The sequence below is a fragment of the Oreochromis niloticus genome, linkage group LG5, assembly GCF_001858045.2.
Source record: "Oreochromis niloticus isolate F11D_XX linkage group LG5, O_niloticus_UMD_NMBU, whole genome shotgun sequence".
Lineage (NCBI taxonomy): Eukaryota > Metazoa > Chordata > Actinopteri > Cichliformes > Cichlidae > Oreochromis > Oreochromis niloticus.
In genome coordinates this window covers 29281232-29423391 of record NC_031970.2, presented here as the reverse complement: position 1 = coordinate 29423391, position 142160 = coordinate 29281232, and the positions used below count along the sequence as shown (strand labels likewise).

Sequence of the window (142160 nt, the reverse complement as noted above, 5' to 3'; positions counted from 1 at the left end):
GAGCTATTTCCAAAAGCTCTTTTTTGATGAATACATCTGGCGGCGTTAGCTAGTGTTCTTTTTAGGACGTACAGTATTTAAAAAGAACACGTGTTTTTATGCTTTGGAATAAATCACAGTTATGCCCGTGCACTGTATATTACCTGTAGCAGTTTGTTTACCATCTGTGCGCTCATTTATTTCCCTTCCCCTCTGTGTTTTATGTACAACATAAAACCAAAGAATACACATATCTGCCAGCACGTGGTTATTTTTATTAAACTATTGCCAACACCAGCAACCGTATGGCAATATTTTAATGACTTACTCGTGTCATCTCATAGAACTCGCAGTGAGTTTCTTTTATTTTGGGCTATAAAAAGATAATAAAAAAAACTTCACACTCTTATGTCTGAATATAAGAACATGATGTTTGGGGGTCTGTTAAATGTACAAATAATGAGGAAGAGAATGAAAGCTTTATTGATCCATTAAGGAAAACTCTCTCCATGTATTTACTTAGAGTGAGTATATATAAGTCTATATATGAGTGAGTGCCTTGATCGGAACATGATTATTAGCCTACAGTGTTATTGATGGTGGGAGGAACCAGATTCTGCACTCAAATGGGGAGAACGTACAACACCTCCAAATCTGTGGCCAAGTTTGAACCCATTTTCCTTTTCTGCTAATAGAACTTACAACGGAGCCTCTGTAGTGACTGTTTTATGCCTGTGTTGTTTTTTAATTTAGCCAAATCCCTCTCAGTGCCTTATGAACATGTGTCAAGCATGATACTTTGTGAGCATTAGTCCAGGTTTATAGCGCTTTTAGCAGCTTCTTGCCTCTGAGAGTTTTGTTTCTTTTCCCTCTGCACATAATTTATTTGAACCAATTTGATTTTATGTTCATATCAGGAGCTTAGTACACATTCAGATCCTTTTACTTACAGAATAACATTATTCTTTGCCTCACTTCATAGAAAAGATGCTTGCACAAAAAAAAGAAAGGCCTCAGATGCAAAAAAGAACTTGTTTAGTCAAAGGATAGCATTTTGCAAGGGATACTGTAAGCATTTCAATCTCTATCTAAGAAAGGAAAAGAAGCCAGTCAAAGGCTAAAAGTGAACTCTTGCTTTAACCAGTCTCAATCCATGTTGTTTCTGATTTACATGCATGACTGCTCTATTGTCAGGGCCAGTGGCGCAATGGATAACGCGTCTGACTACGGATCAGAAGATTCTAGGTTCGACTCCTGGCTGGCTCGAAATGTGTTTTTGACACTTGATTTGAAGGAGGAGGTGGAATAATCAGGAGATGAAGAAAGAAAGAGGTTAGTTTAGGTTAGGGATAGAGATTAAAATGAGGGTTAGAGAAAAGATAGATGAAGAGTGAAACTTTCAATAACAAGGGCAATTTCCAGAACTGTACAAACTTAAGAGGATACACTTGAGGAACCATACCATGCAGATATGGAAAAGAGTGAGCATCATTGAGGCATCGTGCAAAAAAAGAGCACACTTCTTTTGTGCTGATGGAGAAGGTCGGAAAGAGCTTCAGTGTTTCTTCGTGTTTCTAGATAAAGGATATGATAAGGAGGCAGAAGAGGAACTGTGGTACTGCACAGAAGCATGAGGTGGATGCAGGACAGGGAGGGACAGAGCGAGACTGTTGTCATCAGTACATCAGTTTGTAAGTGGCATTTTAAATGTTCACATTACAACTTGCAAGATGCGATTAGTGACATACCAGAAGTTATTTTATAAGCATCTGCACTGTAGACCTACCTTAACTTTACCTTACATTACCTTAGAGCTAATATAGCTACTGTATAAAAAAATAATCAACAAACTACTTCCTGTCTTGCTAAAAAAAAATCCCAATAACTCCATGCAGCCCTGCCATGGTCATATTTCAGCAGTTTGGAAGAAGCTGGATCCCGTAGTACAACTACACCACCAGCCTTTGTTTTCCCTGCACAGAAACTGGATGTCTGCCATGGAGCTTTCTAGAATACTAATGAGAGTGGTTAGCGAGTCAAAGTTACTGACCTGAGGTGCCGAGATAGAGCACAGAGCAAGGAGTGGTGGAGCTGAAGCTCAGCCATAATAAGACTGGAAATGTCATAGTTTATTACCTCTGGTGTGGATTGCACTCCACAGGTTGTGGCTGATAGCGAACTCCGCTCATTCCCTATTCATCCTGCTGTATGGATTAAGGGTGGATGATGACGGGGGGGATCTCGACAGTCAGTGCAGACGGGGAAAATGTTTTGCATTCTTTCTCCCCTGTTGGAAACATGTCTGAAAGGCATGCTGTAGTTAGTGTTGGACTCCAGAAGAAGCTCTGTTTAGTGGATTGGCAGAGAAGGAGCACCTGAACAGCCTCTGGAAGCACTGTGTCTGGGTTTTTGGATTTTTTTATTTTTTTATTTCTTCACACCAGCTTCAATCATCCCATTGTTCACCTGCCCTCTTTTCTCTTGTTATGTTTTTGTTTGTTTCATTTTGGAAGTAACCATATTTCTGTCAGCCCATTTCTCCCATTTTCTCTGCCCATCATCTCCCAACTTTTCCAGCTTCATTTTAATTCTGTTCCACCCCCTTCCCTCTCTCTCTATCGCCCTGTCTCTCCGCAGGTGGGGAGGCTTGGAAGAGAAAAAAACCTGAAAGAAAAAACGAAAGAAAGGCGGCTGTGCTTCTTTTATGCCCCTCATGCCTTTCCACGAACAAGGCGAGGGTTAGACTTGTCAGGCAATTAATGTACCTGCACATGGCTACAAGGAGCCTCTCCATTAAAAACAAAGCCAATTCATTCATGGATTGGAGGATAACCCCCCCCCCCCACACACACACACACACACACACACACTCTCCTTCATTTGTATCAGGGTTAGAGTAATTACCCCCCATGCAGCTAATCTATTTCTGCAGCTACTGATTCATCTTCTGCATGGCAATCTGTTTGGGGTGGTCTCGCATATTTAATCTTTTTTTTTTCAAAAGTCACTTTTTATTCATTTTTTTAAATCACTGATTGCAAAATCTTTGATTTCCAACATGAATTTCAGCCGCTCTAAGAGTTTAGCTGAAGCCTGGGCTTTAATCCTTACCGTACCTCAACCACTTGGTAATAATCCATGCGCAGTGATTCATGCATTAATGCAACAAGGTATAAATATTAATCATAAAACACAAATTAACATTAAAGCAGATTATAGATAAAAGCAGCCATGAGAAGAAATCAGGGGTGAAACTTTTTTAAGTCGGAAAACTTTTGAAATTTTACAGAAAAAGGTAAATCCGCACAAAAAGAACTGAACAACAATGCAATGCTTCACACACGCTGCTCAAGTGTAAAATTAAAACACATTATTATATGTTGGTGCATCTCTTTTTTCCCCTCCTATCACGCGATTCCTATCTTCACAACATCGAGTGACTCCTGAATTTGTGTCTGTATAACATTGTTCCCCAAAAAATGCTTTTTAGAAGGTTTAAATTGAACAACTACTGAGTACACACGTTTCCAAGATAATATCCAAAGTCCAAATGCTGCCTGTTTTTTGTGGAAGAGCAACATTGCCATCTATCACTGAGAAACAGTAATGCAGCAAACACAGAGAAAAAAAAGAGTTGCATGTAAGCTGTTAAAATCTGTTGGGTTTTTTCTGATGTCTATGAAAACCTCAAAGCATCCAACTAACCTTTTAATATTTCTCCTGCACAAACGACACTGTTTTTATCTTACCTGTCTGTACTCTATAGCACAAAAACCTTAAACATCACTGTTACAACAGCACGAGGAAGCTAGATAAGCCAAAAATAATGAACAGACAACAACAACAAAGGGGTTCATCTACACAAACCTCCTATCCCCTGTTCTGCTACTGTGGCCTCAGATGGAAATACTCCACCTTCAGTGTGAGATTTATTCATCCCATTTACTTCCAGGTGTTTTATCTTCGTGGGATGAGGTGATGCTGCACATTGGTCCTGTCCTAAAGTCCCACCAACGGCTTGTGTGGATGTGATTTCATTCACTAATTCACTGAAGGGTTCGGGTTATTTAGTGGCCTGCCAGTGTGAGAGATCACAAATGAAGATGGCCAGAGTGCTTTTATTTGGTGCTGTGTTTGCAGTGGTGGCATCATTGTGTGATGTGCGACTTTTGTTTTCTTCTTTTATTAGCATGCAAATGTATAAAGCACATCCATGTACAAAGACACTGTCATCCCCACTGGCAGCGATAGTTACTTTCCTAACCATAATTTCATGCATAATGTCACAGATCTGTTCTCCCGTGAATCCTAATTCCACATTCAGATCGCTTTATTTCTGAGACGCCTCTGCAAATCGTGCCCTTAATTAATCGGAATGATGCATCGATTCCAACTTCCCTCTTCCCTTTCCTCGACAATTTTAAAGGGCTTGTGAGGAGCGCGTGAGGAAATGGAAACACAATCAAAGCAGTGGAACTACGCAGGGAAAAAAAAGGATACGACCTTATCAGATGTAGCGTTTGATTACCCCGCCTGGGCTTAAAGATCTGCGGAGAAGAATTCGAAAATGCTAAAACTATGCAGGAGGAGTTCAAGCGCGTGTCTGTAAATGCACATCTACCAATCAGAAGTTACAGCGGGCCTCGGTCGCCTATTTTTCAAGCTTAGTTTGCCAGGTTTTCTTTGGGGGAGCTTTTTTTTTCAGCTTTGGCTACCTTCTGGTCTACTTTCCCCTCCCTCCATCCTTTGCTCTTCAGCTCTAACAGCCCCTGACAGCTGGAGATGAAATAGAAATTTTGATATCAAACACCTACACAAAGGAGGGCTGACCTTTGATCAGCGTGCTGTTTGATGTTGTGACATAAAATTTGCATCATGGGAGCCCTGGCAGCGGACGTTACTGCAAAAAGGGGTAATGCCAGAGCCCTGTCAGGGAGCCGCGAAGGTCAAGGGCCTATTAGGAAGGAACAAGCCCTCTAATCCCACACAAGGGCCCTGCAAAGCATTTGATGTTCAATGCACAGAAATAGAATGAAAGATTGAGCCCTGAGAAAAGAGCAAAGACATTAAGAGGTTATTTCGTATCAGCCGCTGAGTGAACAGGATAGGCAGGGCATTATAGAATTGTTCTTATTATACTTGATGTTGTGTTTAGATCAAAAAAATTCATAACCTCAGCTGGTCAAACAAGATTATGCTCTGCAAGTCAGTCGCTCTCGCCTTGTTGAAAGCAATAACCTGTGTGTCTTTAAAGCATTTCGTACTACACAGATCCTCGCCAGAAATAACACTGCGTCCTCTCTCAGGTGTGTGGCGGCGCGGGCTACTTTAGAGCATATGGCACGCTCCGTCTGAATGTTGTCTATTGATCTGTGGACAGGTTGATCAGTGGAGCTCTGAAGCTCTTTAATTATTCAAGCTGGCACGTCATTTTTCATGCTCGCTGTTATTCCACAAGACCAAAAATAAATCTGTCACTCCCACTTTCCATCTTTCATCTGGCCATCGGCTTGCAGCCTCATTAGCTGCACAGCACAGTTGAAGGAGGAAAGGAAAGGAAAGGAAAGGAAAGGAAAGAGAAGTTGACATACATTCCTCATCCCTTGTTCAGCACACGCTGTTTAACAGGTCTGCTGCACTATGTCAGACAATCATTTGATCTCATTTCAGGCAATATCATCATCTTTCCTCTCGGTCCTGTAATCAATATTTCAGTTACATTTTTGCTCTCACTTTAAAGCGCAGTCATGATGCATGCCAAAGACTTTTATAATACGCTGAAGACAGTGTTTTGTTTGGTTAATTTATGACAGTTACTCATATCAACTTTGACTTTTTAAGGGAACATCCTGAAAAATGCGTTTGATTTACTCTCTTACAGGTTTTTCCTCATATTACTCCACCCCTGCACCTCTACAATGAAGCGCTGTCCAGAAAAAACACAGAGGGATATGTTTATATTACTTTTAAATATGTAAGCTTGACTTGAGAAAATCAATTTTACTTTGGCTTTGACTGAAATTAAACATGGATTTTTTCCACAGAAGGAGACCTTCTGTTTGTCGTCACCAGAGATGGGCAGTAACGCGTTACTTGTAACGCGTTACTGTAATCTGATTACTTTTTTCAAGTAACGAGTAATGTAAGGGATTACTATTGCAAAAACGGTAATTAGATTACCGTTACTTTCACGTAGGAACGCTGCGTTACTGCGTTACTAAAACCGTGATTTTTTGCGAGAACGTCTCATGACAGTGACGTAAGCGAGTGCGACGTTCGTGACAACAGCTGTCTGCAGATCATAATATATCGAGTGCGGGACAGAGTGTAGCATGCAGCGTTTAAAGCGTGGAAGTACTGACCTTATTTTGAGTTTGATTCCATAAAAAGTGACAAAAACATTAGTGTCCGTTGTGCGTGGGAAGAAAACTTCTTTTTACAGCGAAAAAAACCCTAAACTTCCAAGCAAGCACCGAGTGTACTACGACGTAATGTGAAATTCACAGAGAAACTCGCGGATTCTTCCACTGACCGCTGCAGCACACCTGCACCAGGGTAAACCTCCTCCGCCTACCCCAGTCCTGCTTTACAGGTGAAAATAGAGCGACAGGACCGCTAGTCTTTGATTTTATTTATTTTCTGCTGTGTTTTACTTGCATCTATTTGAAAGAGTGAGTGTAAACATAAAAATTTTTTTATTTTATGTGCTGGAATGTGCAGAAAATAGGTTTAAATGTTAAACAAATTTCTTCCAGTCAGAGAATGTTGCATATAATTTAATTTTTGCTTGATGCATAAAGTTAAAAGATTAAAACTAATAAAACAAGTTTTAAAAAGAGACGTTTCCATTTGATTACATTTTGTATGATGAATTATGCAGAAAAAGTAGAATTGGGCTGAAAGATCTATCGCTTTATTACCTGTTCAGGTTGTAAATCGTGTTTTTAAAAAGTAACTAAGTAACTAAGTAATTGATTACTTTTGAAAATAAGTAATCAGTAAAGTAACGGGATTACTTTTTGGGGGAAGTAATCAGTAATTAGTAACTGATTACTTTTTTCAAGTAACTTGACCAACACTGGTCGTCACATACACTGACATAGTGTGTAAGATGATAAAGCTTTTATTAGTCCCACAGTTGGGAAATTCACATTATCACAGCAGCAAAAATGAAAAGGAACTAAATAAACAGATGTAGCAATAAAAAGTAACCTATATGAAATATACACTAAATGAAGCAGGGAGAAAAATCTATATTACACAATGTAGAAAGAAATATCATTTAAATATAAAAGCAGTGGTTCAGTGTGAATAGAAGAAGTATGAAAATCTTGAAAATGTTACCTAAAGTCTATCTAACTAATATTCACATACGCAATACAGATTAATAAAGTAAAATTCTATTTTTTGAATATTTAATAATCTCTCATTAACTTTAAATTATTATTCCTGATGGATTAATGTCTTTTCCCCATTAAAGCAAAATTAAGAACCTTAAGAACTAACATTAGCATTAACATCAGCTTAGACCGATGCTCAAAAATGACACAGTAACTTATTTAATGTTGTCTTACAGTTACCTGCTTGTGTTGAATCTATGTTTAGGTGCAAGCCCTGATCAGTGCATCGTCTTTTTCATTGTCTATCCCATAATCGCTGCATTCTGACGAAACCTGCCCATAATGTGAGCTCAGAGAGAAAATAGATTTTGTGATAAGAGCTGACCACAATAACAGCACATATTAGTCCAATCTGATATAAGGCACACTACTTAAACTGTGCTTAAATTGCTGCTGCTGCCTGTGCAAGCTTCTTTGCAACCCCCCTTCAATTTAGCTCCTCCTTTTCGTGCTGTTTTCATGTCTGTTTTTTTCTGTTCTGTGCTTAGCATCAGTGTTCCTCTTTTCTTGATGTGATAGGGGTACTTCCCCCTTTAATGAAAGAGCAATCATTGTGCATAGGACAGATATCCATCCCTAATGAACTTAAATCAGTCAGAGTTCAAGACATTTTCTCAAAATGACATATTTTGTACATTTTAATAATCCAACAGGGGGGATAAAAAAAAAGACCAAATAGAATCTACTGTATAACATTACCTCAGTCACCATATTTTCTGACACCAGTATGAGGTAAGACTTTCCAGGTCAGACATTTTTAAGACTCAGGAGTTTGCTGGCCTGATCAATAATTTTGTTCTCTATAATTATCTCACCGTTGCACTCATTAATTACACTTTCAAGGCTCATTTCCAGTGCTGGCAACAGATGCCCATTCTGCTGGAGCGTCCAGGGAGGCGAGGGCGAGCTAGTGGTGGTGGCAGAGAGAGCAAGGCCTGATTAATCCTCCGTCTCTCTGTCTAAGGTTGGCTGCCACTCGCAAGGGGTAAAATGCAAGCACTCTGTCATCTGAGACTTCACCACGTGGGAGACAAATGAGGCCTTTGGTGGCCAAATCGATAAGTTCCTCTGATGAGCCAAATTTAGTGAGTGCCGCTTCTGCTTTGAAGTAATCCTCCAAACAGTCCGGGGTAAGGCTTTTCCAGAGAACTTCCTGTGCAGTGTTTTTGGATCATCAAAGTGAGAGAAAAATCACTTGGACCACTTGCTATTTCTAATGCCTAAGACGTTATATTATGAGCAGGTTTTTTTGCAGTGCAATGATTCAGTTGCCGATCTTTACACTAACCAGATGGCCTTCAGTTGAATCCTGTGTCTAAGTCTTCATTTCTCTTGGATCCTATTGTCTAGAAATGCTGCCAATCCACCTGCACGGACGGAGGAAATAAAATGATGAGAATTAGTTTGGCTGATGACAAACCCAGAGTGATGTGTGACATTGCTAAATGTGATCACTACCTTGCCAACCTCTCCATCTGTCCAGGAGGCGGGGTCGCCAGATTGGCTGAATAATTCCACCAGACCCAGACAGCTGTCAGTTCTTATCTACCCCGTGCTCCCATGACAACACCTGGATGCAAGTGGCGAAGTGAAGAGACTGTCGTTACAGTCATTACCGCCTCAAGTTTAGAAAAAAAATTATTGCTGTAGGTTTGAAAATATTAACTGCGTGTGCTTGATTCCATTTGATCAATTTTATAACAGTGTTTGCTTTTGCTGAGTACGCTCAAGGATATAGTCCCCCAGAATGAGTTAAAAGTGCAGCGTCACCTCCAAAATGTTCCTTTTTTACTGACATCCACAAACAAAGGGCAGACAAGGGTCACAATCAGATATACATTCAGTCCCTATAATGTCCTTTTAAGAGAAACCTGGACAGATCGGAGCGCAGATGAAAACACATGGATGCCATCTGCTGTCTGTTAGAAAGCTGCATGTTATGACCAGAAGGTCAAATTGTAGTTCCATACATAACAGTATTTCCTGTCCATAAACAATCAGTCAGGGACTAAGAATTAGATATTTTTCCAGTGTATTTCCACATGTCCAATTCAGGGTCACAGTTAGCTCGAGCCTATCCCAGGGCTAACACCGAGAGACAGACAACCATTCAAGCTGACATTTACACATCAACCAATGGAGAAACAGCAATAAACCTAACATTACTGTCTTTGGAGTGCAAGAGCAAGCCAGCGTGACCAGTGGGAACATGCAAACTCCACAAAGAAAGGCCCAAGACATCCAGTGGAATCAAACCCATGGCCTACTTGCTTTGAGGCCACAGTGATAACCACCACACCATACTTAAAGCTGCAGTGTTTTGTAAGTCATGAAAGCGTTAATTCAGCTATTCTTTTCAGCAAGCGCTGCATACATCTGGCTGCAGAATCCGTTGTTTGACAGTTGGGCAGCCCAGTGCAAGAAAGCCTGAGTTCTAAGTGCTTTGTCATGTGGATGCGGGGAGGCGGGGGTACAGGAGAAAAATGGTGGAAGAGGAGGTGGAGCGAAGGAGAACCAGCTGCGTTTGAACCTTCTCGATCAGGATACAGCTGCACAGTTGAGTGCTTAGGCCAGACTGGGCCTAAACATGGAGCAGTTTCATGCTTCAGCTGCAGTGAAGTCAACTGGGAAACAGACAGCAAATGAAGAGACTCGAATCGGGTGATTTTGTGATTTTGGAAAGTTCTTCCCATACACAGGCCTGTTTAAAGGGTTTTGGCTCGATCTGCACTGTATGAATCTATAGAACTCTGTGTTCTCTGTTCACTGTATGTGAACTATAAAGTTACAGAAAACTGACTTTTCATTATTAACCTGTTAGGTTCAACATACATTTCACCTTCACTTATCAGATGCAGAATGAAGTGCTATCTTTCTCCACAAGAGGGCAAACTCTCTCTGTAATATTTGCATGTCGAACCATCCACATGCATGTACAACACACTCGTCTTAGAAGTATGATATAATTTAGGAGTAACTGGGATGGCTGTGGCTCAGGAGGTAGAGCAGGTCTAGTGAGCAGAAGATTGGTGGTTTGATCCCTGGCTGCTCCTGTCCGTGTGTCAAAGTGTCCTTGAGCAACACACTGAACCCCGAGTTGCTTCGGGGTTCAACACAAAGTTACAGAAAACTGACTTTTCATTATTACTCTGTTAGGTTCAACATACAAAGAAGTGCTTGCGTGTGTGTAATTGCGTCAAAGAGACATGCTGTATAAAGTACCTGCAGTGAACCAGAACCAGTCCATTTGTCATAACTTTTTAGCTCAAGGGTTCAAGTTTGTGCACAGCTTTCAAAGCTTGACATTCAAACATGGCTTTAAAGCAGATTGATTCCTTTTTTCTTTTGGTTTCTTACATCTGACTTTCACCTCAGAATTAATATTCCCACATTGAATGTCTGCTTTAGCTTTTTTTTAATATACTTCTTCTTCTTTCACAAGACAGGAAAGAAACACAGGAGGTTTTGTGCTTCGCTGTGGTGGAGGTTGAGACTCCCCACCATCACTCCCAGAGTCCCAACTTGATGCTGGGAGATGAGACGGGAAACAGGTGTCACCCATGACCTTCGGTGCTCAGACACTATGGGCCTCACAACCGGGAGTGCTCCATAAGGGAGCCGGCCTCCTCACAAGCTCCTTCGCCATTCTCCCTCTCATCCTTCGCCTTTTATACTGACAAATATAAGGCAAACCTGCACAAACACACACACAAACACTCCCGTATGTGTCATCAAAGATTACACCCATCGGCACTGATGAGCATTTAGGATTGTGTGTTTAGCATCAGTACTGCATTACAGTTACAATGCATTTCTCTTGTGCTCCCGCCATGATTTCAACTCAACTCAGAAAGACGACCCCTCAGACAAAGAAGGGAACACAAAGTAATAACCTCTAAATCCCCACGACTGGCTTATGTGAAGCCGGAGACGATTGGGAAGTCTGCCTTTGAGAAGGCTGGTTGTGGGAGCTGGCAGTGTCTGTGTCCTCAGCATGTCTGTCAGTGCCTCTCCTATCGCCCACTCTGTTTTCCTCATAAGAAAAAGATTAATTTTGCAGATTATCAAGCTGCAATAAAGTGCTTACTGTTAGCCAGTAATTGAGAGAAGCCGATGCCTTGTCCAGAAGCAAATAATAGACGGTCAAATAGAGGTAAAGGACACGCAATACACTTCTGGTAAATCTGAAAAGTGCACTATACCAACACCTGTAAACAGTACAGGGGTTTAAAGCGTGCAGCTCCCAAAACAAACAGCATGAATATCAGATCAAAGGTGAAATGTATCCAAATGCTGACTTCAGTTATGACTGGAATGGCTGCAAGCTGCGCCTTGTGGGGCCCAAATGGGATAGCAGCGCAATTTATGGTTTAAGCTAGCTTTTGCTATTGCAAAAGATCTGAGAGATAAGAGAGACTTAATCTAAAAGAAAATATTTTTGAACCAGTAACTGGATAATTCATACAAGCATTAGCGACTGAGGAGTTGGTAGAAAAAAAAAAAAAAGCCCTGAAAAATACACCTTAAACACAAGACTCCACATGACTGGTCGTCATGCTAAAAACCGCATCATTATCCTACATGATCCTCTGTAAGTAACCCAGTTATTCCTCCACACATAAACAAACCCCTCTCTGTAAAGATCTTCGTTCTTTTCTGGTTAAATTTAGCCTGTATTTCACATGTCAAAGCTTCACAGCCATTATCCCGCCACAGACATGACCATAGAAATCCCAAACCATTTGTCTATAGAAGGGGCGCCTGTTTATGGACTAATGGTTATCCTGGTTGTGTGTCTATGGCATGAACCTGACAGCCAACTGTTTGACACTGAGGCCACATAGGCAGATGGCAACCAAATGCCTTTTATTGCCTCCCTTTACCACTTGTGTGTCCCGATCGCATTAGTCATGAACACTGCAGGGACAACATGACACAAAGCTCATATACAATCCCTCTCCCGCTCTCTTTCTCCCCGTGCTCTCAGACTATCAGATCAAAATGAACGCTGTGACACAAGAAGTGAATTTTTTAGTTCATAGTTAAACCTGCTTTCATGCATCCGTGAACAGAATGTTAGTGTGTGTGTGTGCTTACAATATTATATACATGGAAAATGTGTGTATCTATGTGTGTTTGTGCTTTTGAGTGTCAGATTGCCATGCTATGTGCTGACACTGCCTAGAGCTACAGGTTGCACCTGGTGTGTGAGAGCGGTTCACCAGCTGCTGATCCTTGAGTGTCAGGCACACAAACGCATATGCACGCACACATTCACTGTACTGTATATTTGCTAATTCCACCGTTTACATATGCGTGCATGCATGGTGCATGCATGCATGCATGCATACATGCGCTCTTGCATCGACATATGCTGCTCCATGCCCCACATAACTTAGGATGCATGAATGCATATTTCTTAGAGCAGCACGCACGGTACTGAGATGTTAAACGTAGCTCCTCCCGAGACACAAAACACACACACAAGTGCTTTAAAAGGGATTTTTATTCAGTTAAATAATGATCTGGCCGATCCTTTGTTTGTTCATTTGGTGTTTCGACAGTGTACGCCACCTGCTCGCCACAAAAGCTTTTTCATGCCTTTTCACAAACTGTTAACAATGTAAGATTTCTTCCTTCTCTGTAAACGGTAGGTATTCTTTAACTCTAACTAAGATATTGTGACATTTCCACAATTTGTGGCCTTCATAATCCTTAGGTTGGTCGTGTTCCTCTGGCTGTTTACTCCGTTCCAACCACAAGTGCAGTAATTTCCACTCCTGCTCACAGTTTTCCACTGATAGCCCATTCAGGGACTTTACACGTCGTACCACCACTTCAAGCGAGACATGTAAGATCAAAGACTGTCTAGACTCATGACTCCCGCCGAACTGCGGCTGTCACAGGAAAGCGTGGAGTCGCCCGACATTTTGTTGAGATAAAACGGTTGCATTGTGATCCAAAAAAAAAAAAAAATCAAACAGCAGCTTGCCAAATGTGTGTTACTTAAGTTGACGATAAGGAATCAAAGTTGCTCTGGCACCGGCCGAGCCATCGTTGGGACTTAAAAGGTGACGGTAACGTAGTTAGCTATCACTTTCTCCCAGTACAGGCTAATCTAATCAGTGTTAGTACAGTAGAGACAGACTGGAGGTGAAGCTGTACGGACACCAGAAGCCCAACACTCCAGAGATTAAACCCACGTCAGACGGGCGACACATTACACAGATGAACATGAAACATGAAAGTGGTAGCATAATGTGCTGTGGACAAAAAAGCAAAGCTGTGTATAGGATTTCTGATTTATTCTTTTTGAATACCTGCTACATACTTTTTTTTCACAGGGCTACCTCATAGCACCTAATGCACAAAATGCTAAAATAGTGGACCTGTTTTTCTCTACAGGAATTTCCTCCACACTCTTTGTTGACACATATTTGTTTGTGGTGGGGCAAGGAGTGGAGAGGAATTGCGAGGTGAGAGGCAAGGAAACCATCATACCCCCTCCTGAGATGGACAAGCCCCTATTATCCCCTCGTTCACCCTCCACCCCCTTCTCCGAGTGGGGGCTTATAATTGGACCTTTGTGCTGTGTGTGAATTCTTTGCCTGCACACACTTTCCCAGACTGTGTCCAGCTACCAAACAGATGGGGTTTGTATCCAGGGGACACACACACACACACGCACACAAGCTTACCCAGAAACATCCACACAGAGTGCGTCGGTCCAAGGGACATGTCACACGCCCATGCCAGGTCTTTCTCCTGTGTCGCTAATAATAGGAAAAAAGTCTGATTAGCCCTTGGCCTCTGCGAGGACGCTCTGTACCCCTGAGTCTGTGGATCCCAAATGCACAGAACGTTCAGCCGTGTTTTTGTAACCGGGACGTTTGAAGTCATCGAGTTGGGGAGGGGAATACGTCATTTTTTGGGGAAAGGAAGGACAAAGAAAGGCAACGGCCAAAGGTCCATTGTTTTTGTCCTTTCCGTGGTTTTGTTCGCATTATTGAACATTACAGCGTTGAGTGGCACGGCTTGGAAGAAAGCAGCATATTGCCAAGGCAACCAAAGCCTGTAATTGTGTGTTAGGACTTTAGAGCTTGCAGCTGCATGGGCTCTTCTCTGAGAGGGCCCTGTTAAGGCCGTTGCCAGTAATGGCAAAAAGAGGGAGTTTAAGACCAGGGGGTGGGTTGGTTATGTGTGTGTGTGAGTCTCACTATTTTTTTTGTCTTTTAAAAGTATCAAGCTTTTCTCTCCTTTATCTCTCTAACTGATCACACATTTCTTTGGCTTGTTTCTGCCACTCACTCACTTTCCCTACTCGTCCTTCACTTCATCACAATTTCTGCCAAATGCCCTCTTTGCTCTCTTCACTCATTCTGTCATTGAACTTCTTCCGGTTCCCCTCGCTCCGCCAACATCCCGCCCCTTCTTGTGAGACATAACTGTGTGCCAATTTGCCCCACTTGTTTAGGCTGTCAGATTTGCTCCTATATGACACTGTCTGTCAACAAGTAAACACTACAGTCCCTATCTGCAGTGTCATGCTGAACCCTGATTAGTATCACCACAGTCGCAAGGAAAACATAACCTTTTCACAGAGTGGTGGCATGTTGATGGTAAGAGACAAAAGAATATGATTAATGTCCTACGCGGATAGCAGAAAGCAGTAAATTGGTTTCTTGATATGAAAGAGGCAGAAACAGATTTTGAAGCAAAGCCAAAAAAGAAAAAGATAAAAAGCATGTGCAAATGCACATGTCCATCGGGGTGCCTGTGTTAACCTGCCTGTCTCCTTCGAGCCTTATAGCAAATAGGAAACAGCTTCCAGTGCTTCACGAAGAATATGCCTGCTTCCCGCCATTTAAGAGCAGGACAAATTGGAGCAGGGTGCTTTCCTAACTCAAAGCGAACCACATGATGGATTCTGGCAGGGATTTCCTCCAAATCAATAGTCATGCTTTTTGGGGATGGAATGCAGCCGAAACATCTGCTGCTCGAGGGCTGACCAACAGGTGGTGCGGAGCGGCACTGTATCGTGAGAACACAGAGCCCGCTGGGAGTAAGAGCAAGGCCAGGTGCTCCCGGGGCCGTTCACGTCTATCTGTGGGGGGAATCCACATTATTAAACCAAGCAGAACTGTAAACTTGATCCAGGACAGAGCAGAGTTTAACATAGGGGCAGCTCGCCCACGCAGGCTTGCAGTGCTCTGCCTCATGAGGTACCCAGCTTCTTTTAAACTCACTGCAACCCCCACCCCACCCCACCCCCACTCCAGCTAAAAAAAATGTAAGAAAAAGCTATTTACATAATTTCCCATTTTTAAAGGTTACATGATACCTGCAGGAAAATATTTTTATCTGGATACACAGGCTGCGTACTGAAATGGGGTGGGGGGGGTGGGGTGTATATGCAGAGGGAAAACTATTCAGCGGGAGAAATAACTGAAACACACTTGTGTTTGTTTTTCCCATTTTGGCGCTATTGACATAGCTGCTCCTTCGTTCCGGCCTGTCCTTTGCATTTCCCAAACACACCCAGGTGCACGTTTTGGAGTGCAGCAGCCAGCCAGCCGGCCTTGTCACTGCAAGCCTTTACCACGGCAACAGGCCCAGTGGAATTGATGATTTTCAACACTTCACCTCAGGGAGCGTGTAGGTTGCTCAGTGTGGGGATGGCAAGATGTTTTCTATGTCAAAGACTATTAAGCACAAAAATCAGATTTAAAAAATAAATAAATAAAAGAATTTTCTTACTGGATGAACATTTTCACACCACTTGGTGCTCAGACATGCTTTTGTTAATTTGGGTTTTGGTTCCAGAAATATGGTGTGATATTTCACTGAGAGGGGAGAATTGTAAAGTCCAGCTGTTGGCTTTGACAGCTTTGGGCACAGCTGGTCTCAGTCTGTTTGTGTGTGTGTGTGTGTGTGTGTGTGTGTGTGTGTGTGTGTGTGTGTGTGTGTGTGTGTGTGTGTGTCTGTGTGTGTCTGCGTGTGTGTGTGTGTGTGTGTGTGTGTGTGTGTGTGTGTGTGTGTGCGTGTGTGTGTGTGTGTGGTCCAGGTATTACTCATCTTGTGGGGACCGAAAACTGTTGACACATTGGCATTATGGGTACAAAAAGAAAGTCTCCATGGGGCAAATCATTACATTTTAAGGTGGTAAATGCTTTAAGGTTGGGGTAAGTTTAGGTATATGTTAGTGTTAGGCAACGTGTGATGTTTGTGTGTATGTGTGCGTATGATAAGCACGTGTGTGTTATTCAACCAGTTGCTCATAAAAGTTTTCAAATTCATTCATCTATTTTTGCTAAATGAATAGCAGATATAAGGAAGTATGATGTTTGAAATACAGGAAAGAGCACTGATGATGAGGTGTTAAATATTAGTGAGATGGAGCTATGAAGCCACAGGAAGAAAAAGAAGACCATTACTAAACACTTCTGGACAAGTACTTAAAATATAACATGAAAAATGTAATTATGAACATTTAATTTATATGATAAAACTGAATCCTGCTCAACCCTTTTAAACTATTCTTACCCGTCATATAGTGAGAATGGGACTGCTGGGGATGAGGGGATTGAAAGAGAAAGGATGAGGGAGGTGAAGGGGGGGTCCCATCCCCTGGGTGTGGTGACGAGGTAGATAAGCCTTGGCTGTACCCACAGGAATAAAAGGAAGCAAAGCAAGGCTCAAACACTCTCCTCTCCTCTCCTCTGCTCTCCTTTCCTCTCCTCCTCTCACCTCTCCTTCTTATCTGATCGGGCATCCACTCACTGTGATTTGCAATTCTAATGAAAATCAGACACCTGCCCTGCCAACCATCGGCACTCTCTGCAGATCCCTGCCACAACAACATGGACCAAAAAAGAAGAAAGGAGGCAGAGAGAAAAGCAAGTGATGTGAAAGCGAGTGGTGGAGAGACCCATATCAGAAGAGGGGATATTATGTTACTGGAGGCCTGGTAGATTGGACTGTCAGATGACCCGGCAAGGGAAGGAAAAAATGTTCTCTTTCATTCTGGGTTTAACAACGGAGGTCTTCTCACAAAGTGGAAGGATCACAGTATGATGCTGGCTGTGGCACTGCTACGGAGACCAAATCAGCCCTGTGGGCAGTCTAATATACAGGCTTCTGTCACCCCATTGTACATCTGGGACATGTCTGAATTGGTGATGCTATGAAACCTACAAGGACGCTGTAAATTCACCTCTGATGAACTCAAGAAGATGCTGTTGTCAGTTTGGCCGAGCTGTAGGATATCACTTCCACTGTGACATTTCAGTTGTTACCCCCTTAAAGCTTTATTTCTGAACAGGACCATATAATGTTACAGAATGTGTAATACCAGCTAAAGCCACTGTTCAAGATGAACAAGAATGCACTGTTTTCTATCCATTACCCACTGGTACCTCATCTATTACAACACACAATCTGCACTTCTCCCTGCCCATCAGTTGCTGATAGGCAAAAGTTGAGAGTATCAGCAACCCTAAATGGGCCCTTTAACAGCCAACAGCCAAAGACTAAAATGGGGAGAATAGAAGCAGGTGGGGAAGGAGGGAAGTCAGCAAGATGCTATCAGTCCATTACAGACCCCCAAGGACAAAAGCAGCTTCTCTCCCTTACAGTCTGGCCTAGTTGTGGCCATTGCTTAGTCACTTCCCTGTGCTCCACATATGGGTGCCCAGACAAAGAGGCCTTAATGCAGGTGTCAAAAGGTGCCAGTCATTTTGACTGCTCTGTGTGCTGAGTTCAACCCTTGTTTTAGGTTATTTTCTAACCAAGGACAAAGCAGCAGACGCCCCAAAAGGCCTGCTTCTACATGAGCCAGAAAAAAAAAGACCGCCCTACAGGTTAGCTTGATGATGTACTAGAATTCATTTATATTCAGATTTAGATCCATTTCATTCTGTTACATTCCCACTCATATTTATTTCAGCCTTGACTGTAAGCCTCCAAACAAACGAGAGATCCTTGGTTCGATCCTGGGAGAAGACACAAATCCCTTTTGGGTTCTGTCAGGAAGGCTATTTGGCATAAAAAGAATCTGCCAAATCAAATAAGCAGTGCTACCCTCTGTGGCAACCCTTTGAGAACAACGGGGCAGCTGAAAGTAGCTGTACTATTACCAGCCTCCCCTCCCCAGTGCTGCTTTGTTGGGACAGAGCCCACAGGAGACAGCTAAGAAAATAAAAACAACAACAACAACAAACAGGCACACCTGTTTTAAACTATTTCTGCAGCACTACCCTCCACTTGAAGCAGCCATTTGATTACATTGGTGCTTAATCCAGACAGCGGTATTGTCACCCATTTAGAAGGTGCTGGGTACATGTGGCTCACCCTTTAGCATGCTTGAGGCGGTGAGGGGTGGGGTGTGAAGGCAGGCTGCAGGCCACAGTGGCAGGTGCTGTGACGGATGTTCTGGAGAGTGCCAAAGCAAACACGGGTAGGCAAGGTGGGGTCAGGGTGGGGCAGTCGGAAGAGTAAAGTGGGTATGGGGAGATTAGTGTGCCATGGGCCTGCCCTTTAGAGAGGTGTGACCAGTGATAAAGAGGGGTGACAGGACAAAGGGTCACATTCTGCCGCATCATGCCCTGTGTGTTTTCAAGGGGGCGGGCAGAGTTCAGCTTGAAAATAACACAAGGCAAAATGAGAAATGTCGAGGCCAGCTTTCATTTCCCCGGCCAAACAAAGAGGCAGTGTTTGAACGGCAATCAACTCTTCATCTGCTCGCACTTGTAGGACAACTTTGAAGTCCGGCTCCAACTTGCAGAGGCAGCAGCGGGAGGAAGTATGAATCAGGTAGAGTTTCACTTGTCTCATGTCTTCTAATGGCCCACCCAATCACCAGGACATGAGCATTACACAGAACATGTGCACAGGAAACTTGGAGGTGTAGCTGTTACACAACAGAAACTGGATACGCCTTGTTCGCTAACCTTGGGTCTCTGTCCTGCCCTCAGCCCCTTGCGCACTATTATGAGGGCGACGAAAGAAGGGCACAGAAAAAAGTGTGAGCTTTAATCTATTCTGGACTGAACACTGATGGGCAGCTTCTTCGGCTACAAGGGCAACATTTGGTGGATAATTGGTTACATGGAGGTTTGTGGAGATTTCACAAAAGCAGCTAAATCTCCTGGACACATCTGGGAAACTCTTTAATGCTAGCATGAAATGGAAGCCAACAACACAACAGCCAAACAGTAGTGCAACTACAGTGCTCTCTGCTTGTAAATGACTAGCCTGGTACTCAGCAAGAGAAACTAGGAATGAGAGTAGCAGGTGGCGATAAAACTTCCTATTGCCTTGACCTGGCCTTGAGTAAGCCAAGGACTTCAGGAAGGTTCAGAGCCCAGTGTGACTCAGTAAAACTTTTTACCATTCCTTGTTGCAGTCTTTCTGTTAACCACAATCACTTCCCTTTATCTTCCTCTTAATTCTCATCTTTAAATGCCTTTAAATCCAAAACCCACAAATGATGTGGCTTAACTAAATGTTTTAAGCCCAGGATAATGAATTAAGATAACACTCAAATACCTCAGTTAAAACAAACTAAAAATCTCACTCTATGTATGCACAGTGCTCTGTTTCAAACAGTATATGGGCGATAAACATGATCCAAAGAATGTCTGATAGAAGTTCAGAGGTCAGAATGAAGCATGCCTTGGCAGGGACAGAAGGACATAGCCACCTGGTCATCTGGGTTAATTATAAATGAGGCAGGCCCGCAACAGGGGAAGATGAGCTGGACAGCTGTCTCTCCAGACACACATATAAACGGGATCACAGCCCATATGCATGGTTCGCTCCACTGAGCGCCAGATCCCGGGGGCCTGTCGTGGCTGAAAAGCACTCCGCTGCAGCCAGGTGGAACTGGGGAAAAGTTCACAATCACAGCTGCCAAACTGTTTTTCACTCCCTCTGTCTTCGCTTCTTCTTTCTTAAAGCGTTCCAAGGAAATACAAGATGGGAAGAGTTGTACGTTCCTCGGATTTGTCTACAGTAATTCTCTGGTATTCTCATGACTCTCATGACAGGAAGTTAGAGAGTGCTGATTAAAGAAAGCGGGAATAAATCACATTATTAACGCCAAATGAAGTTGAAAAAGTCCATTATTTGTCTCAGGAATCACTTTAACTGATGCATGAAAATTTCCAGAGCAAAGTCTTTGTCCCCAGACTTCATTAACAACACCAAAGAGATGTTCATAACAGGACCTCGTTCAACTAAATACCAATTTATCACTATTCTGCCATGCCTGTGGGGTCGTGTGGTAATATATACTCTTTGGCTTAAATGTGAAATAAGCATTTTTTATTTTTTCAGGCTTAAACTAGGAGACAAGCAGTATAATACACACACAGCAGGACTGGGAGGAGCCAGACAGCAACATAGCAGATGCAAAGGTACTGGCAAAGAGGAGCGAAGATTAAAAAAAAAGAGCAAAGCGGAGGGAGAAGATGAGAAATGGTAAAGGTGAAAAGGGGAGAAGTGATGGATAGGAGTACGTGTTAATCAGACACCAAGAGAGTGAGCTATATAAAACTGAAAATCAAGCAAGAAATGGAGGAGGGGTGATCATTTGCCAAAGAGTCTGATACCAGCCGTATGTCTTCCTCACAGGTTATGAAACTGGACTCGTCGGATTTGATCATATTCAGCACCTGTGTGTTTTACTTGATAATATTTCACTGGCTGAGTGTTGATGTAGGTAAAATGATAAGGGTGATTATTTTTTGCTGATTTGGTATATAAGGCAAAGCACTGCCCCAAGACTCCAGACACATGCAACCAGTGAAGCAGTGAAGCATTATACTGCGGTCCCAGCTGAGAGCGAGCTACGTGAAATATGTCTCATTGCTCTCTGCCAGATTCGAGAGATCTAGGAAGCAGACAGATCGTTGAACTTGAGCTTTTGTGGAGGCATTGTCAAAAAAAAAGTGCTGACAGTAGAGATACAGCCCCAGGTGCCCCCCCTCCCCCAAACACTGTGTAAGTGTCCAGTCACTGGAAAAGCCATTGTGGTAAAGCGGAGGAGTAATCCTGGCGTGGCCTGTCTTTTCACTTAGGAAACCCATAAGAATCCAAGCCCTGAGCAGAATGCCTCCCCTGATACCCATAGCTGAGATAGCAAAGACGGCACTGGGGACACTGTGTTTGAAACAAACAGAAAAACTGCGTCTGCTGGGCACAATACGTCTGATGCTGGCTTACTCACTCTCCAAGCAGCTAGAGAGTACTTTTCATGTTGCAACAAATGTCTCTGTTTCTGTCTGTGTGCGTCTGTGTTTTTTAAACATTTGAAGAGTCATGCAAATCAGCAAGTGCACAATTTGAAGGACACTGTATATTAACATGATGCTGGACCCTTTCCCAAACCCTTTTCATGAATGTCAAACTATCTAAAGCTAAAAAAAAAAAAAAAATCCACCATCCATTTTCTGATTGTTATGACAACCTGTGTCTTTTCAAGTCCACTATGATCAATAGCTTCACTCTAATGGTGTTTGTCAGATCCGAGCAGCAGAACATCCTTAACGTTTACGTTCCAATCACACGATGACAGCTGGGTGGAAATCCACTGTGTATCAGCCATTCCAGCTCGCTTACATTCACAGACATGTTGCCTTTGAGAAATAACAATGTCACCTGTCACTTACGAGCAGCACGAAAACATTCAGGAGACCTGATTTGGCGAACCTGCCAGGATTTAATTCAGAAGGAAAATTAAATGCCACACTCTTACCGTGACTGAAACCCTTACTCGACAGGACACAAAAACTGGACAGAAGAAAAATGGATGACAAGTCCACATGGAGAGATCTGGTCTGACTGAAACATTTCATGGGAGCATGGATTCATTTTGAAGTGCATGTGGCTGGATTAAGAGTTACGTACTCTCAAAGGATCGATAAAGTAATTTTCGTAATGGTAAAATAATTAGCTCCTTTATCACTAATGAGTATGATCATAGTCTTATTTCTTGCAATATTGTGCAAAAGTCCTGAGCCACCCCTCATTCCTTTATATTTTGCTTGGAGAAGGGGAACGTAGGTGCGGTGAATTATTCAAACATGCAAGCATGCATGGGAATACAGTATATAAGGCAAAAACTGAATTTGTATAGTTCCAACAAGTTTAAAAGTCAATATTTGGTATGACCACTTTTATTCTTGAACACAACCTGAAATCTCTTGAGCAAGCTTTCAGGAATAGTTCTGCAGGATTCTTGAAGGACATTCAAAGCTCTTCTTAGGATCTTGGCTGACTTTTGTTCTGTTCTCTGTCAACATGATCTCACACTGCTTCAGTAATGTTGCGATCCAGGTTCTGGGGAGGCCTATCCATGACTGATGGTGTTTCATTGTGTGCTTTTACTGCACTGGCAATGTGTTTGGGATCACTGTCATGCTAAGAAATGAAGCTGATGCCAATGAGATTCTTTCAAGATGATATTGCATGGCGGAGCAAAACCTGAAGTTACCTTTCTGCACTCATATTTCCATCAACTTTGACAAGATGTCCAACACGACTGGCTATGTTGTATTTACAGATGGCTTTAGACACTCATTCTTGTACCTCTCTCATGATCTCCTCCATGCATGCTGATAATAATTTGAATCACTCCATAAGGCTTGTTGCCACTTATTTTCAGCCAGTCAAGAAAAAAGAAAGAATATTCCTCTAAAAATGGGCAGGTACAAGAACTGGACTGAAAAAACCATGCAATGTCCAAAGAAAAACTATGAACGACTTTTAGAAAACATATTCCTCAGGACCATTAAAAAATACAAGACTTTACAATGAGTCTGGCTCATTGTAAAGAAAACATAAAGAAACTAGGGGTGGTTGAAGACTTTTGCACTGTGCTGCATGTGTTTGGCACATACAACAGAGGAAAACTTGTGAAAAGAAAGAAACTCAAACATCTTTCCTTAAACTCAGATATGCCCAGCTAAAGTCTTTGAATTTCATTTAGTCTAAACAGTGCTTTTTAAATAGACCAATAACTTCCCAAAGTGAATAAAACACTTCCCTTCAAGTATTGGAGTCTTTCAGAGTAAAAACCATTCAACACTATTAAAAGCATAACTTTGAAAACGAGCATTTTTCATTCGTCAAATCTCAGTCTGACACACAGCTTTCTCTGGTCCTTTGCCACCCAGCAGAAGCATCCAAGCTCATTCAAACAAAGCAAAAATGCCAATCAGCTGCAAGTTGAGCCCAGCTGTTGCCGGGACTGGGTGTCATGGAGAAGATATTAGGTTGGGGTGGTGACTAAATGTCCAGTGCAGGGAAAAGGGAAGGGGTGGCAGTAAGGTAGCTGTGGGACTGCAGAAAGGGAATACAGGGGATGGAAGAAATCAGGCTGGAGTGTCAGATGAGGGATCGGATGATGTTTGGCCAAAGCCTGAGGAAGTATCATATGCAACACCTTCATGAGAGAAGGTTACTCTGGGCTGAGCAGCGGCCAGGACCACAAGTCTCAGGAAACGCTGACGGATACACAAATCTACAGACAAACACACACACAGATTAACACCCGCTGCTCACACTGACACACAAATACTCACAGGATGAAGCAAACACTGAGTCACATTCTCAGCAAAAGTCCAATTTGCCAGTGCACACACTCATTGATTAATCCATATGGGCTTGCACAAACACAGCGGCTTCTTACAGCTGAGTGGTGAAATTGGAGGGCTCCACCCAAACAAAGCTTAGCAAGTCACAATTATTTCAGCAGTTTGCTGTCTTGCATTGGTCTAGAGACCACAATAATTTAGCTCAACGCACAAAATCCTGACCAGTTAGTTTGGAATCTCCTCAAAGCAAACAAAACATTAATGTGATAGCAAAACTATAGGCAAGCAGAAAGTGTGTTAGAAGACGACTGAAGCATCTGGCATACTTAAACATGGGCTGTCCATATGATGCAGCAAGCCTATGCTAATGTTAGAATGATAAAAGAATCCCATTAATCTCATTTGTCAGGTCATAACCATCACTCATAATGCCAAAAGATGAAAAGAACGCTTTCTATAATCATCAATTAGGGACCCTGTGATCCATCTACCCATAGCGCTCACATTCTGCAGAGCTTTTCCCTCTTACTCGAAGTGTCCAAACAGCAGGTGGTGGTCTGGCGATTGACATCTGAGTGAGATGTGACCACAGATAGCCCTCCCTCTCTATTCCACCTGGAGCTGGCGCGGCACTCGTGACTGACAGCTCTGTTCTTAATAATTCATCTGGCCCTGGGTGTCTGAAGGTCAGGAGATCATCTGCTTGGGCTTGGGCGCTGAGGAGAGGTGGCACTGTCATCAAATATTTATTGACCCGCTGTACTCCCAATACACTCTCAAAATACACAATCTCATGCGCTAAACACAGCACAGATTCGCACCCGGCAGCGGAATAGCTTGACGGCACTGATGCTGTTGGATCGCGTGCAAGGGCGCAAGAGGAGTGCAGGAGTGCTTTGCCTGTTGCACATATGGATTGCAAGAAAGTACGCCGCTGTAACGGCTGATGAGTCAGAGCGTTGTCCTGGTTTAACTGCAATCAGATGGGAAACAGAGCTAAAAAGAAAGAACACATAGCATGGAACAATGAAACAAATGAAAATGCAGACAATGAAAGGGGAAATTCATCTGCATATTTTTCTCACTGTCTATTTACTGAAGAAGACACAAAATAAAAATAAAACAATGAAAAATCTAATGAATAAAAATCTGAAACTATTTTAAAAAATCTTTGAAAATCAAATTTGTATCCATTCATACAATGTGCAACATTAGAGTCCATACCAACCACCTTAATAACAAGTTTATTGCTTATTGCGGGTATCACAAACCTCTAGCCAAACACCTGATCCCTTTCAAAGCAAAAAGTCGTGTTTTCTGGTTCCAGTTCAGCACAAAACGTCGTTAGTATGAAATATTTTGAGAGCAACAAGAACCTCCATATGTGGACATGTCTCCACCAGTCAAGCCCAGCAGCTGTAGAGACGCCAGGAGAAGTGATGACCTAATATTAGCCCTGCTTCATCACGATCACTCCTGAAAGAACATACGCAGACATCCACTCCGAAGCCAAGGCATTACACGCCACTCGCTCCCCAGATTTCGGGCAGGTGCTGCTGCTGTTGTTTGTAGCAGCGTTTGGCAGCACAGTCTTGGATTGCAGCATTTCTCTGCATCTGTATCAGCTTGATACAAGCTGTTACGTGTTCCTGGTGGTATGCTGCAACTCACAGAGCCCAACTGTTCCAGCGCAGGGTTTCTCAATCTGAATCAGGAGTCATACGAATGTTTTATGACTCTTACAGAATGTCTGTTTGCGCATGACGCCATAGCTATCTAAATGCATTCAATATCTTTACACGTGTGTGTGCTTGTGTGCACTTGTGCATCCGCACACTTTAATGGGCTTCTGCAAGTGAATGTACAGCAAGTGAGATTGTTTGTGCGGCTAAACCACGTCACCTTATGTGTGAAAGAAAACAGTGTGCATTTCGTCAAGGTTTCTGAAAAGGAGTCACGCAGCGGCACACGTTGAAGCACCGCTGCTGTTTTGTGGAGTGAAGAGAAAGCTGTAAAGCTCACCTTAAAAAAATAAATAAATAAAAACAAGCTTACAACCAAGCTGTGTGACCGGCGTAAAAATAGGCAGTTGTGTGTGCAGACTGTCTGCTTCTAAGACTCCCTGTACATTAAAAAGCAGATTATTTATTTTATTCATGAGGTCAGACGGGGGGTTTGTTCCTCAGCAGTAGGTGAGTGAATATCTGCCTCGGATTGAGTGCACTCATGCATGAGTGTGGAGTAATTTTCTCCCGCTTAGAGCCTGATGGGCTGTGCACGTTTGACTAGAGGTGTGCACATGAGAGGTGAATGGGTCCACAGATACAGGCTAGTGGTACGTCAGTATCAGTATTGATATCAGCCAGTATTGCTGATATCAATACTGATTCTCATTATTTTAACCTATAGAGGCAGCTCAAGTACGGCAGAGCAGTGTGTCATGATTTATGAGATGATTCATCATCAGTTTGCAAATTCTGAACACCTTTTAATGACCACTAAATCACCGAGAGTTTTACTTTCCATAATAATTAGTTTCAACAACCACACACACCTTTAAGCTTTTCATGTATTTTGAAACTGGGCTGACCTGGAATGTAAATGTGTCTGTCTCTAAAGCACTTTGGGTCAACGTACGATGTTTAAATATGCTTTAGGTTAAAGATCAAATATAGGCAATGGTCAATACAAAAAAAGTTCAGACTGTCTCGCTTTTTTTAATGCACAGCACTCGAAAACAAACAACAACAACAGGTAAGCATCTCTGCAAGTTTTGGAGAGCGCTAGCATCCTGCACACTAACTATCAGCTGAAAGTAGTTTCTTCCTCACTGCTGTTTCTGTTTTACTTCTGAGTTTTGAAGTTCTGAACTCTGAAATGATCAATAATTGTTTGCAGCATAAAAATAGCGCAGAGGGATTTTGCAATCTAGGCATCATAATTTACATCTCTGGAAGGGTGTTTCATTTATTTAGCAGATTATTGAGTAAGAATGTCAATTAGCCTGGCATCATAGTTCGTATGCTGTTTCGCACCCTGCTGGAGGTGACACATCCCAGCTAATTAACTGGATAAATGCTCTAGAAAGCAACTAAACAATCCAAATGGCTAACTAGCACATGGTCTGCTAAATTACATCGCTTTTTAATGCACAGTATGGATGTGCATAAAGAATATAATCTACCTACCTACCTTCCTCTCGCCCTGTCTACAGCTTCTTATTATTATCCCACAAAAAATAAGAAGTTGTTGTCGCATTCAGATGTCCAGAGAACAAGCCGTGACAAATGACTTGCGGCTTGTGTGAAGATATGTGGAAGATAATAGCAGTGTTGGAGCACAGAGGGATGAAGCCACAGGTGTTAAACAGCTAAGCGCTTTAGCCGCTTCAGGGGAAAAGATGTTATTGAACCAGGAAGCGTCCTCCACTGGCCCCTCTCTGCAGGGCAGCTCAAAGCCCAGGGGTCAAAGGTCGGTGTCAGCAGCAATAGAAGCCATTTGTTTGGATGTCGGCTCAACAGGTGAGCCCTGGGTGGGGGACCGGGCTTCTTAAAACATCTCATCCGACAAGAAGAAAGAAAAAAAAAGCTGTCTAAATATCAGGAATGTCCACCGCATACGGTCAGTCACTCACTACACACACGTCCCAACAACCTGTGTTTACCCTTATTTCTGCCACTACTCTGTTTGCTTTGTAGCTTTGTAAGAAATTGTTATAGAGAGAAGCAGAAAAAAGGAAAGAATGGCCACCATTGGTGCATACCTCAGTGTTTGTTTGCATGTCACAGGGTCAAGTTTTTTTCTTGTTTTGTTTTTTTCTTTTTTGTGCTGAATGAGAGACAGCAGAGCTGCACCTGTGCGTCAAGAGCATGTGGTAGCTTTCCCCTCTGGCTGTGTTGTTTTGTATAGGGATCCAACTTGTGGGTCTGGGCCCCAGCAAGACATTGAACATATTTGTGCACACATGCCTCCTCCTTTAAGCCTATTGAACAATCTGTGTGGCCAGTGAAGCATTCTATATACAAGCACCACAGCTCATTTATGAAGCTATGGGTGACTTACTGTACCTAGCTTCACAATGAAGCCTGATTGCTTAGTGGTGACAAGTCATTTAAAGCTAATTGTTTATTATATCCCACACTTACGAGGACACATACAAGCTCTTTTGAACCATTCATGGAAAAGGAAAGCAAGTCAAGAATACTGTAAAGAAATGAGTACAGTCATGTGAAAAAGAAAGTTTTTCTATGCAATCCCGTGAGAAATAAGTGAGCACACTTTATGATTCAATAACCTTTTTAAATGCAGTGTCATTTAAGCCAATATTGATCTTTAGCCTTGTCTGATTTCTCCAGATTATCAGAGCCTTTTGATGATGATATGTACTTCAGATGTGCTGTAGCTTTTCCAGCCTTTTGTTGCCCTTATTCCAACTTCTTTTAGATGTGCCATCAAATTCAAATGAGCCTTTTTTTTGTTTGTTTAAAAGCACAATATGTTTCCCACGTTCTATTGTGAATAAAATACAGGTTCATGTTTTAATACGTTTTTGCAAATCACAGCATTCTGTTTTTATCTCTATTTTACACAGCGTCCCGACTTTTTTTCTTTTCTTTTTTGGCTAGTGTAGGTTCAAATAAAATTTGGTAATAAATTGACAGAATAAAGAAATAATAAAAATTGAAGAAATTAAATCCACATGTGTTCATCTTGTTCAACAGCAGCTGTTTTCAAGGGGAAGAAGCAATGTACTTTTACTTAAATAAAACTCTAATGGCCAGGACTTTTATTTGAAATGGAGCAATTTTCCATCACGGGTCTGCTGCTTTTGCTCATGTGAGTGGTCAGGAAACTTGCACCACTAACAGCTGTCAATGTATATGCAGAGGCATCATACAAGCCCCTAAATGGTTAACTCAAAATGACCTGCTCTTTCAGACAGCACTAACAAGCATGAAGTTATGGTGCAAAGCTGAACACGACAGGGCATTAGATGAATTGTCAGAAGGGGCTGTGACTATTACAAAGCTGTAAAAACAATGAGGTACACATGAAAACATCTGCTGCGTGTGCTGGACTGAGAGAGTGAAAAATATAACAATTTAAGACCAAGAAAAATACTTGGAACATCATCATCTCAATTTTCGAGCAGTCCCCAGGCTCAGCAGCACATGTGAACGTGAACACACGTGCGCACACACATACATACACACAGATGTCCTATGTTGTCCTGTCTTGATGGGCTGTGCAATGGAGATAATTATGTTTAAATGCAGGCGGTTAAAGATAAATGAGCAATAGTAGGTAATGATGGCTTATTTCCCATCTGTCGGCGCATTGCAAGGCAGCTGAGCCTCGTGAATGAACATCACTGTTCTGAGCGCACACAACTACTTCTGAGCGGCAATTTATCTCGCCCATTACGAGCACGTCATGTTAAGTAAACAGCAATTCAGCGATTGTGTTGTACCCTAGAAATCTTCCCGTTTTCTTGGGAGGAAATTCTCACCTTGCGGGAGAAAGATGTTTATTTCGTGCTTAATAATGTGAATGAAAAACAGAAAGCGTGGACTTGTTGTCCTTTGTTACCACAACAGTCTTCCTGGTTCTGCGTCACTGGCCTGTAAACCAAATAGTGAGAAAAGAGCATTTAAGGAGGGCTTTTAATGCTTTGCACGCTGACAGAAACCAGGTCATTGACATGCATGAGAGCGTTGTTGGGTGATTGAAAAAGCAACTGTGCAGAGAGAAAATAAAAGAAGGACTGAGCAGGGGGGAGGCCTCGGAAAACATCCTGCAAGCACTTTAAAAGAAACTTTACAGCTACTCCCAGAGGGAGTGAGGAGGAACATGGCCGCCTGGAGCCTTCGCCATGTCGATACGTTATTCTGTTTGTATTTCACCTCTTTTACTGTCTACTTTCTCTAAATCTTAATCTCCTTTTTTTCCTCCCCTCATTTTCCGTGGGGCGTTTTTTCTTCCTCCCTTTTCACTCTTCTTGAACACGAGCACACACACCAAACACGTCTGGGGCATGCAGGTGCGACGGTTGTGTAAGCGTCTTATTCCAGGTGCAGCTGTTTCTGCTATGACAAAGACTGAACTGCATTTCCACATTCCAGTACATTATGAAGCTTCTGTTTCATTCTAATCATTTGAAAAGCCGAGCGCTGAACGGCAGATCTGAAATTCTGAGGCATCTGTTGTTTATGTCATACGATACAGAGCCTTCAAAAGATTTCTTGACAAGGTTAAGCTGGCTGTTTAATCTGTTTGGGAAAAGAATGAAAAGTCGTTTCTTACGTTTTCAGGTCAGTTGTGTTAAAGTAAACGTGCGCTTGCCTGGAGTTTTTAGGCAACTTCCTCACCGGCTCAAATTCTTGCACCGCAGTTGGAAAGTAGATAGTAAATACGAAGGTTTGTTGTCTGCTGAGCCTGAGCTGCATTTAGGAGAGAGTCCAGTGTGTTTGATGATCTTCTATAAAGCAGTTAGGTCAAAAGGAGAAGCTTGACATTAAATACACAACTCCTGCATGACATTTTTTCACACATTAAACCCTGTGGAGAAATCATGAGAAAGTGACAATAAGAGGTACAACTCTCTAACAGTTTAGCAGATATAGTTAGGCAGTATTTATTTATACAAATACAAATAATGCAATTGGCAAGCATCTTTTTTGTGAGAATCCTAGCTGGATATATGAATATCTCAAAACCAGAGCTAATAAATCAAAACCTACCTAATGCTATGCTGGGCAGGCTGTCCTGAAAATTGGGTCCCACAAGATGAATCCAATGACTTGGGTTATTCCCTAAACTAAGGTTAGAATTCATGGTTTTGAGTTAAATATATACAGTAGTGGCAATCGGGACAAACAAGAGCACTCAGAGAGCCCAAGTCCCTCCAAAGGGCAAGGGCCATATTCTGAATCTTTGATGTTTTATGATGCTTTTATTACAGCACGCTGACGTCAGCCAGTTATGGTGTCATTGTGTCATATTAACAAAATATAATATAATAAGGTGTGTTGTGCAGCTCTTTCCATGCCCCTTCATATATTACACTCCATATGGTTTCTTGAAATTTTCTTTTCAAGGTCAACTTTGAAGATTAAGGTCAAATGCTTAGCCAGCCTAGGTACTCTGTCTTCTAAGGCCTAGTACATTGTTGTAAAGTTTGAAGAAAATATATAAAAACTGTATGTAATATAAAGTTTTTAATTATTTTCACATTTGTTGAGGGGAGACTAAACTAAACATGTCTCAATAAAAGCAGATCTGAGAGGTTTTCTGGTCTGGAGCATTTAGGTGTCTGTTAAGACAACGTCAATCAAGAAAAGACGTCCACAATGGGGGATAAGGCTATTTTAAACAGTTTTTCAGTCCATTATTCTACAGTGACAAAGAGGGGTGGTAAGTTTGGCTTGTTTTGCAGTCACAGTACCTGCACCTTGCAGTCTTTGAGCTGACCATGCAGTTCTCTTCATACCAAAGAATTCTAGACAGGCAGATGTGAGGTCATCTGTCCAACAGCTAAAGCATGGATGAAATTAGATCTTGCAACAGAACAATAATCCAGAGTTGTTTATGAACAAATTCCCACAAAGTTGAGAAAAAGGCAAATAAGAAGAAAGAAAAAAGTGGACTTAAAGTCGTCTACAATGATGTGTGAGACTGAGAAAGACACAGAAAATGTGCAGAGTGTGTACTTGCCTTTTACTATAGCAAGCATTACCAAAATAAAAATCATAATTATAATCATAATTAAGAGAAAGAAATTTGATATAAATATTCAGGAGGAGTTGTTAACAACTTTGTTCACTAGTCACTAGTTGCACGCTGAAAAACTAGTTCATGCATTTATTACTTCCAGGCTGGACTACTGTAATTCATTATTATCAGGATGTCCTAAAAAACTCGCTGAAAAGTCTTCAGCTGATCCAAAATGCTGCAGCAAGAGTCCTGACAGGGACTAGAAAGAGAGAGCAGATTTCTCCTGTTTTGGCTTCCCTTCATTGGCTTCCTGTTAAATCCAGAATTGAATTCAAAATCCTGCTCCTCACATACAAGGTCTTAAATAATCAGGCCCCATCTTATCTTAATGACCTTGTAGTACCATATCACCCTATTAGAGCACTTCGCTCTCGCTCTGCAGGCCTACTTGTTGTTCCTAGAGTATTTAAAAGTAGAATGGGAGGCAGAGCCTTCAGTTTTCAGGCCCCTCTTCTGTGGAACCAGCTTCCAGTTTGGATTCGGGAGACAGACACTATCTCTACTTTCAAGATTAGGCTTAAAACTTTCCTTTTTGATAAAGCATACAGTTAGGGCTGGACCAGGTGACCCTGAATCCTCCCTTAGTTATGCTGCAATAGACGTAGGCTGCCGGGGATTCCCATGATGCATTGAGTTTTTCCTTTCCAGTCACCTTTCTCACAAACTATGTGTTAATAGACCTCTCTGCATCGAATCATATCTGTTATTAACCTCTGTCTCTCTTCCACAGCATGTCTTTCATCCTGTTTTCCTTCTCTCACCCCAACAGGTCGCAGCAGATGGCCCCGCCCCTCCCTGAGCCTGGTTCTGCCGGAGGTTTCTTCCTGTTAAAAGGGAGTTTTTCCTTCCCACTGTCGCCAAAGTGCTTGCTCACAGGGGGTCATATGATTGTTGGGTTTTTCTCTGTATTTATTATTGTGCAATCTACTGTACAATATAAAGCGCCTTGAGGCGACTTTTGTTGTGATTTGGCGCTATATAAATAAAATTGAATTGAATTGAATTGAACTAGTCAACTAGCACTACTATCACACTAAACGTTTCTTCAAAGGTTAGTTTAACAAAATACCTGCGATACTAATAATATTCAAATTAGCCTCTTTTGTGTTTAGTGCTAATTAAGCTTTCTTTTTCTCAAGTGCATTGCAGTTCTTAACTTCCAAATGGAAGATGTACAACTCAGTCAGTTTAATCCACCAACAGTCCAGCCTCATGTCCATTGAGCTAGTTTGAAAATGACAGCAGTAAACGTCTGGAGAATTCACAGAAAGTGACTCAGTGTGCTACATACAATACTCTTTGCCTGGGTACCACCCCTCACCTAAAAGACGTAGTCATCAGGCCTCTAACCTGGACAATCTGCTGACAAAGGGCTGGGACTCTTGACCTAATTCCCCGACGCTGTCTGTAGTTCATGCATGAAAAAGGCTGAGGTAAACGTTAGCACTCTAAAAACGCTAAGGCAACAATGGTGAGTATGGCACCAAAAATTGTACCAGCATATTGACTTCAACAGCCTTTTTAGCTCAAAGCGCCTGTGCCCGACAGAGCCGCTAAGGTGGTTGTAGCCTATTATTGTTTCCATTGTAATTTGCTGAACAGATTACCTAGCCAAAGCATTTTTTCCATCTCTTTAACAATCAGAAAGGATACACACAGCAAGGGAGTGTATCTCTTTACATTCTTTAATCTTCTCATCTTTCTTTGACAGCTGGCAGAAGCTTCACTAATCTTTCCAATCAGGCAAGCATTTCCTGTCTGATCCACTGTCAAACAGAGCAAAAAAAAAAAAGAACGAAAAAGAAAAAAGAAGAAGAAGAGGGAAGAGGAAGATGAAAACCCACTGTGAGACGGAGTAAACTCTTCCAGGAATCATTGGTGTCGTTATTGCATTTGACTGTGCACGTCTGCAAGCACATTTTCACACCTGCAAATGGGTCTGCAGCTCACAGAGCAAATGTTCGCTCACATGCCGGCATGTAAGCATTCATGCATGTTGACATACTGTGTATACAGACACACATAGCAGGCAGGGCATTTGGAGAAACGCAATACGGCAGGCACACACGGCCATAAAAATCTGAAAGACAGAAAAGGTAAATACACCGTACTTTCACTATGGAATCATACTTTCAAACTACATCAACAACAAATAAATGTCCCTTTTCATTAGGAAGAGCTCCAATTAATTTGCTCGAGCTAAGTATGATAGTGTAAGACGGGGCCCTCGTCCAAACAAGATGAAATGTGAGACGAGGCAATCAATCTGCTCCGCTCGGTGACTGCCAGACTTAAGGGCTCCACGTCTCACCTCAACTCGAAATGTGATTTCCACTGCAAATATCCTGCTATAGTCATGTTTTAATCAACTTTGTGTGTTTGACTTGGAAGTGAGTGATTATTATTAGGATATTATATTGACGTCTCCCTACAGGAGGGAGAGGCAGTCGCCAGGACACTCAAAATGCCTGTTTAAAAAGAAAATAAAGCCAAGTGTCATTATAAAGATTTCATTTCCTAGTGCATCATCAGTCTTTACCATTACTAAGTTAGAACAGACTGAAGGAAACAAAGAGAGCAGGTTAGACAACAAGGGACAGAGAGAAACTGCGAGTGTCTGTTCGGAATTAGATATGCAGAACTGAGGAGCATCTGTCCTGTCACGCTTCTGGTCTCCAACAGCCGGAGGTGCCCACGCTAAATAAGCACAACAAATTCACCACAGGAGTGTGTGTGTGAGAGCAGGAATGGGAAACATCAGGAAGCTCTGACGCGTAGCAGCATCTTTCCGGTAAAAATGAAATCAGCTGGACGTGTCTGCAGTGCCAAAGGTTAAACTGATCTACAGGAGTTAAGTCGGGGGTGGAAAAGATCCAGAAGAGTTTGAACGACAGTTCGTCGCTGTCAGCGGCTGTAATGAACTAACGAGGAATAAATGCAACCTGTTGAATGAGCTCAGCTCTGAAGTAAAATGATGTTTACAGCACGGGCCTCAGATGTCCATATCTCACTGTCAGCTCGAATCTAATGTCTCTGCTCCTCCACACATGCAGACATCTGCTGCGTGTTCATGGTTACGACGAATGTTGAGCAACCAGAACCACCAAGAAGCGACTAATTCATGGGTGTTTTGTGGCTTTTTTTTTTTTTTTTTTGCATCATGCCAAATGCTACCAGGCAGATGGAAGAGATTATGAAGATGTTGTGCAATGCGAGATGTTAAATTATTACATTTGAAGGCGGGGTAAATTTGATTTTGGAAAATTTAGTTTGCATAGCGTTTCAAATTTGCACGATACTGCATGCCCTGCTGCTGATTTGTTTATCTTTTCATCAATTATATTTTATGACCCTGACAGGCTGACAACCTGTCCAGACTGTACGCCTGTACTGCCTCTCGCCATGTGACAGCTGAGATGGACTAAAGCCCCCACCCCTGCAGCAATAGCAGGGGTGGGGGCTAGGAGTAGGGCTAGTGGTTAAAAAAAAGGATGTATAGATGGCTGGATGATTTATTATTCTTGAATTTGACATGTGCAGCAGTGTGCAGGGAATGTGCAGAACTCATATGTGTCTTCAGGTGTGGATGATAGAAGTTTCATGTGTTTGTTTGCTCACACATGAGTTTATGGAGTCAGGTTTGATTTCTGAACTCCAGCATTCTTCGAGCTCGAGCTCCAAGGGATTAAAGTGTAGGCGTATGATAAAGTGTCACGAGTGTCCATGCCTGCTCTTTACAGAGGTGAGAGCAGTGAGAGTTTCCCCTTTTGAATCATTTCCCATCATACACATGCCTACAGTCTTTCTGCGAGAACAACTGTCCCGTGTCGCTTTAAGAACAGAAAAAAAGCAAACATCTGTTATGTAGGTTAAAAATTACCTTCAAAAAAAAAAAAAACTGGCTGAAATTCAGAAAAGCTCCCCAAGGCCTTAAGTTATTGTCCATTTTTCTTCCTTCAATAAACAGAAGCAGATAAATGGAACATATTTTCAGTGCCCTATAAATCCGCCTCTATCTCACTTAGTTCACCCTTCAGTACCAAGTGAATCCAGCCTGTAGAAGTGTCAGCGATTTTTAATCCAACATCTTACTTACCTCAAAAGATAACTCAAGTTTGTTTTTTTAAAAAACACCATCTATAAACTCTTATAAATGCTCCTCAGGGGCGCCATACAGTGTCAGCGAGACTAAGAACCCAGATGTCCACAGCCCTGGTGCTGAAACGTTAAAGATAATTCACTCCTCCTGCAATCCCCACAAAGTAATTTTACATCATTTTTAAGACGTCCTGCATCCCCACCTCCACCCTCCAAACAGACAAACCAAGCACACACACAGACACATTGACACACACATGTATGCACACAGCCCTCAGCGATGCTCTGTGGGTCTTAAGTGTGCATAACATGGCAGCCATTATCCTATTAGCAGCAACAGTGGCCTGGGGGCAGGTAAGGGAGCAAAGGAAGGAGGAAAGGAACCAGCATTAAAGAAAAAAACAGGAGCTGCAGCCGGTGAAAGGAGGGAAAAGCAGCAGTTCGTAGGTAAAGGGAGAGTAAGAATGTAAAGTGCACGGGGAAGGAAAACAAGTTGACATACATTTTAGCAGCTGTGGCAGCGCAACAATGTGGTTGGAGCTGTGGAAAGCAAAAAAAAGATTAATAAGTGGAGAAGATAGATGCAAAAATTGACTAAAAATAGAAGCAGAGGTTTTACCCACGGCAATCTTCAGAAGAAAGAATTGGGAGGCCCTCTGTGTGCACATCATTTCTTTACCTGGCATGCATTGGAAAGCTCTTTAAATGAGTCATATTCTCTTTGAGCTTCAACAGACGCCCTGCCAAGCTTGATTTGGCCACCATTTGCACATCCCAGCTCCAAAGTCAATCTCTCACTTTGAACTGCCCAAATAATGGACTTCAGCCGCTTCACTACTGCATGCTAATTTCCTTTATGATAAACCGAGTTGCTCTTCTTCGCTGTCACACACCAGCCCCAAGAGCTGCGTGCACAGCAGGGGTGTTAACAACGATGTGCTTATGCAAACCCCGCATACCCTCTCTGCTCCCAATTAATCCCCCACCGCACCAACCTCCTCTTTATTCCCCCCCTTTCCTTCCTTCCTTACCTAACTTCCATTCCTCACTTTCTCTCTCATTATTCAGCTGCCCTGTCCAGGCTCTTTTCACAAGGTCTCTATTGAAGTCAGGGGAAAAAAGGCTCAGCAGCAGCTGGCCACTCTTTTCTCCAGAGCAGGTATAGAGGAGCTGAGAGCTCTCTGCATGAGCGAGCCCCATTCCTCCAGCTCCATTCAGCTCTGCCTTTGCCTCCACTATTCACCAAGGCTCTACTTTGTCAAGAGCAAGGGAGCAAAGGAAGAAGGAGAAAAAAAAGGAGGGATCAGCCTTTTCACTCTTTGTACTCCACATGGCTATACAAGCATTTCCAAAGCCTCCACTAATGAGTTGGCCACAGCGTTGTGTGAGCGGAGAGAGAGCTAGAAACAGGTTTGCAAAAGAGAAAAGGTTTGATTAATACGGGTTCATTCTTTTCTCTGATGGAATGCCGGTCTTACGTTCATCAACCTACATGGGTGGCTTCACTTTATAAGTCCATTTGTGTCACGTATAACCAGCTCTGGGATATTTAGAGGGAAAGCGCAGCAATTAAAGATGATAATAAATGTACAAGTGCAAATGCAGTGGAGTGTGATTTCACTCAATCACTGTAATTTATGTGGTTCAGAGGGAAAATGTTTTGTGCCCGAGCTGTAAAGTGGCTGGTAAACACGCAGTCTTTGTGGCAGCAGTTAACACGCCGTCTAATTGCCATTTCTCCACAGTTAATGATACACTCAAGATAAAGTAATGATGCTGAATGAATTGCTCGTAAACATATACAACGCATACCAAGAGGGAGGCCATATGGCTCACTAGTGAATGGGTATCCAGTTACTTCAAATAAATTGAATTTTCCACCTCTGGTCTGCGGTGCCATTGAGTGTGTTTGAAGACCTAATTGAATTGAGACTTTCAGACCATTCTGATTTCGCTGGCTAATTAAACCGCTCACTGGCTATCTAAATGCCGGGGCGGTGGGCAACCAGCCGTGAAATGTGACAGGTCAAACGTAGGCCTAGCGATTTTAAATCCGTGGATTTGAATCAAGTCATTTCAAAAGCTTTTTTGCTTTAAGACCTTACAGCAAAACGTGCACAGTGGAGACAGCTAGGTGACTGAGTTTGGTAATTGAACCATTTTATAGCTATATTCCACACAAACAACAAAAGCTGTGTTTAATCCCATTCAGAGCCTGAAGAGAGAGCAAAAGACAAGGGCAAAGGAGAGAGGCAAAGACAAAAGACAGAATGAGATCTCTTTTTTTCGTACAAACGTGTTCGCACTAAAAAACACAGAAACAAAAAGCGCTGGCAGACTGAAAGCTGTTTGGCTGCTGCAGCCCTGCACCACCTTTCAAAAAGTGAAACAAGCACATTCCTCTGCTTGGACAGAACAAAAACTGTTCCGGGCCATTGCTTCTTTTATGAAATATTCTATTGACAAGGCCTATTAAAACAACCACAGCCGAATACACAAGAGAGTCACCTTTCCCCACCCCGTCTGTCAAAAGTAGCTGTAAACCGACAAGCCGTGGCTTCGACTTCGCAGGGTCAGGATGTGAGCAATGTAGACACAAGCAAACACCTGTTGAAAGGACGTGGAAACTAACTGCCGTTTTGGGCCCCACTTTCAACAATGCATACCTTCACTGCAGCTGACACTGTGGGCTTGAAATGTAAGCATAGTAGACAAGGTGTGCGCTTCTCGCCACGCCTACCTCGTGATGGAACAGGTTAGGGAGCTGGTACGGTTTGTCTCTCATCACTCGCCGTTGGGCTGCAAAGCTGCGAGTCTTACTTACTGACAGGAACTTGGCATGGCACAGCCTGATTCACCCTCGTCATAAGGCAAACAGTGATGTGAACTGTGAAGGTTAGCGCACTTTCTATGCAGTAAGAAAAAAACAGAAGAATAGCTGGAGCTATGGTGTTTAGACACCTGCAGGTTGCACCACACTTGAAGCTTCTTTGTTATTGTCTTTCATTTACCCGTGGTTTAGTTCATTATCTGGTGAAATACTGATTCCTCTCGACGTAGCTATCACTCCTAGCTTGTTTCTTTCCTACAGGTGTAAATTTCAGGGGTAGCGAAGTGGCACGGTGGTTAGCACTGTTGCCCTACAGTTCTGGGTTTAAATCCACCATGTGGCCAGGGTCTTTCTCTCAGTGTCTGCATGAGTTCTCTTGATGCACTTCTTCCCAACGGTGTGCCCTGCCTCTTGCACCTGAGTAGCTGGCATTGGCTCCAGTAACTCCCCTTGAACCTGGTAAGGCATGCATAATTGTTCTCCGTGCATTTCCATAATGATAGCGTTTTACACATGAATATCTGTTTGGTTTGTTGCAAGGTCAGTGGAGACTGTACGGTGGCCCTGAAAGGTCAAACGCAATGCAAGTTAACAACACCAGGAAATAGAAAAATGCTGTAAAAGCACAAAAAGTTGAAGTTGAAAAAACACAGCAGAAATACAAAAAAACCCAGTGTTATCAAAAACAAACAAAACAAAACTAAAAAAAAAAGGGTAAAGTTTTTGGGGAGATGATAATGTGACTGAATAGCTGGGGAAGGGACAAGCTAGCAGTAAAAAACAAATAGCAAACATGTATCTACAGTATTATATTAATTGTGCAATTAAAACACACATTACCTGCATCCTTTTCTCCCTCACAACACTGAAAAATGCTCTACTCCATTAAACGTATGTCAGTGTAGTCTGTCGCATGCTTTGGTTTTATATCTTTACATTTGTTTACAACACATATCTTCTTCAGACTTTTAATATTTAAAAAAATAAGTAGTCATCAAGTAATCATTGATTATTCCTAATTTTGAGGAAACCCTAAGGTAGATCAGAGTCAAGGTCAGAGTCTTTCATCCAAAATGTCTTGCACGTGGAGTATTTATAGACATCCTGCACCTTCTTGCCTTTACATTTTTCTTTCTCTACATCTGTCACGCTTTCCTCTTCCCCCTCTTCACTCACGTCCTCTGCCTTGCAGGCCACGTAATCACGCCACTTAGCAGGCAGTCTGGTATCGACACAAGTGCCCAAACTGTTTCTGCTTCCTATTAGCCAGGCATCTCTGCACTCCTGCAACACCCGTTAGCCATCTAGTCCCAGTTTGATGAGTTGGCTGCGTTTCACGCCTCTCTACTTTATAGTTGATGAATAGCTGCAGCAGATGGTTTGTTATCTTTGAAGATTCCAGTAAGACGAGCGTGATGAATCGCTCCAGGCCTCGCACGTCCACCCCTCCTCTCCCCTCTTCTCGCCATCACGTTACCCCTCCAGCACTGAAATAAAGTGAAATGTGAACAATGTGTATTTGACTCATCGTGAACACATAAGAAGCTACTGCCTGCACTTTTCTCATACCGGCCCTGAAATCTGTGGACGTGTCTTTATGGACACTTTGATTTTGTTCCAGCTGTATAAACACCAATATGAATGGTGTTAAAATCATAAAAACAGATATAAAAAGAAGAAGACGAGGGCTCATCTGGCGCAGTCATTATCTTCTTTATAATGGACTCTCATGACAGGCCCATGTCCACTCACACAGACGAGAATGGGCATGGGGTGAGTCTGAGGAGTTTCCCAGTTGCGATAGAAAAGGCCATTAATGCTTTCCTTACAATGTGACATCGTTGTCTGACTGTCAGTTTAATAAACGGCAAAACTAGTGCCAAAACATATGCTATCAGAGTAAAGAAATGTCTGCTAGTGAAATAAGAATTTGGAGGAAAAAATAAGAGAAGAAATATTTCTCATTAGTTTAACCTGCTGTCTGCCTGCTGCACTAGTAGACATTATATGAGTTCCAAGTCACCCAAGTTATCCACCAGATAAATCACATTAAGAGACAAGTCAACAGTCCACTCAAAATAGAGCCCCAAAGTACCTGGTCCAAATACCCCGTTTGCTGGGCTGGGCATTTGTGGCATAGCTGCGATGGTAGATGGTATTGAATAAGGACGTTTAAATAGCAGTTCAGTGGCTGGAAGTCCAATATAATAAACTCTAGCGATTTGATATTTATATAGTTTACTATTTATATACTAATTACTGAGTATCAATTAAAAATATACTGAAAAAAGACATGATTTAATGCTACACCATATATTCCTAAGAAATAGAAATAAATAACTGGAATTTACTTTCTAAATACATTTCTTATCAAACAAATAGATATAAATACTATATTACATTTTAATGAGGCAATTTCATGATATTTCTTGAAAATTAGTGAGATATCAAGCATTTAAAATATTTGAATGACTTTTCACAACTCCAAAGAACAGTCTAAAAGAAATGCAGTTTCTGGACAAAACTATAGAAATTTGTAGTTCTCCATCACCACTAAAGTCATGTTTTAACAGTGTCTCATTTTGCAGATATTTTCCTCGCTTCCAAGAGCCGGAGGCCTCACCTGTAGGCCACAGCGCTCACTCATACACATGGTGCAATGCGAAACCTTTTCTTATTCACTGGAAAGGAACCGCGCTGCTAAACTGCCTGCAGTGCTCCAGGTGTGAATATCTATGTCCTTGCTACTGTGATTAATAGCAAAGAAATCTGGGATTTCTCCCAACACGAAGCGATCACAATAGCTCCGACAGAGTCAATCAATACTTATCTTTCAGTGCTGAGAAAAAAAAATGTGACGAGAAAAAAAAAAAGCGTACAAGGGGCCGGGAGGCTGACGGGGGCATTGATTTATCACAGATGTGCATTTTTGAGACACGGGGCAAATATGATTTCAACACTTGGGAAAAATTTTGTGCTATCATGTGGCCATTACTTGGCATGCTCAAATGGTGAACGATTATTCTGGATGGACAAATGACACACATGTGTATGGCTGTCTTTGCAGGCCCATACACATCCACTTTGCGTGTGATTGTGTATGCAAATTGTCAGGCACATGTACACAAAACATTTGCAGCTTTTCGCAGATGGTTATGAAAAAGGATGCTATACTTAATCACAACTAATTTTAAAGACACCCCATTCAAAGTCATTGTGCAATATTATCAGCAAGATCAAAAATAAATGGATAATTTAATCACATTATGTTAAGAATTTTATAAGAGGCCTTTCAATTGCTTACAGTGTATTGACAGTGTGTCAATATGGAGCCAATTTGAGCTACTTGGAATGTAAGTAGGCTTTACTCATGCACCACACTTAAGTACATTCATACATTTTTGTCCGCTTATCCAATTCAGGGTCACAGAAGGGCCTGTACAAACCTATACCAGCTGTCATGGAGCAAGAGGCAGGGTAGACTCTGCACAGGTTGCCAGTTCATCACTCTCTACCAACAAAAGGACTGGCAACCATTCACACTCACACCTACAGACAATTTAGAACCACCAGTTAACCTGTGGGATGAACCTGGAGTACCTGAGAGAACTTAAATACAGGTATATTTGATTATGCTTTTACTGCACTTTTAGTATTTTGACTTTACACATTTTTATGCTCCACTACTAGGAAGCAAATCCAGTATTTTTCTCCACTGTTTTATATGTGAGATGTTATTATTTAAGATTAAATACATTTAATTATGATTGGATTAGAATTAGGAGATAAAAATGATTAGAGTAGATTAGATTAGATAACATATACATAGGTGGAATCATCACCACAGTCACCACTGTTAATGATGTTTGCACAATCGTCTATCGGTAAACAGAGTAATATCCAACCACCTTTCCATCCTTTTTTTAAATCACTTATCTATTTCAGGGTGATGGGAGGTTGGAGACAATCACACCTATCACAGAGTGAAAACTGGACCAGATTAATATATTTTATTTTGAAATTTTGATAGCAATTAATTTAAGCTTGATTTGAGCCTGATAAGTATCTACTTTCACTAGACGTATAGAATTTTAAAACTTGCAAACTTTGAACTTTTTAAACAGAGTATTTCTGTAGTATTGTTATTTTTAAGTGATGTAAAATGTCTAAATTACTTCCACAACAGAACTCACTGCTGGATTCTGTTCTTCATCTGAACACTTGCAAAGTGCAATTGTTCTCTCAAGTGGAGTGGAGACATAAGGGTTTTTTTTGTTGTTTTTATTAGGCAACAGTCAACTGAGGTGTTCACTTGGAAAGAGAAATGTACTTACTATTCCACAATTGTTAATATTCATGCATACACAAACTTCACACAAGCAAATGCACATTCACAATTCAACTTACTCCAGCTGGAACTTTATCGTATTTTACAGAAACTCCTTTAAATGCCCGTGACTGAGGGGGAATACAGCCAGTTGCTTATAATCAGCTTCCCCGCTCTTTCTTCTGTATGTAAATCTTGATGTCAGCCTTACTAACAAATACTTAAATCGGGCTTTCAAACCAATTATGTTATTACGGCTTGTTATAATGCGATTACAGAGCTTGATCTGGGCGATTGTCTCTTTAAGAAGCAGTGAGAGTGAGAGGAGGTGGTGCGGTTTCACACCCCGGGGTGGGAAACATGGGCGGGGCCAGAAACCGCTGAGTGACAACTGCTCAAAGGCTCTCCAACTTCGCGAGGGAGTGAGAACCCGCAACGACCAATGAGGTTAGGCCGTAACCCGGCCGTCAACTCTCACCAGCCAATCACAAGCGAGCCGGGGGAGGACCATTGAATTGCTGTTGTGTTTCCAACATGGGATTACCGAAAGGTCCCGTAGGAAAAAAAAGGAAAAGTAACTGGGTAAGGGGAAAAAAACTCATGGTGGTACTGAACGCTCAGAAGGAGGAGGAGGGGGTACTCAATTTAGCTATTAATCGCATCGTCGAGATTTTGTGACCACAGACTGTACCTGATAAGCTGCTGGTTGAGAACACCGGGCGTGCGGGGGTTTCAAAGTTGGATGTATTCGACCGCCGCGGTATGGACGACATGCAACGCTCGGCTTGAGAGACCAGCGCTGGAGTTTTCACCACTGTTCCTGCGAGCCCGAAATTATTTCCTGCATATTCAAATTTCTGGTTTCGTCTGGCAGTTTTCTTTTGCTTAGTGTTTACTTTTTTGTGCTACTCCGCTGATCAACTGTTACTTTGAGAGGTGTACGGGCGCAGTGTCCTTTAACGTCTGACTGTTGCATGTTTTCAGAGGTCGGCAAAAGCAATATCACTACTGACAAACTACGTTTAGCCTTTTATGCACAAACTCTCAAAACTTACATTTAAGTTTAGAGAGTTAAAGGAGTTCACTGTAGCCGAGTTTCGCTGCTAGTCCGTGATTTACCTTTCATTATTTTTTTTTTAGCCCGCCTCGGACGCTAGAGGAGAAAGTTGGAAGTGGGGGACTTGTGTCAGAGATGAATGTTTCTGGGACGGAAAACATTTGGCTGCCCCAAAGTTGTCCATGCTTGCATCTTTAGTACAAGAGGACAATTAATGCGTTATAACGAGCTTTCGTTTTTTTTCGAAGCCACATTAAAGACACCAGGTTGTGGGCACCGGGAGAGAGCTCAGCAGCCGCGCTATTAAAACTGGATACAAAATGGCGGCCTTCCTGGGACGATTTGGATATCTGTCTCGGTGTGTTTTTTATTTAATTTTGTCGGTCGAATTCTTTCAAAGTTACGGATTGAGTTCAGACACACCGTGTGCCCAGAACTGTACCTGCAGTGGAGACTCAGTGGACTGTAGTAATCTGGAGCTGACGGCGACGCCTTTGGACCTTCCAGTTCGGACTGTTTCCTTGTAAGTAAAGCGCTTAGTTGCCCTAACCTATTTATTGACCAGCCCATAACGGGATAACAGTGTAAAAACGTGGACAGCAGCATAGAGTGTTAGGGCTTTATTTGCTTAAACACGCCGACAGCACAGCTTTGAAGCAGAGGACCCCTGTTGGTACGGGGCTTCTCCCCAGGAATCCCGTCAGAGAAGATTTTTGTGGTTCTGCTTAGAGTTGCATAGTTTTGCCTATGAACTAAAACAGAGGGGGGAGTGACGGGCAGCTGTCATAGAAGCCATGCCCGTGCCTCCTTTCTAACTGTATGTAAGCAAACAAAACTCTCCCCCCCCCGCGCGTTTTGTTTGCAGTTAGTTACCCCGTCAAAGTACCCCGGAGGCCCCCTGCGCCTCTAGAAAGTCACGGAACATTAAAACTTTGCACAGGCAGACGCTGAACATCATGTTGTAACTCCACTTGAGCTTTTTTGTTTTTCATGCTGTTCATAAATGAAAATCGGATAATCTTTCACAACATTGTCCCCCCCCAAACAAATAAAAGCATCTGTGAGTTTGACACTTGGCCAGATGCGATGTGGAAAGACTTGTTGTGTAGCTCGGGCATTGCTGCTGATGGGTTTTTTTTTTATTTTTGCGTAAATAGTCAGGCTTAGGGAGTTTTATTCAAAGTAGGTTAACAGGTGTTTTTGTTATCGCGAGAAGAGCCACGTGCGCAAACGTGTATTCCAAGTTGTCTGCACTTAAAAGGGTGTCAAATGCTTTGCTTTGTGAATTAGATCGTTAACTTCAAGTCATTCTGTATTTTATAACGCACTTACTTTTAGAGATGTAATTGAATGTTCCAGGCTCTGGTTTATCTTCATGCTTAAAAAAAAAGATTTATCACTCCGTGTCTGGCACATGTGCCTTCGGTTGCATCTATCTGAAGGTGTATTCATGTTTCCAGTGTTAGAGTGAGCAAACAGTCCCTGCAGCCTGAGCAAACAAATAGACCCAAACATGTCATAACAAATTAACCGTCATTACTCAGTGAGACTTATGACAGGTATCTTCCTGATTCCCCTTTCTGTCTCGCTAGATTCACTTCATAAATTCAATTTCTTGGGAAAGTCACCAGCTCCTGGAAGTAAAGCTGACAACAAATGAAACTCTGTCTGCCAGATCATTTAGGAAATGAGCTAATTTGGCACATTTTTATAAAACATCCCCCAATGTATGGGGAACTTAAGCACTTACCAGACTGAATTAGATAGTTTACTTACAGACAACACTGCTCTCTGTCCTCCCTGTTGACATGTTGTTTCTCACTGGAGTATATTGCACCCACTGTTTTCAGTGACTTTTACAAATCCTTAAACCTTTGAGATTTTTTAGTATTCGTGTGTGTGTGTGTGTGTGTGTATTCCTGGGAATTTAGATAAAGGCCTTAGGACTGTTCTGGCTCCCAGGTTCCTGTTTGACGCAGTTTGTCTTGCCCCATGTAGTCAGGAATGCAATGGCTTTAAAAAGTCTTCAAAAAACACGAATAACGGCACTTGTGCCTGAGTAGCCCCGTTGCCCTGAAGCACCTCTTAGCCGTTCTCAAGTGCAGATGCTGTTTATCATGCATGCACGCAGACTCACAGTACTGCCCTGTCCTCTTGGACAATGATCATGTATTGTGGGACAAATGTCCCATCTGAAACGGCTGCACTGGACCTTTTGGTTTGTGTGAAGATAGGGTCCCCGCGCAAGCCCTGTGCCGCTCCAAGTCGGCTTCTGTTATCTCGTCCAAACCTTATCAGGCAGAGATTTAAGGACCCGCAATCTTTGTTGTTTTCAAAGGGAATGGCTTTATGGCTTTGAATTATCTTTTAAAACACCTAGGTTGCATATTTCCACACCACTTGAGATAGTCACATTGTGCTGGCGGCTAACTCAAAGGGAACCAGCTCTTTGCCTCTGTGGTCCGTAAATGAGCCAGATTAGTGGATGATTACCGTAAACCCAAAGAGGCAAGTACGGACAATTTCACCTGTGGCCCATAGTGAACCTTGCGCCAACTCTGTCCACTTTTGTGAAAACAATTTATTTTATTTTATCTTAGGGTATGCAGCAGTTTGGAAGGTTATTTTTCATTGCTGTGCACGAGAGAGCGTGTGTGGTGCATGATGTGCACAGCTGAAAGGGAAACTTTGGTATTGTTGAAAAAGACAAGATAGAGCAGGGGCTGTGGTACAGTGCAACAATAATAGTTTTAGCCTGTCAAAAGAGCTGAAAGAGTCAGTGTGCACAGTCCCTGGTTTCAAACAAAGTGTGCTTGTCTATCTCCACCTTCGGGCATCTTAGCCAAGTAATCAGTGTGGAATCAGTTCATTGTTATGATTTCCCCCCGGGGAGGGAGCAGCAGTGGTGGTGCAAGAAAAGGCAGCATTGGCAGTTGTCAATAAACACAAGGCACCCACACCAGTTTTCTTTTCTCACTCTAGTGCGTAGTGCAGAGGCTTCCCTTAAAGGAAAAATCTCATCATCACCTGAGGTAAACGAGCAGAGGCTGTTAATCCACAACAACAAGCACCCTCCATACAGCGTGCATGCTACAGTCGGAAGCTTTTAACTCTTCAACCCTCTGCTCTGCTGTCTGTAAAATGAACATGGTTCAAGCAGCAAATAAATGAACATTTCCCACCCTTTTGTGTGGGTGAAGAACGATAGCGCTGTCATTTAGCTGGTGCAATTATCCTCACGCAGGGGCTTAAATTGGGATTACAGTAATGAACCATGGCTCTTATGACACAGCAGCGCACTTGAGGAAGCTGCTCTTGGAGAGAGTTATCATACCTTCACCAAGATGTTGGAGAATTTCAAAGCTTTTAGGCAGCAAATGATTGCAGCAACATTTTTCTTTTACACGTTGTGTTAATAGAACTGTATAATGTCAGGTTAAAGCCCCAACCAAAGCAGCTCTTGCAGTTGTTCCCTGTGTTACTCAGTCAGGGAAAATGTATAAAAAGTGTAGTTTATTAGAATGGATCTGGAAAAGCCGATGAGCTTTTTGTCCAGTCAAGACAAGTGGCCAGTGGGACCGGTGTTATCCTGCAGTTCATCAATTACTAGCAGCCCCAAGTCCACAGAGTCCACATCCCTCGGTGGAGAGAAAACAGTAATGCTTTCCAGTTGTCAAAATAATCTCTCCTCAGGATCTTGTGAGAAAGTGGCCTTGATGGCGGATTCAGGGAAACAAAAGATGTTAGCACATCCTGCCTGGGCCACAGAAAGAACCGAGACAAATGAGACTCAAACTTTTAAGGGAAAAATGTGTGATTGACCAGGTGTGGAAGTGCACCCTTAAAAAGAAGTGTATTAGCTACTTTTTGTTATTTTAGATCACTGATTACTGTATAGCAGTAAAATTGATCACTATTGATCACACTAGAATGCTTTATGCCCCCCCCCCCCCGTTTTATGAGTGAATGCCTAACAGCCTGGACATCCAACCTCTTTGAAACCTCTGCGGTTATGAACTTCTTCGTTGCACATGTCCTTTCCTGTTTTACATCAGTGCTTGTAACATTTAACAAACTGTCCACCACTCTCAGATGTTTGCCTATTGTTTCTGATTGATGAATAGCCTAACAACATTTAAAGCAAGTTTACTCTCACAAAGTCACATATTCCCTCTCAGGAGTGGTGTCTTATCTTATTTGCAGCCACAGTAATGTGTATTAAAAGCATTTTTGCCCACTGTGCCACTGGCATAATGGGATTTTGCTAGTAAATAAAAGCATGAGCATTACAGATTTTGGCTGCGATTGCCGTGCTGGGATAGAGATAAAGCAGATGCAGGGTGTCTGTTTGCCAGCGTCTCTCCGTCTTTTCTTTTTGCTATTTGTTGTGATGGAAAGTTACATCTTTTCTACATATATATTTTTCATTTGAATACTGAGCCCTTGAATCACTCGCCTGCTCTCAAATGACCCCCTGTGTAATGTGGCATTTTGCTAGTGGTTTCCCAAGTTTTTACATGTGCTGGCCAAACTCTCTGCTGCAAGTCATCCCCAAAGTGTAGCCTTCAACCTCACTTAAAGCCTTATTGGTAAACGCTACCCCCAACAGCTGGTTTTTGGCTTCTACCTCAGGAAATAGGTTTGTGTTGGTGGTTTCGGGATGGAGAGCCCAGATGGTCGATTGCAGACTGGTTACTGGGGGGTGTAACTCTGGATCACCTAGCCTGAGGAAGTAGGAGGGTTCGTGGAGAGGGATGCACTAAGCGGACGTGTCTTGTTAATGCCACAGTCTGCTTCTGCTTACTGAATCTCAGCTCCACTAGTTGGTGAAAGTCCTGTCAGTGGTCAGAAACCTCAACCACTGTCACACATGTTAGAACACACAGTGGAAACCCAAGGGAAATTGCATGTTACACAGCCATTTACTTGACTGCCACATATATGCAGAAATAACACTTTTATTTTCAGGTAATGTTTTGCTTCATCTAAGCTATTAATAGACACACAAAATAGGTTTAACCACTAGTACTATGCTCGCCCTGGGTTTACTGTTTCCATCATGGACATTTATACTGTCAGGGATTTTGGATTTTATGTTGGGACTGACTGATGTATAAACACCACAGTGCAGAAATGTTTCATCTCTTGCTTAAACACATCAACATTTGAGCAGCTGGGGCAGAGATACAGCAACAGCACTCAGCAGGGCTGAGCCCTTTGTGGTTTCTAGGGCATTTCTCGCTACGCAGCCTTGTAATCTTGTGGTATTGGTGATTATACCAAGTTTGTTTATTGTCATAGTTTTGCTGGCCTTGCGACTTTCATGTCTGGCAGATATTTTGTAGACCTAACTTGAGTGTTTAGAAGGCTTTAGGATGATATTATCATTGGAGGTGATCTTTATCAGGCCCGCGTCACTTTTCCTCCCTCATCAGGCCGTTAGATGTTCAGGTTAGTAGAAGTATTGGTGGTTCTTAGATGGAAGATTAAATAGAAGTCTTGTGTTTTTTTTTAACCGGCTGAGATGATTCTTGTAACGCATTAGCTGTGAACAAATTAGGAAGAAATGGCTAAAGCTTGATCCTCTACTCTAATAAGAGCAGATAAAGTCTGACATTAATATGGAGATATGGAATGAGCTCATAGCCTCACACTGGCTGTAATGACAATCAAACAGCTGCTGCCACAACTCATTCGACAGGAATTCAGTCAGCAGAATAGATGGCTCTTTTGTGAAGACACTTTAGGGCGCCAAGTTTTTTTTTTCTCTTTTTTTTTCCTCTTTTCCCTCTACCCTGAAGTCAGTATCTACAAAGTGGGCTTGATCAGTGAATCATCTGTGAATTCTGTACATCTGGTAAGAGTTTGGGAATCTGGAGAAGATGTTTGGGGGGGGAAAAAAGTGTGACTTGGAAAGAGTGAGAGGTACTGCGCAAGTGAAGCAGCTTCACCCCAGAAAACAGACAGCCCTTCGAGACACAAGGGGAGATTGGAGTGCTAACTTGGGCCAGATTTTTTTTTTTGTCCTCCTGGCCTCTGTACTTTCTGATACTGTAGAAAACAGCATCAACCTAAATCCCAAAACAACCACAAATTCATGCGTAATCATTATTATCATGGGTAATTATTGTTCTGCTAATAAAATAAACATCAGTAGGGAAGGAAATTAACGAATGAAAAACTGTCTGTCTTTTTCTTCACTTTGAAGTTAAGAGCATTAGGCCAGACTACTAGACAGGAGTACAACAATACAGTGTTTATGTTATTCTTCAAGATTAATTTGGGACACTCATTTCCCTGTACTCGGAATGATCTAGCATGGCGCCATTTGTAAAACATTACACTGTTATCACACTAGACGGCAGGAGCATGCTCCTGCATTAAACCCTTGGTTTGCCTGCTGTGCAGACGGCATCAACGGGTTTGTGCTTCTCATATGGAGTGCCCAGTCTCGGGTCTGTGGGCCCAGCCGTGGGTTCAAGCAGCGCCTCGGGCTGCTGCAGAAACTTTCCCCAACCTTGTCCTGGTTTGTTTGGAGTGCACTGCTTCATCTCCTGCTATAACCCCAAAGCGGCAGCACTCACAATGGGGCTGCACATGGCCCCAAGATGTGCCTGCATCGGAAAACTTCAGAGTCACGCTCCCAGTCGGGCTGATTTCAAAGGCAGGAGCAGCCTCTTTGAGTTATGTGTGTGGGGGCAGTGAGTATCTGTAATGCAAATGGTAAAATATGCTGAGCCCATCAGCACTACGTCTCTCTGATCTTGCACCTAAGTTCTCCTTGCCCCCCCTTCCAAGGATCTGGTATTTACTGTGTTTCTTTGCTCCGATTTTAACGAGTCAGATTTATCACTTTTATAGTAACGCTTGTCGGCCAGTTTATGCTTTTAACCTTGTCGAAACTGATAAGATACCGGCCCCACTTCTCATTCGCTGTATGACTTGTGTGTAAAATGGTGGCCGGGAGCTGGTGTTAGCTTTGTGTACACTCTCACTGCAGTTGCCGGGCTATAAACTGGCCTTTAATGACAGGAAGAGCAGCGTCGGTGTGTGTATGTGTGTCTGTGTGTCTGGCTCTCTGACACGCAGGTTATTATTTGACCAGTTTTACGATGCCATGAAGTCGACCACATTAAAGAGCTTTTGTCTCACAACTGGACTACAGAAGGCTCATCCCTGACATCACTTCACACTTTGAGCGAGCAAAGTTCACACTGCATTTATCTACGATAGAAATGGGAAAAGATAATGATGATGTATCTCTGTATGTGTAAGTCCCTGCACTCTTCCTCCCTCCTCACATCTCGTCTCCCACACACAGGCTATGTGCTGACTTACAAGTGTAGTGTCATACGCTATGACATCACTCCACTACTCACAGGCTTCCACTACTCCCACAGTACCCATAACGAAGCAATTTTTTAAAGCTTTTTAATGAGTTTTATGTGTCACATCGGCTACACAGTCCAGAAGTGATGGTCTTCTGCAGGCACTAGGCTCCATTTTTCTTTCTAAGACACCTGCTCTATGGAGCAGGCCTTTCTTGAGTTTATCATGCTTGCTTTTGAAGAGTTCCTTCCCAGGTATACTCAGATTGAGTCAAACCTTCCAACTAGTTGTTAAGTCGACCAGCTTAGGATGTTGTCAATTGAAGTATGTCTGTTGCTGTTTCATAAAGAACCTTTGATATGTCCCGTCTTTAAGTGTTTCAGGGTACTGAAAGTTGACTTGGCGGGGTTGTTGTGAGCAAAAACTACAATTTTTAGGTGCAATTCACTAAAGACGGCAGAGTGAAAGTACATCCGAGTAACTAAAGAGGCAGCAGACTGTATTGTTCAGTTATTTATTTGGAGGATAAAATAATCTTTAATAATTAAAAAAGCTGTTCCTGCACATAAACTCGCCCACGCACACCAAAGGACTCAAAATCTGAGGGAAAACACTGGTAGACTGTGTGATGAATGTTAATTGTGCCCCTTTTTGATTGTCCAAAATGTTTTACTGGCAGCAGCACATTCATCAGAACAAATTGAAGTCAGTGGGAAAATTAGCATTTGATTCAACGTTTAGATTTTCCCACACTTTCTTTGGCTAAGTACCTGGCTGAGAGTGCTTTTGAGTTTGATCCTGCTGACTAATGTCAAACAGTCCTGCCCATTATGAAGTAGTTGTACCACACAATGGAATGCAGTGTTTGAACCATTCTCAGTTTTTTTTAAGGTAAATTGCAGGAGTGTTTGCCATGTTTAATAAAACACAGCTACACTTCGTTTTCCAGCTGGTTGAATTATACAGCATAAACTTGCAGAGGTTTATGGAACGCTAAACCCAGTTTAGCATTTGAGAGGATATTTGGATAGTACTTTTTTCTTCTTCTTCTGAGCATGTTTGTTTCTGTTAGTGTTGGCGTCTGCGTCTCTCCACTCGCGGAGCAGTCAAAAACTCAAAGACTTGTATTTTTCTTACCCGATGCAGCAAATTCTTTCAGAAACTGCATGAGTGCAAGGTCACTTTCTGGAAAGCATTAACAATGCTTAAAGCTGGAGTCACATTCCCTCCTTCTTTCCTGCCATATGAGGGAGTGTGTGTGTGTGTGTGTGTGTGTGTGTGTGTGTGTGCGTGTGCGTGTGCAGTGGTGGCGATGGGGGTTGGAGAGGGAGAGAACCCAGCCCTTATCATCACCATCGCCTCCTTTACAGTAGGTGTTAAAATACTGTGAAACTTATCTCATCTGATAGGCAAGAAAACAGATTTGTTTCAATGAAGTGGGAAGGAAAAGACAGAGTTGTGTAAATACCATAGGTGACTGAGAAAAAAGGCACAGGCGTGCTTGCGTATACACACATAAAAGGCCAGTTTTGTTTGCTGCTGTGGCCTTTGGCACTAGCGCGACAGGTTTATCCCCCAACCTCGACTTTGTTTCTTTAGTCAGTCCTTCATCCTGCTTTACCCTTCTCCTTATTTTAAACCTTGAGTATCATATCTGCAGTCAATTTTCTCTGCTTAATTCAATATTAAATATGAAAGTTAGATATTAACAAAGCTCCATGATTGTGACAGTTTTTGGATAAATCTTTTACTTGCTTGTAATGCAGTGTCGACTGCTGAAATTTCTCCTGCTATTTTGTGCCAAATGCAGGTTGATTAGAAACTACTGATAGCTTGTCCAGATGACGGCACTGCCTCTCATGCTGTCAGTGTTGGGTGTATCTTTGGCTCATTATACCTGCCTCTAGGCAAAGGCGATCAATGGGGACTCTGTGTGTGTGTGTGTTGTTTTTTGGCTTCGCCATAACAAGGTAATTTCCTCCCGTTGCAGGGAACAATAATTTAGCGATCTAAGCCTGAATGGGAGGTGCCCCAGTAAACGATCATGACACAGACATGCATACACACCTCTCTGTCAGCCCTGAGGGCAGACACACGCTCTGCTATTATCTCGTCTCACACATACACTTTGAGAGAAAGAAATGGGGGGAAAAGACTGTCATTATCTGCAATTGAGCACAGAAGACAAGAAAGGGAAATCTGTCAAGTGAGATGGCTATTGAGACTGATGGGCGTAAATTGTTTAAGAGAAAGTGTAGTGAGCATGAAGTATGAAAATAGCAGGTTTTTTTTGTGTTTGTTTTGTTTGTTTAGCTTCAAATTTATCTTTAAAAAAAATATCTGTCGCTGTCCAGTCTGTGGGCTTTTAAGGCCACTGTGGGACAAGAGCAGAATGAGGAATGCGTTACATCAGGTAAAAGTGTCCCCAGACTCTGGGAACAAGTAGCCATCTCTCGGCAGGCCTGTGAAACATTCCTGGGCCGTCTCACGTCTGGACAGAGGGATGGAGGGGCGGGAGGCAGGCGGCTCGGAGCTGTGGGCTCCCTTTGTCTCGCCTAGCCTAACCCCACCACGCAAACACAAACAGCGCTCTCACTGCGGCCTGCTCTGCCAACAGGCAGGCGACATGCCAGCTAGGCAGGAGGCAAGTGTGTGACACAGATAGCACTTGTCTACGCGAGATAAACTCGATTCATACGGCGTGGGAATCTCGGTGAAAAAGCAAAGGTGTGTTAGGTGTGCCCACCAAATCCCCACTTTAAAATTTTTTTTTTTTTTGCCCGCACTCTTAACAGCTGTAAGGCTGTATCACTGGACAAATCGCTCACTAATAAGCTTCTGTACAAGTCAAGTGCCAGCTATTAAATACACCGTTAGCTGAAAGTGCAAATTGACTGCTGCAGATGAATGGCCTGTGGGTAATGTTTGGAAAGTGAGCCAGGAGAGAGACGCTCTGTATCGATGGTATCGATCCAGGCCCTCCTTGAAGGCTGGCGTAAATTTATGTACTGCAGTGTTTTCAGGCATACTTAATGTGGACAGATGAGGATGTTTGTCAAATGGGAAACATAATTGCTGCTATTGATCAGGATCCTTATTTAAAGTGCTGAAAAATGCCAAGGACAAAAGCAATAAAAGATGTGAAAAACCATTGCCCTGCGGGTATTTCAAATAATTGTTGTTTCCTGTCTTGTAATGAGCGACTTTTTGTATGTTTTCAGAAATCTCGGCCACAACAAACTGACTTCCATCAGTCCTGAAGCCTTTGCCAACCTTCCCAACTTGAGAGAGCTGTAAGTAGTCACCCGCAGAGCACTCATGGTTTCTGCTGACAGAGTGTCCTTAAAATCTCCCAAACCCTTTTCAGTAAATGTGTTTGGCCCTGCTGGATTGAATCTTCTCTGTGTTTAAAATGTTTAAAGTGTCACCTGTAAAACATTTAAAAAAAAAAAAATGATGATGATGAATGATCTCCCATCATTGCCGCTCCGCTTCCGAGCAGCATTCTCATATGTGTTGCCTTGAACTAAGTCCAATTGAGAATTAAGTGGTGGTTTTCTATATTAAGCCCTCTCCCCCACCACCTGATACTGTGGCCAACACTGGCCTTGTAAATATTTTATATGGTGAGGAGAGGGCTTGGTTTTGTGTCACTCAGCGCCAGTACACAAGGCGCACACACACAGATACAGGAACGTACTGGTGATACACACACTGGTGACATCTTTGGCAGGCCAGCCGGCCAGTCATACGCTCCCGGACATCTGTTTTACTCCCATGTTATTTTCAGTTTTTAAAAGGATGACTTGCCACTTGCTGTGCAGCAGACGTGAAAAGTCCTATCTCTTGATTTATACGTGCTTTGACTGAAATGAGTTACAACAACCATATCTAAATATGTGTAGATATCTGTGCGTGTGTATAAATATGTGTGCATATATATATATATATATATATATATATATATTTGTCAATTTTTAAGGGTGCTCCTTTATCAGCGGTTTGCTTCTCTAACCCTCTTCTTCTCTGTGTTTGTAACTTTCAGTCGGCTAGACCACAATGAGCTGACCTCCATACCAGATTTAGGACAGGCTGCATCCAAGATTGTGTCCCTCTACCTGTGAGTATTACTACACTTACTGATTAACATGGCACCAGAAGAGAAAAACCTGTCTCCAAAAGAGAGATGTTTCCCTTGTAGCCTGTGTGTGAGGTGCCCCTGTGTGTTCACAGCTGCAACACACACACACATGCACAGACTCACAAACAGTGACAACAGCAAAGAGAGTTAAACGTTAGAGAATGTGGTCACACTCACGTCTGAAAGCGCGCAGCAAATATTGCTCTTTTAGTAATTTTAATAGATTGATGAAGCCAGCCATGCCTATGTATCCCATGTCTGCAGAGGGCTTCTGTTACTGTATTCTTAGGTCAGTTGCCTCACTGGCGTGCTTTTAAATAGTCTGTTGACATATGTTGAGAAAGAATAGGCCTTTGCATCTCAGAAGTAATGTTGAATTCATGTGAAGGTAGCCACAAATGTGACTCGACTGCATTTAAATTAGCTGGTGTCAGTACGAATTTCTGTCTTCACGGATTAGCATGTGGTGGAGTGAGCGACCAGTCCTTTTACCTTTCTATGTGGGCTTGTCTGCAGTGAGTGGTGCTGTCTGTTTGGAGTGTCAGCTCGTATATAGTTCTAATTCGTTGCTCCCAGTTGTGAAATTGTGCTGTGGGGGGGGGACTGCCTGTGCTGGCATCTTGCTGCAGATTTACGGCCGTATTTGGAAAGGGCGTGTGTGCGCTTGTGTTTGTCACAAACGTGGGCTCAGCGGTGTCTTTTTTTCTTTTCCTTTTTTTTTGCAATTGAAGGAAATTGATGAAGTGGGGGTAATTCGGTAACTTTATTCACGCTGCTAAAAGATGGCGAAAGCAGTGATTGAGGCAAGCCCACAGAAATATGTGATCTTTTTATTTTTTTTTATTTTTAATATTATTCATAATAAGATCAAGTTAATGCAATGCAAAGTAATAGAGGGAAATAACAGAGTTCTGACACATTGTTTTCTCAGGATGTTACTTAAAGCAGGTAGGTACTGATTAGTTACATAGCAGGCTTCTAAAACAAAGTGCAACAGCTTCCCTGAACGTTTGTTAACAAATAGAAATAATCAGTATTCTGAGGATGTTTCTCCTCGTGAGTGCTGAGCAGTGGTGGCCTCTCTGCACATGCTCCACACATGTGCAGAGCATGTGACGAATGCAGCGCCTAGCCCCTCAGCTCAGAGTGATAAAACGGGGGCGGGGCTTGCCAAAGGGGGTTCAATAACAGCAAGAAAAAATATTCCATTGTAGTCCTAAATTGCTTGTGTTTTCAGTAGTTAATGCAAAAATTATATATACGTATACAATAACAGTAATGGAACCAACAAAACTAGCTGAACTACGTAATTCACTGTGCAAATATAAATGTAGCTGCAGTGCACTGATTGGAGTCAACAAGGCAAATAAATGTGGGTAGAGATGCTGGCCTGTGAATGGATATGGCAGCGTTGTGGTTATTGCGGTATCCATAAACATTCTCACAACTCGCTCAGCCTGAAACGAGCAAGTTAATCGGCCATCGTCGAGTGCTAACCATTAGCTTCACTCTGTATTTTCTTTCACACTTTGCTGGCATGCAGGCAGGCTGCATGGTAGTAAAGTACACAGCTGCTGGTTCCTATTACATTGGTCATCGACATATCAGATTCAGCAGGGATCTTTGTGGGAGTCACACGTCCGCCTCTCCCTGTGTGTCATCTGCCTGCTTCTCAGAATTTATCGTGATGCACTGATGTGGTCAGAATATTACTGTAAGCTGTGGACAGTTGGTAAGGGAAGCATCTGAGGTTTGATTATTCAACTCTAACAGATGTCTGTTGACGTGTATCAGAAGTTTGACCTTCTGTTATTGTGTGTCATGGTTTGTTTGTTTGGTTTTTTTGGTCTGTATCTTTAAGTTTTAGCACAGTCTCATGTTCACTCTGCCTCTGATATAAAACAGACTTTAGCAAGTTCACCTTTACTTGCACAAACTGTGTCCAGTCGCAGGCCCTGCAAATGATTGGGGTGTCTTTTTTTGGGTCTGACTTGCAGCCTGTTGCTAGGGGAAAGGCCGGTAGTGCTGATGGGAGTGGAGGCTGGTGGGAGGGTCAGATTTTTACAAAGCCATGCAGCTGAAGTGAAGGCCCACTGAAGCACTTGCAGCTGCAGCTGTCAGTCACATAGCTTACAGTAAAATGGGTGAGGGTAGGCAGGGGAGGAAGGATGAGAAATCAGGGAGGGAGTAATAGATCGTAGTGTCAGAGCGGGATGACACCACTGTATGTCGAAAGAGGAATGGTTAAAGGAGAAGTAGTGGATGAGGCAGCAGGAAGGGTACAGAAGAGAAAGGAAAAAGGAAGTGAGAGGTGATCTCGGGTTCAGTGTCATTCCCAAAAGTAAATCCAATGTGCTTTAACACGCCAACCACTGAGTCCTCTGCAGTGCGAACATTAGTGTGTGTGTGTTCGTGCGTTCGTGCGCATGCACCCTGGCAGACGCAGCAGCTCGGGCTGCTGGGCGGTGTTCCCGTGCCGTTGGTTGGAGATCGTCTGGAATGTAGTCTGACTACAAGTTTGTGTGAGACAGTGGCTTGCATAAACATACAAACACACAGGGAAGCAAATGGACAGATAATCTGTCTTCAGCCGCTCATCAAACAGTAAACTCTCCAAAAGCCCAAGAGCATTTTATATGTGGTTGCTACTGACTGACAGGCTGACTCCCTCAGAGTCTTCTAGTCTGTCGAATGACTTGTTTCAGACAAGGTATGCAGTCATGAATAAAAGGATCTATCCAGAAGGTGTCTTGACACAGAACCTGAAATAAATGGTGAGCTCCTAGGATTTTTGACATTATAAATTTCTGCCAAATGAAGAGCAATAATTGCAAAAACGAACACTTGTGGGGGTTTTTTGTACATTCATTATTCACCTTCAGTGGAAGGTGAAGAACGAAACTGCTGACTGCTTCATGTGGGCGTGAAATATACAAAATTAAAAACAAGTACATCAGCCTGGCTTCTAAGGAAATAATAGGAATGCTAAAAAGAGACGAGTGGGCAGGTGAGTTGCTTTTGTTCTCAATGAACATGGATTGAGAAATGACTCAGACTCAATTTTTTTGACCTTTTTTGTGGCTCTTGTAGCGCTCTCCCTTTAGTGCTTTCATCCTTTCCTTACATGTCTGCCTGTTTTTTGCTGCAGTTTTTGATCGGGTACAGACAAGCATGGCGGGGTGTTCGAAACTTGTGGTCACTTTCGATTTGATTAGATGTCCATCAATCATCACATAAAAGACATAGTTTACTATTAAGTCATCTGAGCATGTCAAACTTTCTGCTAAATCATCCAAAGGCCATATGCCAGGCACCCACAGTTCCACAATACAGTTGGCGAGCCCGCTGATGTCCTGCAGACTCCCAGAAAGCGGCAGCAGGATGACAAGCAAAAAAGAAGCAAGTAAATGTTTTAAAATCAGAGTGTCAAAGCGACAGCAGAGCAGCACAAACTTTCCCATTGTGCTCGTCGCCTGCTTCAGAGGGGCTCTTTAACACAGCTTGGGATAGAATCTGTATGGCCTACTGGATGATCTGATTTTCAAATAATTCTCCCTTTGTCCTGACAGTGGACTTCAAACGGAAAGAGACGGGCCAAACAATCGACTTCAGAGATGACACTGGAAACAGGAGAATGGGCACCCTAGTGTATCCCCCTCCCAACAAATGCACTTTCCATACATCAAAAGAAGTGTCAAAATGAGCCGGGCTCATGATAATCAGATGGTCAATGGGGCAGGGTAATGAGATTTGGAATTAAGTGGAATCAAGGCGAATAAGGAACTCCCGGACATCAAAGGGAGCACGGGTGAACCGAGCTCCCCTTTATCAGAAATGTCACTAGCCGTATGATAATCAGTTTTCATAATCGCTACTATTGTATGTGCAGACTTCAAACACGATGAGCGCCGAGGCTTTATCCGTCTCTCACATGGTGCAGCTGGGCTCTGGCTGTGGGAGGGGAAAGTTTGATTTGAGCGGTGGAGGAAGAACGTGGGGGGGGTTCAGCCTCTCCCACCAGTTTGAGACTGATCTGTTTTTCCACAGCGAAGGTCACCAGCTGTTGACCTTGCCTCACCCCATAATCCCCCCTCATTTTCTCCTCACCTCTTTGCTTCCTTCCTTCCTTCTTTCTTTCCTTCCCTTCCCTTCCTTGCTCTTGTTGCTCACTGTTGCCACTGTCTGTTGCTCTGGTCCATGTGTGCGTTTGTTATTTGTGTTGTGTGTTTGCGCATGTGTGCTCATCCTTAACCATTTCTGCCACTGTTTATTCAGGTGGGCCACTGTGGTTTGAACCCTCCTACATCCCATACACCAATAAATGACTCTGTGTGTGTGTGTGTCTGTGTGTTCATCTGCTGGCTGCAGGCTAGAAAAAGAGGAGGGATTGACCTTGTTTTGATGAGTTTGCCTGGTAGAGCACCTGCCACCTCACACTTTCTGTGAAACACACACACGCACTGCCCTTTTAAATACAACACTATCAAACTCTCAAAAGGTCAAGTGAATTGATTTAAAGATGCTGCACGTGATTTGGTTAAAATCTCTCTGTCCCTGATGTTTGATAAGTAATAAGCTGCCTAACTTCCAAGAAGACCGTGACCTTTTATTAACCGAATTGGTTTGACATGGTGATAGTGTGTATTATCAGATTTGGAAAGAATCTACAGTAAATCTGAATGAGTCAGGCCCACGTGACAATACTCTTAGGTTTGGATCATAGACTGTGTTTAAAAGCCACTGTGGATTTTTGAAAGATTAACCTTAGCATTATGAAGAATGTGATGTGAAAGAACCCTATTTTAGACCAGAGGGTGCATTGCTAAGCTATCAGCTAATGTCAGCTAGTGTGAAGCCTTAAGATGAGTGGGGTTTTGTTGTTGTTGTTGTTTTTCATTGCTAGTTTGGTGTTTTGAAAGATGTGCTCCTTTCTGAAACACCGTTTTGTTTAATTGTGGCCATTCTTACTTAACATTTCATTCATTATTTCCTGGAACGAGTGACTTAGCCTAACAACTTATCGGGAAAGTCTTGCTCCCTCCCTGATCAGACGATTGGCTTCATTTTTCAGACCTATATCCGTGCTGCCTATGGCTGTACCTTACAACAGGTTATATCGTCTACCAGAGAATTACATTAAAATGCTCCAAAAAGCACCAACATCCAGTACTGTGACAGGAATTAGGAGAGATACAGCTTTACAGACAGTACCTGAGTGAGTAATAAAAAATGAAGGAGGGGAATTAGCTTCCAGCTATATTAATTTCATGATAGACGTTGAGCGATTAACATGGGAATCTATGACGCAGCAGGACTACTTTTGGAGCCATGAGAGGAACTGTCGTTTTGTGGCACTCCAGACAGCTTTGTTTAAATTCAAGAGAAAAAAGAAGTTGGTGTCATTTGCTGGAAAAAGGCTCTTGGGAAGTTGTGATTAACTAGTTAGAAGCATTAAATGGTTTTGCCTTACAAGGTGATGTCAAACACATTGCTTGTGAAAGCTAAAAAAAAAAAAATGCCTCTGTCATGTAGCAAAGATTTCCCTTGAGTGGTACATGTCAGATGATGAAGTGGCAGTTTGCTTATTGCTCTCTATGTGCACCTACTTTTTTTGTGCTTCTTAAAAATTTGTGCCTTTTTTTGTTACTCTGTTGTGTTTCCTGTCTTTTAAATGTGTTTTGTTTTAGTTTTGTAAAAACAAAATTTAATTGTCAGGCAATGGATGTGGTACTAAATGGATCCCCTGACCCTAGTTAGCACCTAGTCATGTGTCAAACGTGTCATCCAGCAAAAGATCTCATGTACACTCAGATTACACAGGCCTTTAGTCTCCTGACACACACACACACACACACACACCACTTTGGTTGCAACACGGATAAATGTCAAATATCACACTCCATCACTCTCTCACTCTTTATTATATCACTGTCTTTCTCAACCTCTCTGTGTGGAACACGTCTGCTCCACAAAATAAAGAGCACAGATGTGGAGGAGGTCAGAATAGGGTGAAGAGAGTCACCCTCATTTCCGAACAAGAGCTCTAAACAGGACAGCCTGAGAGGAAATTCAGTCTCCTCTCAGGCTTCTGGCTAAACCAGGCTAGCACCCACTGACAAAGCTCGGCAGAGATAGAGGTTTCCTTGTGTGAAAACTCCCTGGGTTCATTAGGACCTTTAAAGTAACCCTTCTCCCCATTTCACAACACCCCAAGATCTTCCTTCAAGTGGCTCTGGTTCATCACTGAGGCCCCATCCATCTGACAGATTTTGTGGCTGTTTCTTTGTCCTTGGGAGTTGTTTAAAGAAGACCACTGTTTGGAAGCACTTAAAGTACTACATTTTGTGGTGGATGAAGACCACTTTGTTCTGTGTATTTCTCTCCTGAATGGGCTTACAGAAGCCAGTGGGATTGGAGTGGCTTCCCTGATGGGAAGAGTACACAAAGTTTAGCACGGTAACAGTGAGGACCACACCTTATGTCTTCTGTTTGTGTTCTTTATTTTTCAGACATCATAATAAGATTCGCAGTATTGATGGCAGGCGGACTGGGGAGCTGCTTTCTGTGGAAACCCTGGACCTGAGCAATAATGACATTACTGAGCTGCGAGGACAGTGCTTCCCTGCAGGCCTCCATATCCGAGATCTGTAAGTAGCATCTCGGAGGATTCCTGTGGCACGTCATGCACCAGCTACTTAAATAAAGCAAAATTAAATAAATTATTAAAGATAAATATGTTATTCATTATATGAGGAAACTTTAGTTCTGTAACTAATATTAAGTGATGTTAATGGGCATGCACATGCAAAATAACGTGTTTTCCAAATATAAGATTTCTAACAAACCTCACTGTGGCTTCCCTTTGTTCAGGTACCTCAGTAACAACAAGATCAGCGTGTTGGAGCTCGGAGCTCTGGACCATTTGGGCGAAACCCTACAGGTTCTAAGACTGAGCCGAAACCGCATCAGCCAGATCCCCGTGAAAGCCTTCCAGCTCCCGAGGCTCACCCAGCTGTGAGTGCCACTGGATTTTATCAGTTTTAACAATGTAGGCTAGTGTGCTGACAAGCTTGAGCTTTGATCTGTCAAAACAGTTCACCCCGCAAAAACATTACACTGTTGTCATTTCATATTTAGGCTGAAAACCAAGCGGGTTTCCCAATTGTAGTGTTTGGAAACTACACAGAGATGAGCCTTTTCCCTGAGAAGGAGCTTCTAGTGTCCGCTGATTGAGCTGTGTGTGTTTAACATTTAGAGTGCTGTTAGTGTGAGCTGTACCACTAGGGATGGATAAGACCTGACTAGGTAAACACCAGAGCCATATTATTGGTGATTTATTGCCTTCTTCCATATCCCCCAAAGTGGTTAGTTTAGTCCCCACACCGTGCTCCTTTATCTTCGTCAAACTTCCCTCCAGCATAACAGTGAGGTAGACCCATTTGTAGCTCAACGCCCCCACTCTGGAGAGCAAAGGGACTCGCGTAATGGGAGTCTCTCTCCATTGTGGCTCCAGTAGTTTCCCCAGGTGCCTTTTGTTGGACATGGGGCCCCAGTGACACTGTATCACCACATGCTAGAGGTGATGCACATGAGACACAAAAGAAGCTTTGTGAATGTTTATCTTTGAAAAAGCTGAAGGCTTTTACAGCCTGCGCGCGCGCGCACACACACACACACACACACACACACACACACACACACACACACAGCGGCTGTACAGATCCATTGTTACATCCACAGGCACCTCAGGCTTTTTATACAAAGAGAAAATGAGTAAAGTTTTTAATCATCTCACTCTGTCTTAATTCAAGGGGTAATAACACATGTAGTGTACAACCCTAGCCCGATACCACCAACAATGCTTGATAAATGCCTTTGCTTAATAAGGGCAAAACAAGGGGAAGATGTTTTTTCTGCTGCTTCTCTTTAAAATGATCTTCCGTTTACAGCGCCTCAAGCATTTTCTCTCATTAGTCCCTCTGTATCATCTGTTTTGTCCTACCACCTTTCAGTGAGCTGAACAGGAACCGTATACGCCAAGTGGAGGGTCTAACCTTCCAGGGTTTATCCAGCCTGGAGGTGCTCAAACTACAAAGGAACAGCATCAGCAAACTGACCGATGGAGCCTTCTTTGACCTGGCTAAGATGAAAGTCCTGTACGTACTAAACATCACCTTTAATAATACCAAAAAATCATTTATCTAAAACTATTATCTGACTGGTTTTGTTTTACTTTCACAAGTTCTCCTGCACAGCAGAGGACAAATCCGAATAGTTGAAAAAAAATAATCTAATTTAAAGAATTTGGGTGCTGCAGTTAGTTTGGAGTGAGCACTATCTGATTGGCTAATCCTATTTGCACTCATTTACTGCCATTACAGGAATACTCACTGACTGAAAAAGATCTTTTTGTACCCTTACTGGAACTTTCTCACAATAACACTTTTTTTCCCCCTCCACCCAGAACTTTTACATAATTACTTAAATTACACACAAAATAACAGAGTAATGCTCACAAATTGCATTGTAATTTATGTCACAGTAATGTGGTGAAATGTTTTGAGATCAACAGATTCTCACTGCAGTATCTCTGTGTCATGCAGGCACCTGGACTACAACAGCCTGACGGAGGTGAACAGTGGCTCGCTTTACGGACTGACTTCCCTGCAGCAGCTGTTCCTCAGTAACAACTCCATAGCACGCATCAATCCTGATGGGTGGAAGTTCTGCCAGAAGCTAAGGGAGCTGTAAGTACCAGCATTCAAATTAGCCCGAACGCAAACTCTCTTGCCAGATGTACCGCCAAAACGTTTCACCGGAGAGTGGTTAAATATCCGAAAAACCCAGCTTGGTAATGAAAAAAAACGTATATATCAGTGCATTTTGCATTTTTTAAAAATAAAGGTTTAAATGTTAGCTCTTTCACTTTCCACTAACACTAAATGTGGATTCTTAAAGCCTCGAGAACCCAACTCTTTCGACCTGCCACCCATATCATCATCACCATCTCCCTTTCAGGGTTAAACGACATTTTGTTTTAACACTCAGTACGCTTACGCTATTCTCAGGATTAAGCCTGTTTATCCCATAATTAGAGCTGGGCTCAACAGCACTCGAGCGCTTCGACAGGAGTTTTTGTGCTCCGTGTGTAAACCTGCGGCAAACCGGCGTGTAAATCCTCCGCTGGATGTTGTGGTAATTACACTGAAGGATCACCTTCACTGCCTTGTCTGCCGAGTTATTATCTGAGAGTCTTTCCTGCACTGTTGACACGACTGTCGTAATGCCGTTTTAAAGTGCTTCGCTCAGCTGAGGCGTTGCTAACTACGAGGTAGCCGGGGCTATCTGTGGCGCCTATGTTTGTTTATGTGTAACAGTCAGAATGGATAAAGTGGTAGATGGTGATCGCACTAGTTTGCTCTGCGTATCTCAGCGCCGCTTCCTGTACGCTCCCAGCACACGTTTCTCCCAGCACCGCACCTTTCCACCAGTTATATGATTTTATTATCTGCGTTTTGATGACCCTCACGGCTGATAGAAGTGAGGGACTCGTCTTTATGAGAAGCCTTGTTATTGCATTCCCGATTCGCCGGGCTGAACTGGTCATCAGGGAGAATCTCTGCACACATGACTAGTCAAGCAAACCTGAGACAGACAGAGAGGGCAATAAAATGCACAATACTGCCTTTGAGCACTGTTTGAAAGATACCATTATAAGTTTTATTATCAGTGGTAATCAGGATTTGCCATAAAAACCACAAAAAGAAGAAACATTCTTAGAAGTCTCTTCAAGCTGTAGTTTCATTTCTTTCTTTTTTTTCAAGATTGCAAGTAAACCATCTCTCTGAATTCCTAAAACAAGGGAAATCCCTTGGAAACCCACGCAGTGTCGACACACCATTAGTATGTTCCCCAGGCCTTTTAATAAAAAAGAAAAGATTTAGAGGCTGGATGTGAATATGAGTAACATTTTGAGGGTTGCAGGACACGAGTAGCAGTTATTCCCCTGGGGTTTACCACACGCTTAAGTAGTCTTATAAACGGAGGTTGTAGACATGCTGAGTCCCAACCCAGAATTTCTTTTCTTTCCTGTCAGACGATGCGAAGCTCATTTAAGCTCCGACTTCTGCTAAATCCATTCTCCGTTAACATCATGCGGTGTGGAAAACCGTACAATGGAAAAACGCATCATAAACTGGCAAATGGTCATCGAATTGGCTTTGAAACTTAAGTATAATGATGTCGCGAGCGGTCTCAGTGGTCTGCCAACCTGTCATCTCCTTCCAGACCTCACACAGAATATTTCTCTCTGTCTGTTCTGTTTTTTTCCTCACTTTCTCTCTGTGTCTGCCTCTCTCCTCTTCCTCTGTCTCTATTTCTTTCTTTCTCCAGGAATTTGTCTTACAACAACTTAACTCGTCTGGATGAAGGGAGTCTGGCAGTGCTCGGGGATCTCCACACCCTCCGGCTGGGCCACAACTCTATCAGCCACATCAACGAGGGAGCCTTTAGAGGCCTCAAGGCTTTACGCATCCTGTAAGTACACCAGCCCACCCCCAACTACCATTACCAAGCCCCAAACGGACCCCTAACAACTCACTCATTATTACGTTTCTGCCCCTGCTGACCATAAGGTTAAGACGTGCCACTTGGGAGCAGTGAAAATTGAGATGCTTAATTTTGGTTTTTGCCTGGGTGACATTTGATATTTAGGCTCCTGAAGTCCCTTCGTTTGACATAGGAAAGAGGGAGCTGTTGGCTTTCAGCGAGGGTTTACTCTCATTTGCATTCATGTCTTTTACAAGGTGTCTATTGTCATGGTTTCTGTAGCAACTTCTTACTTTTTTAGTGCCTTTTTTCACTTTGTTTCTTCAGTTTTGTTTGGGGCGTTTGTTTTGTCTCCAAACACCCAGCAATCTTGGATCTAAAAGGGTTCTGTGTCACTCAGCTCCCTTGAGATCCTTCCTGGCTTTTTTGAAGCCATGAATAAAGACAGAGGATTTTTTTTTCCTTTCCCTGATCCACCATGTGCACAAAAAGCCCAAAGAAAGAAAAGGGGAGAACCACAGGGAGAAAGCCGGTGGATAAATCCAGCAGAAAGACTTGGGGGTCTTGGTCCCTAACCAAGGTCTTCTTGGCTGAGCTGTTCACAAGAGAGCCAGAGAGGAGAGTAATACCAGAGCTTGCTAGAAAGGCTCTCTGACAGCAGGGTCAGAAGCCAAGGCACATAAGGCTTCTCCCTCTGCTGGCACGCTGGATGCCAGATAACTAGCTACAGAGGGTGGAACAGGGAGCTTTCACTGCCATATCTCAGCCCTTCTCATGTTTTTCTTTCTTGTCTTTAATTAACCGCTTTGTTTCATTTGGCTGCACACTTTCAAAGCCCTCTTAATGCCCATTTCTTCCCCTCTGTTATTCTAAGTGTGTTCTGTCATCTCCTAACGATATCCCACAATACACATAATCTCTGTCTTAATTTTGGAATTTTTTCCTCCTCTCTTGTACCGCTTCTGCTCGGTGTCTTTGAGGCAGGCCTAATCTAATCAGCGGTGGGGAGGACGCACATAGGCTGGGCCCTGAAAAGGAGCTGGGGGAGCTTTAATTGGGCCTGAGCGGCTGGTTGCGCTGGCATGGGGCTGGAGCCTGAAACGGGGTGTGAAAGCTCCAAACAAGCCAGCCTGCCCTCTAATTCGGCCACGGGGGTCGTTGGCTCATCGGGGCCCCCCTCTCCGTGCCCCCATCTCTCCCTCGCTCTTTCTCTCGCTCTCTCCTCTACTCTGCAGCCCCCACCGCTGCCTTTGCTTTAACAAGGCAATAGCCTTTAACATCCACCCAGCCAGAAAGAGTAGGAAATTGGCAGCTCCAGTCCAGTCAAACAGAGACAGTGGTCAGTGCAAAGTGAAAAGAACCAAAAGGGGATAAGAGATGCTTAGAAAGCAAATGGGAGGAGGAGTGGAGGTGGCTATTGTGGTGGAGGCGGAGGGGTGGGGCTGACCATTAACCCCGAAGGCCCTTTCTCAAGTTTGAGGAAAATCTTTTTTTTTCTTTTTTTCTTTTTTTTTTTAATGGCTTGGAGAAGTTCTCAGACTCTGCCGCTTGTTCTTTTTGATCACCATGCAGCAGGGCGGAGCGGCAGCTCCTCTGCAGCTATGACTTCACTGAAAGAAGTAGCTCTCAAGCAGAAGCATTCAGCAAGTGTTCGGAAACCCCCAACTTTCGTTCACTCAATCACTTATGTCTTTGTCTGGCCATGACTAAGCTTGGCTGCTAACCCCGTCGGCACTCTTGGCTGCACCGTACCTGCCAGCATCGGACTTACAGTCCCAACTGTCTGGCTTCTGGCATTGTGTTCTTGCCAGTCCCTCTATGCCATCATGAATTATACATGTTTCCCTGCGCTGGGGTTTGCCTCAACACACCAGCGCACATGCACACGTATTCACACGCACACTCCTTCTCCACCCCTCTAAGGAAAGAATGCGCTTGGTTGGCAGAGCAGAGCGGGAGAGGGGCTCTTTAAGCCAGGTGCAGTGGGGGGGGGCTTGGGCGAAGGGGGTAACCCGTGACTTCCAAGAGCAGCTTCTGCCAGGGCTGTGAAACGCTTCAGCGCTGGCAGGCCCTGTCCCTGTTCCTCTCCTCAACCGCCTTCCGACGTTCTTATTCTCCTCTTTTCTCTCATTCTCCACAGGGAGCTGGACCATAACGACATCTCAGGCACAATAGAGGACACCAACGGGGCCTTCTCTGGATTGGACAGCCTCATCAAGCTGTGAGTGTCTCCCCTCCTTTTCATCCCTCAGCCCTGGCCTGCCACTGTCTCTCTGCTCTCTTCAGAAAACAAAAATAGAGAAAGCGAAGGGAGCCGCCTCATTTTCTTGCATCCCAAAGCCACTCCAGTTTAAGTTTGTTTAAAAGTTTGAGACACTATCACGACCCCACACTTTACTTTGAAAAGAACATGCTCACACTGAGCAACAATTTATAGGTCCCCTCTTTATTTAGTTTATTAGTTTTTTCTCCTCATCCTATAGAGGCCACTTTCTCTTCAGTTCATTCTAGCGTTCATCTTGTGATTTGATTGTAAGCTTTATGGGCAAACTGGTTTCTCTTTGCTGATAACAGCTGGAAAAATGAGTCATGTTTTTAATTACTCATCAGTGCTTTCAAACGCCTTGTAAAAAGTTCAATATCAAAAGTTAGTAAGCTGAGAAATTACAGAGGCGTGAAGTTTCTGGCAATGAGCAGCAATCATCAACCCACAGAATGAAAAGATGATGTCCAGCCAAGATGGTTCCCAGTGTGAGCACCGCTGAAAGAAAGAATGAGAGAAAGAGGGGAGAGAAAGGGCTTTTCTTTGAGCTGGCAGGGGTTCGCTCCCCAATAGGCGAAGGACTATTTCTCCTCCATAGCTGCACTCCCTCTCATCCCCTCATTCCCAGTCTCTGTTGTTAAGAGCTGAGAGAGGGTGAAATTGCGGGCCGCATTCAGTCATCAAACATCAAACGCCTCACGAGCCCCGCCCTCTGACCCTGCCCCCTTTTGTCACGGCGTTGTCGGAAGCTGCCTGATGCATCCCAGCGCTGGCAAAGCGAGCCATGGGAAAAAAAGAGAGAGAGAATCTTACATCAAAGTGTCCATTACACACAGAGTTCCCATTTTAAAACTGTTTTTAAAAAGCAGCGTGTGAATGCCGCCACATGGGATGGAAGTGGATCTTACATTTCAAAAGATGATTTTTGGATTTGATTCAGTTACAAGTGCATGTGACAGCTTCATTGAATTCCTTCAAAAACAAAAAATGACAAAGTAGCTCTCTCGTTATCTGTGTGACAAGGCTGCCATTTGTTTGTGTGTACATGTGGACGAGTTTGAACACTGGGCTCTTCTTTCTGAGCCAGCCAGCCATGTCTCCTCTTCCTGCGATCCAAAGGCTACAACGGGAATGAGGAGGTGGCAGTGGCGGGATGAAGGAAGGGGATTAAGACCCCAAATCAGAGGGAAAAGCAGCTAGACTTTGGGCTTGACAGACAATGAAATGATTACACGTATGTCCTTACAAGCTCTGGTCGGGGGGGTAGAGTCCACACACACACAGTCGTGCCTGGTCATTGCTTTTAGATTCTAATAAAGATAAAAGTGGTCTTTGAAGAGCAGCACAGAGCCCAGGTGGCCCCACCCACCTCCACAACCCTGTTCAATCCCCTTTACCCTTCCTCTTGGCTAATCTCCACACAGTTCAGATTTCCAATACCTCACCTCCCCTTCAATCTTATCAGATTCAAACTGGCTAATTGTGCTTCTCTCTCTGTTTTGTTCTCTCTTCTCATCCCCTTCCCCCAAAATGTTCCCTCCTCCCTCTTCCTCTCCCCACTTCTTCATCTATTGACACCCCTCGTGTTTGGAAACGGCAGGACTCTGTTTGAAAACAAGATCAAATCCGTGGCCAAGAAGGCCTTCTCTGGCTTGGAGACCCTGGAACACCTGTGAGTATCCCAGGAGAGAGAGCGGAAGAGGGAAAGAGGGGGTGGAGTGTAAGGAGGGGTGGGTTTTGTAAAAGTAGTTGGCAGGGGGAGGCTGGTAGCGTCTTGGTAAAAGGGAATGATATCTGTGTGGGTAAGACTAATCTGTTCACACTTGATGAAACAGTATTTAATATTTCAACAGGAACTTGGGGGAGAACGCTATTCGCTCCATTCAGCCCGACGCCTTCACTAAGATGAGGAACCTCAAAAGCCTGTGAGTTTAACACTGATCGTTCTGGTTCTGAGTGTGGTTACAGAACCTGCCAGCAGCAACACACTCACAAATACATCAAAGGGTACAGTGCACGTGACATGCTTGTCTTTTCCCTCTCCTCCAGTCTCATTCAAAGCAACAGCTTGCTGTGTGACTGCCAGCTCCACTGGTTGCCTGACTGGTTGGTGGCACGTGGTTTGCAGGTCGGTATCAATGCCACCTGCGCCCACCCGGAAAGTCTGAAGGGAAAGAGCGTCTTTGAGGTTCCGCCCAGCAGCTTTGTGTGTGGTGAGTGTGTGTGTGTTCTCTGGTTACATGGCTGTGTCATTGCTTTGTGATGAGTAAGGGGCGTTCAAGGCACAGATGGGCCACATACATGGGCTCCGCTGTCCTGTTACTGACATATTTGCATGTATTTGGGTAGTGTTTTTGTTTAGTTCTGCGACAAGCTCTCCAGCAACATGTCAGTTTTTATTTTCCCTTTTTGCATTCATTTATGCAGAGGAAGCAGACACCTGCTGAGCAACGCTTGTGATAATATCCTCATGCTTTTTAAACACACTTTATTTCACCCGCTGCCTTTTTTTAGACGACCTCCCCAAGCCTCAGATCACCGTACAGCCGGAAACCACAATGACAGTCCTCGGCAGTGACGTTCGTCTCACCTGTACAGCTGCCAGCAGCAGCTCCTCCCCCATGACCTTTGCCTGGCGCAAGGACCAGGAGCTCCTTCGTAACGCTGAGATGGAGAACTACGCCCATGTGCGTGCTCACCACCAGGCCGCGACACCAGATCTGCCAGGCGCAGGAGGAGGCGTGATGGAGTACACTACGATTCTCCACCTGCGCCGTGTCACTTTTGCCCACGAGGGTCGTTACCAGTGCATCATCACCAACCACTTTGGCTCCACCTACTCGAGCAAGGCCAGACTCATTGTCAACGGTGTGTTATGTTGTTAATAGCTTCTTTGGGTCACTTTCATCCATTTATTAAAACAGACGAATTGTTTCAGCTGTTTATATTATTCAACTGAATTTCAAAATTATAGGGCCCAAAGTGAGTTTGTCGTTCGCTACTTCCTCTCTCTCGCTCTCTCTAAGCGTCCATCTCTCCTAGGCTGGTATTTGGAACAAATTGATTTAGCTGCATGTCATCACTGACAGGCTTGATCTATTCTGCGCTCTGGCAGGGAACCAAACTCTGAATAAATACTGTCCAACTGCAGAAAAGCAGTGTGAAAAAGCCTCCATTAGACCTCTGGCTTCTTCTTAACCCTTGCTGTAGCCAAGTGCTTGCTCACAGCAGATCCTGTCAAACTGAATTCAGCATTTTGGCAGTTATCTACCTGGTTGTAGCTTTGGCTTACTCATGTATAAATAAAGGTTTCCTGCTTTTCTAACTGAAAGTTTCTTGATTTGAATGTCAGCAGCAGCTGGGAAAATGAATGAGCAGCTCTGTAATCCTTTACAACTGCTGTTGCAGTTCTACATCCTGCTCGGGTAGACTGCCTATATGTTTGTAAATGAGGAAATAACTCAAACTATGAGGTGGATTGTCAACCTTCCTACAATATATAAAGGTCATATTGTTTTGATTTGCTAATACTGAAGGAATTTTTCCATCCGTAGTTCTTCCGTCCTTCATCAAGACTCCCAGGGACAGCACCATCCGAACTGGCCACACCGCCAGGCTGGAGTGCGCTGCAGAGGGTCACCCGACACCTCAGATCGCCTGGCAGAAGGACGGCGGCACGGATTTCCCTGCCGCCCGCGACCGCCGGATGCACGTCATGCCCGATGACGACGTCTTCTTCATCACGGACGTCAAGCCGGTGGACATGGGCGTGTACAGCTGCACTGCCAAAAACACAGCAGGCACCGTCTCTGCTAATGCCACCCTCACCGTACTGGGTAAGAGCTGTGAATTGAGCATGGTGCAGTTGTAAAGAGCTGGGTTTGGTCAGTCCGAAGCAGAATGAGAATCTTTATATTTTGCTTTCTCGCCAGCTGTGGCCTTGCTGCAGGTCAGAGGTCAGAGGTCACAGTTAGGGGTCAAAGGAGGGGATCGAGGGGGATTCACAGAGGGGAGTTTGTTAAGCATTTACCCCCCCCCCCACACACACACACACACACACTCTGTGAGGGACAGTCATGGCTGCTTCACTGCAGGCCTCAGTGCTCCCAGTTTATTGGCTGTTTTACACTGTTAAACAAAACAGGGCTTCTCTCTTATAACCATCTCAGCACATAGATCATCATTGTCCTTTGTCTTTGAACTGAGCAAAACAACTCACTGTTGTATACAGATGGGATATATTTTTACTTATTCATTTTTTAATTGACCTTTAAATTAATCTGTAAGTGCCTGCAAACATTTAAAATACTGCTTTAGCATAACATTTGCATGTTGTCAAGTTTTAATCTACAAAGCACTACAAAATACTGAAACAAGATACCATAAAACCACTCTGAATTTCTAATGTTTGGGTTTAAGTGACGGAGAAGGAGGGGTAGTCTGTAGTCAAGGGGCCCCTAACTGAAAGAAAGTGGTGGGGGAAGAAAAATGGGAGCCAAAGAACTGCAGCGGTGGAGTGTGAGTGCGCATATGTGGGGGGAGGTAGTTAAGAGGGATTTAGAGAAAATACGGGGGGGGGCAGAAAGAGAGACAGAGAGAAGGAGGAAGAAAGTATTGATAGAAGAGAACACAACTGAAGTGGGTTAAGTGAGATGTCTTAATCTGTGTACATCCCACTGTGAAGGGAAGTGCTCACTCTGAGAGGAGAGCCCACCCTTAACAGGCACACCATCGCTCAGTCCAGTGTGCTTCATTCACTGAAACGTGAAGCTGGCAAGGAAACAGACAGGTCCTCTGAAGAGGATCCTGCCCCAGAGGAAATGTTTGTGCTCCAATCAAAAAGCTTTTAATTTTCAGGAAACTTCAGACTTCATCAGCATTGTGTTTGAGTAATAAATATTATTCTTAGAAGACGGATAGGCTTTCAGTGGCTGGACATGTCCGTTTGTGCTCAGGCTGTCCAGCTGAATCACCACAATCCAGCAGTCTGTACTCAATACAGTGAACAGAAAGGTGCTAAAGAAAACTGTAGAACCACCAAAACCGTACTTATAGAAATCCTTGGCCTCTTTTTATGAGGAAACTCATCACCCCACTTTTCCACAGAAACGCCCCACCTGGCCCAGGACCTGGAGGACCGAAGCGTTACTGTCGGGGAGACGGTGGCGCTGCAGTGCAAAGCTCTCGGCAGCCCGCCCCCGCGCATCACCTGGCTGCACAACGACCAACCGCTGCGCCCCTCCGACAGACACCACTTCACGCCGGGAAACCAGCTGCTTGTCATCGGCTCCGTATTGCTGAAGGACGCCGGGCGCTACACCTGCCTCATGTCCAACACTCTGGGCACAGAGCGCGCCCACAGCCAGCTGGTGGTGACTGAGCGCAGGAACGCTTGCGCCGCGCCGACAGGCCCGAGCACCGTTACTATAGGGATCATCGTCATCGCTGTGGTTACGAGTATTGTGGTGACATCGCTGGTGTGGGTGTGTATCATCTATCAGACGAGGAAGAAGAGCGAGGAGTGCAGCGTGACCAACACAGGTGAGCTCAGAATGACTTCTTTTTTTTTAAATTTGTAAGTTAAAAACACATTTAATCTAAAAATGAAGAAACCACTAAAACTTCATGCACACCACAGTTCTGGCTCTGATGCCTCTTTTCTCTCTCCCAGATGAGACGATCGTTCACCCAGATGTATCCAGCTACCTCTCCTCCCAGGGGACTCTGTCCGAGCGGCAGGACATGTGCATCCGTGTGGAGACCGGCGGTGGCCCTCAGCCCAACGGACACGTTGTAGACACCACAGGTACCGCTAAAGTTCGCTCTCTGCTTCCAAATGTTTGTGCTCTCGCCGGCAGTTTCTCCCACGTCCCCTGGTGGGTTGCATAATGATGAGAGGAGCGCTGCTGTAAAGCTGTAAAGACCTGCTCAGTGTCAAAAATAATCACAGGAGACGCCCTCAGCACAATGTTGACATGCAGTTGTTGACTTTCTGCCTCCAAATCATGTATTTGTTTCCCCGTGGCTGCCCGCAGGTTTCGACAGCGCAGTGCTGTGCACAGATTGTATGGAGAATGGCAACAGCTACTCCAAAGATCCCGACTACCTGGCACACGGGTTTGGTCCTGCTGCAGGCATGGAGTACCAGCAGCAGCTTATTCCACCACCCTACTCTTACTGTTACCCCGGGGAGCAGCACGACACCGGGTCACACACAACCCCACTCTGCAATGGGACCCCCAGCAGGATCCGAAAGAACTCTGAAGGATCAGCGTTTCCAAAAAACCATAATACAACACTGAACCAACACGATAGAAAAGGTACGGTGATTAGTGTAGTGAGTTTAACTGTACTTATCCAGCCTTATCCCATAAATCCACTACTCTTCTTAAAGCTCGACACTGCCCTGTTGGAATAACAGTTTTATCAGGTGATGCCATGACAAGCTATCAGCCATTCTGGAGTCTTCTTTCTGCAAATGCCTTTGAATGTGATCTTTGATGGATTGTCTCCTACCAGCATCTGACACTGTATCATAGTTACATGCCCAGAGCCCCTCAGGACATCTATCTTTAAAAAAAACCCAGGAGTGACTTCTCCCTCCTGATGATGCACGCCCGGGCCTGTTCTGGGCTTCAGCTCCTTTAGTTATATAGCAGTGGTACTGGCCTTTGAATACCAATTCTCACCTCCACACAGCTCTACACACACATTCCACTACCTCGCTTTCTCCCAAAGCCAAGCACATATTTGTCTTTGTGCGTGCCATGTCACTGACCCCGCCTGTTCCTTCTCTGTTTCAGCAGTGAGCAAAGCGGGGCAGACCAAGACATCGCAGGAAGACTCCTTCCACAAGCCGGTGAAGCTGGCCGGCGTGACGAGCCACGGACGCATCGACACAGACTGTGAGCCTGAGCTCAGGCAGACTCTGCTGTCCAATGGACATGCCCTCAGAGCCTCTCAGAATGAGAGCGCCTCTCTTAGGAGAGCCAGTGACTAGCAGCCCCAAAAATGTGGACCGATGTATACAATATTTTTTTTTTCTTGCACTGGGAAATAACCTGCTACCTCATATCGAGGCAAACGGTCCCGAGCCTCCTGCATCTGAACTGACGGAAGGGGGGAGGGGGGGCATCCGGAGTTTGAAGGCGGAGCTTGTGTGGGGGGCGTCCCATCTGAGCGTATCAGCTGTACATAGTTAAAAACCTTCCTTTGGGAGGTGGCCGCTAAAAAAAAAATACAAATTTTAGCTCCAAAAAAGAGGAAAAAAAAAAAGAAGAAGAAAAAAATGTGACTTGCATTTGAAGCATGTAAATGTAGGGAATCTTGTACAATATGTATGTGCAGGGGGACTAAAAAGAGAAATACGCCTTTTGGACTTTTTTTTTGACTGTACATAAGAGTTTTCTTATATATTATATAACTTTTACAAAAAAGAGTGTTTAAATATATGTGCATGGCAAAGAAAGGAGTGATGGTATTTTTATTTTTCTTACAACAACAAAAAAAAAAACAGCCTTTTTTCAGCTTTTACCAACATTCAGCTGCAGTGCCTTATTGCATGATCAAAGAAAACTCAAGTTGTAATAGCATATATCCAGAGACTGTTTCTGTGAGAGATCCTGGTACACTTTTTATCGCAAACAAAACACTTGATCGCACTTGAATGTTTTACCTTTTTTTGCCAGCTATGGCCTTATGGAAACACAACTCACACCCACCGTTTTTGTATGAAGGAAGAGCTCGGATGCTGATTATTTAGGTACGTTAGATGTTGGTGCGAGTGGTGGGATGTCAGTTAAAGCACTTTTTTTTTCTTTTTTCACTTCACAAACATACAGACTGTGTGTACACGATCCACCGGCAGGAATGCAGGAGCCTCCTCTCTGTGAGGAGATGTTCCGCATATCTCGACGCACTAAAGTCAACAGTACATACTGTACCCTTAAGGCTCTTCCACCTGTTTCACAACACTACACGTTACTGCAAAGCTGCTCTAATCGGGTTGGGATGAATGCTTCACGTGTTTTAAAGAGGACTTATTATGCTTTTTGGTATTTCCTTTTCATATGCAGATGTACGTGGAAACTGTTGCAGTGTTGGATGCTCATATTAAACATAGCCAAAGTTTTCACATAACGAGGTCAGTGCATGTAGAAGTAATCCCTGTGAGCCCAAAGCTCAGGCTTCAGACTGCTCAGTTTCCACCCACCTGCTGTTCAGACACTCTGTTTGCCAGAGGATGATTTGAGGGGGCTGCACTTAGGCCCAGTGTACAAACCTAAATAATTGTTTTGAACTGTGAATCGTGCAAAGCTGCTCAAGTCAATGCCAATAATAATAATTTTTACAAAATTATATATATATGTATATATATGTATCTAGAGAGAGAGAGAGAGTGAAATCTGCAATAAGCATAATAGGTCCTCTTTAAGTTCAATTTTTTTTAAAATTTGTCCCAGAAAGTGACTTTGGTACAATTCTGCAACCACATGTGGCTGCTAACAGCTAACAGCTGTTGCTTGGAAGCTGCAAGAGCCAGTAATAATCTCTCAGTGCAACTGCGTGACACCTGTCATGAGTTATGGCCCACATTCATAACCGAAGCTGCAATTTTTGGACGTTTAATTGGCCGGATCCCCGACCGTTTTTTTTTTTTTTTTTTAAATAATAAAATCTGAATGCTATGAATTTAGCAAAAGATGCATTGTGATGTTGTGTCATTCAGTTACTGCTGTAATATGGGTCGACATCCGGGGGGGAAGCTGGGGTACGGGGTGGTGCATTTGGGAGCAAAAGATGGCCAGTACTCCACCTGAATCACTGCAGTTCAGTAATAACGATTCATGCCTGAGGTGGATAAAGGTGCAGCTCGCTGCTGTGAACAGTTAGGGAAGCTTGTCAAATGTGCTCTAACCAAACTTTGGGGGATGAACTGTCACAGTCCCTGAATATTTTGGTACCATTCAACCTGAATACACCAGTGGCCTTATCAAGGTAAGCTGGAGGACATGCTCCTCTGGTTACACCTGATAGCACTTACTGAGATGATTTTTACCAGCAAGACCAATCAGAGAACTTTTGTTTTTTTTTCCTTCTTTGTTTTTTGGGCTTTGGGAAAGCAACCCCCGAGTAGTAGGTAAAAGGGACTCGAAGGAGCGAGGATGCAGTTCATATCCTGAGTAATTTATTGATGCAGACTGTCTGAAACCGTTGTCCCAATGTCAAAGTTAAAACAGTGAAGTGTCTAACATGGCATTGAAGTGTCTAATAAAAATCCCATTTTGCTATTATTACAAGTGTTGGGCCTGTTTTCTTGCTCATAAAAAAAAGCGCACACACACAAAGGGAGGATGTTGTTTCGACAATATCACAAACAGCTGAGTTAGCATTTAACGCTGCTCTCCTGTCACAGTGGTTATGGAGAAGCCATGAATTCAAATGGAGCATGCACAAAGACATGAAATCCAGAGTCCTTGATCTTCAAAGTAGTCAAGTAGCCACACACACACACACACAGAAAGCTAATCTCCCAACCAGGAATGTCTCTTGGCTCCTTGGAGCTGCAAAGACAGCAGGCTTTTTTTTTTTTTCCTCCTGCGGGCTGTTAAAAATATTTGCTATTGAGTCGAGTCTGACTGAGGGTCAGGATGTGCATTCCAGATGGACGTTTGTCACCAGATGATTGACGTGCCCCTAGCCGCGGCCTCCACCAATCACACGCCGACCATTGTTGTGTTACAGCCTAGTGACAAGCAGCATGACAAACAGTCCCACCTGTGAGGACATTTGTCTCCTCGTGCAGTTTTACCTTCCAGACCGGCTGCTGACGGATGAGAGGAGCTAATTCACTGAAAACACACTGATACCTAACTGTTCTTCCATATGCCAGCTAAATAATCCTTCAATAAGATGTATTGGAGTATTTTTTTATTAAGTTGTCCTCTTCTTTTAAAAGCATGAGGAGCAGGGAGGGGGTGCAAGAATACTTGTAAAATTTAGAAAGGCCACACAGGAAATCACATCACGCAACAATTTAAATGAAACTCAGAGATTGTCTCATTCATTTCCAAACTTTTCTTATATCTCGTCCTCGTGGCCGGGTCGTGCAACACTTCTGTGGTCCAGGAGTTGGAAACCGCTGCTCCAATAAACAAGATCAAAGCCGGAGTAAAAATGTGCACGGCCTTACCTCTGCTTGATCCAGTCATGCACATCGGTTCAGCTGTGGGACTGGACCGCTGATATCACACAACCTCAGCAAACAAAATCAAAACCATCTGCTTAAATGAAAGAGCAGAAAATGAAGCTTCTTTGTGAAATCTGGTGTGCTGACCCCTTCAGTGAGTGTATCAGAGCGCAAGTGATTTATATAGCCACCAAGATATACATCTTTCAACAAATGTTAAAACAGCATGTTTACCAGTTTCATGACTTCTAATCAGGTCGATCACTTACTCGAATTCTGTTTGATTTGAATGTTTGTACGTCGTGGGGAATGCAGTTGCTCAGAGCGTCCCACTACATACAACTGCCATAAGAGGAAACAGCTAGCATGGCTTTCTATAACTGCCTATCAGCACCGCTAATGTGCAGCACTTGACATCAAACAATGGAGATGTTAAGCAAGTGCAGACTTTCAGCTTTAACTCCATGGCTTTAATAAAGGTACTGCATCAACCGCTTATGAGAAGCAGCCATTTTTTATGCAAACTACCCCGTTTTCAGAAACTCAAACAGTCAACTGGTTTATAAGCAGGTTTCTAGCTCGTGAAGCCCATTCCTTCTTTCTCTGTTTACAAAATAAGCAGATAACAGATCTGGAGTGTTTGGTTGCTGTTCAGTCGAACTTCATATGAGTTCCAAAGAGACACTGATACAAGTGAAGGAGGTCAACAAAAGGTTAAAAAAAAACCTTACACAAACCTATAAGAGAGACAGCAAAACGCTTTAGCAGTGGCCAAATCAAAAATCTGATCTATTCATAAATAAAAGATCTGAAGGGCCAGAGATGACAAAGTGCATGATTTTGTTAATTAAAGGCTTCTACTGTTCTGGGATTCTAAGAAAATAGGACAAAAAAAAAAGGCTTTTGCAGGTGGATGAGGTCAGCTTTGCTCCAGCAGGATTGTAACAATGGTGAGATATTGCTGTCTCTCTCTGGTGGGTCTTTAAAGCAGGTGGCTTAGTCCAATAGAGAGGAGAAAACGCTAAAATGATTATTAAACTATGCAGAGTTCCAGAGAGAGTCAGAGAAAGCCCCAAACCTCACTCGAGAGATACAAAGACACAGTTTTTAATCACATAATTCATTCTCTCACAAACACATGAAACATAAATTATCCCAGTCACTGCTGACTACAATGACTGCGTTGTCCTAGATGATACAGTGTTGCTTCATTTCAACAAAATTCTGTGGTGTTTTGAGTGCCTAATCAATAAGTATGAATGTTGCACTCTGAGTAATGCAGTCATCCCTGTGAGCGTCTCCTCTCCGCCTCATTTCAAAGGACTCAGCAGGATGCTGGATCTTCCATTTCCAGAGACGATTTTCCTGCTGTTCCGGTTCTCTCCATCAGGTCAGGACTCAGGACAGTCACAGGTCGTGCTGCTATCGCAAAGTGCTTCGGACCTTCTCATAGGCTCCGAGGAAGATGAAACCGCCCGCGCTGATGAAGGTCATCCTCGGTATGCTGCCAGCAAACAGACTGGAGAACGGGGAGAGAGCAACATGTGCTTCTTAAAAAAAGACATCTTTGCAGCATTTGTCAAATTTGAAGTACAGTAATGCATTTGAGATGCTACAAGACTATCTACAGCGCTTCTGTGCAGGATGAATGGAGTCCTCAAAATAAAGAGCAAAATGTCAGTCCACTTTAGCCATTTTGGGCATATTAATGTTCGCTTACTGTCTAACAACGTAAAATCGCCTTGTTCATGACACCCTGCTTGTGAGCATGAGTATTTCTTTTTAAAAACAGAACACTTGATGTTTTGTGCAGCACGCTTCATCCGTATTTTAAGGGCGTGGGGTTAGAGGAAGAAGTAGATTATCTTACACTCAGATGTTTGAACAGCTCTCATAAAAGTGTGCTGCAGCTTAAATGACTGCCATGAAAAAGCGCTGCGAACGGAGGAGCCCAGAGCGTCTCATGTCCAGCTCTGCACGGTGTTTGGGTGCAGAGGGGTCCAAACATGAGGCCATGTTAGTGAGCCACTCTCACAAAGAGCAAAGGCTGGGGGCCCATGTTACAGCGACCGAGGCTCAACGAGGAGCTGCTAACGTTGGTGGTGGTGGTGGTCAAAGGATGTGATGGGCCATAAGAGTCTGCCAAGATACCCCCCCACCTCCCGCTACACACAGCTGTTTTTGGGATTAGGCTTCAAGCCTCCACCCAAGTCCTCTCTGGAGCTCTCACTCCCCCCACCTACCTCCTTCTCACTCTCTCTCCCTACGTGACTGATGGCCAGATGACATCTGCACATGTCTCTCTGCTGTCCATCCATCCATTTCTCTGTCTCTCCGCTCAGCGACGTCCCCCTCAGCTGGCTCACTTGTTTGGGGATTTCTCCTCCGGCTCCTATTCTTGCTGCGTCATGCACTTCTAAGACACGTGCTCACTCGGTCCTGTCAGTTCATCCGGCTTTTTGTGTCCGTCTCTCCGTTTATTTTCCCCCCCGCTTCACTCCGCCTGACTTTCTCGCAGTGCATTTGCCTACCAACACCTTCTGTCTGCCAATACGCCCCCACGCTCACATGGTCTGGCCCAGTCCAAGCCAGATGTAACGGATGAGAAGTATTGTGTGCTGTGCTGGTGGTTGTGTGCTTGTGCTCGCTTGTGTGTGTGCGTGCGCACGTGTTTGAAAAAAACAAAACTGTCGACGCATGCAACATGTCTGTCTGCGTTCATCATCCGTGTGGGTGTGTTGGCACTTGTGTTCCTGTCCACTTTCATTTCTATAAAAACTTTTGAAATATTGCAAAGTTTAATTTGGTTTTCATCAGCCTTAAAAATGCTTCTTGAATGCAAATACATCACACACACGCACAAATCAAAAGAGAAAGAAAATAACTCTGAAGAGCTGACAACTTCTGGGCAACCTGACCAGGCCGGTTTTGTGCTTAGGCATCACATTTTTAAGGTTTCAGGTTTTCATAGAGGAGAAATTAAAACAGGACTTCCAGCTAGCAACTGTGAGCTAAAGTATACAGATTATTTTCCGTATCACATTTCAGAACTTCACCAGCTTCTGCTGCAGAGCCACCCAGTCCAAGATTTGCTATTACACACTATTAGAGAAAAAAAAAAGCTGTATTAATGACACAGCTACTGCGGCGCTCCGCTGTGCATTTACTATATTGATGTTAGCATTTAGCTCAAAGCTCTACTGTGCCTAACCATCGGCCCCGCATGTTCAAGTGGAACAGAAGATCAAGAATAACCTTTGACACTGAGCACGAGGTCTTCCTACAACAGTCTCCTGTTTAAGCTCTGTCATCTTCCTTTCAGTGCCCTACATGAAGCTTCTATTTCTGGACACACACACAGTTAAGTGCAGCTCTTTTGAGAAATTTGAGATCAGAGGCCATGACAGACTTCCTACTTATGATATTTTCACGTTGTCCGTTGTAAAGTTATACAAGTGTCCAAGCATGTCAGGGATCTTCCAAACATCCCAACCATTCACACGACTCCACCTTTAAGAATGCTCCGGCCTAGGCCGCCCGGTCTCAACAGACGGCTTAGCTTTGCATGGCTGGCTTTGATAAGTGTGTGAAACCGAGAGGAAGTTGGAAGTGTGAGAGACCTTATACAAGTGTGTTTATCCAAGCATGAACCGAACTGCTGCAAATAAACACGGGACATTAGTCAGAGGCTGTTGCCCTGCCCTTCGACGTGCTCTTTCCATCTCAGCACGGCTATCTATCACCATCTGCTGAAACAAAAGCCGCAGGCTTGCACCGGGGGAGTGCTGAGCATTGCTTACACCCTGATATCAAATACAATCCAAAGCTAATCAAAACCCACTGACAGAAGTAACAGAGTAAAGCCACAAAGGGCAGGTGGAGCGCCTAACGACAACACAGATCCCCGTGTATTCCACTCAACCTTCTCCATCATGTGATGGTCCGATAGCCGCGGTGCGAGGAATGAACTAATTTTAAACTCAACGCTCATGTTTTGTCTCAGCTCTCTGCTGGCGTTACATTTCCTGTCTGGGATCAGGCCCACCTGTGGACGTCAGAGCAGAGCCAGAGCTCAAATATTCCCCCCGGGAAGCCTCGACTCACTCTGACATCACGGCCTGGCCATCCACAGAGAGCTGTCATCCCCCTATTGTCGGCCAATCGCCTCTCCCAAGGAACCGGGCTAAATATAGTTTCAAAGCTCGGCAGGACAGTACGGAGGAACCGCTGTGAGCTCAGGCAAAATGTTTTGGTCGCGGTGAAGAAATATGCTGCTTAAGAAGAGAGAGGGAGAGAAATCTTCAAATGTATCTGAAAGCAAATTTCTGGCACTCGTTTAGGAACGCGTTCCAAGAAAAAAAAAAAGTAGCCGTACTCGGAAACTCTTTGAAAGGATAAATTTAAGAGGAAAGAGGACCGACTCTAACGTGTTTGGGTCTTCAACAAATCTGAGGAAGATCAATCTTTTTTATGTTCTTCTAGCAGGGACTGGGTGTAGAAAATGGGGACGATAGCTGCAGAGACAAAAACAGACTCGAGCACACTTTCCCTTAAAAAACACTAAATAATCAGTGTCTGGAAAACAAATTACTCATCTGTAGTCACCCTGTTTCCTCTGTGTTATCTTTATCTGTTATATAACTATAACTGCAGTGATGGTGGACATTTTTCATCTGAACAGATAGCACAAACCACTGAGCCTCTAACAAGCACTTTCTGTGCTGCACGGCTATGTTTTAGTCTAATATTAAAAAAAAGAATAAGTGACATTTTCTTTAATACTGTTCAGATGTGGCTGAGGAATTCTGGAAGACACAGAGTGCTACATGTATTTGATAAATCCTTGCAAATAACTCCCTCTGTAGTCGACACCTGTGCTACAGGCTGAATTAACATGGCATTCTAGTAAACATGGTTTCTCCCCACTTGTTGCAGAAGGAAACAACAGTCTGTAAAATCTATTTCATCTCTTCTGTGTTTCCTCAGCGCAGCGCTGTAGGAAAAGTTTGAGAATAAGACAGACACCTTTTCCCAGAAATCCTATCTAAAGCAAGAATGTTCTGGAGTCCTCGAGATATTTACGGGACAAAAACAGGGACAGGCTTAAATGATGGGCGGACAGTTGCTCATCATTGTGTCTTTGCAGCACAGCTTTACTGTTTCCTGCAACACAGCATGAGCGGAGTCATGCTGTGTTGCAGGACCAATAACAGAAAAGTACAATTGCACTTTACCACAGGTTTCTGTGTGTGTGAGGTGAAAGCGTGTTACTTATTTGCTTTTCTTCTATTCTGGTTTGCACAAGGAGCCAATCAGAGAGCCTCGAGGACACGTTGCCCATTAGTCTTTATTTTGACATGACTCATAGCCGTGTTTGGTTATCCTGCAGGTTAGTGGGGTAGGCCAGTGAGCTGCACTGCTCTCTCCTAACCCGGGCTCTCTGGGGCATGGCATACACATGGAAGCACTTTAGAGCTTCACTACACAGCAATTGGGCCTATTACCATAATTACAGCTTTAAAGCCCCAGCAATCTGTATCAGGCATGCACCAGTGCAACCACCGGGCCTTTGGCCCTGTGGTAAAACAGACCCCCCCACTCCTCCCCTTGTACTTAAAAAAAAACTTTTTAAACACTCTCCTTTGTTTCTGCATTTAATGTGTCTCTTAGCTCCTCTCTTTGTTCTCATTCTTCACCTTCTGTGGTTACATCGCATCATGGAGGAGAAAAAAGAAAGAAAGAAAGAGTTTGCCATTTTAAGCTTATGGTCCTTGTTCTCCGGGTGCAGCTGAGACACAGCTGAGCGCAGGATGATGATACAGTGAGTGGAATTAGAAGAAGAGGGAGACAAAAAAAAGATTTCCATGTGCTGCAGAGCTTTAAACAGTTCTTCTGTGCTGCAGCAGGGACAGTGGGACTTGTAGTTAGGGTTTTTCCACGGGGGCCTGCCAACTATCAGCTCACTGAGATTCTAATGAAGTCTCAGACGTGATCTTTATTAAAAATGATGCCCAGACTGTTACTAATGTTTGAAAGCGGTTTTAGGGAATCACCCTTGGCTCTGATTGGATTCCAGGACTGTATCCGCTAAAAACAAACACAAAATTTGCTTGTGTGTGCGTGTGTTCGCGAGCCAGAGAAGGGGGAGAGCAACATCCTACTAGCGTTTGGCCCAGCCCCAAACCAAATCTGCTGCGAGCATTACGCCGGGGTGCATCCCAACTAAACGATGGCAGCCTGTACACAAGCAGGCCTATTACTCACCGGGACTGAGGTTTGTTTTAGTGCTGGCGGCCCTCTGTGGACCCCATTAGACCTGGCCTTTTGTCCAGTGCGCATCATAAACACATCAAAACACTTAAATAAACCCTTTCACTTGGCCCCTCGTAACACCTTAATCAATAAGGCGCTGCAGCAAGTCGGCAGGAAAAGCTTTTATACATCTCATTTTTCAGCCGTGGCTGTAAATTCACGCTCCCTGGAGGAACCGCTCTATCAAACTTGATTACGCGAGGGATCGGGAGCCGGGTTAAATCAAATCATGTAAAATACGAGCTTTCTAAAGTGGCCTGGGATAAAATGGTTTGTGTAAAGAGGCTGTTTGGTTTTAAACAATCACAAGGGTCTTTGAATGTTTCACCAAAATCAAGATACACACGAACACACACTCACCCTGCAATGCCCCTACTCCTCCACACATCGTAGAGCACCAGTGGGATGTTGCCGCTCGCTGTGGTTGAGCCGGCCTGTAAAGAGAGAGAGAGAGAGAGAGAGTGAGACAGAAAGAGGGACCTGGAGAGCACAAATAGAGGTGCGATGACTGATAAATTGTCTCCCGTGCTTCCTGCTCCTCAGACAGACACCCTGTTTAGTCTTCCTTAGCCCAGCTTCCTCCAGCCTCCCCCCCCCGTTTCTGCTCATGGACAGCTGTGTCAGCGCAGGTGTCACCTCCAGCACCCGCTCAGAAACACACCCAACCAGCTGCCCACCCAAAAAAACACACTCAACAAGTTCTCCTTGTCTCCCTCTCCTCCTGCCAGTCCGGTCGTTTTATTTATACTAAACAGATTAGCTGGCTAGAGAGTTTTGAATCCATCAGAGTGGAGCGTCACAGGGGTATGAGAGCGGCACAATAAGGCCACACTGGGTTAAGTGATGGTGGGTGGCTTCAGTTTAAAAGGAAGGAAGATAGAAATGGAAGAGGCAGTTGTGAGATTTGAATAAGCAGGAGGGAGCTGAGCACAGGCTTGAGGAGTTTGTCTGTTGGTGTGCACACAGCAATCCATGCTGCAGCTTGTCGAACATGTAGGAAACAGTCTGCAGCATCCGCTGTAAATCGCGAGTAGGATTCATGCTTCTTTTCTTCACGGAAATGGGAAAAACACCCCTATTTCTTGTGTTTCTGTTGGAGACAGGTGGCTGAGAAATGAATCCACCCCCGCCCCCTCCTCTTCTGGCCTGACAAGTTTTCTTTTCCTTTACTGCTGTGGAATGGTGGAACAGGGTGTCCAAAACACACACACACACACAGACACACACACACAGGCCCTGTCTAACTTATGCTGACATACAAAAATATCTTTATGCATCTCAGTTTATGAGTTTCTTCTCCTGATTCGTGTTTTTTTTGTTGTCCAAATATAATATTTAAAAGTGCTTCTTGATGTGTTTTTCTGGGTTTTCTTGCATCCACTATGCTTCCTGTGAAATGTCTGAACAGTAACGGCTGCTCTATAAAGTGTTGCACTGACTCCTGTCTTTGCCACAGTTGGTTTCAGTGGATATTAGTAAACATGGCACTGATGGCAGCAGTGATGAACAGGCAGAAATCCCAAACTCTAAGAAGACCAGTGTTGTGCAGTAGCAGCATAGGAGGTATGAGGCAGCTCTGTGGTACAACAGGCACACTGCCACTGCTGCAGGCAGTCCTGTCCTGGAGGGGCTTTGCTCGTCCAGGGCGGCCTGCCTGGGTCTTGGCTGCGCTAGGCTGCATACTGTACAACGCCAGTCTTTCATTCTGTGTCCTGTGGGAAGGAAACTGATGTGACAAGTTCCAACACCCAGTTTCCCCCCCATAGTCCGGATCTAAAGCGTCTACAGTCAACACCAGACCTGCTCTGTCTGTCTTTCTTCAACGCTCCTGCCTGGACTTGGAGCCAGGAGCCAACCGAACGGCACCAAACCTGAGCCCCTAAAAATGCGATTTCTCCTCTGGCGGAAATACAATCCCGATCAAAAGTTTAAGATCACTTGAAAAATGGCAAAAAAAAATCATATTTTGTATAGTTGGATCTTAACAAGGTTCCAAGTAGAGCTTCAAAATGCAACAAGAAAAAATGGGAGTGAAACAAAACATTTTTTGAAAACAATGCTTAAACTGAAACAGGTTGTTTTACAGCTGATCAAAAGCTTAGGACCACACCTCCAAAAAACCTGTAACACCCCCCCCACACACACACTTTGCCATCAGAACGTCATGACAGTGTGCCTACCTGACAGAAAATGACAATGAATCCACACTTTTGCACAGATTTGGCCTTTTAAATGCATGTGGTCCTAAACTCGTGATCAGCTGTAAAACAGCCTGTTTCAGTTTAAGTGTTGTTTTCAATAAACTGCATGTTCAAAAAAAAGTTGTGTCTCACTCCCATTTCTTCTTGTTGCATGTTGAAGCTCTACTTGGAAGTAACCATGCAAAATATAACTTTTTGCAGTTTTTCAAGTGGTCTTAAACTTTTGATCGGGACTGTATAAATTCTGATGTCAAAGGGAAATAATTTAGAGCTAATTTACTTATAATTTTCACAAAAAAATAGTTTACAATTTCATTTTCAGCACCACTTTAAGAACTGTCAGGACCACTGGTTGCTAATCTGACTGACAGGAAATACATCACAGCCATTAAATATGATGTTTTTCTGGGGGGGGTTTCAGTAATTGAAAAAAAAAAATGCCAAAGATTTATTGTTTCCAGGTTGTGAATATAAACTCAATATCACAGCTTTAAACTGTTCATCATAACTAGACATTTATTGGCATTATTATCACTTTCTCCAACTCCTAAACATGGTGATTTGAGGTTACTGGAGAAAATAATCTGCAGCTTAGTTTAGCGATTGATGTTCATGAAAATTGAAAATCCAGTATCTCAAATTATTAGAATTTTTCATTTCAAGTTTGACTAAATTACAATTCAACAGTATTTATACTCAAAGGTAGTTCAGTGCACGCCGCCATGATTGGAAAGCCTGCTGACTTAACCGTTGTCCAGATGATGATGATGATCACTGACACCCTCCATGTGGAGGATGTTGGCAGAGTGCTGTGCTGAAGAATAAAAAGAAAGTGGACTGGAAGGGGAAAGTGTGGTAGGAACCAGCACAAGCTACAACAACCACTGCTGCTCAGCGGCCCAAAGTCTTATTTTCAGATTCAATTCAATTCAATTCAATTTTATTTATATAGCGCCAAATCACAACAAAAGTCGCCTCAAGGCGCCTTATATTGTACAGTAGATTGCACAATAATAAATACAGAGAAAAACCCAACAATCATATGACCCTCTATGAGCAAGCACTTTGGTGACAGTGGGAAGGAAAAACTCCCTTTTAACAGGAAGAAACCTCCAGCAGAACCAGGCTCAGGGAGGGGCGGGGCCATCTGCTGCGACCGGTTGGGGTGAAAGAAGGAAAACAGGATGAAAGACATGCTGTGGAAGAGAGACAGAGATTAATAACAGATATGATTCGATGCAGAGAGGTCTATTAACACATAGTGAGTGAGAAAGGTGACTGGAAGGGAAAAACTCAATGCATCATGGGAGTCCCCGGCAGCCTACGTCTATTGCAGCATAACTAAGGGAGGATTCAGGGTCACCTGGTCCAGCCCTAACTATACGCTTTAGCAAAAAGGAAAGTTTTAAGCCTAATCTTGAAAGTAGAGATAGTGTCTGTCTCCCGAATCCAAACTGGAAGCTGGTTCCACAGAAGAGGGGCCTGAAAACTGAAGGCTCTCCCTCCCATTCTACTTTTAAATACTCTAGGAACAACAAGTAGGCCTGCAGAGCGAGAGCGAAGTGCTCTAATAGGGTGATATGGTACTACAAGGTCATTAAGATAAGATGGGGCCTGATTATTTAAGACCTTGTATGTGAGGAGCAGGATTTTGAATTCAATTCTGGATTTAACAGGAAGCCAATGAAGGGAAGTCAAAACAGGAGAAATCTGCTCTCTCTTTCTAGTCCCTGTCAGGACTCTTGCTGCAGCATTTTGGATTAGCTGAAGGTTTTTCAGCGAGTTTTTAGGACATCCTGATAATAAAGAATTACAGTAGTCCAGCCTGGAAGTAATAAATGCATGAACTAGTTTTTCAGCATCACTCTGAGACAGGATATTTCTAATTTTAGAGATGTTGCGCAAATGGAAGAAAGCAGTCTTACATATTTGTTTAATATGTGCGTTGAAGGACATGTCCTGGTCAAAAATGACTCCAAGGTTCCTCACAGCATTACTGGAGGCCAAGGTAATGCCATCCAGAGTAAGAATCTGGTTAGATACCATATTTCTAAGATTTTCAGGGCCGAGTACAATAACCTCAGTTTGATCTGAATTAAGAAGCAGAAAGTTAGCGTCCATCCAGGTGTTTATGTCTTTAAGGCATTCCTGCAGTTTAACTAATTGGTGTGTGTTACCTGGCTTCATGGATAGATAGAGCTGCGTGTCATCTGCATAGCAGTGAAAATTTATGCTGTCTTCTAATGATGCTGCCTAAGGGAAGCATGTATAATGTAAACAGAATTGGTCCTAGCACTGAACCCTGTGGAACTCCATAATTGACCTTAGTGTGTGAAGAGGACTCTCCATTTACATGTACAAATTGGAGTCTATTAGATAGATATGATACAAACCACTGCAGTGCAGTACCTGTAATACCTACAGCATGTTCTAATCGCTCTAATAGGATATTATGGTCAACAGTATCGAACGCAGCACTGAGGTCTAGCAGGACAAGCACAGAGATGAGTCCACTGTCAGAGGCCATAAGAAGATCATTTGTAACCTGGGGTTGTTCTTATTTTCTTCAATCAGTGACGAATAGTAAGATGTTCTGGCTTTGCGGAGGGCTTTCTTATAAAGCAGCAAACTATTTCTCCAGGCTAAATGATGATCCTCTAAATTTGTGACACGCCATTTCCTCTCCAGCTTACGAGTTATCTGCTTTAGGCTACGTGTTTGAGAATTATACCACGGAGTCAGGGACTTCGGATTTGAGGCCTTAGTTTTCACAGGAGCTACAGTATCCAGAGTCGTACGTAGTGAGGAGGTAAAATTATTAACAAGATAATCGACCTCTGTTGGAGTAGCGTTCAGATAGCTGCTCTGCTCTATGTTGGTACAGGGCATTGAAGATGATAACAGTGGGTGGATTATATTCTTAAACTTAGTTACAGCACTTTCAGAAAGACATCTACTTTGATAAAGTCGACTCTCCACTGCTGTGTAATCAATTATTGTAAATGTAAATGTTATCAGGAAATGATCAGACAGCAGAGGGTTTTCAGGAAACACTGTTAAATGTTCAGTTTCTATGCCATATGTTAAAACAAGATCTAGAGTGTGGTTAAAGTGGTCGGTGGGTTCTTTTACATTTTGAGAGAAGCCAATTGAGTCTAATAACAGATTAAATGCAATGTTGAGGCTGTCATTTTTAGCATCTACATGGATGTTAAAATCACCCACAATAATTATTTTATCTGAGCTGAGCACTAAATCAGATAAAAAGTCTGAGAAATCACAGAGAAACTCTGTGTAAGGCCCAGGTGGACGATAGATGATAACAAGTAAGACTGGTTTCTGAGTTTTACAGCTGGGGTGGACGAGGCTAAGCATCAGGCTTTCAAATGAATTAAAAGTCTGTCTTGGTCTTTGGTTGATTAATAGGCTGGTGTGAAAAATTGCTGCCACACCGCCCCCTCGGCCTGTGCTTGGAGGTTTCTGGTAGTTAGAATGACTCGGGGGTGTTGATTCATTTAAACTAACATAATCATCCGGCTGCAACCAGGTTTCTGTAAGGCAGAGTAAATCGATTTGTTGATCAATTATTAAGTCATGTACTAACAGAGACTTGGAGGAGAGAGACCTAATATTTAATAATCCACATTTCACTGTTTTACTCTTTGGTTCAGATGTGGATACTGTATTGTTCTTTCTTTTTGATTTTTTATGTTTAAGTTGTTTATTGCTGGTTTTTAGTTTGTTTTTTGTCTGTTTGGGAGCTGACACAGTCTCAATGGAGATGGGTTTTTGGGGGGGTAGCAGGAGGAGAGAAGCTGCAGAGAGGTGTGTAAGACTGCAACTCTGATCAAAGCACATTTTTACTTTACTGAAAAACAAAGGTCCTGGAGTCTGGAGGAAGCATGCAGAGGCACAGAATCCAAGGTGTTTGAAGTCCAGCGATTCATGCAGACTTTTCACTTTTTCACTTCAATTTAATATTAATTCTACAGCACCAAATCACAACAACAGTTATCTCCAGGTGCTTTATATTGTAAGATAAAGACTCTCAAATAACACAAAAAAACCCTAATGATCAGATTAGCCCCTGTGAGCAAGCACTTGGCAACAGTGGGAAAGAAAAACTCCCTTTCAACAGGAAGAAACCCTCCAGCAGAAGCAGGCTCAGGGAGGGGCGACCATCCGCCACAACCAGTTGAGGGTGAGAGGAGAAAACAGGACAAAAGACACACTGTATAAGAGAGCCGGAGATTAATAATATTGAATTTCTGATTGTCATGAACTGCAAGCCATCATCCTAAAATTTAAAACAAAAATGGCTCGAAGTTATTTCACTTTACATGTCATGAATGTAGCATATATGAAAGCTTACATTTTTTGAGTTAAATGACAAAAAATGAAAGTCTAAGATGCACACGTATATTTAACCCTCCTTGTAGTAAAGTGAATGTGGACAGACTTTAAACAGGAAGTAGAAGCGCTTTAAACTGCATAGCAGCACATTCTCGTTTCACTCTCCTTTTCTAAGCTCACCTGTGGCGCCTTTAGTGAATCAAAAACTTGGCCTTATAAAGTTATAACTGAAACTCGATGCAGGCCAAGTCCTCTGCTGGTGGTTAAATTACAGCAGCTGTGTTTCAGATAATGTTTACAGGAAGCTTTTGTAACACAGTGTTCCACCTACAGCCAACGGCTTCTCACCAGAGATCAAGACTGTCGGAGTCTTATGTTAATTCCAGTGTCTCATTAGTTAGGACGAGGTGGGAATGGAACACTGTGTCTTCTCCAAGGACAGTGTAAGTGTGCACGTGCACGTGTGTGTGTGTGTGTGTGTGTGTGTGTGTGTGTGTGCGCGTGTGTGTGTGCGTGTGTGTGTCTGTGGGGGGCCGATTGAGGTTACTCTGAACTCACTACCCTTTATATACACACACACACACACACACACACACACACACACACACACACACACACACACACAGGACAAAGTGAGGGAAGCCAGACATACAGTTAGAGCGAGCCAGAAGAGAAAAAAGGTGGCGAGGAGAGGGAGGAAGAGGAGGATTCGCAGAACACGAGGATTGGGGGAGGATGGGGGGGGGGTCGCCTTAGAAGACGGACATAGTAGGAGAGTTAACCGGAGGGACAATGGGCCTCTGCTTCACCTCTCAGTGACAAGCAGCCTCGGGATGGAAATTCTCATGAAGTAGTAACATGTCCACACTCTTAACACTAACCATTCGAACAAACAGCGTCTTCCCGAAATGGTCCATATTCCAGGTGAGGTGATATATGTGCACGCAGGTGTCACTAATGTCCCGGCGCTACCTCGGCCTGCTCCGGTCCTGCATGCTGACACTGTCGAAACGCGCTCATGACGACTGCGGGGGTCGCTCAGCTCCCCGCCTGGGAGGCATCACCTGACAGCAGTGTTTAAGAATTCGCTGCCAGAGGAGGCGTTGTGCTGTGTGGCCGTGTTTAAAGTGTGTATACCTTTGCGAGCATGATCCTGGTCTTTGCCACGTCAAGAGGAGTGGTAACAAACGCAGCTACCGCACCTACAGAAAGACACATAAACACGTTCAGCAAAGTGCAAACATAAGAGGCCCGTACTCTATGCTCTCAGAACAGACTTTAATATTAAAAATAAACCCATAAAAGAGACCAATTACTTAACCACAGCTACAGTAATGTATTAATTCAGCAATAAACACAAGAACTATTGGCCCTCAACTCCATTAAGTTCATAAAATCATAATATTCCAAGTCCCAGACCTTCCCCTGTTATTAGACCACAAAAACCAGAGACGCACTTCTATTCCCAGCTCCCCCTTTTCTACAGCTTCGTCCAGCCCACGTCTTCCCCTGAGCTATAAACACACACACACACACACCTGATTACATGCACATGCATGCAAAAAAGCCACGCAGACCCCCTAAAACACACACTCACTCCTGTGAGCTTTATAGAGAAGTTCCACCCCAAATTCCCTCCTAACACTCCACAAGTTGGAAGCTGGATAGGCAGCAAAATCCAGAGCAGTCTCCAGTGAGCGGAAGAGTGTGTATAACTGAGAAAGTGTGTGTTACGTGTGTGTCGCCCTGCCACAAACATAGCAACTGTTCTTGGTAAACATATCTATATGGGCCACTGAGGAGCAATGTGACTGTAAGTGAGGTGGAGCTGCAGGAAAACCGCGTTAGGGTTTATAGTTAATAGCTAATTATAATAGATGGCTTTTGTTCTCTGCTGTGGGAGGGGGATAAGTTCAAGAATAAAACAGTACAGCTGTCTTACTGTAGCATGCTTTACTACAATTATCCCAATAAATAATCTCACATGTCTAGCGCTCAATTAAATAATCTAAACTTGGTAAGTGGGGGACGTGAAGGTGATGAAGGTGACTGATATGATGGTGTCTACACAGGCTGAAAGCTGCCATAAATCACCGCAGGATACTCATAGAGATATCTGGGATGATTAAACACGCCTGTGTGAGCATTTCCAGCGTCAAGCAGATTATGTATGAGTGAGAGAGAGTGAGTGTGAAGCGCAATGTTAGGGGAAGTGACTGAAACTTGAGGATCCCTCTTGGATAGCAGCTTGGTCACGTAGGGACGTGAACTTGACTCCTACCCTGGACCCAGAGCACACCCCCCCGCCCCTTCATCCCACATTGTTCTCTCTACAAATACATATTCTCAAACCAATGACCAGGCCGCCTGACTGCTCAAATACTATTTGCATATAGTGAACAGTGCAGTCTTGAGCCACCGATTTTGTATTATTTCATGAGGAACTAGCGAAACAAGGAATTAGGTGCAGCAATTTGACATCATTCACAATTACTAGGTGCACGAGAGGTTCAAGCCAGCTCGTGCAGAAATCCTTCAATAAATCCAAACGGGGTTTCCTCTTTAAAATGACACCCACTGTCACACTTATTTCTTTTGAAGCATCTCTATCTACAATCTTCTTTTCACTGAGACCACAGCCCAGATGGGGGATGGGGCCACGTCCTAATTCCTCAGGGTGCTGTGTTGTGTACTTTCTCTCCATCAGCCACACTTCAATCTCAGCATCACCCCCCCAGATCACCTAACCTCCATCTTCCTGTCCTGTCTGGCACACTGTAGCATTTTAAGAGTTATGGACTGAAAGCTGTAAAAGTCCAATAAATGCTCCACGGACTGGACTGCAGAACTGTTCTTTTGCTGAAATATGTCTTTACATTCAGGTTTTGATTTTTCATCACAAAAAATGCAAGACTGGGTGGAAAGACAGATGGTGCTGCAGATTTTCTTCCATGAAGGACAGCGCTGCTGCTATATGGCCCTGGGTCAAGATTTCAATCTGTGGTTACACTGAAACTCCAAGTACGGAAAGTCACTATAATAAATACAAATAATAAACAAAAAAACTTTTAAATGATAACTGAGAATCAGTTTTACAAACTCTATTTAGTATAAGCCCGTCGTGTTTCACAGTTCCATTTATTCTCCAATTTAATTGGAACCCTACATTTAATTACAACTAGTACAAAAACAACATGCAGTAAAATGTATTACCTCCTGAAAAGGTTTTGTTTAGTTTAATTTTGTGAAATTTTTGTAAAAAAACAAAAGAATTTCCCAGATCTGGGATAAAGAAAGTGCATCAGTACCTCATTTATTAAAAAAAATTCCCATGTGAATTTTGTTCTAATAAACTGTCTAATCTCTCTCTCCCTTTCTTAAAGCAGCCTAGGCTCCAGTGCCCAGGATGTCACAGAGCTGCAGGGGCGCGTGGCCAGAAACGGCTCCAGCTCATGCTTCCCGTCCTTTCATCTGGTTGTCTGTATATCCAACTCATCCAGGGCAAGACAGAACCATAAAGTCTGCAGTGGAATAATGGTCACTGGCTGAATGAGCCGACAACTGTGATAATGAGACTTTTGCCATCTGGTAACACTGTGTAAGAAAAATACTGGAATTCATTTTCTCATTTTCTCCTCAGTCGTCTTTAGCAAATCCCGGGTGGAGGAGAGGATGGGATTTGTCTGCAGAGCTCACACTTGAGAAACCTTGCATTAATGTGGTTTTGGGTAAACTTGTGCTGCCCTCCTGCCCATCTATTCACCTATCTAACATCCATCTGCCCGTACGTCCGTCCATCCATCCCAACCCCTTTCCCTCCACTCCTCCCTCTCCGCCTCTTTCCCAGCACAGCATATAATCCCCTGCACCTGCAACAGCTCCGCACACTGCTGACTGCCAAGAGTAGAGCGTGTGACCTTGCCTCGACGACCACAGAGTCTGGGAGAAAGAGAAGAAATGTCAAGAGAGAGGGTTGTAGATAGAGGAGGATGATGAAAGAGAAAGAAAATGGGGGAAGAGGGAGAGAAACAAAGAGAAAAAAGAGAGAGAGAAAAGACTGCAGTTAGTGGGGCTATCAGACACATTGAAAACATATTGTGAACCTTGGTCTGGTCTGGGGTTTAGAGCCCACAGCTGGGAAATGAGCTGTCCGGCTATTTTTGTGTTGCCTTTTCTCCCCAGTGATGTCATGCTACTTGTTTCCCAAGGAGTGGTGTGGGATCAGAGGGAGGCAAGAGAATATACTTAGTACAACAGGTCATCTCATACTCAGATATTCAGTATAATTATTAAATTATGACATTAGGATATACCGACTCTTTAGTAGTTTTACACCAGGAGCTCAAAATCAATGTACTGGCCAAGCAGCTGTGTCAGTAAACTCCTACTTAAATGCTTCTTTACATATTTCATGGAACATCACAGTAGCAGCTTTATTCTTAGTGAAAAGATGGTTAGAAGTGTTTCACTATTGTCTTTGCATTTCTACATTTTTTATTTAAAATCAAACCGCTTATAAAGGTATTACTAACATACTAACACATAGTGGGGAGGATTCTAAATCCTCTAATTAGCACTAAATACTAAGTACATTTAAAGGTGCTACAGGTTACAGCCTCAAGCTGTACTTAGCATTTAGCACTAATTAGCAAATGTTTAAGCTAACATACTACACATTAGCCTGCTAGAACACTATATTTGCTAAATAGCTTTAAATCTCTACAAGTGTTCATCTCAGACAGTCTACGAATGACTTTACAATTTATTTATTTTGTGGCCAATATACTCATTAAATCTTTCTTTACATAAGTGTTCTGTAGAATATTGGTATGCAAAACGTTGATGTTGTTGGTAAAACTGTCCAAGGTACTAGCCTGCGGTTCTTTTTCAAATTTCAAAGTCGGTCACGGATAAACATTTTGGTGACTGTTACGTCCCCACATACAGTGAATGTGAAACAAATGGAAAATATCCCCCAAAAACAAAACAAAACAAAATAAAAAACAACAACACCTAATTAGCTTGTTAGGGCCATGGATAACTCATAACCAACAACAGCCTCAGCAACGCTATATGATACTAAACACAAAAGCTTGCATGAACTTCACAATATCCAACATAAACATTACAAAAATTTTTTTAATAAAATTAAATTAAAACCCACAAGTATCTCACACAGTAAGAATGGATGAAAATCCCCCTAAAAAGAACTGAGTGACTCACCAGCCAAAAAAAGCCTCAGTAGGTTTTTTTCTAAAGCAGATGTTACAAAAACTGACCATGACAGTCCCTAAACTTTTCTTTTTTTTGTTGTAGGCAAATACCAAAGAAATGTTCTATCTTTAACTTTATGTTTTTTGAATATTTACTCAGCAGTGAGGAAACTTTTGCATGCAACCTAACAGTTTATGTAATTACACTAGATTTTTTTGTGATTGGAGCTGTATTTATTCTTCCCCTGAAATATCCTAAAAGATATAAAAAATTATTTTAGCGTTGCAATTTTACAGACCGAACTACACCGACAAAAAACAGCCCAGAATTGTATCAATAGAATATATTGTTTATATTATATAGACAAGTGTATTTTCCAAGTACTTACTGTGTATAAAAACTCTCACAGTTAAGAGTGGCTACTGAGTGAAACCACCTGATGTTTCTGTTTTAAGATTAAAGTCAGGATGGGAAGGGAGGATGTCTCTTTTTCTGCCCTCACCAGTTTTGGCAAAGGGGCGAGGAGCCCAACTCTGCAAGGTTAGCCTGCGTATAAAATGCATGTGGACAGCTGGGCTGCCTCGGGTGCTGCAAGTAATGATTACTTCTCAGTGAGAGCAATTGAGCAACAGCATGGAGTGATTACTAATATTTTCTTTGTCTATTCACTCCTTCGCAAGTTGAATCTGTTTCATGTTAACTCATTCTACTCTTTTTCTCACACACGTGTGCACAAAGAGTGTGTGTGTGTGTGCATACACAAACAAGTAAACACAAAGAGAAAGAAGGAAGAAGCAAAGGCAGAGACTGTGGATGAGCTCAGGATATGTCATGTGTATTTCATTAGAGGGCAGATTAAAAAGGAGATTTTGTTTTCCACATCAAAGGCCTCACGCTGGGGGATTCCTCTGTTTCTCTCCTATTCCGACTCTCCCCCTCCCTTACTGCCCGTTTCATGAATAAATAATAAGGAGTAAACCTGGGAAAACAAACTTTTTGACCTCTGAACCCTTGTGTCAGGATCAGCCTTTGCACCTGGTTGCCTTCCCACAGGAAAGAGGGCGGTGGGTCTGTGTATATCACGTGTATGTTAGAATTTCTGTCCTGGGAAACTGCCTTTAGTAAAGATGCAGTGCTGCGCAAAAGTCTTGAGCCTCTTTAAAAAACAATACATCTTACTAGGAAAATGGTAAATAGGTGCAAGGGTTAAAACGTGTTTAAAACAGAAGTGGAAACACAGTATATAGTGTAACAAGCATGAAAGTCAATAGGACCACCTTTATTCTTCAACACAGCTTTCCTCTAATTTCCTTAAGTAGCCTTCAGGAATAGTTCATCAAGGCTGAAGGACATTTAAAGCTCTTTTTTGGATGTTATATGCATTTTGTTCCGTCACCAACCCCCGGGCCGGTCTACAAGTCGTTTGGTACCGGGTACCAGTTGAGGCTCGGGTGCGAAATTTATGGTTTTCAGGGTTTTTATCATTAAATCGGCTTCCCTGGGTCTTTTTCCGTGTTGTAGTTGTGTGTCTTATTTTGAAAGAAATATTTATGCGTTACCATAGCGACCGGAGAGCATTAAGGGGCAGAGAGGAGGATGTTACTCTCAGTGTTGTTGGCGCATTTCAGAAGGACGCTGCTAATAAAGTTACACAATTACACAGTGAATTTGCGTTTATTATTATATTTATAAAATACCACAGTTTTTGTCTTGGTCCTATCATTTTATTTTGTTGTACAGTGGTCCCTCGCTATAACTTTTTTTGGTGCAATTTTGCGTGCTTTTTTTTTTTCTTACAGCGCATTGTGTTCTGTGTCCTGATTGGCTGTAGACCATTGTCAATCAATCTTGTGCCGCGTCTCCTTTACAGTACAGAATGCTTCAGCTTGTCAAATTTACATAAATCTTCGATCGTTAGCAGTGTGACTCTGAAGTGCTGTACTGTATGTTTGTAAGTTTTCTCCCCAACAAACACAACAATTTTGACGAAACGTTTTGCACCCTAAGCCGACTGCGGGTGCCTTTGATTCTATAATACTGGACTTGTTTTTCTACGAAGGTTTGAACTTTGAGAGCGTTTAAACAAGAGAGAAACGTGTGAAAATGTCGATGCCTGTCTGAGAAAAGTGTCTAAAGTGTGTAGAGAGGGGTTTTACAGCCTTAAAACATCTATAATAATTGTAAAAAATTTAGCTGGCTACTTCGCAGATTTCACCAGGGACCACTGTATTTACCTGCGACACCTTAAAGGCCTGTCCGTGAAAATATTGTCTGCCATTAAACCGGTCCATGGCTCAAAAAAGGTTGGGGACCACTGAACTAGATGATTGTAGTCCCAAACCATGACACAACCTCCACCAAGCTTTATAGACAGCTGTAGAGACTCACTGTTGTAGCTCTCTCCTGACCTCCTCTGTCCACATATCTGATGATCTGATTTCAGTATCAGCAAACAGTAGATGGATCAACTGAATTTTCGTAAGGACACGTTTTACACCAAGCTGACATATATTAAGCTTTCAGCTAATAGCTCTTTTGGAATCTTCTTGTTGGAGCACAAATACTTTTTTTTTTTTGCTGTGAAACTGTTATCTTTGGTATTTTTATACACAGGTTCTTTGCTAAGTTATCTGTTATATGTAGACAACACTGGTTCATCCCTTGAAACTCAAGGAATGGAGAACTATTGCTCAAGACACTTTACAGAACATAGAAGAAAGCGTAGCTCCTTGGAAGCAAAATATTAGTAAGGAGGAGAAATGACTCCAGATTTTTTACACAGTGCTATATCTCACTGGCTCGTTTTGAGCTCCCATCATGCCTTTGACTCTAAATTCCCTGGATTTTTTGTGGGTCTAAGTTGGTGTTCAATCATAACCTAAAAGTGTTACACCCTCCTGTTTTGCTAATGTTATTTTTGAGGTCAGAACAGATGGAGCAAACTGCGCACTTTATTCTGCAGATGCTGTTGGGAAAACAACAGTGTGAAAACCACAATATTGTGAAATTAATGTGTGAAAGAACCGTGAGAATTATTCACATGGCTATTGAAATCTGGCGTGGAGAAGCTTTAAATCTCAGTGTAGTGACCGATTCCCTCATGATTTACTCCCTGACTACTTCTGTCTGCAAAATGCTGCCTCTGTGATATCCAGATATTTAGATGCTTGGCCATTTTACGACGAGACAACAGCACTGGGTCGTGGGTTTTCTTCATTTGCCTCTCTGTTTTTCCCCTTTCTCTCTGACAGCTGCGCTGCCTCCGTGTGAAATTAAAAAGGAAAAAAAAAAGCCATAACGCAGCACATTACTATGCCGTGAAGCAGATGGGAAACCATGCCACACACATGCACTGTCTCAAATTCCTTCGGTTTAGCATTTTTCAAAGTATATCACATTATTTTTGTTGGAGAAATCCTCTTGAACATCCCTGTGGTCACTGAAGAAACAGCAGTACAAACTTGCTTGCCTGTAAGCAATTGTTTTTTGGGTTTTAATTTTCATCTGTTTTCTTGGCTAGTCTGCCATTATAACTCAAAAACGGCTCGAGAGGAGAGGAGAGGAGAGGTCCAGATTCCAGCAGTTCATTTCTCCACCAACGGATGTGTCCAGATGGCCTGGAGAGAGGAGGCCTTTGACTGAGGGACAAAGAGACACTTGTGAACGACAAAATCTAACTCCCGCAAACACACAGACACAGAAACCCATACACACACACAGCTGTGCGGCGTATTGTTCGCCTTCGCTCGGCCGTTAGCTCCCAACATTGATGGAATGTTTGACTGGCCGCCTCTCGCGCCCTTGAGACATGATGTCACTCCAACAAAACGCCATCTTTTCAAAGAGAAATGGCTTTTTATGTGTTCGGGGCCACGCTGTGAAACGCAAGGGGAGAGCAGAGACATGGGGCAGAAAAAGACATTAAAGCACGAGAGGAAGCAAGAAAAAGCTAGAGGAAGAGCAACACGGCTATTCTCAGAGCTCGTGATAGATCGAAAGGCTGGTTTGATGACAGTCGTGACAAGCCATTAAACCGGGGTGTAAAGTCCCATTTTGGCCTGCCACAATGATACAGGAGAATGCAGAGGGTGAGCGTGCTGTAAATGTGTCAGAGTTTTGACTGTACAGTGGATTTATCCTTGACATAATTTTCACTGGAAATGATACTACTCTGATAAAATAGATAAGCAATAAAGATGCAAAAGGGAATAAAATAAGAGATAGATGCATACCTTTAAATATTCCCAAAGCGGAAACTGAACCAGAGAGAATGGGATCTGAAAAAAAAAAAGAAGGCAGAGTGTTAATCATCGTCATTATGTCAGCATTAGTTTTTCATTTTCTGGAGGTTCAGGTTTCATCTTTAACCTCTAATCTCTTACACTTGTCATTCCTGCCACCTTTCTCTATTTCCTCTACGGCTGACTGCTCCCTTGTTCCTTCTCAGTGCTGATGATTAATGAATGAGACGGGCTGTGGTCTGGCAGTCCTGACAGACGGATGGATGGATGTATAGATGGAGCAAAGTTGGAGAGAGGAATAGAGGGATGAGGGGATGGTGGGAGAGTGTGTGTTGCTGCTGGAAAGACTAAATCGGTTCAGGCAGGAAGTTACAGTGGAAAGAAATCGATGGCAGTGCCAAGGCGAGGTGCAAATGACACACAGTCAGACCACACATACATTCTCTCTCCCACACACACACACAGACATAGGAACGAGTATACTTTCTCCATTTGTGTACTGAGCAAACAAATAGAGAAAACACACACGCGCACATATCCTGTCATCCTGCAGTGGACGAAGACAGGCAAGACAGGAAAAAACAAAAGCAAAGGAAGAAATAAATAAAGTGACAGTGAGTTGTGTCATCAGTCTTTGATCACACATACAACAGGATCGTTCATCCATCCGAACCGCCCCCTCCAGCATGTTCCATCAGACCACGTTAGCGCGTTGGTAAAAACTGAGTCAGCCAAAGCACAAAGACAATGCACCAAGTGTGTTTACGCCACCTAATGAGCTTAGTCCAAATGCACTGACCTCATATAAACACTCATTCTGAAGTAGATTCAATTAAAGGGCATCTGCTCTTTAAGAGCTGAATATAAGACTTTTAAAGATCTTCATAGAAGCCCCGAGTTTTATTAAAGCCTTTTGAAAAAGGAAAAAAAAAAACAAAGTAAAGACATAAAGCTGTCAAATTGAGTGCAAATTCAACTAAGTGGAGGAAATTGAGTTTCTGAGATGAGCTGATAAAAGACCTAATGCAAGTATGACAAATAAAAAACATGAGATAGTATTACGAAGGGGGAGAGGGTGGAGAGTGGAGGTGGGAGGGGTACAGATTCAAACTTAAAGAAACACCTACTGAATAAAACCAGACATCCATGACAGGTTAGCGCTGTTACTGATACAACATTTTACAAGAGTGGAGTACAAATGTAAGTAATCCCCATAACACTGTCCCACCCACACAGGTACTGCAGCTACACCTGAACTCACCTAGACCCTTAGCTTTAAGTGTAATTCTGCGTTAGTGTAGTTACTATTCAAGCATTAAAGCTGAAACTACTGCACGCGGTGTTTGGCTGTTTCTTGATAAATGGGCCTGGTATGTGCAAGGACAGAAATCCTCACCCATCTGGTCTATCTGTGCAGACAGAAGCAAATTCTCTCACTCCTCTAAGATTATCTTAAAAAAAAATTGGGGACATATTGGAAGCCTGGTACCCAGCCCCCAGAAAGTGGAGTGTTATAAAAGTGCACCTGTGTTTTATTACCACCCTGATGAGTTCTGCTATTCCAGGCTGGGAAAGGAGGTGGACAGACAGAGAAAGAGGGAGTGAAGGAGAACGGGGGAGCTTGGAGGGGTAATGGGTACTGCTGCTGAGTGCAAGCGGAACATATTGTACTGATGTGAGTCAAAGTAAACTGAGAGTTAACCTAAGTAAACATATCCTGACAGGTTTTATATTTATATTTTATACTAGAATTCTTGTGCACATAAGTGCAACACTACTGTAACGTCACCTTAAATAAGGCGCAGATACATGCAGCACAGATACAGCGTCAGTAACTTCTGTTTACAAACTGAAAAAAGCATTAATTATCAAAAACTTGTTTAAATTTAGCCTTAAATGCAACTGACAGGGTTTTTTTTTTTTTAACCACATATCAATTTATAAAATTTCATCCAAAAAATAAAAAATCTTTGGTTGCAGTGAGTGCAAAGACAGAGAAGCGAGACAAAGACAGATGGCTTCAGCAGAGGATCTGGAAAGAATGATCCACCGGTGATTTATGGCTCGCTTTGACACTCCTGGCACACTGAGCTGGAGACGAGTGCTCGTTTTTTTGAGCGTGTTGCCCGGCAAAGACGAAACATCTGAAAAACCACATGAGGTCTGATTAAAATCGATGAGCAATTTCTCATTAAACCGAGGCAAACCGAGGAACTGGAAGACGTACCAACCTGACTCCATGTGACATTTAGAAGCATGTCTGCTTGAGTTACAAAATCAAGAACGCAGGCTGGAGGACATATGAGCTAACGGCTATAGAGTTGTTTCTACAGCATTAACGTGAGGTTCTGCACTTCTACTGTAATGCTTTAACCTGAGGTTGCTGTAGTGTCAGAAGGAGATCAAAGAAGGAATAAATTTTGCAGCTAAAAGAAATGAAGATAGGTAGAGACAGAATGGGAAGCTGAAAACAACAAAGGGGACTGAACATGTGTTTCTGCTTTCCCTTCTGCTTCTTAGACCATGGAGAAGAACTAAAAACACAAGCAAGACTTTGCAAAAAAAAAAAAAAAAAGCCCAGAAGAGAAATGTATTTTCCATTGTTGGGAGGAGACAGACATGCACATCATGTCACACCTGACTGACTCGCTGTTACTCACAAACTAAGTGAAAGTTCAAGCCACTGCTGAGTGGGACAAACTGTTTTCAACTCTGTCCCGTATAAAGATGAAGTCTGATGACCTCCTCTGTACCCTTAATGATGAGTTTTGACCCCTCGATATAAATCAATGCAGACGCAGTTTGACGTCTTTCTTGAGAGGAACCCTCACTAACAAGCACATCCAGTCATTTTGTTCTATAAGCAGGCCTGAAGTCGCCGGTTCAGAAACAGTTTCAAGGGTTAAAGAGTTGAAACCTGCACGATGTTATAGAAAGGGTGAGAGAAACGTAACGTATTCTATAAGTCGCAATTTCACCAACAACACTATAATCAGATAAAGAGGGGCCTAAAATATTCAACTGCTATTCTTTGGAAAACATGACTATGATTATTCTTCAGGGATAATGTGTGACTGTTATTATTCAGTTGGATCATTGTGTAAGTTGGGAAATACTTCTTTTACAGATTTTTTTTGGGACAGTTAGCCCTCTGCAGTGCTGGTGGAAAAACATTTAAAAAAACAAAAAAACAACTGGCTTTTATAAGTGAAGGAGGGACAGTAAAAGTAGCATAAAAACAAAATTACCATTAATCCCTCATGAAAATATCTTACACTTAACTCTCGATATTAAACAAATGACTGTTTAGTGTACTGTTCTGTGCACTGCTGCTTTTAAATGGTTGCAGGTGCTAAATTTCAAGGCACACTTTACCAAAGTGTTTGCCAGTGGGCAAAAACAGCATGGTTTTGATATTCTGAGTTACAGACGCGTCTGCCACAAGTGTTGAGGGCACATTTAGACCTCAGCTATGTCATGCTAGACTAACACAAGGCCATGCAGGCATCCAGGGTCATTCTACGGCTGGTTAGGATGAAGGCAGCCAAGCTGCATAAACTCCACGGTGCTAACTGCTCACTCTGTCTCATCCCACCGCCTCATATAATGCCTCAGCTACCATAGGCTATTCAGCTCTGTGAAGCCAAGTTAACATGTGCATGTGTGTGGAAGGTCCAGGGCTGTTGTGATTATCCTAATAAACGTGACTTAATGAATTCCTTTAAATGGAAAAGAAAGTTCGGATTATCAGGCCACACAGGCGAGGAGAATCGCATCATTATCTCATCAATTAAGGTTCAATTTAAGAGCTAATTAAAAAGAGGACATTTCTATCTTGTTTCCTTGTGCTTTTTACTTGACATGGAAGTCACAAATGAGTAGCTGTTTGTTAAAGTGGGATAAAATACTTCCCTGAAGGCTGAGAACTAGTATTGTTTATGTCCACTGAAAAAGACTGAGGTTTTTCTCTGCTTGCCAACATTTTACTAGCTCACTCAACCCCAGCTTGAGCCAATCAGTAGACTTCTATGGCTGCATGGGCTACAACCGAATCATAACCATGGAGACGAACACGCCCAGTGCAGTAACCACGTTGTTGAGGTCTACAAACATGAACTATCGCTCGACATTAAAATAAGGACACACATGCTTAAGGAACAGAGGGAAATAATTTAAATATTTTAACCAGAAAATACATCATAAACCTCCCAGTTTATGATGTATTTCCAGCTCTTGCTGCACTGCCCAACAGTATCTACTCCACAAACATCTGTGTATTCAAGCAATCCTCCAGGGACAGGACTCCACGCCTGACAAACAAACAGTGCCCTCACTCAGACCCGCTATCCTGCATATGCATGCCTTAGTTGTTTTTTTTTGTATGAATACATTGGCGTGCTTAACCATATTCTTGCTTATGTGTGCGCGTGTGTGTATGAAGAGCAGCGTTCTGTTTTCTCGCTGATGTATTTCACAAATGATCAAAAGTGACAGTGCCACTTGCTGTGACTGTCAGGTACGATATAATGCAAATATGGAGATTGCGTCTGCTGTGTCATTCTGCTGACAGTGCTCGTGTTTTTTGTGTGTGTACGTGCGTGTGTGTGCGTCCTTGCCAACTGTATTAGTCCTAACTTTATTAGTATTCAGAGAGGCTCCGGGCTGTCACAGGTCCTTAGGCACTCAGCGGAGGGCAGGAAAAACACATGTCAAAATATATTCACATTGAGCCTGATTGCAGGCAGGCCAGTTGGCTGCAATTTGACAAATGACTTTTAATAGGTCATACTGCAGCCTCTGCATACTGATGAGCATTCAGCAGGAGAGAAATAGTAAGTGAGATGGATACTGAGACAAGTAGACAAATGTATAGATGGCCAAACCAAGCGATGAAAGTCATGATTCATTTTTTCCAAAAGATTTCTTTCCAAAAGAAAGTATCTCAGCCCTCAACGTTGAATGCTTTCCTACTTTAAAAACACACCACTAGGCTACTGTGGGTTACCACTCCAAAATCAACTTTACTTGAGGCCAAACTCAAATCTAAAAATTTGCCTTAATATGTCTGACATTTAGCATAATACACTAGCCAATGAGATTAGTGTGTGAATTTGATGTACTTTGACTTAAACTGTTTGGAAGGTAGTACTTAGTAACAAATATCTGTCTATCAAACTGTGTAAAGTCTATTTATGTTGACAAAGTTTCATAAATTCTACACACAACACAAATTGACAAAAGCTCCACTTGGAGGTACGCTAGCTGTAGCATGTTAGCAGTGTTAGCCTTAAAAGCTACATGGTTTTCCCTACAATTTTAGTCAATCAAGGCATTTCCACACAGAGCGTGTTTCAAAAAAAAACCTTTCAGATACTAACTTGTCCAAAAACCTCACTGTGAAAAACATGAAGTCGATATCAAGCCATGACGAGCTGGTCCTAATGTTTCTAAACAAGAAACTGAGATTCTGGTTTCATTCAATTCTCATTAGAAGGCAACAGCAGAGAGTATTTCTTGATTTGATACAGGAGGCGGAGCGACAGTACATATTTCAGGATGCCAGTGGGGCAGTTTGAGCTCTTGTTGGCAGAGTTAGGACACCTGAGGAAGCAGAGGAATAATGTAAGAAAGCCGATTGGCCCAGAGCAGCGTCTAGCTGTGTGTCTGAGTTTTAACAGTATTGTTTTACCATCTGTATATTCAGTACCGGGCCTTTTTGAGCTACATGTACACTTGCTAACAAATGCAGTGGCCTGATTGGTCACATCTGTTTATTTGCACTTAAAAAATGTGAAAAATTAAACTTGAGCAGAAAAAAAATGCTGCAAGTTTGGTATGAACGTGTTTAATGCACGAAATATTCACACAGATTTTACGCATCCGGTGTGTAAATGCTTTTAGAGCCAGATTTACTAATAAAACTCTCCTAAAAAAGCTACACTGTGTGTTTACTAAAGACTGGTTGCAGCTTCCCTTCTGTGAGCCTGGTTCTACTGGAGGTTTCATCCTGTTAAAAGGGAGTTTTTCTTTCCTACAGTCACCAAGTCCTTGTTCAAGGAGGATCATTTGATTCTTGGGGTTTTTCTCCATATTATTGTTGGGTCTTTACCTTACAATATAAAGCAACGTGGGGCAACTGTTGTTGTGATTTGTTGGCGTATAAATACAATTGAACTGAACCGAGTTAAAGAGACATAGTTTCGTGACTGAAAGGCATAAACAAAGGTATTTTTTCAGCTGCCTTATGAAGGAGCTTTCGTTTCCAAGTGCAAAATGTTGTGTGGCAAATATTTAAAAGAATTACACAAACATGGTTTACTAAGGTTTGCTGTTTACTTCTCTCTAGTATTGGAGCCATTTCAAACATACTAAAATCTCAGACTAAATCCAGCTATTATTTTTATGAGACTGTGTTCGCGTGTTAGATTAAGGTCTGAATGCTACAATATGAGAGAGAGAGAGAAAAAAAAGCACATCAACTGAGGATTTATTGCCTAATGCATACCTTACTCTAATTTAACATTTATTACGGTGTTCCAGTCCAAACTAAAGTGGTGACCTGGAACACACGCTATCATTTCCATCCATAAAGGCTGGGATTGGACCCATTTAAACGCAACTTGTGTTTAACTGTGGCAAGTGGATAATTAACATCTGGTGTATCTTTCCCTAAGTGGATCACACAGCTTGGTTTAATTATCTGTGATACCAAAAAGCATATTACCAGTTGTGCAAATTTGATTGTTCACACTCCACTAGAGCTGATAATTCACTCTTGGTTGAGCCTTGTGGAAACCCAGCTTCAGTTTTTATTACCACATTACTCACACTCACACACACACACACACACACACACACACACACACACACACACCGGGTTTGCCACCTTGCTAAAAATGTGTTCAAACACACAATTCATGGTCTCACAAAAAAATAAATTAAAAAGTAAAAAAGCCCGGGTGGTCTTGATGACACAGTTTGCCATCATCACAATGACAGTAAAGGATGCTCTCAAAGATTTTTACAGTTACATTTTGAAATCCCAGACACAAATAATAAATACTCACATTGTAACTCAGTCAAGACACGGTGGTGCAATCTTGAACTCCCCCCTACCCGATTCTTGCCACCAGATGTGGAGCAAATGAGCAAAGAGCAAATGATTCATGAGGCAGAGAAGTCTAGCATATCCTCAGTTAGCACTCGATACTCAACGACCATTCCAAATCCATTTGGCAAAACCTCCTAAATCTGTGGATTTGGAATTTACCAAATGTACCATTTCAAATGAGACCACGTATGCTACGTCAAATTCAATTTATGCACAAGTGAAAACAAACATAAGGTCTTTCCAAATGTTTAAATAGTCATTTTAAGAAACAGTGAGTCACTTAAGAGCTGTAGCTGACTTTGGATGGTCCAATTAAGAAATAGGAGGAGAGGAAAGGAGAGGAGAGGAGGAACCTTTTTAAAAAAAGAAGCAGATGGAAGTCAGATGGTGAAGCATTCAGTAGGAACCTTATTCAAAGGGAAGAACGACTATAGACTTCTATGGACCACTTTCTCTCTCTCTCTTACACACACACACACGGGTTATGCAGGCGCAGCAAAGCCCACAGTCTAAGTCCACATTTATTACCTGCTAATGCAACAGGGCTGCAAGCCGGATTCACTTTCCAAAGACACATGAGCGCGCATACGCTTCTCACACAAACATCGAGACACACCCACATTCCATCTGCTGTGTGTCACGAAAGTATGACGAGGAACTGACTGCGGTGACACGCTGATAACAAACAGACAGATCATATTTTAATACGCTGAAAGTCGATAAAGTCATTAATCATGTCAGACGGGCAGGTGGTGTTGGACGCTTCTGTAGGTTACGGTGCCAAGGGCTCAACCACACTCGCTAAAAAGTCACTGAGCGGGAAGAAGCCAGACCTGTTGGACTATCTGCTGACATAAAAAGTAGGTCCGCGTGCAAGGGCAGCTGAAAACAAAAATACGAAAACAATCGATCGCTTAAAAACAAGTACGTGCATGCCCGCGAGAACGAAAGAACATTGAAAAAACAAACACACTCACCACAGGCATGCTGCTAGTTAGTGCCGTTCTAACGAAGTCTCACTGACATGCGATATGGATGCATGTTGCAATGCCCTGAGCTTTGAGTACACAGCGAGCAGGAGGCAGCAATTACTTCCATAAAACAACTCAAGCGGGACTGTTTTTAAATACAGGTCAGGGGATGAGATTGATACGTATACATGTTCCAGACCAGTTGGCTACGATTTGACGAATCAAAACCCAAAGTAATACTTGTAAAATGGAAATTTCTACACTTCACTAAAGCCAGTCATACTTATATTTCTATCCAAACAACAGTTAAGTAGTGCCATGATTTAAAAACAGAGCTAGCTAACTCCACCTGGCCTTTTTTTTTAAATCTTCAAGGGGCTGTTAATTATTTTCCTCTTCTGCACAGGCTCCACATCATGCATGTAAACGCTGTACATCTGTAGTAATGACACAGGTAGTAAGTGGAGTGACCACACATCTCACATCCTGCAGTGACGCAGCAAAAAAACAAAAAACAACAACCACAAAAAACCTGCCTCAGACTGTGAGAGGAGTTTGAATGTGTACAGTCCAATAAGACAGACAAAGGGATCCTCTGTGTGTACGTGCGTGTATGCACCTAAGTACACTCGAGGGACAGAAAGGTTCAGGTCCTCTTAAATAAATAAACAAATACACATTTAAAAAACACACACACACACACACACACACACACACACACACACATGCAAAAAAGTAAATCAATAGAAAGAGCCTGATCTGGCTCTCTGGGCCTCTGTTTGGCCTGGGGGTGGGGGAGCGAAAGAGAGAGGCAAACGAGAAGGCTCGATTACTTCTCTCTTGGTGGTTGTATAGTCCCGGTTAGTAGAAGCCAAGGCCTGCTCTCTCAATTACAGAAAACAGACTCCCATATGCTTTGTCAGTTGAGGCATGCATGTGCATACATACACACCTGTCTTTAGATTCCCCTGAGGCACACTTCACACAAATCATAAGCTTATCCAACCTAAACCTACAACACAAAAAAGCAGGACTTCCCTTGTTCTCAGAGCCTTTCCACCAAACCTAAATTTGTCACAGATTAAGAGGGTTGGAGGCCGTACATCTGCCGTGCATCCGGCAGCAAAAGCGCATGTCCCTTTAAGGTCTATACGGCGTAAATGCGAGGAGCATTCAGCCGCAGGCGACAAGCGATAGCTCATCCCAAAATTTCTAGCCCCTCTGCGCTGTAAAAACTAGTGTGAGTGTGACTGCACTTGCTGAAGAATTCCACCTGACAGTGTTGAATGCCAAGGGCAGCGAGCGTGTGTGCGTATGTTTAAACAAGCCAAAATAGGGAGAGGTTTAAGCGCCGGCACATCACCCTGGAGCCAATCAAATGGCAGCAGGAGTTGGGTTCCCATAAGCTGCCACGGCCCACCAAAAATCTCAGCACAGCGGAGTTATAGTCCTGACAAATTAAGACTTGTTCGAAGCTGGAGAGAGAGAGAGAAGAAGAGAGAGAGACTGAGAAAGAGAGTGGGAAAGAAAAGCCTTAAGGAGGTGGTGGTGGGGAAACAGCGTGCTGGCAAAGATTCAAGAGAGCAATTCCATCGACATGAGAGAAATGCTTCCCAGAAACTCTGAATAATATTTATGTTGTGCTGGAGATTTCCCCCCCCCCTTCCTCCCACCTGTGTGCAGCTTTGTGCAGCTTGTTGCTTCAGACTGGACACACGATACTGCAGAACACGCAAAAACACAAAGGGTCCTATCAACGGATACCCGATGCTACTCGGCCTTTAAGGAACGATGTGAAGTCTAGCCCGCTGCAAATGCAACACTGTTGTGAAGCAGAGACGTCCACATATGATGTCAAAAGGAAAAATATATAAAATTATTGCAAACTTAGTTTAAAAAAAACGTTGAAGATGTCGAGTTGAACTTGTTATATATGAAGTAAATGTAATACTTATTCTATCGCTGGCTTAAAAGCATGACGGTTTGACCCACCACAGCCACTGATGGATGACATCAATAGCAAAGGGCATATTAGCCAATGAATGGTGATGTGGTGTGATACAGGATGCCCTGAGGGTCGACCAATTAGCTGTTGACAGGAACAGAGATGTATTGCTGCCTCAGGACTTCAGTCTGAAGCTGAGAGCGAGACGTGAGGGAACAGAGAGAGAAAAACATGTTGGTGCTGAGAGCCGAGGCGCAGGCAAGGAGGCTGGCTGAGGCTAAAGAGCTGGACACTTGGTACTTGTCTTACAAGCACACAATACAGCAGGGCAAATGGAGCAGGCACGTTCAAAGTAATGACTGGCACTGTTTTAACTGTATATATATACATAGATATACACACTTCCAAGCATGCACATGTCAATCAAAGCTGTGCCCAAATATTGGTCTTATGAAGAGAGAAACTTCATTAAAGACACCAAAAAACAGACCAAAGCCATTTTTTGCACCCAGCTACTAACATGCATATAAAACAGAGCAGTCTAGAGAGTAGCTCACTTCTAAACAAGCCTCGAGAGGGCTGTGATGAAAAGTCTTTTCAGATGTTTCTGGTTGGTTAAACTCATTAGAATTCGAATGTACATCTCCTTTGTCTTCTTCATATGAGAAAGTAGCTCAGACCAGGCGAGCATTTCTTTTTAATGCCAACTATCTCAATGTTAGCACCAAAGATAGCTGGTGTCAAGAGATGCTTCCAGAGATACTGAGATCTGAGAAACCCTGGGTAGATAATATCTGATCAAAATCAAAACTATGACACACAAGACAGGTATGGAAGGTCATAAGGGTAAAATTATTTTAAGTGTGTCTGCAAAACTGCCATGTGACTCAGCTAAAACATTTCAACGAGGATTTTTCTGGAACCAGTCAACATAAGGCATCGTTTAAGACAGTAGGCTGATATGATAAGATAAGTCTCACAATGGGGAAACTCACATTATTACAGAAGCAAAACAAAAAATACATGCAATATACCCTATAACACCAATACTACACAACAAAAGAAAAATGTGAACTACATAAGGTAGGGAAGAAAAATGTAACCTATAGACTGTAGAAAGAAATAATTTAAATGCGTGTGTTTATATTTGATACAAAGGATGACATTAAATTGTTTTAGATGCTTAGTAGGAGACAAGACAAGAAGCTTTGCACAGTCTGACTGAAAACTAGTGCACATTGAGATATAGCAGTGAGTGCATATGTGTGTATTTATACATGGGGTCTGTAGCAGCGGGAAGGAACCACCTGCTAAATCTCTCCTTCACACACCCTTGGTACCACAGCTTGTCTCTGAAGGAGCTGCTTTTTCAGTGACAGGCTAATTCAAGCTGGCTAAAAGCACGAAGTATTAGAGGTAAAGGAGTAAACTTGGAAATCACGATGCATCAGTGACACGCTATGCAGGAAAAAGAAAAAAAAAACAACCAATTGTGCCATTTTCAGTAAGGTTATTAAGGTTATTAAAGTAAGAGCAAAGCACTAAGGTAGGTCCAGAACAAGGCCGCTTGCTTTCATATCTCCAGCATGGCACTCACACATGGCAGAGGAGCAGACACACACTGTGCTCTCTGGGAGCAGTGCCCACAGCAATAAAACACAGACCAGAGTCATTCCAGCCAACCAGTTGGCCAGCTGAAAAGTAACACACACACACACACACACACACACACACACACACACACACACACACACACACACGTGCAAGCTGTACCTTATCAGCTGGGAATCAGATAAGCACAGCAGCAGCACAGCTGGAAATAACAGAATCTCCATAGTGAGAAAAGTGCATACTGGCAGTGACGCAACTACTCTGAAAAACACACACACACACACACGCACACACACACATACGAGTAAAACAAGACCATGTATGGGCCTGATTGATCCGTTAAAGGGCTTGACAAAAGGCAGCACAACATAATGCTGAGATGAAACATCGTTAGTGGAAATAAAAACACACACCCTTCATGGATAAGACATCTTAAATCTTAGTTCAACTAACACACCCATCATTATTCAGTCTTCATGCGCCTCAAAAATAATAAATAGTACTGATATCCAGTTACCGGATCACCCAGAATGACATTAAGACGGTTCCTTTAATTCATTTCTAATTCATCATTTAGTCCAATACTGGCTTTTGTTTTAGATTTTCACATGACTGGGCTCAGCTGTCTTTTTTTTTTATAACACATTATAGTTCAGGTGAAAGGTTTACTATGGTCACTATAGTATACTATGGTATAAAAGTATGAAACTTTTCTAATACTTGTTTTCTTGTTCTTGTAATTCCCCATTTACTAGTCACCTGAATGAGGTTCACCATCACCTGGGATAGGCCCCTGCAAAAAATAGACAGATGTTTGCTAACTAATTCTTCTAAAAAACAACTTAACTTTTATATACTTGGAGCCAGTTTTTTATAAAGACACAATACATTTTCAATATTTGATCTGATGATGGAGTTATTGCAGTTTGACAACTAGAGTTAATAATGTGGTGATAGTTTATACCACATTTCAATCACTACACTACTTGCTGAGACATTTAACTCAGTATCAACCTGCAGGAGAGGTTAAAGGGAACGTCAAGAAATGGCTTAAGAAAGATAACTCTGGAAACAATTAAAGTCTGTGCAAGACTTTCTACCAATCCAATAAGTGAGCAGTTAGTGGCACACGAAGCATTAACTGAAGTAATTAGGACTCATGCTCTGGGGATCATTAATATCTGAGACAACTCATGCAATACAAAGTTCCAGTTGAGATTTGATGGAAAAAGTCAGTAGGGCTATGATCTGGGAACCATGAACACATTTTTAGTCCATAGATGTTGTGATAAATGACTTTAGTCTGGAACATTGCCCTGTTTTAACAACCTATAGTAAGCTAACCAACTAATCACACAGTGAGCAGCTTTAGCGTACATTGATAGCTGAATTATGAATTGATTTGAACTTCTAACCTATGCCGGGGTTGAGTGAGGTAAACGCTTGCGCTGCAGGTCACATTTTATTCCTTTTTTCCTCTGGACATTAAGCAGTGACATCACTGAATGACCCTCGACTTTCAAGTGGTTTGTTCCAGATGCTTTTGGGTTCTAAGCACTGCTGCTAGCAAGATGATGGTGGTGACTGGGAGCTATGGGGGGCAGGCATATGACTGGCTGGCTGTGTATGGGGCACATCCTGCTTCTTGAGAGCCTCATATGACTATTAAGTAAAAGGAAAGAGCACATACGCAACAAAACACCTGCAAACACCGTAGAGGTTGTAATAATGTTATCGAAACGATGCAAATTCATGTCTGTCTGAATGCAATATGATTTAAAGTCAAAAAGCCAACTAATTTGACAAGGAGTGATAAGTTACATTTTGAATTGAACGTTACAGTAAATCCCGGGAAGGAGAGGTGGTTGGTTTTGGAAAGGAAGTGAGGGGAAAGGGGAGGAATAAGGATCTGCATCACTAGTTTTCATGAGAGAGTAGCGTTGCTGTACAAAAAAAAAAAAAAAGAAGTTAGGTTAACCTCTAATTATGGGGTGCTTCCTCACGTCTGGCTTTTACACAGCACTGATTTATCCTTCTTCCACTCCCACAGCTCTCACTCTGTCCTGTCACTCCAGGATAAAGTGAAAATGAGACACCGCTGTTATATAGAGTGGATCTGATTGATGAGTTCACTCATGTAAACATTCTTTTTCAGCAAATGCAGTAACTTATAAAGTGCTGATTGACTGAGATGGGTGTTAGAGTAATTAGGCAGTTGGGGTATTATGTCACTTAAATACCTGCTAAACTCAAGTGGAACAGGCATCCAATTCAAACTAAATCTGCATTACAAGTATGGCTGTCAGGGGAATAATGCATCACTCTCAATCTTGTGTTATGGCACCAACATACAGAAGCACACTCCTGACACTTATTTCCTTCCACATGACATCCAAAACATAGCCATCGCTTTTCCCTCCATTCCAGACCCCCACCAATCCCACAAACACACACAGACCTTAAGTCCCTTGCCAGGCTGTCGGCTGTGTGTTATTAGAAACACATGTGGATCGCTAAAGGTTTTCTGCCTGGATTGAGACAAACATGCATAAAGTTGTGGGAAGCAAACACAGCCCCAAGACCCCGAGGGATTCACTGACTAACAAGGCCACTGTGGTCATGAATGCAGCACTTACACAGGCACTATACACCGGAAAGCTACTATAGCCGTTAAAGGCAACAGCGCCTTTTTCCTGGGAATATGTTTGGCAGATGATATCGGTAATAAGTCTCAAAAATGCACAGAGTAGCTGTGCATGATGAACTGCAACCAGAATGATGGATTTCGGAGTCATCGTCAACGAGGACCAGCGTACTTAACATAAGTGTGTGATCCATGGCTCTCAGTGGTACAGGCTTCCAATGTATCATCCTAAACAAGCCAGCAGAGAAAGCCCGGTGCTGTCCCCCGACCGAACTTAGCAAAAGGCACACGTGGGGGTCTGACAGCATGGCAGCTAACTCCTTTAGCCCCACTTACTGCAGAACTCATCAATAAGACCACATGTTGATCTAAGGAAGGTTACTGAGGTTTAGTCAGATTTGCAGCAGATGTCCTACTGCCAACGTGCACCTCAGAGGGACTGGATATACGAGTGGGCTGCAATATGCTACATGCATGCCAGTATGGCTGCATTAGGAAACACAGAAGAGGAAAAATACATAGATATGATCATATTCACACAGGCACATTGATGGGAATGACAGGTGCAGCCAGAACCGCATTCATCCGTCATCCATAATGGCAGTGGGAGGAAAACCATTATTCCCTTGAGTGACATCTGTGATAAAGTGATACAAATCATCCAGCGACAAGTGGATTGCTTAAGAAGGTCATCACTCTTCTAACAAGAGTCAGCCTGACCTGGAAGCAATGCAAACAGGGGCAGGATTCAAAAAGAGTATCCCGTAAGTCAAGAAAGTTGACAGTAAAGAAAGGAATGATACGAACCGAGAAATCAAGCTAAGGCCTCCATATTTGTACTATGTATTAAATTTATTTTATCAAAGTCACTGCTTGTCATTAATCGTTATGGAAGTCAAAGCCTTCTTTTCATGAACTGGCACTTGCAAGGACATCCCCAACACCAATCACCTAATTTGATTGAACACATGGACGTTTCAGCTAGCCACTGGTGACAAATTAAGGTAAACTCCAAATAAATCTACATCATCTTCCCCTTACTTTCTATTATATTCTTTAATACACACTGTACGGGTTCTTTGTACTGATAGTTGGACTTCCCGTGGAACAAACGGACATATTTTGTACTTTTTTTCCTTTAGGACATCCTCGGCTAGCCGGTTGTTCAGTCTGACGTCACTAGCCGTGTCTGGGCCTAAACTCTGCTACAGGTCCATATATCAAATGATCACTGAGGCATTACTGAGAGTTAAAACACTGTCTAAAGTCTTTCATCTTTAATAAAATGATCAGCGTTCTTCTCTACCAGGTGTAACAATTGAGTTTAACATCCAGGCATCCATGAAAACGGAATTTATGACATTTAACGGAGTTAGAAGTTAGCAGGAAGTTAGCTCGCTAGCTTCCATCTAAATACAATATAGCATGTCCTGACTGCAGGGGTTTAGAAACAAATTCAAACGTACAGCTCTGCCATCACTTCCAACATACAGGGAGTGCAGAATTATTAGGCAAATGAGTATTTTGTCCACATCATCCTCTTCATGCATGTTGTCTTACTCCAAGCTGTATAGGCTCGAAAGCCTACTACCAATTAAGCATATTAGGTGATGTGCATCTCTGTAATGAGAAGGGGTGTGGCCTAATGACATCAACACTCTATATCAGGTGTGCATAATTATTAGGCAACTTCCTTTCCTTTGGCAAAATGGGTCAAAAGAAGGACTTGACAGGCTCAGGAAAGTCAAAAATAGTGAGATATCTTGCAGAGGGATGCAGCAGTCTTAAAATTGCAAAGCTTCTGAAGCGTGATCATCGAACAATCAAGCGTTTCATTCAAAATAGTCAACAGGGTCGCAAGAAGCGTGTGGAAAAACCAAGGCGCAAAATAACTGCCCATGAACTGAGAAAAGTCAAGCGTGCAGCTGCCAAGATGCCACTTGCCACCAGTTTGGCCATATTTCAGAGCTGCAACATCACTGGAGTGCCCAAAAGCACAAGGTGTGCAATACTCAGAGACATGGCCAAGGTAAGAAAGGCTGAAAGACGACCACCACTGAACAAGACACACAAGCTGAAACATCAAGACTGGGCCAAGAAATATCTCAAGACTGATTTTTCTAAGGTTTTATGGACTGATGAAATGAGAGTGAGTCTTGATGGGCCAGATGGATGGGCCCGTGGCTGGATTGGTAAAGGGCAGAGAGCTCCAGTCCGACTCAGACGCCAGCAAGGTGGAGGTGGAGTACTGGTTTGGGCTGGTATCATCAAAGATGAGCTTGTGGGGCCTTTTCGGGTTGAGGATGGAGTCAAGCTCAATTCCCAGTCCTACTGCCAGTTTCTGGAAGACACCTTCTTCAAGCAGTGGTACAGGAAGAAGTCTGCATCCTTCAAGAAAAACATGATTTTCATGCAGGACAATGCTCCATCACACGCGTCCAAGTACTCCACAGCGTGGCTGGCAAGAAAGGGTATAAAAGAAGAAAAACTAATGACATGGCCTCCTTGTTCACCTGATCTGAACCCCATTGAGAACCTGTGGTCCATCATCAAATGTGAGATTTACAAGGAGGGAAAACAGTACACCTCTCTGAACAGTGTCTGGGAGGCTGTGGTTGCTGCTGCACGCAATGTTGATGGTGAACAGATCAAAACACTGACAGAATCCATGGATGGTAGGCTTTTGAGTGTCCTTGCAAAGAAAGGTGGCTATATTGGTCGCTGATTTGTTTTTGTTTTGTTTTTGAATGTCAGAAATGTATATTTGTGAATGTGGAGATGTTATATTGGTTTCACTGGTAAAAATAAATAATTGAAATGGGTATATATTTGTTTTTTGTTAAGTTGCCTAATAATTATGCACAGTAATAGTCACCTGCACACACAGATATCCCCCTAAAATAGCTAAAACTAAAAACAAACTAAAAACTACTTCCAAAAACATTCAGCTTTGATATTAATGAGTTTTTTGGGTTCATTGAGAACATGGTTGTTGTTCAATAATAAAACTATTCCTCAAAAATACAACTTGCCTAATAATTCTGCACTCCCTGTAAATGAAGACAGAAAACTAAACAGCAGTGACGTTTGTAGGGTTACTGAAGTTTGGCTAGCTGGTATATAATGATGTGCTACGTGACCGCTAGCGACACAGCTATGTTAGCATAATATAAACAAGCTAACTTTTTTTCCACTCGATAAAAGTTAACATGAGTGTTCTCAGTGGTCAGGAACAAATGTAGTCGCATGGCAGGATGCTGTAAACGGACCAAACTTCAGCCAGGAGAACAACTGAGATAATCCATCCACAATACGAGGTTAGTCATTCATATACTGCTGCATGGGCTGTGCTGTAGTTACATCGTAAGGTTTTAAAAACTGAGCTTAAATAAATGATTAGCGGTAATAAAAGCCGAGGGAGGTCAACAGTGATCACTGACTGTTTTTAGGAGCTTTTTGAGATTAAATAGAAGAAAATACAAAGCATTAAACATGTTAACAACACAAAAGCCATATTAAACGCAGACTGCTTTAGGCCCAGAAGTAGGTTTCGTCATGTCATCACTGAACAACCGGATTGGTCCTTTTTCTAAATGGTTCCCTATATTATATTATATTAGTTTCATATATACATATTATAGGGGGTGGTCCAACTAATTGTGGACCAAAACAGTTGTAGTCAAAAGTTTACATAGACTCAGTTTGGGTAATTTTGGACTTTTCTGCTTCCGGTGGTACTTTAATGCTGCACAAAGTGGATGGAATAATGAAGGAAGACAACTACCTCTAAAATTTTCAACCTCACCTCAGAATCAACAGCTAAATAGTTTAATCTTTTACACAATTGTATGTTCCAACATGACAATGATCCCAAACACACAAGAAAACGTCTACAATGACTAAAACAGGGTGACACTAAACTTCTGGAAAAGACTTGGAAGATCCCCAAACTCAACCCCATTATAAATTTGTAAACTAAACTTAAATGCCAAGTCAGAACCAGGAAATCAATCAATTCTGCCAAGAAAAGTAGTGAAATATTTGGCTAAAACCATGCCCATGAAGAGTGTATGTAAACTTCTGACCACAACTGTATATGTATAATGTAAATATATTATGAATGTGTACTCTGACAGTTCTGACTCAAAAGACCAAGATGGCAGACATCCCTCTGTGGTTCCTCCATATCACAGGAGCACACGCAAACACACATATAGCCCTTCACAGGTCAAGTCATGTCAAGGATCAGATCTACTGAGGTCAACAGGCTTCCTCAGTCCTCTTAGCCCACTCACTGATCACAGAGTAAACAGATAACACCAGCAGCTCCTTCGCTTCTGATGTGAACCCATCGGAGCGACGCTCCATTTTATTAATTTCAGAGGCTGATAAAAATCTTATTCTATAACTGTATAATAGCAAACAGTTATGAAATGAAAATGGCTCACACAAACAGTCCAAAACGAATCAAGAAAAGGCCCAAAATAAGTGAACACATTCATCTCACTAGTAAGCATTTTATTTCATTTTCGAATGACAGCTTAATATTTTCCTTGGCTTAATTTCTCTTTTTTCCAGTGCATTTTCCTTCTTCTTTAATCCAGTCTTGTTAAGCTTTTAAAGGCGTTGAAGTAATTTAAGAGTTGGTTTGCTGTCTGGGTCTCTGAGACTAGCGGCAGCTGCTCCGATCAGCTCCAACTCTAAAGCACAACGCAGGAGGAAGCCTTCACTCCATTACACGTGTCACACAAATCCTACCTTTACATATTAGAGGAAAATAAACAGCCTTCGCTTCTCCTACCATTTCTTTTTTCCCTCTTTTTGCTCTGTCTCAGTAACATGAGGGTATATAAACATGAGCCTCTATGGATCAGTGTGCACAGACACAGGATGTAGAGTGATTCCCCTTTGAACCCACATCAAGGGTGAAGGGTGGACACAAAAAAGGGGGGATGGGGAGAGGGTTCACACACACACACACACACACACACACACACACACACACACACACACACAGGGGTCACCTTTGCTCTGTTGTGTGCCTGTTGAGACAATTTCAACCTTAGGATTCCACCAGAGGAAGCAGCATCCACCCCCACATTGTTTCTGACAATTATAACCCAGTGTACACACCACAAGACCTGAGCTGTCAGACATGTAAACATGGCACACGCTGAGTTTCCTAAATGACCCTAGTGTGGTTACCATTTAAACGCAATTACTTAATGATCATTATGACATCGGAACACTCAATGTAACAATATATTCAAGCAGAGTTAAAGAGAACTCTGTTTAAGCTGGTCAAATTGTGGCAAAATGCAGTCTTTGGTTCATGTTTTCCTCTCATTTGTCACTTTTCTGTAGCTCAAATACAAATCAGCTCCGATCTGTATTTGATCTGTTGGTAACAGTTAAATCCCAGGTTAGCGTGTCTTTCCTTACAGCTAAGCCCTCTGCTGGCGAAGGCAGAGGGGGGGGATCGGGCAGCAGATTGAAGAGGAGATGGATAAATAGAAAGCAGAGCTGGGGTGGGGGAGCCTGGATGGAGAGGTGTTTCATAAGCCCAGCTGCCAGATCCTGTACTTTGCATTGCCAGGTCCCAGCTGCTGAAGTGGGGAAGCTTTGAGGTTGATTGAGGGGTTGGATTAAGCAAACTATATGTAACGCTGGTAAAGGGAAGTCATTCTAACACCCGGTTTTGCTTTAACTTAGGTGACTCAAATACCTCCCCTGTCTGTGTGCTTCCTAGATTAAATATGTTTATTAAAGGCACTCAGATTAAGCAGATACTTTCCAGAACATAACTATAAGTGATTATATGTAGACTGGCTGTATGTCAGAGTCACTGAGACAAGGTGCATTTTACAGAGCCAGCTTTACTTACACCTGCCACTCCACAACCCACATAACACCACATTACTAAAACACTGTCTAACAACCTACTTAAGACTTGTTACTCAATATTACCTCAGAATATGTTGGATCAGAAAAAAAGGGCTCGATATAAAAATAATTTCTTTTAAAAATCAGTAACTGCTGTGCATAAATGTCATGGAGCTGGATTGGTACTGATAGGTGAGGAGAGGGAGGAGGGGAAGTACAGATTGTGTGGAATTCAAACAAAAGTCAGGCACGAGCTTCATAAAGGCAGTACTAATCTTAACATGCCATCTAGTGGAGAAAGATGGTACAAACCAAAACAGCGCAAGTGCAGGAAATCCTGACGAAATGAGGACCACTACTACTGATGACATATAATTAGAGTCTTGATTAGACTCAGAAGATTACCCTGTGTGTTTTCATACAATGAATGCAAATTAACACACAGACAACATCAACAGCTTATGTGGGATATGGGGCAAGTGTAGTCTCTCTCAAAGTCCTGAGCAAAGTCTTGCTGGTGTTAATTAAAATAAGGTCCTTGTTTTTCTAGAGCAGAATAAAGTAATTTTTCACCGCGCTCCAGTTTCCTTCACCCCAATCTAAATCTCAGTGATTTCATGCTCTGTTCAGTTGGAACCCATAAGATGCCAACTCAGCAGAAAACTTGACAGAAAGGGTATACCGCAATAAAGATTAATGTGGTGCAAAATTAAAAAGAACTGAAATCCTATTAATCAATAATTTAGATTGAAGTTTTCAGGACAACTTTGGGCAAAGCCGAGGTGCGCTGGGCAAAAACCGCCCGTAGATGTAGGCTGGCGCAACAATGACAAACGGATCACAACAGACTTGACACTTGTACTCCTTTACTCCACCCTCCAAGTTGATCAAAGTGGATCCTTGCACACTGGGCGCTAATGCGATATCATACCCATCAGAAAAGCCTTCTGAAGGCTGCCTAATGAATATATAGCACAGATAGGACCTCAATTAGTGGGCCAGTGAGAGCAGGGAGGCGCCATGCCGTACCACATAAACAAACTTATCTTGACAGGGTCTCTTGGCCAAAGGAGCGAGATGGGCGGATAGCGACGGAGGCTGAGAGAAAATGAATTACCTTCCTGACACACGTCAAAGCCAATCACCACGAAGCATCCTTTGCTGTTCCCTTGCCCCAAATCCCTGCCGCCACCGCTGCGTTTCATCTGCCAGTGTTAGTATGCACACAGGCCGTGCGCCAGCCTCCAAATGTATTCATTTATTCAGAGCCCCTCGGAGAAATCACAGTGTCTTGTTGTCCTTTTTTTCCCTGGCTGTCCAGATGGAATTTGCGTGAATAACATCGGTTTAGTGAGGCAGAAAATAAGTACAGGCTAGCACAGCAGAGGGGACTAGATTACGCCCTCACCCACCTCCCTAAAAAAAAAGACAAGTGTCACCTTCATATACTTCTTTCTCCCTCTCCATTTTCTTTTTCCACTTCTATTGAAACTCAAAACACCCATACAATGCTTCCTGCAATTATTTTGCAATATCATGCACTGCAGGTGCAATTAGGCAGAGGATCATGAATCAAAGAACTAGAGCGGCTTTTTTTTCCATTACAAAAAGGTGAGCGCCTATCAAGGGAGTTTAGCCCAGTACTCATTTATCCTTGTTTTGTTTTGCATTTATAACCAGAGTAATTGAATTAATTAATCAGATTTAGCTCTAAAAAGGAGAGCACACATCTTGTGCAAGTAACTGACTGAGATGAAAGTGAGGGAGGAAAAAAAATCTGTAAATCAATACTACAAACTTCAATCCAACCCAAGAGAAATTAAATTGTCTTCAGTCACAAGCGTGGAAAGCCTCAATATCCGTTCAACCTATCCAAAAAAAAAATCCACCACACATCTTTCAAAGAGCTGAGCAGCTGTTTTTAGTATTGATTTCAATATGATCTGTATGACGTACTTTGTAATTACCTGGAACTGAACTTTACCAAAGACAGACATAAGCACAGGATCTGCTGTGGAACAGGTACTGATAATGGTATCAACAGTGGATGACAGACACAAGTGAGCGACTGAGTGTGAAGATAGCACGTGAATGAAACCTACCTCTCTGAGAACTGTACTGCCATATCCTCTGTACAAGCCTCGAACCCCCTGCCCAGAGAAGCAACAGGAAAAAATGTTTTAATCTAATGAATAAAATCTAATTTTTGCTTGAATGCACAACAATCAATGAACAGATAAAGCACTTGTATAATTCATCTGTGGGAACAAAGTTTATTCAGCTTCTTCACAGATTATAGCAGCGCATAACTGCTGAGAGCTGTTAGGGTTAAGGTGCTGGTATGCTCCAACCAAAGCATTTGTCAGCACTCGTCTTAAACCCCCCCCACCCCACACCCACCCAACACTCATAATGTTTAGATTGGAGCGGCTGAGTCTAACAATTTATTACAATTTATGAAATCAGTGACCCAACATCCACACCCACTCAAAACAGTGATTGGTGGATCTGAGCGCTACAGCTGGCTTAAAGCAGAGGGGACTTCAGAAACTTAATTTACTTATATGTTCAAACATATGAATATAGACAATTATATACTCATTTAAACCTTCCCCACCTTGATCTGCTACCTTTTGGAACTACTATCAACACCTCAGCCTTGAATCATGGCTTCACATGAACTAGCAGTTTAATTTACATAACACACTTCATTACTTGTGAACTCACAGTGCCAGTACTTTAGTTCTGGATTTCAGATAAGTTTGCTTTTTGATAATCTGCTTGCATTTCTTGGCAACAGGCTTGTTTTCATCACTGTCCTCAGATCCCATATCTCAGCAGGGTTACTGATATGAACGACAGCCAAAAATCACACACACATAAACACAAAATTAATGGACAAAAATGAGCTTCTGATTGCCACATACCTCTTCTCTAAGAGTAGCCAGCAGTATGCTGTAGGTAGACGATGAGAGGGAAGCTTGGGCCCTCTGTTTGACCACCTCTGTGGGTACCCGAATCAGACACGCCACCTACAGGATGAAAACAAAAAGTTAAAGGCCTGAATTTGTAGTTGCTGTATTACACTTTCATTTTATAGACCCTTTATATCCATGTTGTGCTTAATTGGAGGTTAGGAAACCCACATCTTTGTGTGTGCACATACCCACACCACTCCCCTAGATGCCCTTTTGCTGTACATGATATCACCTTCTGTATGTTTTTGCTACATGGCAGGTGGCCATGATGTGGCACGGCTCGAGGAGAGCAATTACATGAAGCTGGCAGGCTAACGACTGCTTTAGTTAGTGCGCAACTGGGCCAATTAACAAAGTGGTACACAGAGCAGACATGACACCAGAGCAACAGTTGTCATGCTCGCAAAAGGTCATCAGGCTGACTGTGTATCTGTGTCCAAGGAACATGCTTCCGTCAAACACCCTGATAGATCCAGACACGCATGCACACCCCGGCAGCCACACTCCCTGCTCAAGTCCCAACCCATCCACCATATGTCAACAAAAATATGGACTGCCAACAGCTAGTGAAGACAGACATGAATATTTATGCTTCATAACTCCCATGGTCCGAAAGGCAAGGAGAGGCAGGCAGGCAAGCACAGCTGCCCACCTGGCGGCTTGATTTCCCATTTATCCTGCACCAGAGTGGAAAAACCGGCTAACAGCAAGCAATCTTAGAGAGTGATTTGCGAGCCCCCCCACCCCCACCCCACCCTACTGTGACTTCCCTTAGTCGCACAGATGCCAGTCTGCCGGTGCCACCCACGCCACAGCAACACCAAGCAAGGAGGATAGCAAGGAGAGAAGGAATGTTAGAGGCGGTAAAGATGCTTCCCGTTTTGCTCCTCTCCCAGTTCAGCTGTCGCTACACTGATTTAGCATTTGGGCCCAATCATTAGGCTCTTTTGGGCCATACCTTGTAAACAAGAAGGCAAAGATACACCGCGAACTGTTAAAGGGTTCTGCTGGACATTTGTTCTTTCTGTCATCTCTTATTTTTTAGTACTGCTATAATACCTGCTGACTGTTGAGCAACAGCTGGACCAATTCTGAACTTTGTTTTGACTTTCACTACATCACTTTTTCTGCGGGCTACGCAAGTTGTTCCTCTTTTCAGCACACAGTGAACACAGCAGCCTTAACCTCCATACATAACAGCAAAAACAAACGACTTGAATGCGCCTCTATAAGGAATTCTGTGCAAGCTGCTGGTATTTCACATTAGTGTCCAGCTGCAGCACAACCACGGAGCAACACTACCACCAAGTGCCCAAACTTGCACCTGCACGACCCATTCGCGACAACTGAGCTTGCTGCATCTGCCTCTGAGATCTCATTTACCCTCCCCCTTTGGTCAAGTTAGAATTTCTAATACAATGTACATCATGTTTACCCCAAACCAATTCTCCAAAGGAGCAGAAAACGGCAGCTAAATGGAAAGAAAGTGGCTATGACAAGTAATTACTGATGTAATTGGCTGGGGGGCTTGGACTTAAGATGGCCTTTTCCTTTCCTGTCACTGCAGCGAGGAGGCCAGAATGAGACACAGATTATACCAAATAAATGAGGGACATTGTTTATTTGGGAGTAATTTGTGCAACTAGGGGTGGCGGCGATGATGCTGAGTGGATAAAAGATCGAGTGTGTGGTCTCCGAGGTTATTTCAGATACAGTATCAGAAGCGGCAGCAAACGAGGGAGGGAAATGAGTGATGCTGAATGAGGACACAATGAGGTATGGCTGGGATAAAGGAAATCTAAATAATGGCTAGAGATGCGGAGGGTAATATCTCATCAGAGAGCAAGAGAGATAAAAAGAAATCAAAGCAGAAAAAGAAAGGAGCACAGAATCAAGAAGGGGAAAGAAAGCAAGCATGCAAGAAAAAAAGAACCCTGCCCCGGTTTTTTTTGTTTTTTTCAACACTTTCCTCCGGCTCGTAAACTTATTAGAAATCTATTGGTAGCCTTTTAAATTTCTGCTACCATTTATCTTTATTTACAAGCTGCTGGATATGTCAAGCAGCCTTCATTAGGAAGCTGCCTGTCTGTGTTTGAAGCTCTTCAGTTTGGCCTGTTGTCGTTAATCCAAATGACAGAGTATGTTTTCTGTTTGTAGCTCAGGCCGCCATACGACGAAGTCAAAGTCCAGCACTCAGTCATGGGAGAACCACAGTAAGGGATGGGAAATTAGCAGAGACTCGTAGCACATTAGAGTCATTAAATCCCTCCATCCGGCAGGCCTTTGCCCCCATGCCTCTTTTACCACGTCTGGCCATCAGGACACGGTGGTCGGTCAGTCGGGACCGGGATTGCCGTTTGGCACCATAGCAACAACAGGTTGGAAAAACATATAGGCTTTAATAACTGCATTGGGCCTAACTTATTTGGATTTATTCATCATTAAAAAACAGTGCGATCACCACCAAGAAACAAGATTGCCCTTTTGTGGACAATAGTAAATTTTAATCTTTTTTCTTTGTTGACATTTGGCTGCAACTATAGCGCAGTTAACACAATATAAAAAATAAAAAACAAACAGTAAAAGTGCCTTGAGCTGCCCTTTCAAAAAGACAATACTGTCTGTAACCACTGCTTTCTTTGGATTTCATTATACTTCAAATGCATCACAGTATCGCAAAGGATAAAGTAAGCAAGGAAATGGAAGAAAGAAGGAAGATGGAGAAGAAAAGGGTCATGGAGAAGAAGGGTAGAGATGAGGACACTGCATGTCTCCAACTCTGAAACAACAGCCAATAAATCACAGAGCGTGGCGCTCCTCGAAGGCGATGCATGGATTATTTCTCAGAGCCAAGTTAAGTGGCTGCCAGTTTCTCCTACCTCCCTCCCAAAAAAAGAAACTCCTCCCTTGTGCTCCCTCCTTCTCAATGTCCCCCCTATCTTGTCATGTCACACTGTATTTTCCAGTACATCCTCCCACAGATGTGTGGCAGTAAGAGGGTGTGGGGAGGTGGGGAGGGGGGGGTTATAGATGCGAGAGAAGCCTGCTGCCTGGCCTTGACAAATGAGCTTTCAGGGCAGACGTCGAGCGAATGGGAATGAAGATAAATCTGATCTAATGGCTGGATAACAGCCTGCTAGAGCCTGACAGACGCCATCAGCTTACACATTCTTTATGGGAGCGTCCCACCACTGCGGTCGCACAAACACCGAGGTGTTTGTGGCAGTGGGGATTTTCTCTCATTGTCTCGACCCTCTCGAGTTCTTTCTCTCTACAACTTGTGACTGTCCTCGGTCTCTGTCTGTCTGTTATTGCCTGCAGGTGAATGCAGTGGTAACTAGGTTAATATAGACACTTTATTAGCTGACACTTGAAGAGTAAGATTCAACAGCTCTAGTAAATTTCTGGCTTTGTCCGCAAAGACTGTGCACTTGTTAGACCAAAGGATTTTAATTCCACTATCATACGTTGGTACAGAATAAAATCTGAGCAAACTCCCTTTGGTATGGCTATAATAGATTTTCTTGGAAGTCAGCAATATCTTATTAATAAATGTAAAGTCAAGCACATCATCTACTGAGCTTGAGCATCAAAGTAGCAAAGCAATAAGTCCCCATAAAGCGTCTGTTGTGAACGTTGTGGAGTGGAAACAGTTGGTAAAACACACTAGCCTCCTGGGGAAAAGGATCATAGACTGAGTGGGTTAGAGAGGGGAAGTCAGGCAAGGACCAAATAACAAGTTGCCTCTTCTTTAAGTTGTGTGTGTCACACTCTGACTGCTGCTCTGGTCTCCACAAGAGAAAAACGAGAAGGAGGTAGAGCAATAAGGAAACAATCAAAGCGAGTCACTCTGATCTATAGTCGCCATCCATCCCACCAGCTTAACTGCTTAATAAAGTCAGGCCTGTTTGTAAAGAGGAAAAAAAATGAAGATCGTTAGATCTGGTTAAAGTTAGGTGGTCATTACGATCTGTTTGACATATTACATTTGGATGAAAATAGGGAAGCTGCACAGTTTTCATAAAATCTGTTTGTGAAATATTTTCCTTGATCATTAAAAAAATTCCTTTGACAATTTGTTGCCTAATGTACTTTTTATTTGTGGCTTAAAGGACAAAAACATTTTTAGCACACTGTATATTAAATTATAGCACATAGTACAAGTGCCAAAATAGAAAATAAAGTCTTGTGCGACACTGTTTGCTGTGTTTTTCTGTCACCCATCTCACACACATCTGACAGAACTGATGTGCTTCTGTTTTAACCTGTTGTCTGGCATTGACTCATAAAATATTTGGACAAGTGAAAAAAATACCTAGCTATGATTGGCCAGTTATGATATAATCTCAGCTCAGATGAGATGAATAATAAAAAAATGGAACTTTGGATGAAACCAAGTGAATAATGTAAGAGTCAAGTGAACCTGTCAGCAGATAAGAATTGGGTTTTATTCTGTATTATTTTCTATTATGTTGAGTTAACAGACTTACTAGAAAGTAATGTAGTTGTTTGCATAAACAAAAACTCAAAGGTAGCAGTTTTTAACCTGACTGCTTACAATCCATCGCAATTCACAGGTTAATGTGTGAAAAACGGGAATATTACAACTATATGGTCATTAGTAATTATTACCATAGATAGTAAATATGAAAAGATGTGAACACATCAGTGTGTCATAGTTTTCACAGTAATGCTGATGTTATCATAATGGTGATAGCAAGGCCACAACCCCGCATTCCTGGTGTGGGAATCGACCAATACGACCACTCCCTCAACGATCATGATCACCACCTAGCGGGTCTTTCTTTACCATCACTGGAATTGCAAGACAAATCATGAATAATCAAATCTGAGGCAACATAGAGAATCTCATATTAACGGCTTTGATAAATATTTTGAACTGAATATTGTTCAGTACATCAGGAGAGAGAATTTAGTGAAATTGTAGGTAGTGTGCATGAAGGCGAAGCTGTGAAAATGGCAAAGGGCCCATAAAAAAAAGACAAATGTGACCTTGACCTTGAGCACAGTTTGAGTGAAGAAGCATTTGGAGATCAATGCTTGAACTTTGATCAAATTTTGAGCAATGTAGGAGGAGTAGCAATTCTTGTGAGTTATGAATGGACGGATGGACAACTGATGGTTCGGCATAGTCGGAGTTCATCCATCCTTATATACTGGTTATACCGGTGTATAAGAAGTTTGCTGAAATAAATTAATAATTAAATTTAATTGAATTTTAATCATATACTGCCAGTTCAATAGAACAGTCATCTCAAAGCACTTTATATTGCAAGGTAGCCTGTTTAAGCATGCACTTGGTGAGAGTGGGGAGGAAAAACACAAATTTTACAGGAAGAGACAAGATGCAGAAGCAGGCCATGACAAGTGTAAGGAGAAGAGAGGACAGAGGAGTATAGTGAGGTCATGGACATTCAAAAGGAGAAAAACTACAGGAGAGAGTCGACAAAATCAAACTACATGCCCACAACATTATGTACATGAGGACTGGAAAATAAGGAAGAGGAGAAAAATTGGTCAATACATCATGTGAGGTCCTACAGCAGCCATAGCAGCCTAATTAATGGATGGCTTCAAGTTTACTTATCAAGACCAAACTATAAATTCAATTAAAAAGAAGAGATTTATGCTAATCATAAAAGTAAAGATGGTGTCTTGTCTCCTGAAGTTAAATAAAAGAGTGCTAAAGTAAGTCAGATACATCTCTCATGAAACAAAACTTCAGGAAGTGAGGAACACCAGAATGTTTGTTAATCACGCATTTTCTGCTGCCTGTGTTGTTAATTATTTTCTTGGCAAATACTAGATGTAAGAAATTTACCACCACTTCAGTCAGACACTCAAACCAAGACTGTTATAAAAAGTCATTAGCACCTACTGAGACAAAGAATCATATTTGGCTGCTGTTGCATCACAGTGCAGAAGTTTAGGTCTTGTATCTAACTCGGGGCAGCACTAGGGTAGGCCTTTCATGGCTAAGCCTGAAGATTACCCTCTTTGAACAAGACGATCTCAGCTGGCAGAATGCAGGGGGATACCGCCCCTGCTCTGCTCGGCTCCATTCTGTGGATTTGTGCCTTTGATGTGCTCAAATCCACAATGAGGTTAACGGTAGTGGCAACCTCTGCCTGACCTATCACACTCAACTTGACTGTAGTATACATAAAAAACCTGAAAAAAATGTTCTGATTGTTAAGTGTTAAACACATACGGTAACCCCAATAACTGATACACTAATTCTGAGAACTAGGGGAAGATTTGCTAATCTTCGAGTATCATTATGTCCTCTTGTGAACACTGTGTGGCCTGAAAAGTTTAAAGACTGCATCTAAAAATGGCAAAAACTTTTCCCTGATCCAAGATTGGCTACAGACTTCTGTAAATTAAAGAAACAAAAACAAAACAACAACTTGTGTAGCACCGCGCTGTTCTCTGCGCTTTGCCACACTCTGATCGCTCCCCCCGGAAGTTGCGTTCTGTAAGCGCCTTAAACGACCCATGCTGGATCTCTTCCACCATGTCAAAATGTCAAACTTTCAACTTGAATTTCATTCTGGGAAAGAGGAAGAAACATCTGCATGATGCATCAGATCAAGCTGCTCCTAGGAAACTCTCCCACTAGAAGGCTTGTTGGGCTCTAGGTCTTAACCCACGATGCCAGTGGTGACGATAATGACATGAAGGTTATATGCAGGGGGTCACAAAACTGCACGTAACACGTGTCCTGCTGTTCACTAAGCAACATGACACAGAATCCTAATCTGAGCATGTGTAAGGACACGACCATGCTTCGCTCCGTTCTTGCAGAACAGGCTCAGTCTCAGAACTTTCTGATCGCACCTCATAGGTAACCTAAAGTACAGTGAACAACATGCCATGTGGAATAATCCCATTTCATAAACATGCAAAACCTGGCTAAATTACACCCATCCAAAAGCCATGAATACTGAATGTCTAGCATTTTGCAGACAGCCTAGGGTATACCAAGGGGGGCATCCTATTTTCCATATCCCCCATTTCATGCCAGTGTGAATACCCATGGCTCAAATCCTGCGGTTCACTACAAGTGACTGGGAGAGGATTCGGCTGAGGAAATTGCGCTGCTTCTCATTGGTTTCAAGCGTGAATTCCCCAGACTAAATTGTCAGAGTCTGGGGGTCTGAGATGGGAAAGTAGATGAGTCAATAGGCAGTAATGAGGTCTTATTTACCCAGCTGGTTGAGAGAACTGCTGGGACAGTACCGAGGAAGCCCCCTTAACTCACCCAGCTGGACCTTGAGGCCTACAGCCAAAACCACATACTCCCTCCCCAGCTACTCCATTGAATGGCGGTCTATGAAATTTAAAAGGCGATAACATTAAGAGACATGCCATTGGTTTTCATTTGGGACATACGTTGGTGGGAAAGAAACAACAAGGGCAAGAACACAGAAGAGCAAAAATATGCATGTAAAGACAGCTGGCCTTCTAAAGATGGAAGTGCTGGGAATCATTTAGACCAACAAAAGAATACAAATGACTCCACAGTTTACTGCCAGAGTGAAACAGGGATATAAATCCACATGAGAGGAGACAAAGGATGGGAGAATGAGGGACACGCCGACTTACTACTTCTCCCAGGGAGGCGGCCAGCATGTGAGTGACAGGTGCCACATGTGGTAATGCAAATACTCCACCGGTGCCGAGAAGGGCCTTTGTGTATTCGTAGGTGACGAAGAAAGCAGCGGCTGAAACCAAGCAGAACCACAGGCGTTTAAGGCCCATTAGTCAACCAGCATAGAGCAATTAATATCCCTCACTACCACTGACAGGGGAGGAACTGAGGTGTGTGTGTGTGTGTGTGTGTGTCTGTGTGTGTGTGTCTGCCTGCACTTAAACGCAAAGAAAGTTCACACATTATTCTGCAAAATTATAAAGATGAAATCATCAAATACACTCTACGGTACTCAAATAAAGAGATGCTTATTGTGTTTCAAATTTCTGACTGTGAGAGTGGTAGACATGCAGAAAAAACATACTTTCTTTAAACTGATGCTCAAATATTAGGTACGTTGGAGCTACTACCCTGCAAGACAGTGCTTGGCACCTTCTCAAAAGCTCTCCCTGACTAGGATACTGCCTGTGTGGAAAACACTAAGCTACAGTTAGAAAGGTTTACATCTATAGCCCCTTTAGAGACCACTTCAACTACAAGGCAATTCAAAGTTCCCAAATTAAATCCTAAGAAAACAAACGGATATAAAAGGGATATTTAAATAGGATTGTAAAGCAAAATAACTGATCGAAATGCTAAAAGGAGAGCCTCTGAGCATCATTTAGTTTAAGGTTTCAGTGAATTCAAATAATCACTACATTTTCAGAAAGCTACAGTGTTATTTGTGGTAAATTATTTGAGTGCATGGTTAATTTGCTGCAGCTCAACAAATAAATTAATCAGCTTCAGTGTTATTAATGGTACTTTTTTCAGCAACTGTTTAAAGGAGTAACAAGCAACTGGCAGCACTTAAAGTTGTGAGAAAAGCATAAGTGCATTCCACGGAGATTTTTAAGGGTTTTTTTTAAACATTTGATCCTCTTTGAAGCAGTGACTGTAGAAAAAGTTAGAAAGCCTGAACACAACCACAATTTAAAAAAAACGTAGCATTATAAAATAATTTATTCAACAAAATTATCAATTGATGAATTATACTTTTGTGGAAAATATTAGTAGACCCCTGGCCTCCAAAGCAAGTGTTTTACCTCTTTAGCTGAAATACCTGTTGTGGTTATATTGTAGGTATTCTGTAAACAGTGTTGGGGAGTAACGGAATATATGTACCGCTGTTACGTATTTAAAATACAAAATATGGGTAACTGTATTCTGTTACAGTTACCGTTTAAAAAGGTGGTATTCAGAATACAGTTACTTTGTTGAAATGAATGGATTACACAGCGGTATTTTCCTGTTTCTGTCCCCTCTCTATTTTTAGTTTCCACGCCGGTGGAAACCCAAACAAAACACGCATTAAGAGGCTCTAATGTCTGTGTCTCAATCTCGCGGCTCATGTCACCTCTACTTGCGGCCACATAATGACATGAAGAAATATTTTTAAAAATTATTCACAAAAAATATTTAATATGAAGGCAATAGGCAGAGTGTTACAGGCATCGCCCTAAAGAATGTAGCCTCATGGGCAGTGTAGTCCGTGCTGCGTTATGTGTCTGTGAGCGCGAGGGAGGGAGAAAAAGAGTAGAAAAGTACGAGTTGTCACTGACCAGAAACGGGAAATGGAAACATGTAAAACATAATAATAACCACTGCAGCCAAAAAGACGGCCTGACGAGCCCAATTGTAAGTAAGCTATTAAGACTCGACTGTACACTGTGTTCGTGTTTTCCTCCGAAACAATAAGTTCCGTTGGAGCAGCCTTTCAACACCTCTCTCTGTCTGTCGCTAGCAAAGTTGACCCAGACAGCAAAGTAAAGCTAGTTTTCAGCTACGAGCCTGACACGGAACCCGACGTATTAGCCAGAGGTCCCTTTACGGTTCGGAGCCGCGAACCTGTTTTACAGGTGCCGAATAGTTTTCTATACGAGATCGCTTCAAAAAGTGCAGTCTTACCTAATGTCAACCTACTGTAACTCATTTTATATTAAGATTTAAAATCTAGTTGGTATTGGTATGGCAAATAACCTTCAGTAAAAGTAATAAATCACACAGCAATAGTACATTCATGTAGTTGTAAAAAGCATGATAATATATTAAGTAATCCAAAGTATTCAGAATACGTTACTCCCATTGAGTAACGTAACGGAATACGTTACAAAATACATTTTTGGGCATGTATTCTGTAATCTGTAGTGGAATACTTTTTAAAAGTAACCGTCCCACTGTCTGTATATTTCAATCCAGCCTCTTCATTAGCCTACTGAACTCTTCCATGAAAATCTGTTAAGTTTTATGATTTTCTTACAAATACTGCCCATTTCCAATCATCCTACAGGATTTTGAAGGATTTTAAAATTTCTAACTGTGCTTAGGATCATTATCATTCTATGGTCCACAACTTTCAGACATACAGCCTCACATTAATTTTCGTTGTCCCAGTGTATGAAAGGAAGCCAAAGAACTCCAAACTACAGCATTTCTATCGCTGCTCATCCCAATTTGAGTAGACTTTCTTATAGTGGAATAAGTGGATTACCTTTCCTTCTCTCTCACTGCCTGCTAATACACCTCCCTCCATGTGTGAGTGTTAATTAGTCAACTAAGGGTTGGCACTAATAAGGATTAATAGATTAGGAATCATTTTCTGTCCATGGCAACCCTCTTGAATATTTCGCCTTTATTTTCAGCTACTTCATCAAAGAGAATCAAGTGATTTTTTTTATCCAAATGTGTTATAAAAAAAGTTATAAATCTTTTAGCCCAACCTACATATGATTTTAATACCAATATCGATACTGATGCCAATATTTAGCCATTTAAAAATCCAATACATCACCTGATTTTATTTTTATGTTTGTTTGTTTCAGTTACATGAAACATGAACAGATTTCTTTAAAATGTGTGTTACTTGCTGATGTAAGTCAGCTGGTTTTTGTGATTGTGGCATTCCAAACAGTTGTTGCCAACAGGGAAGTTGTACAATATCAACACACATAACATGGTTCAAGGGTGTTTATTCCGTCTTCTTTACCTTTCCAGTTTTCACTTCTCGGCCAATAAAAATGTCAAGATTGATAGATTAACAAACAGCCAATATCGACTGACAATATCGGCCCACTGATAAATCAGCTGGCCTCTAACCAAACTAATCTGATTGTGAACTACCAAACTGAAATATCCAACCAGACGTCTATCAAAAGAGCAAAATAAGTTTATGTGTGAACGGTAAAAGATTATACTACCAAACAAGTAAGTTTTGTTAAATGGTGACAGGTGTAGGAAGTGTAGGAAAAGATATGTTCCAAAACAACTCATGACCAAGACATAAGCTATGACTGCAGTTTGGAAGTTTTTCTTTTTGTTGTTGTTGTTTTAAAAAATTAGATATATGTTACTGTCATTTCTGGTTGCATTACTCAGTAAGTCCTCCATATACATGGACAAAGAATCAGGTGAGATTAAGGTAGATTTTTGTTAAGATGAGATATAATTTTATATCTTCTTCAAGATGAATGAGCTGAATAAGTCACGGTGTAAATATTATTATTATTTACACCATGACTTATGTTTACAGATACACAGTGAGACACTGAAGGAATAACACAAGAACAGAAATACTGCAAACAATAGTTCAGAGGGAATACATATCCAGCTGTCACAATTTAATATCATACCATTGGGGAAGGAGCCGACAGCAGCAGATGGGACTCCAGCGTAGATGCCCCTAAAGCCTCCAGCCTTGTAAAAGCCCTGCTGACTCTGCAGTCTGGTCTTTATTGTGTCGAGTGGAAACAGGGTCAGATCCACACACATCCCTGCACAGCCTCCTGCCTGCGGTGACAGTCACATTGTGAGATGTACAGTAATGCTGCGACGCTCAGTCCTGTCCACTTAGGAAACAGAAAACACTGCTATATTGTCACGTTAATGTCTAGCAAATATTTGACTGCAAAACAAGGAGAGCTGACAAAATGTTGGTTGTGTCTGTAAGAGTTAATTTAAAATCCACTCTTCAAGGTCGGTTCAAGTCTCCACAAACTCCACCCGAAAACAGACTGGCTTGAAGATTAACTGAAGTTTATCAATTTATATTTATCTATATATTTATATTTACATTACAATAACATTTACTTATATTCATTTCAGTACCGTTCTTTTATTTTCTCGAGCTAAATATAAAGCGTCATGGACTTTTACCTGTTCAAACAGATTTCATTATACTGTCTGAACAACAAGGAACCGGCAAAGTGGCGTTTTTTAATCCAGATATATGAGAGGGTGGTTAACAGCTTATATTTGTCTGTATTTAAAGTACGACTCTGTGTAAATAAAAATATCTTACCACCAGAGACGCCATGAACTCTCGCCTCTCCATGTTTCCGCTCTCAAAGCTGGCCTTGCAGTCTTTTAGCTCTTAAAAATGCAACTGCTACACATTATCTGACACTTCAGTGAAACCAAATCATGCCTGTGAAGGACGCAGCCATTTTGGGTAAACTACTTCCGCATTGCGTCACGACGCATATGACGTCGACCGCTTGAGCCGAAGCTTCACGTGCGTGTTTGTTTTCGGAGCGTGTCTGAACGAGAGGGGAATAAAGCAGTAAATGAGAGTCTCCGACTGTAACATACTCTATAACAGTATAATATGTGCCTTTTAATACTTTCCCCGTGGTGTCATTTGATGCTTTGTGGTAAGTCCTCCACGTTTGGCTCTGAAGTGTTTGAGGGATGCTCTAAAATTACTTAAAATTATAAAAAATTCCCCACTTTTCGATAGCTCTTTTCTATGTTCTGGCTAGCAGATTGGCTCTTGTAGGAGCTGGCCGTTATTGCCTGCTTAATTGAGGAATATCGAAATATTAAAACAATTAAAGACTAATTGAAACAAAAACATACTCTGAAAATGTCAGACAACTCTTATTCTGCTTGGAGGGAAAAAAAAGCACAAACGCAACAGCTGTCCTTGTATGATGGTCATTTTGAGAGGTAATAGTAGGTAAACTACGGTGTTGCTAATCACATCAATTAAGGTTCTGTTGTAATGACACTACAGAACCGTAATTAGTGTGATTAATAACATGTACGAATTTATATCAAAATGACTGCAGTGAAAAAGTTCGAGGCTTTAAAAGAAACGTGATTACAGCTGGGTGACCTTGTTTTGGTGTGATTGTCCAAGAAAGCTGTAAAATGTGACGATTTGGACCTTTAGCTCAGATGAAATGAGAACACCTGACGAATCATCTACAGCCTAAGTGGATGATTGCAGGTTTGCTTTTTCCCATAAGAAGTAAAGAAAAAGGGAAATTGCTCTGTCCTCAGCTCCCCAGAACGCTGCTCAGTCATTATGGTGACCTGACAAAAACACAGAAGAACTGGTGGCTAATTTAAACCACCCTAATGTGGTTTGAAAGTGTGGCACAAATCCTATTTGATCTTTTAATCAGATCACATAATATGTGCTAGGGAGCAAATAATTTGCGACCTATCTTCACGCACTTGTGTTGTCATTCCGTGTCTGTATGGCCTTGTATTATTGCACCCTGCTTGTCCCTTGTGGTGCCCGTGAGTGAGTGAGTACGCTCAGGTGAGTGTGTTCTTTTCCAGTGACACGTCGACTGGGTTATTTATGGGCTGCTGTCAGCCAGGCAGCGCCTCCTATTAGGGAAGAGCAGGCGAGGGGCCACCACCTCTTTATTCAGCCCGGACCCAATGATGTCTGGGCTGGGTGCGCATAGTTTGAAGCTCGGCGTGCGCCATCCATCTTGTTGAAGGTGGTCTCACTGGGATCCCATTGGATGAGAGCCCCAGCTGGATCTGGATGGACTTGTTCTCTTCATCCATATTAGGCCTGAGGATGGCAATCGCACCACTTACTCTCTCCTTCTTGTGCTTATGTTGTCTTGATGGAACACTTTAAAAAACATGATGAACGTGTAAGGGTTTTTTTTGTTGTTTTTTTCATTTTTTTAAATTCTGGATTTCATTTCCCCACTTAAGATGCAAATGATATCCTGTATTTTGGGGGATTTTTACCTTACAGCCTAACCTGAGGGACTGAGGTGAGGGACAACCAACTTTAGTTGTCGCTCACCTCAGTCATCTTTTATCTCTCTGCATTGTTGTTGAGAAGTTTGCAGTGTCCAGAGTCCTGCCTTTCAAATGCTGTAGATCTCAGTAGTCTCAAACTTGAGATCTACAGCAGGAAGCATTAAAATGTGGAAATGTAGAAATGATAGAATCAACAAATTTACCCCTCTAGGATCAGTTTTCCAAAAGACTCTAGACTGCAATCAGTCTCAGACAGATGGAGAAGGCAAAGTGCAACTGAATGTGAAGCCTGGTCCCTGTTTTTGAAGCAACCATTTCAGTGGCAATGAGATCACAAGTTCATTGCACACGATTGCAATATTCTCGGTCGTGCCTGAGTCTCCAACCACGGTTTTCCCTTCTGTAGCATTAGAAACTAGGTTGGTTTTAGGACCGCAAATCTCCAACCAGATGCATTTCAGTTTTGAGGCAGACAAGAACTTAGTAAGGCAGGCAAGCACCAGTATGCTCCATGATTCTTGATGAAAACAGTGAGAGCAGGAGGTGAATTTCTCCATAGAAGTGGATGCAAAAGCCAGCGGCAGGATGAGAGTAGGAGCGCTCAGTTACCCCCGTGTAAGGTCAATGAGAATCACCCAGAGTCTGGGCAGATTTGCAGGGAGCACCATTGATCTTGACCCACTCAGAGTATGATCTCAGAGATAAAAGGGAGGAGACGAGAGGGAACTTATTCACTGTCAGCCACAAGTCAGCAAAGGGCAATTCTAGCCCGCAGGCTGTCTTTAAAAAACTGAAGGGCAAAAGTACGGAGGATTAAGCCACGAGGTGGGGAGGGAGAGAAATGCAAGCAGCCATGAGGTTTATTGTAATAACACAGAGCTAACATCCACTGGTTTTGCTCCCCTTCAGAGGCGTGCGTCGGTGACAGCCAGAATGAACTCTGAGTCAAAAGGTTATGTGACTTGCACAGGTGAGAGGGTGCTCAGAGTTCCAGCTGAAGTTTTATATACTTTTTCTTGCTTCTGTGTGTGTGTTTTTTAGACAGGACAGGTTGCTTACATTTTAATAGTTTAAATAAATTTTCATTTCAAAGGCCTAGCTTATTCTTTGGACACTGTTATGGAACAACAGTTGTCTTTTTTTCTTGGATGTAATGTGAGAAAGCACCATCTGTAATGGTCACTGTTTGAGAGCTGAGAGAAACACACATCTTGACTCTGACACAGTGCTTTTATTCATGAGGCAGCGAGGTGAGCTTCAGCCCAAACATAGCTCCTGCTCATTAGCTGGCCTAACATTTGCATCATTAGGACACCACAACAGCAGGGGTAGAAAGAAATGCGACTAAGCACCTTTCATATAACTCTTTGTTTTTACTCTTGGGATGATAGGCTACATGAGCCTGTGACAGGGTGGGGTGGGTGAGAGGTGGTGATGCTCTAAATGAAGAGAGGAGGGGAGGTGAGATAAAGGGAGCAAAGGAGAGGAGAAAGGTTAGAGAGAAAGTGGAGCATAAAAGAACATTCATTATAAATTCACTGAATCGACAAGCTGTCAGGCTGCCCTGTGTCCATGCTGCATTTAAGTGTTTGCTAAACTACTGACTTCTGCGTTACACACAAAACTTTTCCCTCCTTATCGCCTCTGGACGCATCCCTATCACCTGTTTCTGCACCACGCTTTGTGTTTTGACCCCCCTAGAGCCTTGCAAAGCCATGTCATCATCCCATCTTTTCCTTCCTACTTCTCCCCCTGCCTGCTTTCTCATCTCTGCCGGGCCACCAGCAAGCTGCCTGTAGCATATTGATCCCATGCTTTGCTCCTGCCCAAGACAGACGAGGCAGAGAACGGTCGACGCCTTCTTTTCTGCAGAAGCAACAGTGCCAATGATTTCAGTGGTTGATATTGATTGTTGTTATCAATTTTACCACAGCGCACACTCATAGATGCCGTGCTTTTGTTATTGTTACGGGGGCATGTGCAGGTAAACTGAGAGAAGGGCTGTCACACCAAGTGACCTGTGATGGATTTGGATTGGTTGGAAGGTGTGTAATCACCCTTGCGTTATAGCTGTCCAGTGGCCACAGTCAAAGCATCAACTGTCAGGGCCTCGTTCAGACTTTGCAGATAAAATCTTTGTTTAAAACCTTGTTTATACAGCAGAATGACTTCAGTCATTATAAATGCATGAGTTCTGCTCTTCCAAGTTGTCGTAGGCCCTGCCCAGTACCTGATCAAGTTAGGTTGCTACTTGGCTACTTTTTTTTTAACTTATGAGAAAGCTTAAGCCTTGAGACAATTTGTGCAACACATGCAGGACTGTGTCCTACTGTAACTTTAAGTCAGTCTTATCTCTTAGACAGTGCGATCCCTGTCAGCCTCAGCTACACTTTGTGCTTGGTGCAAGCAAACGTGCTAAACTTCCCAGCTGTTTACCATCAGCGTGGTTGTATTGTCACTGTGAGCATTTTGGCATACTGACATTAGCTCAAATCACCACGGATGATTTTTCATACTGAAAATTATTTACATTGTTGTCATTTTTAATTTTAGCATCATTAGTCTGCAGCACTTGTTTTCTCTGCTTATGTACAAAAACACAGATTTATTATAATTTATTAAGTTATTCTTTTCATCTTCATTATATAACTGTAGATAGTCACATGACAAAAACAGCTGTTCATAAACACCAAACAAATGAATAATAAATACATTATATATGTATATATATATTTATTCTTCATCTGTGCTAGCTACATATTCATTGTATAAGACAACATAATCAATTACAGACACTATTAGTGTCACTGTTTAATGAACACCGATGCACATGACAATGTATTCCAGTGACTTCAAAGTACACTAAAAATAGCTACATTTACTTACATGCAACATACATGTAATGACACCACTGTTTTGGCAATCAGCAAATACATATAATTTGTAAGGATTTGAGTGTCATAAAAATAATTCCCAGAAGCAAAATAGAGACATACATGTTGAAGATCCTGGTACCCTAAGCAGTTTATATAGTAAGTTTCATCCACATTGATTAAGATGTGTAGGAGGAGTTAGGGAACAGACAGACACATTTGGTACGATATATATGACTGTTTTGGGTCCAGTTTCGACTTCATGGAGGCTGTAAACATATAAACAATTAAGTTTTATTTTATTTATTTTTTAATATCAAGATTGAAATTTGACTAGGACAAACCCCTTAAATTTTGTGCTTTACTTTCTTGTTGCTTCACAGTCAATCAGAGTGCTATTGCATATAATAAATAGTATATCATAACATCTTTTAATAATCTCTTCAGGAGAATCTTGTAGTTGTCTTAATGCAGCCCACTTGGTTTCTTCCTTTGGTTTTCATGTAGTAGTATGCAGCTGTAAATGTTGAGAAATGGGAGGAAGTGTGATCTCAGAGAGACGCCAACAGCCTGAAGTTTCCTAGAAGAAATTTGCTGACTGGAAAAATGAAAACTGAAAAGAAAGCCACGAAATTACCTTAAAGAATATATGGTATCTATTCATCACAACTAGTGTGGCTGAATTTTCCCCTCTGCTGGTATTAACTGACTGGCTTTTTGCTGTTTTGGCTCATAGTCACAGATGACACTTGCATTTGTCATTGCCTGAGCGTATCGAGGGAGAAGGTGAGAGCATCCAGACTAGGTACTTGGGAAAATGAGTCACAGCAGCTTTGTTTGCAGCATACTTTTTCCTTTGATAAATATGTCCACCAAGTCTCAATTCTTTATAATTCTACCAGCTGCTGGCTCTTGCATTTTCTGTTCAAGCACACAGTTCTTCTCTGCAACATGGACTGCACACATAGGAGATCAACAGGGTCACTCGATTTCATAACAATCAGATTGAACATGATTAAAACACAGATATTTCCACCCTTTCTCTGCTTCGTACAGCGCATTATTCTCCTTCACTACTAAAAAATAAATAATAATGAGTCAGCCACGTATTTACTAACGCTGTCTTTGCATTTTCCTCTAAATGGCCCTCTAGTGGCTGAAGCCCCTAAAGTGGAAAAAACAAAAACAGAACAAGTCTGGAAATAAGATATACCTTTGTGGTGCATTAAGCTATAATGGACTCATTAGGTACTTCCTCCTGAGGGATTAAGAAAAAACACACACACATAGGTGATGCTGAAAAACTAGTTCATACATGTATTACTTCTAAGCTGAACTTATAGGGCTTTGGAGTTGACGTCACGCCGCAATGCATTGTGGGAGCGCAGCACCATTTTCGGGGTCTACGAATCAAAACAAACGCACTGTTGGAACGACGATTACAAGATGCTTAAAAGCAGCTCAAAAGAGAATGGACTGTATGGAGACCGATTGCGTCCAGAGGCGAAGCAGCGGTACTTGCAGAAATAGCGTGCATTGGAAATGTGGACCCGTATGAAATACGGCTGTGG

At 42.7% G+C, this 142160-nt stretch overlaps 2 protein-coding genes and 1 non-coding gene across 4 annotated transcripts; 2 read left to right on the top strand and 1 right to left on the bottom strand.

Annotated features, from left to right (window-relative positions):
* The first annotated feature begins 1172 nt into the window (after positions 1–1172).
* On the top strand, positions 1173–1245 carry trnar-acg (transfer RNA arginine (anticodon ACG)). Its single transcript has one exon. It is a non-coding gene; the product is annotated as a tRNA-Arg (tRNA).
* A 42345-nt stretch (positions 1246–43590) lies between these two features.
* Positions 43591–77633, top strand: lrig1 (leucine-rich repeats and immunoglobulin-like domains 1). Of its 2 annotated transcripts, none has more exons than XM_019358690.1 (18): positions 43591–44582; positions 54610–54681; positions 55434–55508; positions 62039–62176; positions 62400–62543; positions 63542–63685; positions 64133–64276; positions 65922–66065; positions 68218–68298; positions 69941–70012; positions 70194–70265; positions 70390–70553; positions 70855–71208; positions 71895–72176; positions 73447–73881; positions 74012–74146; positions 74376–74660; positions 75147–77633. In XM_019358690.1, exons 1-18 carry the CDS (start codon positions 44380–44382, stop codon positions 75338–75340), a joined length of 3138 nt encoding a protein of 1045 aa, XP_019214235.1. In that variant the 5' UTR covers positions 43591–44379; the 3' UTR covers positions 75341–77633. The 2 variants fall into 2 exon arrangements, with proteins under 2 accessions (XP_019214235.1, XP_005450332.1); XM_005450275.2 differs by having other exon boundaries at positions 75144–77633.
* Positions 77634–79612: 1979 nt separating this feature from the next.
* slc25a26 (solute carrier family 25 member 26) lies at positions 79613–136178 on the bottom strand. The gene is made up of 10 exons (XM_003442682.5): positions 136005–136178; positions 135337–135493; positions 131623–131741; positions 123943–124047; positions 123118–123165; positions 100842–100886; positions 95265–95334; positions 92533–92597; positions 85202–85275; positions 79613–80048 (listed from the first exon to the last, which is right to left on the bottom strand). The coding sequence occupies exons 1-10, from the start codon at positions 136035–136037 to the stop codon at positions 79952–79954; spliced, it is 813 nt and encodes a 270-aa protein (XP_003442730.1). The 5' UTR covers positions 136038–136178; the 3' UTR covers positions 79613–79951.
* Positions 136179–142160: the final 5982 nt, after the last annotated feature.

What these genes read in the sequence shown, in the direction of transcription:
- lrig1 (XM_005450275.2), top strand. Translation starts at nt 44,380, where the DNA reads ATGGCGGCCTTCCTGGGACGATTTGGATATCTGTCTCGGTGTGTTTTT. An exon ending in TTGGAGACCCTGGAACACCT is followed by an intron (nt 70,013 to 70,193) that starts GTGAGTATCCCA and finishes ATATTTCAACAG; the next exon opens with GAACTTGGGGGAGAACGCTA. An exon ending in GCCCAGCAGCTTTGTGTGTG is followed by an intron (nt 70,554 to 70,854) that starts GTGAGTGTGTGT and finishes GCCTTTTTTTAG; the next exon opens with ACGACCTCCCCAAGCCTCAG.
- slc25a26 (XM_003442682.5), bottom strand. Translation starts at nt 136,037, where the DNA reads ATGGAGAGGCGAGAGTTCATGGCGTCTCTGGTG. An exon ending in CGCTTTGGGAATATTTAAAG is followed by an intron (nt 95,335 to 100,841) that starts GTATGCATCTAT and finishes TCTTTCTCCCAG; the next exon opens with ACTCTGTGGTCGTCGAGGCA. An exon ending in CCAGGATCATGCTCGCAAAG is followed by an intron (nt 85,276 to 92,532) that starts GTATACACACTT and finishes CTCTCTTTACAG; the next exon opens with GCCGGCTCAACCACAGCGAG.